At 39.1% G+C, this 144,179-nt stretch overlaps 1 protein-coding gene across 2 annotated transcripts; it reads right to left on the reverse strand.

The window, feature by feature from the left end:
- Positions 1-13,810: 13,810 nt before the first annotated feature.
- MOB1A (MOB kinase activator 1A) lies at positions 13,811-90,461 on the reverse strand. 2 transcript variants are annotated; one of them, XM_053717762.1, is made up of 6 exons: positions 90,323-90,461; positions 86,543-86,706; positions 57,962-58,055; positions 46,045-46,178; positions 18,800-18,963; positions 13,811-15,957 (listed from the first exon to the last, which is right to left on the reverse strand). In XM_053717762.1, the coding sequence occupies exons 1-6, from the start codon at positions 90,334-90,336 to the stop codon at positions 15,880-15,882; spliced, it is 648 nt and encodes a 215-aa protein (XP_053573737.1). In that variant the 5' UTR covers positions 90,337-90,461; the 3' UTR covers positions 13,811-15,879. The 2 variants fall into 2 exon arrangements, with proteins under 2 accessions (XP_053573737.1, XP_053573736.1); XM_053717761.1 differs by having other exon boundaries at positions 86,543-86,709.
- Between the last annotated feature and the right edge of the window lie 53,718 nt (positions 90,462-144,179).

A 144,179-nucleotide genomic window follows, 5' to 3' on the forward strand; every position in this document is an offset into this window, starting at 1 on the left:
ATGAAACTGACTGTCTGAAAATAAGGAAAGTTGAACATTCTGAGTCAAGGCAAATAAATGTTTGAATACATATATTTAGAACTTTATAACAAAGTGCCCAACCATAGCTTAGAGTGTCACAGAAAATAAGATTTACTTACCCCAGGACACTCATCTACATGTTTGTAGAAAGCCAAACCAAGTACTGAAACGAGAATCAGCAGAGGTAATGGTATATATAAGAGTATATTGTCGATCTGAAAAGGGAGGTAAGAGATGAATCTCTACGAACGATAACAGAGAACCTATGAAATAGACCCCGTAGAAGGAGATCACTGCATTCAAATAGGCAATACTCTCCTCACATCCCTCTGACATTCACTGCACGCTGAGAGGAAAACCGGGCTCCAACTTGCTGCGGAGCGCATATCAACGTAGAATCTAGCACAAACTTACTTCACCACCTCCATCGGAGGCAAAGTTTGTAAAACTGAATTGTGGGTGTGGTGAGGGGTGTATTTATAGGCATTTTGAGGTTTGGGAAACTTTGCCCCTCCTGGTAGGAATGTATATCCCATACGTCACTAGCTCATGGACTCTTGCTAATTACATGAAAGAAATACCAGATCGCTAACTGCATGGAGTCCAAGGGGACCAATGAAAATGCCCCCAACCCTGGAAACCTAGAGGGACAAAGGTTGACCCCCTCCCTTACACAGAGTGCAAACCCGCACTAAGGATAGAGTGACCAAGGGATAAAAACCACCCCTGGGAGCCGCTAAAAATCAGCAACATAACATCTATTATGCTCCAGATGAAGCCACGGGCTTCCCTCAAGAGGTCTAAGCGGACGCAAGCTGCCCAACACTAACTAATCAAAGGCTAGTAAACTGCACCAGGACTCTCACAGAGGAAAAAACTCCAAAGAAGTGCAGAGCAATTCCTTCCCAAAAACAAAAAACAGGGAAAGACCTAGTAGGAATTAATTTGATAGACCTAGTAGTCTTTATCACATTAATTCCAAAATATTGGAAAAATATAAATTATGCTTACCTGATAATTTCATTTCCATCGTGGGGGAGGAGAGTCCACAGCTTCATTCATTCCTTGTGGGAATTAAGAAACCTGGCCACCAGGAGGAGGCAAAGACACCCCAGCCAAAGGCTTAAAAACCTCCCCTACTTCCCTCACCCCCCAGTCATTTCTGCCGAGGGAACAAGGAACAGTAGGAGAAATATCAGGGTATAAATGGTGCCAGAAGAATATTAATTATAGGTCGCCCACTGGAGCAATGGGCGGGGAGCTGTGGACTCTCCTCCCCACGATGAAATGAAATTATCAGGTAAGCATAATTTATATTTTCCATTCAAAGGGGAGGAGAGAGCACGGCTTCATTCATTACTTGTGGGAACAAATACTCAAGCTCTAGAGGTTGCTCCTCAACCAAAAGGGCAAAGAAGTTGAAGAGGCCTTCTGCCCCTTGCGCTTCCCTGAATACACTACAAAAAGAGATGTAGACTGTCTGAAATCCTTCATAGCCTGAAGATAAAACTACAAAGCACAAACCACATCCCAATTATGAAGTAACCTCTCCTTAGGAGAAAAAAGGGTTAGGACACAAGAAGGAACAACTATCTCCTGATTGATGTTACGGGTAGACACAACCTTAGGAAGAAATTCCAAACCAGTGCGCAGAACAGCCTTATCAGCATGAAAAACAGATAAGGAGGCTCATATTTCAAGGCGCCAACTCAGATACTCTGTTCCTATGCAATAGCCAACAAAATCAGAACCTTCCAAGAAAGTATCTTAATGTCAAGAGAGTGCATAGGTTCAAACGGAACCCTCTGCAACACCTTCAGAACCAAGTTCAAACTCCAGGGAGGAGCGGACTGTCAGAAAACAGGCCTGATTCTAGACAAAAGACTTGATATCAGGAAGCTCAGAGAGCCTGTTGTGCAACAGAACAGATAAAGCCAAAATCTGTCCCTTCAAGAAACTGGCGGCAAGCCCCTTCTCCCAGTCCATCCTGGAGAAAGGACAGAATCCTGGATACCTTAACCTGCGTGCCAACGATATCCATGCTTCTCACACCAGGACAAGTCCTCCACATCTTATGATAGATGCGACACGAGTGACTGGCTTCCTAGCCTGAACGGGAGTATCAATCACTCCTCTCAGAAAATCCTCTCTTGGCCAAGACTAAGCGTTCAATCTACACGCAGTCAGCCTCAGAGAATCTAGATTTTGATGTTGAAAGGGACCCTGTACCAAAAGATCCCTCCGACAGGGTAACCTCCATGGGGGAGACGATGACATCCCCACCAGATCCGCAAACCACGTCCTCCATGGCCACGACGGAGCAATCAGAATAGCCGAAGCTTGCTCCTGCTTGATGCGGGGCCACTACACAAGGTAGAAGTGGCAACGGTGGAAAAACGTAAACTAGGTTGAACCCCCAAGGAACCACTAAGGCGTCTGTCAGCTCTGCCTGGGGATCCCTGGATCGCAACCCGTATATGGGTAGCTTGCAATTGAGTCTGGCCGCCATGAGATCTCTGGCGTCCCCCATCGGAGGCAAACCTCCGCAAACACCTCGGGATAGAGAGACTATTCTCCTGGATGGAAGGATTGCCTGCTTAGAAAATCCGCTTTCCAGTTGTCCACACCCGGAATGTGGATTGCTGAGAGCGAGCAGCCGTGGGACTCTGCCCATTCCAATATCCGAGAAACCTCCCCCCCGGATGGTTGATGTAAGCCATCGAGGTAATATTGTCCGACTGGAACCTGATGAAGCTGAACGACCCCAGGAGAGGCCACGCCTTCAGAGCATTGTAGATCGCTAGAAGTTCAAGAATATTGATCGGAAGGAGACTTCTCGAGACCACCGTCTCCCTATGCTATCCTGGCACCCCACCCTGCTAGACTCGCATCCGTGGTCACAATCTCCCAGGACAGTCTCAGGAAGGACGTCCCCTGGGACAGTTGTTGCGGACAGATCCACAAAGAAAGTGAATCCCTCGTCCGAACATCCAGAGAAATCTGTTGAGATAGGTCTGAATGATTGCTGTTCCACTGTCTCAACTTGCACAGCTGAAGAGGTCAGAAATGGAACCTGGCAAATGGAATGACAGGTACTGGACACCATGAGCCCGATAACCTCTATACTCTGAGCCACCAAGGGACTGGAGGAGGACTGAAGGGCAAGACAGGTGGACGCAATCTTCCTGCGTTGCTGATCTGTGAGAAATATCTTTATATAGAATCTATTATCGTTCCCAGGAACTCCACCCTGTTGCTGGGAATCAGGGAGCTCTTTCCTGAATTTATCTTCCAACCGTGAGATTGGAGTAACGAAAGAAGGGCCCTGGAATGATCCTCTACGAGACTTAACGACGGCGCCTGGACTAGGATGTCATCCAGATAGGGCGCCACAGCAATGCCTCTAGATCTGGCCACTGCAAGTTGCGCCCCCAGAACCTTCGTAAAGACTCTCAGGGCCGTCGCCAGACCAAAGGGAAGGGCCACAAACTGGAAATGTTGGTCTAGGAACGCAAATCTCAGGAACCTGAAGTGATCCCTGTGGATCGGCACATGAAGGTAGGCATCCTTCAAGTCTATTGTCGTCATGAACTGACCCTCTTGAACTAGGGGCAGAATAGATCTGATAGTTTCCATTTTGAACGATGGAACATCCAGAAACTTGTTTAAACATTTTACATCTAGAATCGGGCTTATTGTGCCCTCCTTTCGGACCACGAAAAGGTTTGAATAGTACCCTAGACCCGTTTCTGCTGAGGGTACTGGTACAATAACTCAGAGAGAAGAGCGATCCCTCACAGCGTCTAGAAAGGCTTCTCTCTTTTCTGGAGGACAGATTTGACAGGAGGAATCTGCCCCTGGGCGGATGAGATCTGAACCCTATCCTGTATCCCTGGGCGACAACCTCCAGAACATCCTGAACCAGGTCTCTGAGAAGAGAGATAATCTGCCCCCTACTTGGTCCAGAGACTGGTCAGGGGCCGCCTCTTCATGCTGTTTTGGCGGGCTTCTTGTTCAGCTTGGACTTATTCCAAGACTGAGCTGGTTTCCAAGTACCCATGGACTGAACTGCTTTCGCGGCGGGCTACTGGCGTTCGGCCTTGTCCGCACGAAAAGTAGATCCCTTACGCTTAACCTTTTTATACTGCGGTAGGAAAGCACCCTTGCCTCCCGTAACCGTGGATATGATCGAGTCCAATCCTGGACCGAACAGGATCTTTCCCTGAAAGGGAAGGGATAGAAGTCTGGACTTAAAGGTCATGTCCGCAGACCACAATTTTAGCCACAGAGCCCTGCAAGCCAATATGAAAAAAACCTGACACCTTCGCGTTCAGGCAAATAATTTGCATATTGGCATCACAAATAAAAGAATTAGCGACCCTCAAGGCCTTAATTCTCTCCTGTATCTCGTCGAGGGGAGTCTCCCTCTCGACCATGTCAGACAGAGACTCACACCAATATTTCGCAGCTCCGGCAACCACAGCTACTGGCTGAAAAACAAACCCTGTGTGTTGAAACATCCATGGGCTCTGTAAACGACGAACTATCCTCAAGAGGAATCGTTGTCTGCTTCGCAAGCGTAAAGATAGCACCATCCACCTTAAGGACGGGGAACAGCTTCTTAAAGGAAGAAGGGGAAAAAAAACAACAACATAATCTCTCCCATTCATTCTTAATGTTAGCCATCTTAACAAGAATCAGGAAGGTCTGAAGTACCACCCTGTCCTCATACACTTTATCAAGCTTAGGAATCAAAGATTCCTCTGGTAGTTTTGGTTCTGGAACTTTGAGGGTAGCAAGTACTTGCTTCAGCAAAAAGCGCACATTTTCCATCCTAAACCTAAAGTCAGGCTCCTCTGCAGAGGGAGCTCAGATGAGTCTGAGTCGTCCTCGTCAGCGTATAATCTTTCCGAGATATCCATTGGAGTATAAGACCCCTGGGCCGGATCGCCATATTTTACCTTACGCTTTGCAGAACGTGGTAAGGCACTTATCACCTTAGAGACCGCTGTTTGCAGTTGATCCGCAAAATCTGACGGCCAACGGATCTCTCCCGTAGGAGAAATAGACATGCCCTGGGGCACTGCATGTGTACTCTGAGATGTATGTAGGGCACGCACCTCACGGGACCCCTCAGAGGTGGCCGGCTCAGTAGTACTAGAAATCCTTTTCTTTCGAGATGTTGTGACTTTATCAAGGCATGTGGAACATAGTTGAGCAGGCGGATCTACCAGAACCTCCTCGCAATAAACACAGGTACTAGACTTTGATGCGTTAGAGGTTACTCCCTCTTTAACAGAGTCCTCCATAGCTTGCGGCCTTAGTACGGACTAGTTATAATCTAATAAAATGGCACCTTTATAACCTCCAATGGCCAGGGCACTCACCACCTCCTCAAGTAAGGAAGTCGATAGGCCCCACTCGACAGAAGGAATGCCTTGCAGGACCGCCCCTGCACTAGGGAGAAAAAAGTGCAAAACTGACGCGCAAATACTCCCGGAAATGAAACTAAAGTCCACCCATTGCCAGAGCCACATCTCACACAAATCACAGCAATGACACAACAAAACATAATTTATGTAAGAACCTCAAAATGCCTATAAATACACCCCTCACCACACCCACAAATCAGTTTAATGAATAGCCAAGAAGTGGGGTGATAAGAAAAAAAGTGCGAAAGCATATAAATAAGGAATTGGAATAATTGTGCTTTATACAAAAAAATCATAACCACCACAAAAAAGGGGTGGGCCTCATGGACTCTTGCTAATATGAAAGAAATGAATTTATCAGGTAAGTTCTTACATAAATTATGTTTTCTTTCATGTAATTAGCAAGAGTCCACGAGCTAGTGACGTATGGGATAATAAATACCCAAGATGTGGAACTTCCACACAAGAGTCACTAGAGAGGGAGGGATAAAATAAAGACAGCCAATTCCGCTGAAAAAATAATCCACACCCCAAAATAAAGTTTTAATCTTATAATGAAAAAAACTGAAATTATAAGCAGAAGAATCAAACTGAAACAGCTGCCTGAAGTACTTTTCTACCAAAAACTGCTTCAGAAGAAGAAAACACATCAAAATGGTAGAATTTAGTAAAAGTATGCAAAGAAGACCAAGTGGCTGCTTTGCAAATCTGATCAACCGAAGCTTCATTCCTAAACGCCCAGGAAGTAGAAACTGACCTAGTAGAATGAGCTGTAATCCTTTGAGGCAGAGTTTTACCCGACTCGACATAAGCATGATGAATCAAAGATTTTAACCAAGATGCCAAAGAAATGGCAGAGGCCTTCTGACCTTTCCTGGAACCGGAAAAGATAACAAATAGACTAGAAGTCTTTCGGAAATCTTTAGTAGCTTCAACATAATATTTCAAAGCTCTAACTACATCCAAAGAATGCAACGATCTTTCCTTAGAATTCTTAGGATTAGGACACAATGAAGGAACCACAATTTCTCTACTAATGTTGTTAGAGTTCACAACTTTAGGTAAAAATTTAAATGAAGTCCGCAACACCGCCTTATCCTGATGAAAAATCAGAAAAGGAGATTCACAAGAAAGAGCAGATAACTCTGAAACTCTTCTTGCAGAAGAGATAGCCAAAAGGAACAGGACTTTCCAAGAAAGTAATTTAATGTCCTGAGAATGCATAGGTTCAAATGGAGGAGCTTGTAAAGCCCCCAGAATCAAATTCAAACTCCAAGGAGGAGAGATTGACTTAATGACAGGTTTTATACGAACCAAAGCCTGTACAAAACAATGAATATCAGGAAGATTAGCAATCTTTCTGTGAAACAACACAGAAAGAGCAGACATTTGTCCTTTCAAAGAACTTGCAGACAAACCTTTATCCAGACCATCCTGAAAGTGATGGTCAAGTATGACTAACTACATCTTGCGATCCTAATGTAACTAGCAAAATAATGTGACTTTCATTCATCATATTCATTCTAGTTTGTGCGCTCTCTTATATTATTTTCCTACCTTACTAATATCCATCCTCCTCCCGTCGATTGTCCGCCATTGTTTTTTCTGCCGTCACGTGTTTTTATTATCCAATTACAGTACAGGCCACTCGGGGAATCAGCTCTAAGTAAAAACACCCTTATTCAATTCTGCGCATGCCCTAGCTCCGTAATCGCATCCTAATCTCTGTCTCACCGCGGTTACGGAGCTAGGGCATGCGCAGAATTGAATAAGGGTGTTTTTACTTAGAGCTGATTCCCCGAGTGGCCTGTACTGTAATTGGATAATAAAAACACGTGACAGCAGAAAAAACAATGGCGGACAATCGACGGGAGGAGGATGGATATTAGTAAGGTAGGAAAATAATATAAGATAGCGCACAAACTAGAATGAATATGGCGAAATGATGAATGAAAGTCACATTATTTTGCTAGTTACATTAGGATCGCAAGATGTAGTTAGTCATACTTGACCATCACTTGAAGAAATTGTAAAATTCTAGGAATTCTAAAAGAATGCCAGGAAAATTGATGAGAAGAGCACCAAGAAATGTAAGTCTTCCAGACTCGATAATATATCTTCCTAGACACAGATTTACAAGCCAGTAACATAGTATTAATTACTGAGTCAGAGAAACCTCTATGACTGAGAATCAAGCGTTCAATCTCCATACCTTCAAATTTAATGATTTGAGATCCTGATGGAAAAAAAAACCTTGAGATAGAAGGTCTGGTCTTAACGGAAGAGTCCAAGGTTGGCAAGTAGCCATCCGAACAAGATCCGCATACCAAAACCTGTGAGGCCATGCTGGAGCCACCAGCAGAACAAATGAACGCTCTTTTAGAATCTTAGAGATCACTCTTGGAAGAAGAACCAGAGGTGGAAAGATATAGGCAGGATGATACTTCCAAGGAAGTGACAATGCATCCACTGCCTCCGCCTGAGGATCCCTGGGAAGTTTCTTGTTTAGATGAGAGGCCATCAGATCTATTTCTGGAAGACCCCAGATTTGAACAATCTGAAGAAACACCTCCCAATTGTCTATACCTGGGATGTGAACCGCAGAAATTAGACAGGAGCTGGATTCCGCCCAAGCAAGTATCCGAGATACTTCTTTCATAGCCAGAGGACTGAGTCCCCCCCCTTGATGATTGACATATGCCACGGTTGTGACATTGTCCGTCTGAAAACAAATGAACGATTCTCTCTTCAGAAGAGGCCATGACTGAAGAGCTCTGAAAATCGCACGAAGTTCCAAAATGTTGATGGGTAATCTCACCTCCTGAGATTCCCAAACCCCCTGCGCTGTCAGAGACCCCCATACAGCTCCCCAACCTGTCAGACTCGCATCTGTTGAGATCACAGTCCAGGTTGGAAGAACAAAAGAAGCCCCTTGAACTAAAAGATGGTGATCTGTCCACCACGTCAGAGAGTGTCGAACAATCGGATTTAAAGATATTAACTGTGATATCTTTGTATAATCCCTGCACCACTGGTTCAGCATACAAAGCTGAAGAGGTCGCATGTGAAAACAAGCAAAGGGGATCGTGTCCGATGCAGCAGTCATAAGACCTAGAATTTCCATGCATAAGGCTACCGAAGGGAATGATTGAGACTGAAGGTTTCGACAAACGGAAACCAATTTCAGACGTCTCTTGTCCGAGAGACAAAGTCATGGACACTGAATCTATTTGGAAACCTAAAAAGGTTACCCTTGTCTGAGGAATCAATGAACTCTTTGGTAAATTGATCCTCCAACCATGTTCTTGAAGAAATGACACAAGTCAATTCGTATGAAACTCTGCTAAATGTGAAGACTGAGCAAGTACCAAGATATCGTCCAAATAAGGAAATACCACAATACCCTGTTCTCTGATTACAGATAGCAGGGCACCGAGAACATTTGAAAAATTCCTTGGAGCTGTTGCTAGGCCGAACGGCAGAGCAACAAATTGGTAATGCTCGTCTAGAAAAGAGAATCTCAGAAACTGATAGTGATCTGGATGAATCGGAATATGCAGATATGCATCCTGTAAATCTATTGTGGACATATAATGCCCTTGCTGAACAAAAGGCAGAATAGTCCTTATAGTTACCATTTTGAATGTTGGTATCCTTACATAACGATTCAATATTTTTAAATCCAGAACTGGTCTGAAGGAATTCTCCTTCTTTGGTACAATGAATAGATTTGAGTAAAACCCCAGACCCTGTTCCAGAACTGGAACTGGCAAAATTACTCCAGCCAACTCTAGATCTGAAACACATTTCAGAAATGCCTGAGCCTTCACTGGATTTATTGGAATGCGAGAAAGAAAAAATCTTCTTGCAGGAGGCCTTACCTTGAAACCTATTCTGTACCCTTGTGAAACAATGTTCTGAATCCAAAGACTGTGAATCGAATTGATCCAAATTTCTTTGAAAAATCGTAATCTGCCCCCTACCAGCTGTGCTGGAATGAGGGCCGCACCTTCATGTGGACTTGGGAGCTGGCTTTTGCTTTCTAAAAGGCTTGGATTTATTCCAGACTGGAGATGGTTTCCAAACAGAAACTGTTCCTTTAGGGGAAGGATCAGGCTTCTGTTCCTTATTCTGACGAAAGGAACGAAAACGATTAGCAGCCCTATATTTACCTTTAGATTTTTTATCCTAAGGTAAAAAAGTTCCTTTCCCCCCAGTAACAGTTGAAATAATATAATCAAACTGGGAACCAAACAATTTATTACCTTGAAAAGAAAGGGAAAGCAAAGTTGACTTAGAAGACATATCTGCATTCCAAGTTTTAAGCCATAAAGCTCTTCTTGCTAAAATAGCTAAAGACATATACCTGACATCAACTCTAATGATATCAAAGATGGCATCACAAATAAAGTTATTAGCATGTTGAAGAAGCTTAACAATGCTATGAGTATTATGATCTGACACTTGTTGTGCCAAAGCCTCCAACCAAAAAGTGGAAGCTGCCGCAACATCAGCCAAAGAAATAGCAGGCCTAAGAAGATTACCTGAACATAAATAAGCTTTCCTTAGAAAGGAATAAATTTTCCTATCTAAAGGATCCTTAAAGGATGTACTATCTGCCGTAGGAATAGTAGTACGTTTAGCGAGAGTAGAGATAGCCCCATCAACTTTAGGGATTTTGTCCCAAAACTCTAATCTGTCAAATGGCACAGGATACAATTTCTTAAACCTTTTAGAAGGAGTAAATGAATTACCCAGATTATTCCATTCCCTAGAAATTACTTCAGAAATAGCATCAGGGACAGGAAAAACTTCCGGAATAACTGTAGGAGGTTTAAAAACCGAATTTAAACGCTTAGTAGATTTAGTATCAAGAGGACTAGATTCCTCCTCTAATGTGATTAAAACTTCTTTAAGTAAAGAACGAATAAATTCCATTTTAAATAAATATGAAGATTTATCAGTGTCAATATCTGAGACAAAATCCTCTGAACCAGAAAAATCATCATCAGAAACAGACAAATCAGAATGATGTTCATTTAAAAATTCATCTGAAAAATGTGAAGTTTTAAAAGACCTTTTACGTTTACTGGAAGGAGGAATAACAGATATAGCCTTCCTAATAGATTTAGAAACAAAATCTCTTATATTAACAGGAACATCCTGAGTATTAGATGTTGATGGAACAGCAACAGGTAATGGCATATTACTAATGGAAATACTATCTGCATTAGCAAGCTTATCATGACATTCATCACAAACTACAGCCGGAGGGACAGATAACACAAGTTTACAGCAGATACACTTAACTTTGGTGGAACCAGCATCAGGCAGCGTTTTTCCAGAAGTAGCTTCTGATCCAGGGTCAATCTGAGACATCTTGCAATATGTAAGAGAAAAAACAACATATAAAGCAAAATCTATCAAATTCCTTAAAAGGCAGTTTCAGGAATGGGAAAAAATGCCAATGAACAAGCCTCTAGCAACCAGAAGCAAATGAAAAATGAGACTTAAATAATGTGAGAAAAAAGGTGGAGAAAAAAAAATGACGCCCACATTTTTTGGCGCCAAAAAAGCCGCCCACATTATTGACGCCCAAATGCTTTTGGCGCCAAGAATGACGCCACATCCGGTGACGCAGACATTTTTGGCGCAAAACGTCAAAAAAATGACAAAAACACGAACAACTTCCGGCGACAAGTATGACGCCGGAAATGACAAAAAAAAAATAATAATTTTTTGCGCCAAAAAAGTCTGCGCCAAGAATGACGCAATAAAATGAAGCATTTTCAGCCCCCGCGAGCCTAACAGCCCACAGGGAAAAAAGTCAATTTTTAAGGTAAGAAAAAATGTCTTAATTCATATGCATTATCCCAAAAATGAAACTGACTGTCTGAAATAAGGAATATTGATCATCCTGAATCAAGGCAAATAAATGTTTAAACACATATATTTAGAACTTTATATAAAAGTGCCCAACCATAGCTTAGAGTGTCACAAAAAATAAGGCTTACTTACCCCAGGACACTCATCTACATGTAGTAGAAAGCCAAACCAGTACTGAAACGAGAATCAGAGGTAATGGTATATAAGAGTATATCGTCAATCTGAAAAGGGAGGTAAGAGATGAATCTCTACGACCGATAACAGAGAACCTATGAAATAGAACCCGTAGAAGGAGACCATTGAATTCAAATAGGCAATACTCTCTTCACATCCCTCTGACATTCACTGCACACTGAGAGGAAAACCGGGCTCCAGCCTGCTGCGAAGCGCATATCAACGTAGAATCTAGCACAAACTTACTTCACCACCTCCATGGGAGGCAAAGTTTGTAAAACTGATTTGTGGGTGTGGTGAGGGATGTATTTATAGGCATTCTGAGGTTTGGGAAACTTTGCCCCTCCTGGTAGGAACGTATATCCCATACGTCACTAGCTCATGGACTCTTGCTAATTACATGAAAGAAACAATATATGCACAAACCCCCCATTTAATAATCCCCCTACCAGGGATATTAACCCTTGATTCTATAAAGATAAAATGTATCACACTGTGACCCTGTCTTCTGCGTTATTATGTGTATAAAAAATGAAACTATCTTACCAGAATCTACGCTATGGAACAGGAACACTGCCTCAAGTGTGACAGTATAGTAGCATCGCTCCTGACATGGACTTGAGTATAGAAAGCAGGCAGCGAAACTCGTCAATGTGGATTGCTTATGGAGATGTTAATTTGATTCGGGATGGTTTCGCATAAAGACTCTCCCTGCATCTCCGGACTCTAACTTTCACCCAAGCTCTCACTGAGAGGCTGACAGGGCTACTTAAAACTCCAGTCCCATTCCGAAGAGTACTACCCTCCATAAGACGCTACTCCGAATCTTCCGACACTTCTCTGCCAACCTCCTGTGACGAAAGGCAAAGAATGACTGGGGGATGAGGGAAGTGGGGGAGGTACTTAAGCATTTGGCTGGGGTGTCTTTGCCTCCTCTTGGTGGCCAGGTTCTTAATTCCCACAAGTAATGAATGAAGCTGTGGACACTCCTCCCCTTTAGATGGAAAAACTAATGGATTAATCGCAAACATTTTTTTGGTTTGCCTGTGCACATCCACTAAATATCCATATACTAGTCCTAAAGCCCGTTCACACAGGCTACTTTTAGCAGTACAGTGGTCCCACCCAATGCTCTCTCCTCCCTCTTTTGATATGTCTCTTTTGCATGCGCCCGGTCCGTCCCAGTCACACCCACTCCTGCCCACCTTTGACACGTCGCAGACAGGAGATCAGGTAGACTCTAAGGCCAGGTGTGTTTGTCCTTGTGCTGTCTCTACTGCGCATGACAGCTTCAAACACACTTAGCCTTTTATGTTATAGGATAGGACAACACAAAGGTTACTTACAATTTCAGGAAGTACAAAATCTTATATACAATTATAGCAATATAAATCCTTTGACTCTATTCTCCTAGAATGTTACTTGTTGTGCCTTGATTCGTGGGATCTTGTATAAATACCTTTATTAAAAAACACACCATTGTCTGTCTCTTAAATTTTGAGTCACTTTGTCAGGCTCTCCCTTCATATTTAGTTTCTTACACACATGTAGATAGTCATTCTACATTTGGATTGAGGAAACTGAAAGAGATTTAACAAATAAAATATAGATTGGGACAGCTCATGCCAATTTACATTTTGAGCATTTAAAATGGCACGACAGTCACTCACATGACTCAGACAGAACATTCAATTTGAAGATATTCAAATTTACTTTAATTTCTAGGTATTTGTTGAAAAGCACACCTGAGTAACAGCAATGAACTACTGGAATCTAGCTGGCTGGATGCATGCTGTTTTGCCATTGGCTCTCCACATTTTTTTACTCTGAAATGGCCATCAAGTATGCATTTAATTGCTTCTGTTAAAGTGGTACTTTACTTTGGAATGCTTATTAGATATGTGCAGTCGGATACTTTGTTAGTATCTGCATGTGGAAGGTGGTAACCGTTTGCGGCCTTCATGATTTCTCCTTGTGAAAGTGTAACACACTGAGATCTGGAATTACACAGATCTTAGTATTTCACACGAAGAAGTCTGGCTCTGAAAGAGAGTCCAAGGCTGTGCATTATCCGAATGCACAAATCCGCTTTTTAATATATTATCCAAACTGAAAAGGTACATTAAGTAAAGAACATAACAGGGGAAAGACTGAACCAACACCAATCAGCTTTGATTCTGTAGTTTCAGTATCTTCTTAACTGTCCTTCTGACATGTATTAGTTTAAAACTAAGATCATTATTTTTAAACCAATCCATATTGGAGATGGATTATACTAAACAAAAAAAACACAGATATACTACACAAGTCAAAAAGTATTTTATTACAATCTCATAAAAAAAATATATATGAACTAAACATTAAAGAAATTTGCTATTGAAATAAATTGTTCTCTGTAACTGCCAAATATATAGGTATACAAATTTAAGTTCTTGTTTTTCAACTGGCACAAACAACGTGATATAGTAATCGCATGCCTGGCAATTCGGTTTCTTTATTCCCTGCAGTAAAAGCACAGCAACCTAATAGAATGTGGAATTGTGACACCACTGCATTGTCCATATGTTCTCTTAACCGTGAGAATGTCTTTTTAGGAATACAGTGTTTATCCCTTTTAAAGTAATGGTACTCTGAAAGGGCAGCATATATTCAATGAAATGTCTGTTGCTGCAGAGCTCCCAATGCTCACATCACCAGTATGAAAATGCAATAGATAAAAAGTTACTCCATTATACAAATAACACATCTGAGTATGCACTTACTGGTCCCATGTAATTCACATCACTTTTGTATACAAGGCTGCAGATATAGTTCTGTAACATTAACTATGCTTTCCTAGACACTTCTATATATAAGCAGCTACATAGTGTGAAAGGCAAGTCCGAAAAGAATGCATTCCTGTTATAAAACAGGAAAAGTGCTAGAAATCTCTCTTACAAGATTCATCATAATGAATGTTATGATGGCAGAAATGAATAGTATTGCATTAAGTCCATACATGCTTCCTTATAAAAATAGTATGTGATTTTCCACATTTAACCACCAATATAGGTAGGTAGTAGCAGTGTTCACTGTGGTGGGTCTGCAAAATGTGGTTGTGATGCATAAAACAAGCCCTCATATAGTTTCACTATTCTAAAAATTGCTTCTTAGAACCTAAGAATTCCAAGTACATTTAAGGCTCATAGGCAAAAAAGTGCAGTCAGATAAAGGTTAGAAAATAAGCAAAAAAAAAAAAAAAATCAAGGAGGATTGTAGGCTACAATGAGATTTAAAAAAAAAAAGAAAAAAAAAGAAAGAAAAAAAGAAAAAAGTAAAAATGTTAAAATCTATACATTTAGAAGTAACACAAAACTTCAAAATGCAAGTATTTTGGCCAAAACATCTCATGGTAATTTGCCGCATACACTATGCTCCTATATGCTTATATATATTTAAAGGTGACTTCAAAATATGCATTTACCTTTTTTGTAAAATTCATTTGTATAAAGCCTCTAAAGTATACAGCATTAGATTATGGATTCAACAATTTGATGGAGGTTTATTTTAAAAGAACTCTCAAAATACAAACTTTAAAAATATTAATATCATAACACAATTTAAAATACAAAGCTCATAAAAAGTGGTTTAAACAGATGAAAAGAATGATGTGAAGATTTTATAGATCTGTCAGAGGGGTAAACATATCAGGCCTATCACTATCCCAGATGTTAAAATTAAACCCTATTTGGACAGTGAAGACATTAACACTATGTATTGGTATTTATTTTATAATGCCCATATTTTTTTTTTTAATGACCTTTGCAGTTCTTTAATTCATTTATGATTCAATGTGGATGAATAGAATAGGTTTTGAGTAGTTATGCAAGAAATATGAGCAGCTGTTTAAACCCCCCCCCCCCCCCCACACACCAATTTGTAAATTTTAGGGCAGTATTACAATGGTTTCATAAAATGGCTTCTTAATATTTTTTAAAAAAAATTGCCCCTCTAACCCTTTTCTTTAAGCAATGCATGTACACTACAAAAACAGCAGAGGAAAAAAATGCAATGAAAGCAAAATATATAGATAGATCAGCAGAATTCAGAAACAAAACTCAAAACTTTAATAAGACTGAGGTGCTCTGAAGCACTTAGTGGAGTTCTCCTTTAAAGCATGTCTATAAAAACAGTTCATACAAAAATAATGCAAGGCTATCAGTTTTGTCTAAAAAGGAAGACTTCTGGTGAAGCATCTCCCCTTCAGTGGCATCAGGAATTCCCTTCAGGTAGCTAATTTAATACGACAAAGATACGAGCTGCAGCATGTGCATGGGGAGACAGGATACCGGGTATCACAGATAAAGGCATTTCTGCAGCAAAGGACCTATCTGTCTTTGGATCCCAGCTTTTCAATCAGTTCCTGAAGCGGTGCCAGCTCTCTGCGATCAATCAGATTAAACTCCTAGGAGACAAAGAAACCCACAGTATTTCAAAAAGACAAACAAGAAAGTAAGAGTCTGGATACATTTTTTCCCTCTAAAATATTCCATAAGCATTTCAAAACTGCCTGCTCATACAAGCTCAGGTAAACACTTAGAATGTATTATGCAGCGGCGCGTCCAAAGGGTAAGAGGCATACAGGGGCTATTAAAAAGCTGCATTTAGGCAGTTTTTGGTACGTGCTTTGATTTCAAACACTGTAGTGCAGTTTAGCAGCTATATGTACTACAATGGTGTAATATCCCATATAAGTCTATGAAAAAGAAAGGAAAGAAAGTTGTCAACATGAAAGTGCAGCATATAAAACATGTTAACATTTATCTGAAAACAAAATAAAAGCTGTTTAAAGTTTAAACCAATATACCATTATCAGTTCACTGATTTATGAGAGCATAGCCACCAATGAGTTATCAGGCACTACCTACCAGCCACAGAGAATTAGCAGGTACACAACTGATACAGCTGTATGTGTAGTTTGCATTTAGAAAGCTTTCTCAATTTAAATGCTGCTATTTAATGGGTTTTTCCCCCCTTTGAGTAGTGCCCCATTAGACTAACATGACATACATTAAACGTTCATGGATCAGACACAGCATGCAATTCAATTTAACTTTTCAATTTACTTTATTATGAAATGTACTTTGTTCCTCTTGGTTTTCTTTGTTGAAGAGTATACTTTGGTACAATCAGTAGCAGCAATGCACTACTGGGGGGAAGCTAGTGATTGTACCTGCACATATATGCCTCGTCATTGGCTCACCGGATGTGTTCATCCAGCTGGTGTTGACCAATAGCTCAATAATAAAATGCTCTAACACATTCAATCGTTTTGCTTTTACACTTAACCTGTATAAAAATATTCTGCATTATAACAATTACAGGGCCAAATAGTTTGAGTTAGATTAATCAATATTAATAAATAGTGTAGCAAAAAGTGCTCTTGTATACAAAGTACTGCATATTAGCCAAGTTCACAGCTACTCTTACTTAACCCCTTAACGACCAAGGACGTACCAGGTATGTCCTACAAAAAATGGTCGTTAACAACTGAGGCTGTGCCTGGTACGTCCTCAAGGGTTTCAAGAAAAAAAAAAAAAAAAAAACGGGGTTTTCTTTTTAGAAAAATTCCAATAAATTGTATAGCAAACTGGGTACTGGCAGACAGCTGCCAGTACCTAAGATGGCAACAAATAGGTAGAGGGGGAGGGTTAGAGAGCTGTTTGGGGGGCTCAGCGAGGTTGAGTGGTGAAGGGGGATCCTACATGGCAGAAAATAATACATTTTATTTAAAAACAAAAAAACTACTCTTAATTTATACTGGCAGACTTTCTGCCAGTATAAATGATGGGGGTGATCTTTGGGGTGGGGGAGGGAAGAGAGCTGTTTGAAATGGGATGGATCAGGGGGTGGGAGGGTAATCTATACACTAAAGCTAAAATTAACCCTACAATCTTCCTAATTAACCCCTTCACTGATGGGCATAATACAAGTGTAGTGCGCAGCGGTATTTAGCGGCCTTCTAATTACCAAAAAGCAATGCCAAAGCCATACAGTATATGTCTGCTATTTCTGAACAAAGGGGATCCCAGAGAAGCATTTACAACCATTTGTGCCATAATTGCACAAGCTGTTTGTAAATAATTTCAGCGAGAAACCTAAAGTTTTTTTTTTTTTTTTTTCTTTACCGCATTTGGAGGTTAAATGGTGGCATGAAATATACCAAAATGGGCTAGATCAATACTTTGGTTTGTCTACTAAAATAAAATATATACATGTGAAGGGTTATTCAGGGATTCCTGACAGATATCAGTGTTACAATGTAACTATCGCTAATTTTGAAATAAAAAAAAAAAAAAAAGGTTTGGAAATAGCAAAGTGCTACTTGTACTCATTGCCCTATAACTTGCAAGAAATGCAAACAACATATAAACATTGGGTATTTCTAAACTCAGGACAAAATTTATAAACTATTTAGCATGGGTGTTTTTTGGTGGAAACTGTATATAATGTGTGTGGGTACAGTAAATGAGTAAGAGGAAAATTACAGCTAAACACAAACACTGCAGAAATGTAAAAACAGCCCTGGTCCTTCACGGTAAGAAAATTGAAAAATGGTCTGGTCACTAAGGGGCTAAATAATGCAGTTCTGTAACTCAAACACCCCCACCAAAAAAAAAAAAAAAAAAAAAGTACTGTATACAATTTTGCCCCACATACCCGTAAAGGGACAGTCTACACCAGAATTGTTATGGTTTTAAAAGATAAATACCTTTGATTACCCATACCCTAGTTTTGCATAACCAACAGGTAAATTAATACACTTTTTACCTCTGTGATTATTTTGTATCTAAGCCTCTACAGACTGCCCCCTTATTTCAGTGCTTTTGACACTTGTATTTTAGCCAATCAGTACAGACTCCTAGGTAACTACATGTGCGCGAGCACAGTGTTATCTATATGACACATGAACTAACACCCTCTAGTGGTGAAAAACTGTCAAAATGCATTCAGATAAGAGGCGGGCTTCAAGGTCTAAGAAATTAGCATATGAACCTCATAGGTTTAGTTTTCACCTAAGAATATCAAGAGAACAAAGCAAAATTGGTGAAAAAAGTAAATTGGAAAGTTGTTTAAAATTAAATGCCCTATCTGAATCATGAAAGTTTATTTTGGACTAGACTGTCCCTTTAATAAACTTGAAAAATAAAATACCCCACAATTGTGTGAATATTCCCTGAAATATGAAGCAGTAAATAAACGAGAACTAGCAAAATGCAAGTAACGTTAACCTGAGTCGTTTTTACCTGTACAAAGAAAATGAAATGTTTGAATGATGTGTTGAGATGAGCTTCTTCCTGTAGCTGCATCACAGAGTCGAAGTGCTGGTGGTAGATATGTGCATACACCCGAAAAAGACGCTTCAGGATGGTCTTTGCAACAGACATGAAGTTCTTAGGGAAAGGGACACCTGGAAAATGAAGATATTTTATATGCAGTAGAATGAGTGATGCATAAGAAGGAATTCTTCACAATATCCTGGCTGGAATATACGTCTAGATTCTCTTTTTTTTGGCTCAATAGGGAGCATAAGACAACATTTTTTTTTAAGGTGAAAGTAATGTATTTTATACCAATAAAATGAATCAACACTGCAATATACTTTGATTATATTAATTTGAATTAGTTTTGAGTTTTATGTAACTATAGGACTACCTTACCAACTTTCTTTAACACGTTTTTCTTTCATTCATCGGATAGTGAGAGTCCACAAGACATTGCATGTGGCAGTTACACTCCATGGCACTAGGAAGTGGCAAAAAACACCCTTACCAGAGATTAAATCCCTCACATTTTTGTGAACTGTCAAAATGAATTTAGATAAGAGGCGGCCTTAGAAATTAGCATATGAGCCTACCTAGGTTTAGTTTTCCACTAAGAACCCCAAGAGAACAAAGCAAAATTGATGATAAAAGTAATTTGGAAAGTTGTTCAAAATGGCATGCCCTATCTGAATCAAGAAATTTTATTTTTGACTAGCACAAAATTTTAGAAAAAGTATTACAAAGCCCCTGCCTGGCTGCTTTTTAATGTCACCCAATAAAATTATCTGTGGAGAACATTGCATTGGGATAAATTTAACCCTTAATAAGATGTGATTTTTCAGCCTTTACTGCTTTGGTGCAGTTATTTTTCCTTACAGGGATTACTTAGTTTAACATTGTGCCATTTCTGCATATTCTTTCCTTCAAGGGTTAACAATCTGTGCTTTTTTTACTGCTTCTGTGCTTCAGTCTTCGATACTTAAAGTGATGGTAAATTTCAGACTATAAGAATGTTGTAATGAAAAATTATCAGTTTACAAGTAAAATCACAATTATTTTTTACACACATTTTGGGCTATGTGCTAAAACTATTATCTAAAGGGATATTATATAGCCATGAAAGTGCAAGCATATGTTATTCCTCTAGAGCTGTAGGGACCCCATTAGTGCTTAGACTGTTACTTCTGAGATGCTAAACGGGGGAGAGCGAGAGAGCGCAAGGAGAAAGAAAGCAGAGCAAAAGTGAAAGTGAAGAAGGCAGAGTTTAGAGAGAATGGAGAGTAAAAGAGTGAAGAGATATGAGAAAGTATAAAGAGGAGATATTGCCTTATGGCTGTGACACACTGCAAGCGGAGCGGCGCGCAGCGTGTAGATGCGGCTGTGCGCGCTCAGTGTGTCCTGCTTTTTCATCTCTGAGCACTCTGCTGCGTCATGTCACGTAACTGAGCGCTTGAGATTAAATATCTGAACTTCGGAAGTGAGGCGAAGCAGCTGCTTCGCGCCGCATCGCTTGCAATGTGTCACAGACTTAAGAGAGAAGGAAGAGGGTAAAAAGAGAGATTGGAGAGAGGTGGGAGTTGAGAAAGATAGTTAAGAGTGAGAAAGGAGAGATTATTATATAAAAAAAAAAAAAAAAAAAAAAAAAATATCCAGGTCTGATATGACCTTCCATGTCTGTCAGCACTCTCTACATTCTCTGTTTAACAACTTCTTTTTTCTATCCAGCTGTTTTCCCCAGAACCTCTAGTTGATGTTTCTAACTGCTATGAATGTATTTTTAATTTATTAAGGCATGTAGGATTATTTAATTTGTTATGGTATAAAATAAAAATGACAAAATGTTTCACAATAGCTAAAAATATGGGGGTGAAGTAGTGGGTGTGGTGTGGATGGGATTAAAAGTGGCGAGTAACATTTTGTCCTGGCTAGTAGTTTGGACTTGACATTTTGAGCCCTGATCGGATTATAAATCTTTTATTATAAAATGTATTTATCCAATTGGTATTGTCTGTTCCTCCACCCCCTTTATTTCCTCTTTTGGCTAGGCTGTGATGTATAGAGCAGTCCCACCCACTCTCTACATAGGCTTTTAATTGACACACGCTTTGATTGGATTTAACTGGAGTTGTCAAAAAAATAAAGTTCATCTTAGTGGGACGGCATAACATTGCAATAGAAGCATTACTTTATGCACTAATTTAAACCTTTCACAGATTAAACAAACAAACAAAAAAAAAAAGTACACACACTTTATTTTAATGGCAGAGATTAAATATATGACATTTTATTAGTTAAGGTTTACCCAGAGATGGAGTTCCCCCAACCCTTCTTGGTAGCCCAACCCTTCTTGGTCTAAAAGCAAGCAGACCAAATAGACCATCCCAACCCCCAAGTCTGCATGATAGTGTCCCCCGCCCCCCTTTCCAGACCAGTTTCTGGTAGGGGGCAAATCTTTTTTAGAGTCATGGAAGAGATTTATTCAAGATCCTTAGGTGTAGGAAATAATTTCTCAGTGGTATTGAATAAGCTTTCGATCAAAACCTCCTCAAGGAAGATTTTACCCGATTAAAGTTTCTTGAGATCACTTAAAGCCCAAAGCCTTTCTGGCTTGTGTGAAAGATCTGGAAACAATGGGAGTAATTGCTCCAGCTTCAGAAATAAAAATATGGGACTTTGTACCTTTCAGCCTATCTTAGATCTCAAAACTTTGAACAAATTCCTGAAAGTTCCCACTCTCAAAATGGAGGATGCACACTATTCTTCCTTTAGTGTAAGAGGGTGAACTTCATGTCTATCATAGGCTTATTTACATATCACAATTCACAAGGATCATGTCAGGATCCTGAGATTTGGTTTCCTAAACAAGCATCAGTCTGTGTGGCACTTCCACGTGGTCTGGCAACCACATCCAGAGTATTTACCAGGGTTTTGAAAGCATAGTTGACTGTGGTTCGAGCTCAAGGACTCTATTTCCTTACTTGGACGATTTATTGTTACAGACACCCTCTTCACATGGCTGTGTCAATCACTCACACACGTGTTTCTACAACTGCTTTAGTCCTAGTGGGAAAACCAATCTTCCAAAAAACCTCTTTAACTCCTCAAACCCATGTGTCATTTCTTGGGTTTATAATTGATTCAGTGACTTTGCATATATCACTAAAAGACCAAAGCAAAAAAAAAACAAAAAACAAACACAATAGGCGTGCTCAACTTCAACTCAATCTTTTTCCTTCCGTTGTTCAATGCATAGAAGAGTAAGGAGTAGAAAAGGGAAAATCACCAATTCTGAGAAGCCCCTAATGCAATTATCTATGTATATATAAGGTTTCCTAATGATCTGTAAGTCAGATCATTTAGTTAAACACAATTGAATTTAACTGGTAACAATTAGAAATAGGGGGGTGCTAACTGTCTGGATTAATCAAGAATACTACAAAAAGAAAAAAAGTGACAGTATACTAGCACTCATGCAAGTACCAATAAAATATTTATGAATGGCATGGAGGGTCACCTTGAACCAGGATTAAAAAAACATAACTTTTATTCTAGGTTAATATATACAAATGAATGTATGGTGTGTGCTTTAAAACTTAGATTAAAAATATATATAGGGGACAAATATCCACAAGACACTTCAAAATTATATATAATCTATTGTCCTGCGCCCCACACAGTTTCAGTGCAAACTCACAATCGCTCAGATCTGCAAAGTAGTTATCTACAAAGGGGATTGACCCCACCAACAAAATTAACTATAGTACGGCAGTCAAGAGCAAAAGTAAGCACCGGTCTGTGTGAGTGCGAGTCAGACAAAGTATAGGCCCAAGAAACTGAATTAAGCACGGCTATAAAAATGGAAATTGAGGAAGCCGTGATAACGGCGAAATGCGCATCAGGCGTGTTTAGGGGACAATTTCCACTTCTATAGCCGTGCTTAATTCTGTTTTTTGGGCCTATACTTTGTCTTACTCGCACAGACCAGTGCTTACTTTTGCTCTTGACTGCAGTACTATAGTTAATTTGTTGGTGGGGTCAATCCCCTTTGTAGATAACTACTTTGCAGATCTGAGCGATTGTGAGTTTGCACTGAAACTGTGTGGGGCGCAGGACAATAGATTATATATAATTTTGAAGTGTCTTGTGGATATTTATCCCCTATATATATTTTTAATCTAAGTTTTAAAGCACACACCATACATTCATTTGTATATATTAACCTGATAGAATAGAAGTTATGTTTTATCTAATCCTGGTTCAAGGTGACCCTCCATGCCATTAATAAATATTTTATTGGTACTTGCAAGAGTGCTAGTATACTGTCACTTTTTGTTTTTGTATTATTCTCAATGCATAGAAGCAGTGGGCCTCATGGTTGCTGCCTCAGATGCAGTCCCATTTGACAAGTTTCATCTTTGGTTTTTCCAAGTGTAAATACTGCATCAGTGGAACAGTTACCACAAAGTTTTGTCTCAGAGGCTCGTGTTAGACCACAAGACAGGCACTAATGTGGTAGACTCCCCAAAATCTTGTTCAGGGAAGGCTCTTCTTCAGACACCACCCTTCTTAGGCCTTGCGTAATGAGGCTTCCATAGAACAGATTTGTTAGGGGATTACATAGTTTCCTTTTGCATACTTTTTCAAAATGTTATACCTCTCATATGTATGCCTCTTCAGAGTGCTTTTTCAGGAAAGTCATGAGGGCCGTAGTGCCTAATCAGCCACGTACCTGCCTTAACTGTTTGTCTCCCCCATTACAGTGGTCTTGTGGACTTCAATGCTTGGGTATAGGTCCCTACATGCAATGTCTAGTGAAGGAAAAAAAAACAAAAAAAAAAACGTATGCGTAACTGATAAATGCATTTCTTTCATGACTGTGGGAGTCCACAGGCTAAATCCTTTCTTTTGCACTTTGTGGCAGTACTTGCTTGTTTTGCACATCATATGCCCCGTTCTCATGGACTCTCCCCATCATAAATCAGGTAAGCATACATATTTATTTTTTTTGGGTGGGGGCACAGTATTTCAAATTATCATTCAGAGAATGGAAACAAGAGTTTAGTCCTTAGTGGTTTTAGTGAGAACTCTTGCATTTGAAACTTAATTTTCCTATTTATTTTTTTTAAATTGAATTTCTAATGAAAATATAAAGTATACAAAATTACAAGTAAACGTGTGAAGCTTACAATCAGTAAATAAAGTTACATTCACCAATTATTATATCTGGTTTGATATCTCATTCACATTGCTTAGTTCCACAGAAAAGGTGTATTTTTTAAAGGTAGCAGACTTTTCACCATTACCGTCTGGCAGGCTCCCACGGGCCTCTCAGAATTTCCCTACTTTTTCTAAAAAAAATATACAATAAATAAAAATGTACTTCAAAAAAGGACAGTTAGGAATTATATATATTTAAAACAAACAAACCCTACATTTCATTCACCGCAGATCATCACTTTGTTGCATGTCAAAAGTAACAAACTAAAATTTTAGAAGGCAGCCTTTTATTTATGCTGACAGTCCATCCTGATCTTTTCTCTTATTTTGTAATACCTGTCCATACAGTACCAATACACACTCCTTTCAAACCTTTATCTTTGAGAAAGCCGCACATGTGCCGAGAGTAGCAGTCCACACAAAGTGGTTTATAGCATAAGGTGCTAAAATGCTAAATATAAAAAAACAAAATTTATGCTTACCTGATAAATTTATTTCTCTTGTGGTGTATCCAGTCCACGGATTCATCCATTACTTGTGGGGTATTCTCCTTCCCAACAGGAAGCTGCAAGAGGATCACCCACAGCAGAGCTGTCTATATAGCTCCTCCCCTAACTGCCACCTCCCAGTCATTCGACCGAAGACAAGCAAGAGAAAGGAGAAACTATAGGGTGTAGTGGTGACTGTAGTTTAAAAAATAAAAACGCCTGCCTTAAAATGACAGGGCGGGCCGTGGACTGGATACACCACAAGAGAAATAAATTTATCAGGTAAGCATAAATTTTGTTTTCTCTTGTAAGGTATATCCAGTCCACGGATTCATCCATTACTTGTGGGATACCAATACCAAAGCTATAGGACACGGATGAAGGGAGGGACAAAGCAGGCGCTTAAACGGAAGGCACCACTGCCTTAAGACCTTTCTCCCAAAAATAGCCTCCGAAGAAGCAAAAGTATCAAATTTGTAGAATTTAGAAAAAGTATGAAGCGAAGACCAAGTCGCTGCCTTACAAATCTGTTCCACAGAAGCCTAATTTTTAAAAGCCCATGTGGAAGCTACCGCTCTAGTGGAATGAGCTGTAATTCTTTCAGGAGGCTGCTGGCCAGCAGTCTCATAAGCTAAGCGGATTATACTTCTTAACCAAAAAAGAAAGAAGAAGTTGCTGAAGCCTTTTGGCCTCTCCTCTGTCCAGAGTAGACAACAAACAATGCAGATGTTTGACGAAAATCTTTAGTAGCTTGTAAATAAAACTTTAAAGCACGAACCACGTCAAGATTGTGTAATAGACGTTCCTTCTTTGAAGAAGGATTAGGACACAGTGACGGAACAACAATCTCCTGATTGATATTCTTATTAGATACACCTTAGGAAGAAATCCAAGTTTGGTACGCAAAACTACCTTATCTGCATGGAAGATCAGATAAGGGGAATCACACTGCAAGGCAGATAACTCTGAAACTCTTCGAGCCGAAGAGATAGCTACCAAAAACAGAACTTTCCAAGATAAAAGCTTGATATCTATGGAATGCAGAGGTTCAAACGGAACCCCTTGAAGAACTTTAAGAACTAAATTTAAACTCCATGGCGGAGCAACAGGTTTAAACTAGGGATGCACCGATACCGATACTAGTATCGGTACCGATACCAAGTATTTGCATGAGTACTTGTACTCGTGCAAATGCACCGATACTTAAACCGATACCTCCACTTCCTACCCATATGCTATCTTGTGGTGTTTTTTCAAACTGCATGTTCCCATTTCATTTTAAACTGGAGAGGAGACTAAACTAAAAATTGTTTACTACTGTTCTGCCAATACAAATTGCTGTTATTTGTATTATTGTAGGAGAGATCACTGTGTACTGGGCAGTTAATAAACAGATTTCCAGCTCTGGCTAAAATGGCCCAAAAATATCTTTTTGCCCCATGCAGTAGTGTGGAAAGTGAAAGACTGTTCAACTTAGAGTCAAACCTCCATACAAATGTCAGATTGATGTTATATTCAGCCCTACAACCCAATTGTATCACCCCTTTAAATTTAATATTTTATTGTAATATTTTTTATTTATAAACATGTTCAGTGAACTTTTTTATTATTTCATAATGTCTTTTGAATTACAGTCCTTTATAATTATAAAGAAGGAATCTTAAATAATTAGTCTGTATTGTGTTTGGTAAACTGTCACAGGACATTAAAAAAAAAGTATCGGTAATTGGTATCGGCGAGTATTTGAAAACAAGTATCGGTACTTGTACTCGGTCATAAAAAAATGGTATCGGTGCAACCCTAGTTTAAACACAGGCTTGATTCTAACTAAAGCCTGAAAAAATGCCTGAACGTCTGGAACATCCGCCAGACGCTTGTGCAAAAGAATAGACAGAGCAGAAATCTGTCCCTTTAAGGAACTAGCTGACAATCCCTTCTCCAATCCTTTTTGGAGAAAAGACAATATCCTGGGAATCCTGACTTTACTCCATGAGTAACCCTTGGATTCACACCAATGAAGATATTTACACCATATCTTATGATAGATTTTCCTGGTGACAGGCTTTCGAGCCTGAATTAAGGTATCATCAATGACCGACTCTGAAAAACCACGCTTTGATAAAATCAAGCGTTCAATCTCCAAGCAGTCAGACGCAGAGAAATTAGATTTGGATGTTTGAAGGGCCCTTGAAGTAGAAGGTCCTGCCTCAGCGGCAGAGTCCAAGGTGGAAAGGATGACATGTCCACCAGATCTGCATACCAAGTCCTGCGTGGCCACGCAGGAGCTATCAAAATCACAGAAGCTCTCTCCTGCTTGATCTTGCCAATCAGCCGAGGGAGCAGAGGAAATGGTGGAAACACATAAGCCAGGCTGAAGGACCAGGGCGCTGCTAGAGCATCTATCAGCGCTGCCTGGGGATCCCTTGACCTGGACCCGTAACAAGGAAGTTTGGCGTTCTGACGAGACGCCATGAGATCCAGTTCTGGCTTGCCCCATAGTTGAATCGGCTGGGCAAATACCTCCGGATGGAGCTCCCACTCCCCCGGAAGAAAAGTCTGCTGACTTAGAAAATCCGCCTCAGAGTTCTCTACTCCTGGGATATGGATAGCTGCTGAGAGATGGCAAGAGTGAACCTCTTCCCATAGAATTATCTTTGAAAGCTCCAACATTGCCAGGGGGCTCCTTGTTCCCCCCTGATGGTTGATATAGGCTACAGTCGTGATGTTGTTCGACTGAAATCTGTTGAACCTGACCGCAGCTAGCTGAGGCCAAGCCTTAAGAGCATTGAATATCGCTCTTAGTTCCAGAATGTTTATCAGGAGGAGTGCCTCCTCCTGAGTCCACGAGCCCTGAGCCTTCAGGGAGTTCCAGACTGCACCCCAGCCCAGAAGGCAGGCATCTGTCGTTACTATAGTCCAATCTGGCCTGCGGAAGCTCATCCCCTTGGAAAGATGGACCCGAGATAGCCACCAGAGAAGAGAATCCCTGGTTTCTTGATCCAGATTTATTAGAGGGGACAAATCTGTGTAATCCCCATTCCACTGACTGAGCATGCAAAGTTGCAGCGGTCTGAGATGTAGGCGGGCAAACGGTACTATGTCCATTGCCGCTACCATTAAACCGATTACTTCCATACACTGAGCCACTGAAGGACGAGAAGTGGAATAAAGAACACGACAAGAGTCTAGAAGTTTTGACAATCTGGCCTTCGTTAGGTAAATCTTCATTTCTACCGAATCTATCAGAGTCCCTAGGAATGAAACTTTTGTTAGAGGAGATAGAGAACTCTTTCCTTCGTTCACCTTCCACCCTCTTTCCTTCGTTCACCTTCCACCCATGGGACCTCAGAAATGCCAGAACAATGTCCGTGTGGGACCTGGCAATTTGAGTCGAATTTGAGTCGACGCCTGTATCAGAATGTCGTCTAAGAAAGGGGCTACTGCTATACCCCGCGGCCTCAGGACCGCTAGAAGGGACCCTAGAACCTTTGTAAAGATTCTTGGTGCCGTGGCCAGACCGAACGGAAGAGCCACAAACTGGTAGTGCCTGTCTAGAAAGGCAAACCTGAGAAAACGATGATGATCTTTGTGTATTGGGATGTGAAGATAAGCATCCTTTAAGTCTACGGTAGTCATATATTGACCCTCCTGGATCATAGAAAGGATGGTTCGAATAGTCTCCATCTTGAAGGATGGGACTCTAAGAAATTTGTTTAAGATCTTGATATCTAAGATTGGTCTTAATGTTCCCTCTTTTTTGGGAACTACAAACAGATTTGAATAGAAGCCCTGTCCCTGTTCCTCCTGCGGAACTGGGTGGATCACTCCCATAACTAGGAGGTCTTGAACACAATGTAAGAATGCCTCTCTCTTTATCTGGTTTGCAGATAAGTGAGAGATGAAATCTCCCTCTTGGGGGAGAGGTTTTGAATTCCAGAAGATAACCCTTGGACACAATTTCCAATGCCCAGGGATCCTGGACATCTCTTGCCCAAGCCTGGGCGAAGAGAGAGAGTCTGCCCCCTACTAGATCTGTTTCCGGATCAGGGGCTGCTCCTTCATGCTGTCTTAGAGACAGCAGCAGGCTTTTTGGCCTGTTTCCCCTTGTTCCAAGCCTGGTTAGGTCTCCAGACCGGCTTAGACTGGGCAAAAGTTCCCTCTTGTTTTGTGTTAGAGGAAGTTGAAGCTGCGCCAATCTTGAAGTTTCGAAAGGGCCGAAAACTAGACTGTTTGGTCCTTAATTTGTTGGACCTATCTTGAGGAAGGGCGTGACCTTTTCCTCCAGTGATGTCAGAAATGATATCCTTCAGTCCAGGCCCAAATAGGGTCTGTCCTTTGAAGGGAATATTGAGAAGTTTAGACTTTGAAGTCACGTCAGCTGACCAGGATTTAAGCCATAGCGCCCTACGCGCCTGAATAGCAAAACCTGAATTTTTAGCCGTTAGTTTGGTTAAATGAACAACGGCGTCAGAAACAAATTAATTGGCTAGCTTAAGAGCCTTAAGCTTGTCAATAATATCTTCCAACGGGGTTTCAACCTGTAGAGCCTCCTCTAGAGACTCAAACCAGAAAGCCGCAGAAGCATCTATAGGAAACATCTTTTTAAAAACAGGAGGGGGAGAGAACGGTACACCTGGTCTATCCCATTCCATAGTAATAATTTCAGAAAACCTTTTAGGGATTGGAAAAACATCAGTGTAAGTAGGTACTGCATAGTATTTATCCAATCTACATAATTTCTCTGGGACTACAATAGTGTCACAATCATCCAGAGTTGCTAAGACCTCCCTGAGCAATACGCGGAGGTGCTCAAGCTTAAATTTAAATGTAGACATATCAGAATCAGGTTTAAGTATCTTCCCTGAATCAGAAAAATCACCCACAGATTGAAGCTCCCCTGCTTCAGCTTCAGTACATTGTGAGGGTGTATCAGACATAGCCACTAAAGCGTCAGAGAGCTCTGTATTTATTCTAGTCCCAGAGCTGTCTCGCTTTCCTTGCAATCCTGGCAGTTTAGATAATACCTCTGTAAGGGTATGATTCATAACTGCCGCCATGTCTTGCAAGGTATACGCAATGGGCGCGCTAGATGTACTTGGCGTCCCCTGAGCGGGATTTTTAGGTTCTGACATGTGGGGAGAGAGTTAGCCGGCATAACTTCCTCCTTGTCAATTTCTTCTGGTGATAAATTTTTTAAAGCCAGAATATGGTCTTTATAATCTATAGTAAAAACAGTGCATTTGGTACACATTCTAAGAGGGGGTTCCACAATGGCTTCTAAACATAATGAACAATGAGTTTCCTCTAAGTCAGACATGTTTAAACAGACTAGTAATGAGACCAGCAAGCTTGGAAAACACTTTAATAACTGAACAAGCAAAAAATAAAAAACGGTACTGTGCCTTTAAGAGAAAAAAAACAATCACAGAAACTGCAAAACAGTGAAAAAAAAAGCAGTAAATTTTACAAAATTTTTACAGTGTGTATAATAGACTGAAATAGCATTGCACCCACTTGCAAATGGATGATTAACCCCTTAGTTTCAAAACCGGATAAAAAAAAACAATATAAACGTTTTTAAAAACAGTCACAACCAACTGCCACAGCTCTGCTGTGGCCCTACCTGCCCATACAACGACTTTGGAAGGCACAAAAACCCTTTAGAGAGGTCCTATATTTTCAGGGGACTCCTTCAGGGAAGCTGGATGTCTCAAGCTGCAAATACTGTGAAAATAGGCCCCTCCCAACCTGTACTCACAGTGAGAGGGCCTTAAAAAACTATCCCTAGGCAAAATCTAGTCAGCCATGTGGAAAAACTGGGCCCCAGAATAAATTTTTATCACCAATATGTAATAAACGTTTATATACCTCAAGCAAACGTTATATCTATTCAGTAATGGGAGTAAATAACAAAAATATTACCCTTTACAGCAAGCATGATACCAGTCGTTATTAAATCACTAATCAGGCTTACCTTAAATAAATCCGGTATTGTCAGCATTTTCTAGCTTCTCTCTCTAGAAAAATTTAAAACTGCACATACCTCAGAGCAGGAGACCCTGCACGCTATTCCCCCAGCTGAAGTAACCCATCTCTTCAGTTATGTGTGAGAACAGCAGTGGATCTTAGTTACAAGCTGCTAAGATCATCAAAAACCACAGGCAGACTCTTCTTCAACTTTCTGCCTGAGGCTAAAATAGTGCAACTCCGGTACCATTTGAAAATAATAAACTTTTGATTGAAGATAAACTACATTAATGCACCACATCTCTCTAGCTACTTCCCTTGTCGAGAGCTGCAAAAGAATGACTGGGAGGTGGCAGTTAGGGGAGGAGCTATATAGACAGCTCTGCTGTGGGTGATCCTCTTGCAGCTTCCTGTTGGGAAGGAGAACATCCCACAAGTAATTGATGAATCCGTGGACTGGATACACCTTACAAGAGAAATATATATACCAATGACTAAGGATAAATGCATTGGAAGGGGGAATAAAATGTTTACTGACCCTTTAACCACTTGGCTAAAAAAAACACACTGTAGCTTTTTAAAATCTGTTGGTGATCAAATAGTTTGTGAAGTATTTTCATTGGGAAAAAAGGTTTTCTAGAAAAGGTGCTCCCCAGCCCTACAAATGGAGAGGACTGAAAAACCAAAACCAAAACAAAAATACCCTCATAAAAACAAGAAGACAACCCTAAAAAACAAAATGTATACTTCCCTGATAAATTTATTTCCGGATATGGAGAGTCCATGACGTCATCAATTACTAGTGGGAATATCACTCCTGGCCAGCAGGAGGCGGCAAAGAGCAACACAGCAAAGCTGTTAAGTGTCACTCCACTACCAATAATACCCAGTCATTCGACCGAAGGGAAATGGAAAAAGGAATAACACAAAAAGGTGTAGATGTGCCTGAGGTTTAGTAAAAAAAAATAACTCCAGAAATAAATAAATCAGGTAAGCATAAATTTTGTTTTCTTTCCTAAGATATGGAAAGTCCACGTTGTCATCAATTACTAGCGGGAACCATTACCCAAACTAGTGGACACAGATGACTAGGGGAGGGCAAACAAGACAGGCAGACCTAAACAGAAGGCACCACCGTTTGAAGAACCTTTCCCCCAAAAGAAGCCTGAGCCAATGCAAAAAGTATTAAATTTGGAAAATTTGGAAAAAGTATGCAAAGAGGACCAAGTTGCAGCCTTGCAAATCTGTTCTACAGATGCTTCATTTTTGAAAGCCCAAGAAGAGTAGACAGCCCTCGTGGAATGAGCTGTAATTCTCTCAAGAGGCAGCTGACCAGCAATCTCATAAGCAAAAAACTAATTATACTTCTCAACCAGAGGGAAAGAAGAAGCAGTAGCCTTCTGACCTTTACGCTTTCCAGAGAAACAAACAGGGCAGAGGACTGGCAAAAATCCTTAGTCTCCTGTAGGTAGAATTTTAGAGCATGCACAACGTCCAAGGTGTGCAAAAGACATTCGATAAGAGAAGGAGGATTAGGACATAGAGAAGGAACAACAATTTCCTGATTAATATGTCTATCCAAAACCACTTAAGGAAGGAAGAAAACTCAACTTAGTACGAAGAACCGCCTTATTAGCATGAAAGATAAGGTAAGGTGAATCACACTGCAAGGCAGAGAGTTCCGAGACTCTCCGAGCAGAAGAGATAGCAATAAGAAACAAAACCTTCCAAGATAACAACTTAATATCTATGGAATGCAAAAGCTCAAACAGAGCCTGCTGCAAAACTTTAAGAACAAGGTTAAGGTTCCAAGCAGGAGCAACAGACTTACACAGGCCTGATTTTGATCAGGGCTTGACAAAAAGGATTGCACATCTGGCAAATCCGACCCTTCAGAGTACTGACTGAAACCATTCTCCAGAACTTCCTGGAGAAAGGACAAAATCCTAGGAATCCTGACCCTACTCCAAGGAGTAGCCCTTGGATTCACACCAATAAAAGATATTTATGCCATATCTTATGGTAAATCTTTCTAGTAACAGGCTTGCAAGCCTGAATCAGGGTCTCAATGGCCGACTCAAAAAAACCACGCTTAGACAGAACTAAGCGTTCAATCTCCAAGCAGTCAGCTTCAGAGAAACGAGATTTGGATGAAGGAATGGACCCTGAGTTAGAAGGTTATTCCTCAAAGGCAACCTCCAAGGTGGAAGAGATTCCATCTTCACTAGGTCTGCATACCAGATACTGCAAGGCCAAGCAAGAGCTATTAGAATTACTGATACTCTCTCCTGTTTGACACGAACAATGACTCGTGGAAGGAAAGCAAAACGGGGGAAACCGGTATGCTAGACTGAAATCCCAAGGAACCGTCAGAGCATCTATTAGAGCGGCCTGTAGATCTCTTGACCCATACCTTGGAAGCTTGGCATTCTGCCGAGATGCCATCAGATCCAACTCCGGCACCCCCTATCTAAGGATTAACCTGGAGAACACCTGCGGATGAAGAGCCCACTCCCCGGGGAGAAATGTCTGTCTGCTCAGGAAATCCGCTTCGCAGTTGTCCACTCCTGGAATGCGGATGGAAGATAGAGAGCTCCCACCCACTGAACAATCCGAGCCACCTCCTTCATGGCTAAGGAACTCAGAGCTCCTCCTTGATGGTTAATGTAAGCCACTGAGGTGATATTGTTCGACTGGAACCTGATAAACTGGGCTAAGTACAACTGAGGCCAAGCCATCAGAGCATTATAAATCGCTCTCAACTTCAAGATATTTATGGGGAGAGCAGACTCCTCCCTGCGCCTTTAACGAGTCCCAGGCTGGGGTCCGTGGTCACGATCACTCAGGAAGGTCTCTGTAAGCATGTGCCCTGAGACAGATGCTCCTGAGAAAGCCACCACGGGAGAGATTCTCTTGTCGACTGATCTAGATCTATCCTCTGAGACAGATTCAAATGGTCCTCGTTCCATTGTCTGAGCATGCATAATTGCAGAGCTCTCAAATGGAATTGAGCAAAGGGAATGATATCCATGGAAGCGACCATCAAACCAATTACCTCCATACATTGAGCCACTGATGGCCAAACAGTAGACTGAAGAGAGAGGCAAGAGGAGAGAATTTAGGAATTTCTGACCTCCGTCAGAAAAATTTTCATGGATAGGGAATCTATTATGGTCCTTAAGAAAACCACCCTTGTAGCTGGAACAAGGGAACTCTTTTTTCAGATTCACTTTCCAACCGTGGGAACGTAGTAAAGACCTCCGTATGAGAGTTTGCTTGTTGAAAAGATGGCGCCTGAACCAATATGTCGTCAAGGTAGGGTGCCACAGCAATTCCGAGACCCGATCACTGCCAAGAGAGCCCCAGAACCTTTGAGAAAATTCTGGGAGCTGTGGCAAGGTCAAACGGAAGAGCAACAAACTGAAAGGGTTTGTCTAGAAAGGTGAATCTCAGGAACTTGTGATGATCCCTGTGGATGGGAACATGAAGACACGAATCCTTTAGGTCTATGGTCGTCATGAACTGACCTTCTTGGACCAAAGGAAGAATGGAACAAATGGTTTCCATTTTGAAGGATGGAACCCTGAAAAAAACTTTCACACTTTAGGTCTAGAATATGACAAAAAAAAAAGTTCCCTCTTTTTTGGAAACCACAAACAGATTTAAATAGAATCCTAGACCCTGTTCCCTTACTGGAACTATCACTCCCAGGGAAGAAAATTCCCGAACACAATTCAAGAATGCCTCTCTTTATCTAGTCTGCAGATAATCTTGAGAGGTAGAACCTGCCCCTTGAAGGAAAAAAAAAGTCTTGAATTGTATTTTGTAACCCCGAGATACTATGTCCACAACCCAGGGATCTGGGACATCTCATATCCATGCTTGATTAAAAAAAAAAAATAAGTCTGCCCCCCACTTGATCTGTTCCCAGATCGGAGGCAAACCCCTTATGCCGATTTAGACTCAGCTGCTGGTTTCTTTGATTGCTTCCCTTTGTTCCAAGACTGATTGGATTTTCAAGTAGACGTGGACTGTTCCTGCTTTGAAGAGGGAGAAGACTTTGCTTTGAAGTTATTAAAGGAAAGAAAATTACTCTGACGCCCTTTAGGTCTATTCTTCTTGTCTTGTGGTAGAAAAGACCCTTTTCCTACCGCAATATCAGAAATTATTTCTGCGAGGCCAGGTCCAAACAAGGTCTTACCCTAGTAAAGGAAGCACCAGAAGCTTGGACTTAGGAGGTAACATCAGCTGACCAAGATTTTAGCCACAACGCTCTGCGGGCTAGCACAGCAAAGCCAAATATCTAGGTTCCCAGTTTAATAACTTGCATGATAGCATCAGAAATAAAGGAATTGGCTAGCCTGAGAGCCTTAATCCTGTCTTGGATCTCCTTGAAAGGAGTCTCAACCTTAAGAGAATCAGACAAGTCGTCGTACCAATAAGATGCCGCACTTGACACCATGGCAATACAAAATGCAGGTTGCCATTGAAGACCTTGATGAACATACATCTTCAAATAAGCCTCCAGCTTTTTGTCCATTGGATCCTTAGAAGAGCAGCTATCCTCTATAGGGATAGTAGTCTACTTTAGGCCCTGTGCACCATGAATCTTTAATGTAGTCAGCGACAGGAAACATCTTTTAAAAAAATAGGAGATGGGGAAAAAGGTATCCCTGGCTTCCCCCATTCCTGAGTAATATTCTCCGTAGCATGGTCTGGAACCGGAAACACTTCTGCAGAGGAAGGAACATCAAAGTATTTATTAAGTTTACTTGATTTCTAAGGGTTGACAATGACAGAAGTATCGGAGTCGTCCAAAGTAGCCAATCCTTCTTTAACAATACACAAAAGGTGTTCAAGCTTAAATCTAAAGGATACTACTTCAGCATCAGATGAAGGAATTACTGTCTGAATCTGAGATTTCATCCTCAGAGGCCAACGACGTATCCTTCTCATCAGACTTATGAGAAAGTACAACCTGAGTAGCAGAGGTTGGAACACAAACCTTACTATCTAAATCTTTAGTTTTCCTTGAATCAAAGGCATGGCAGATAAAGACACAGATACCGCAGAAGATACCTGCAGCAATTTCTGCAGGCCAATTAATGCCTCCTCCTGGAGATTGAGAGGAACTGTATGGAACGCCACCAAGGCTTGGGATGTTGGAGGAGAAGGCTGTGGCATTGCCTGAACAGCATCATCCCGAGAGACGTGTCTCAGAAACAAAGTCTATCTTTGTGTTTTAAGGTCCTATCTAGACAAGAGGTACAACATTGCATGGACAACACAATTTGGTTCTCTAAACATAGGAAACACAAGCTCAAAAAGGAACAGAATCCTCTTCCATGACTAAAGAAAAGATATTGGAAAAATTAAATACACTTTAATATACTGTCCATTTATAAAAGAGTGGAATAGGTTAGACAACCCGTGCCCTCACTGCTTAAAGGGGCAGTCAAGTCCAAAAAAAAAAAAAAAAACATGTTTCAAATAGGGCATGTAATTTTAAACAAGTTTTCACCAATTTTGATTTTTTTCTCTAGGTATTCTTAGTTGAAAGCTAAACCTAGGAAGGCTCATATGATAATTTCTAAGCCCTTGAAGTCTGCCTCTTATCACATGCTTTTTTTATTTGCTTTTCACAACAGGGGAGAGCTAGTCCATGTAAACCATTTAGATAACATTGTGATCTTGCCCGTGGATTGTGGCAGACACTGCACTAATTGGCTAATATTAAAGTCAATAGATAATTAAAATGTCATGTGATCAAGGGGCTGTCAGAAGATGCTTAGATACAAGTTAATCACAGAGGTAAAAAGTGTATTAATATAACTGTGTTGGTTATGCAACACTGGGGAATGGGTAATAAAGGGATTATCTATCTTTTAAAACAACAAATCTGGTGTTGACTGTCCCTTTAAAGTAAAATGGCCCCAGTAAGCAATTCACAAGGAAAAAAGAAAACGGCTTTTATAGTACCAATGTTTTACTTTCACTTTGCTCAACAATCTATTTTATGGCCTCTACACCTCAGCTTAAACTGAGGTGCCTACCTGCCCCCTTCGATAATCCCAGCAGTAATGAGAAAAACATCTGGATCCTAGCAGGTATCACTCTAGCATCCAGCCACCTTCACCGCTCAAAAACTGAAAGCGGCATTGGAAGGTCATGTGACCGGTAATGATCGAAGCTGCACAATAGAAGAAAAATGCGTGCTTCATAGTCGACAGAGGCAGGCCAATGAGGGAACGGTGATTGACTCAGCGTATTGCATTTAAAAATTACTCTATAGGATATTATATCCCCATTAAAAATAAAATTTCTGAACCACCATAGAGGGTTAACTCCTCCTGACATGGAGTAAGTTAACCCCTAAAGTCGCCATATCCACATACAAATTAAGTGCCTGCCCACTGCCAATAAAAGATTCACCATTAAGGTGCAGGTCTTCCAGCTCCAGAAGACAAAAGCACTTACCTGCACATATAGCCGTCCGTCAGGAGGACAGCTCACAAGGGGTGAAAGGACACAGAGGCCTGTGGAGAAAAGAGAGAACAGAGTAAACCTACTCATGCTTTCTATACCATGGGCAGCAAATATGTTAGGAGCCTGTGAGGTGGGCCTTGCTGCGTTTTCCTAACTGCTTTAAAGCCACCACTACTCTACGGCAGAGATTGACGTGGACTACAGCTAAACCCAAAAAACTTGTTTGTAGCGAAAAGAAATCAAATTTTCTTCAGAGAGCAAAACTTCACCTCCCCTATTGACAGAGGCAAAGAGAATGACTGGGTATTATGGGTAGGGGAGTGACACTTAGCTTTGCTGTGGTGCTCTTTGCCGCCTCCTGCTGGCCAGGAGTGATAATCCCACTAGTAATTGACGATGTTGTGGACTCTCCATGTGTTAGGAAAGAAATAGTGTTTTCATGAATACATTGACAACAATCCCCTGTCAAAGGATTATAGAAGGCTCCATGTGGCCACTTATATGGAAAGGCTAAGCATTCCTAATATATACAGGTCCACTGTCAACTTAGTAATTAAGTAAGCTGTCAAAATTCTCTTTTGGAGGTGGTCTAATTTGACTGTACTATAAAATAACATACTGGGTTTAGGTTTGCCTTCTCTGAACATTTCACTGAAAGAAAATTGCAGTACAGTAGGTATTTGGAGAAAAATTACGTGGAAATTCTCATTAAAACTGTATTACATGAAACTATACTACCAGACTGGAGCGCATCGCAAAATATAAACCATGGTGACTAAAAAAACCTCACAACTTCCTAGTATAACATCAAATCATTTTTAAGATGACACATTTGCATTTTTACCAATTAGTCATTTTGTAATATCATACATAACATTTTTATATTCAGTTAAGTGATTACCCTTTCTAAATGTGTGTCATGTGTATGAGAAAAATTACACACATTTAAGCTAATCTTACCTCATCTATTATCACTCACAAAGAATGAACAACTCCGTAAACACAAGGTGGGGAAACAAAACACACAGATCACGCAAATCAAGCTGAGAGGATGTATTTGGAACCCAAAACATATTGCAGAACCCCTGCTATGTCCATCACCTGCTTAGGCATAGACATTCAATCTCTACAGAAACAGATGAGGCCAAGTCTAGAGGTCCTCAGAAGAGATATCTGCTTTAGATGTGTATTTTTAGATTATATGATATATAACACTGTGCAGCAACTGTCTATCCTGTCAGGAAGACACTATTAAAGACACAAAGTATCAGGCAGGAAAAGGTGAGGCTTTGGGTTTCTCTCTGTCCCCCTTAAAGAAAATAACTCCTGAGTGCTAGTGAGGTATGCAATGCAAGATATATATAGAGATATAGATATATAGGCCAGATGGTTATTCCATCATAAAGGAACCCATGTGCTTAGTGTTTTGAGGTAGCATGCAACACACACAGAAGGTTATTTAAAACATTATATACTAGTTGTTTAGGCAGATTTAGAGATAACTGCAACAGAAATGTTTTAAGATAAACCATGCAACAGCCCAATGCCAAACATGACTGTACTGTTGGTGAGCAATATACATCAACTGTTAAAACTACATCCCCTCTACAAACCCCACAGGAGCTACCAACTATTCACAATATGTGTAAGCAACAAGGAGAATTTTGAACTGGTTGAATGACTGTTTATTCACATACGTACTGTATTCACATTAGTCTTACATTTTTGTTTCTTTACCTGCACATATTAGGTTTTCTGTTCATTTGGCTTCACTTTAACACAACACTAGGATTACTGTGGATTTTAGGGCAAAACATGTATCTATTTTCTATAGACCAAGTCTTAAGCAAAATAGTCTATGCATATAAGACATAACAGCTTTAGGATCTGTAAAACCTATTGACTATGTTATTAATGATGAATACATTTTTCCTATGGTATTTAATCATGTATTAAAACTTGAATTTAATTATACATATGATGCTCCTAATTGGATCATCAGTCTCTTGATGCTCCCGAGTAAGGTTTTAATCCTTGCAAACGGGTTAAAGACATAGCTAAAAACGTATGAAGTGACACAGTTTTCAATGACTCAATAAAACTGATATAATGCACATAAAGTCCAAATGGATACATAGTAAACTCATCAAAAATTGTCTGTGCCCTAGTGGCAGACACTTTGCTTAAATCATTGGCAATTAAGTGATTAAAGGCTGAGCAGAAAACAAACTCTAGCCTTATTTTTTTTAAGGGATATAGCCTATCCCCCCACCCAACCCCCTGCTGCTAGTTTTATCTCGAGAAGAAATATCTACCAGCTACCTAAAGTTGCACTAATTACATAATCGGAGATGACTTGTGCATTCCATCTGGATATTGTAGTCCTTGCCATCAAGCAATTGTTAGGATGTCCCTATGCAATCACTAGTAAGCAGTTTGTTGCTATTATTTTGTCCAATCAATATAAAAGTGAAGGATGTTTAATGTCAGTTATTTCTGAGGACAATATAAAAAAAGGAACATATCCTGAGAGACTAATCCAGAAACTACACAGAAAACAGAATTTATGTTTACCTGATAAATTACTTTCTCCAACGGTGTGTCCGGTCCACGGCGTCATCCTTACTTGTGGGATATTCTCTTCCCCAACAGGAAATGGCAAAGAGCCCAGCAAAGCTGGTCACATGATCCCTCCTAGGCTCCGCCTACCCCAGTCATTCGACCGACGTTAAGGAGGAATATTTGCATAGGAGAAACCATATGATACCGTGGTGACTGTAGTTAAAGAAAACAAATTATCAGACCTGATTAAAAAACCAGGGCGGGCCGTGGACCGGACACACCGTTGGAGAAAGTAATTTATCAGGTAAACATAAATTCTGTTTTCTCCAACATAGGTGTGTCCGGTCCACGGCGTCATCCTTACTTGTGGGAACCAATACCAAAGCTTTAGGACACGGATGATGGGAGGGAGCAAATCAGGTCACCTAGATGGAAGGCACCACGGCTTGCAAAACCTTTCTCCCAAAAATAGCCTCAGAAGAAGCAAAAGTATCAAACTTGTAAAATTTGGTAAAAGTGTGCAGTGAAGACCAAGTCGCTGCCCTACATATCTGATCAACAGAAGCCTCGTTCTTGAAGGCCCATGTGGAAGCCACAGCCCTAGTGGAATGAGCTGTGATTCTTTCGGGAGGCTGCCGTCCGGCAGTCTCGTAAGCCAATCTGATGATGCTTTTAATCCAAAAAGAGAGAGAGGTAGAAGTTGCTTTTTGACCTCTCCTTTTACCCGGAATAAACAAAAAACAAGGAAGATGTTTGTCTAAAATCCTTTGTAGCGTCTAAATAGAATTTTAGAGCGCGAACAACATCCAAATTGTGCAACAAACGTTCCTTCTTTGAAACTGGTTTCGGACACAGAGAAGGTACGGTAATCTCCTGGTTAATGTTTTTGTTAGAAACAACTTTTGGAAGAAAACCAGGTTTAGTACGTAAAACCACCTTATCTGCATGGAACACCAGATAAGGGGGAGAACACTGCAGAGCAGATAATTCTGAAACTCTTCTAGCAGAAGAAATTGCAACCAAAAACAAAACTTTCCAAGATAATAACTTAATATCAACGGAATGTAAGGGTTCAAACGGAACCCCCTGAAGAACTGAAAGAACTAAGTTGAGACTCCAAGGAGGAGTCAAAGGTTTGTAAACAGGCTTGATTCTAACCAGAGCCTGAACAAAGGCTTGAACATCTGGCACAGCTGCCAGCTTTTTGTGAAGTAACACAGACAAGGCAGAAATCTGTCCCTTCAAGGAACTTGCAGATAATCCTTTTTCCAATCCTTCTTGAAGGAAGGATAGAATCTTAGGAATCTTAACCTTGTCCCAAGGGAATCCTTTAGATTCACACCAACAGATATATTTTTTCCAAATTTTGTGGTAAATCTTTCTAGTTACAGGCTTTCTGGCCTGAACAAGAGTATCAATAACAGAATCTGAGAACCCTCGCTTCGATAAGATCAAGCGTTCAATCTCCAAGCAGTCAGCTGGAGTGAGACCAGATTCGGATGTTCGAACGGACCTTGAACAAGAAGGTCTCGTCTCAAAGGTAGCTTCCATGGTGGAGCCGATGACATATTCACCAGATCTGCATACCAAGTCCTGCGTGGCCACGCAGGAGCTATCAAGATCACCGACGCCCTCTCCTGATTGATCCTGGCTACCAGCCTGGGGATGAGAGGAAACGGCGGGAATACATAAGCTAGATTGAAGGTCCAAGGTGCTACTAGAGCATCCACTAGAGCCGCCTTGGGATCCCTGGATCTGGACCCGTAGCAAGGAACTTTGAAGTTCTGACGAGAGGCCATCAGATCCATGTCTGGAATGCCCCACAGTTGAGTGATTTGGGCAAAGATTTCCGGATGGAGTTCCCACTCCCCCGGATGCAATGTCTGACGACTCAGAAAATCCGCTTCCCAATTTTCCACTCCTGGGATGTGGATTGCAGACAGGTGGCAGGAGTGAGTCTCCGCCCATTGAATGATTTTGGTCACTTCTTCCATCGCCAGGGAACTCCTTGTTCCCCCCTGATGGTTGATGTACGCAACAGTTGTCATGTTGTCTGATTGAAACCGTATGAACTTGGCCCTCGCTAGCTGAGGCCAAGCCTTGAGAGCATTGAATATCGCTCTCAGTTCCAGAATAATTATCGGTAGAAGAGATTCTTCCCGAGACCAAAGACCCTGAGCTTTCAGGGATCCCCAGACCGCGCCCCAGCCCATCAGACTGGCGTCGGTCGTGACAATGACCCACTCTGGTCTGCGGAAGGTCATCCCTTGTGACAGGTTGTCCAGGGACAGCCACCAACGGAGTGAGTCTCTGGTCCTCTGATTTACTTGTATCTTCGGAGACAAGTCTGTATAGTCCCCATTCCACTGACTGAGCATGCACAGTTGTAATGGTCTTAGATGAATGCGCGCAAAAGGAACTATGTCCATTGCCGCTACCATCAAACCTATCACTTCCATGCACTGCGCTATGGAAGGAAGAGGAACGGAATGAAGTATCCGACAAGAGTCTAGAAGTTTTGTTTTTCTGGCCTCTGTCAGAAAAATCCTCATTTCTAAGGAGTCTATTATTGTTCCCAAGAAGGGAACCCTTGTTGACGGAGATAGAGAACTCTTTTCCACGTTCACTTTCCATCCGTGAGATCTGAGAAAGGCCAGGACGATGTCCGTGTGAGCCTTTGCTTGAGGAAGGGACGACGCTTGAATCAGAATGTCGTCCAAGTAAGGTACTACAGCAATGCCCCTTGGTCTTAGCACAGCTAGAAGGGACCCTAGTACCTTTGTGAAAATCCTTGGAGCAGTGGCTAATCCGAAAGGAAGCGCCACGAACTGGAAATGCTTGTCCAGGAATGCGAACCTTAGGAACCGATGATGTTCCTTGTGGATAGGAATATGTAGATACGCATCCTTTAAATCCACCGTGGTCATGAATTGACCTTCCTGGATGGAAGGAAGAATTGTTCGAATGGTTTCCATTTTGAACGATGGAACCTTGAGAAACTTGTTTAAGATCTTGAGATCTAAGATTGGTCTGAACGTTCCCTCTTTTTTGGGAACTATGAACAGATTGGAGTAGAACCCCATCCCTTGTTCTCCTAATGGAACAGGATGAATCACTCCCATTTTTAACAGGTCTTCTACACAATGTAAGAATGCCTGTCTTTTTATGTGGTCTGAAGACAACTGAGACCTGTGGAACCTCCCCCTTGGGGGAAGCCCCTTGAATTCCAGAAGATAACCTTGGGAGACTATTGATTAAGCCATCTCCGTGGAGATGTTGCCTGTACAACGGCAAAGAGAATGACTGGGGTAGGCGGAGCCTAGGAGGGATCATGTGACCAGCTTTGCTGGGCTCTTTGCCATTTCCTGTTGGGGAAGAGAATATCCCACAAGTAAGGATGACGCCGTGGACCGGACACACCTATGTTGGAGAAATTAAGGACTGGTTAGATAACTACCTTGTGTAACAAAATATAAAATAGAGAGAACACCAGAATAATACTCTGAACTCATTCGTATGTTGGGCTAATTCAGCAATAGAAGAAAGAAAATAAATGAGAGAGAAAGAAAGGAGAGAAAGGGAATAGCTCAAACCTGCAAGGATCAGAGGAAAATTTCATGGTGGAAAAAATAAACTGACCCCAGAGGCAGAACTTTACTTTATTTTTGTAGTGAAACATTTTCAGCAGATCATTTTGAAATAAAATAAATTTAAATGAGGCAGTTACACTAAAGCACCAGTTCAATATTACAATGTGTTGATTAACTGGAGAATAAAGCAATTTTTTAAGTTTTACAATTTAGCACAGCAGTTGAAAATTGTATTGCATATTAGATGCAGAGAAAAAAAAAAAAGAAAATTTTAAGTTTAAAAAGTCTAGTCAAAAAATCTCCATGAGACAGTCAAATGCTGCTTTTCAGCATTGCTCAGTATTTGACTGTTCTGGATTCACTGTGTTAAGGAAAACACAGTGCAGCCAGAGTACAGTGCTGTTTGAAGATTACAGCCTGATGCACAGCTGCAAAGCGAAAGAGCATGTTTTCTCTATTCTTTCTGCAGACATGCTGCATGTTCTGCCTTGGGGTGACTGATTTAGGATAAATGTGGGTCACTGCCTGAAAGAATGAATATACTAACTGCCTATGTGTCTAATAGATAGAGCCATAACCTGGACCATGAAAACATAACAGAAGATACTTTTCATAAAAAGGTTTGCATAACCGTTCCATATCATGACAAAGTAACCAAATTGATATACAATGCATTTATGGGGGGGGGGGGGGGAAGACGAGAAATGATTAAAGGGACAATAAACCCCCCCAAATATTTCAATATTCAGATACAAAATACAATTTTAAAAAAAGTTTCCAATTTATTTCGATTATAAAATTTGCTTTGTTCTCCTGTTATTCTTTGTTGAAGGGATACCTATGTAGGTAGCATGCACATGCCTGAAGCACTACATGCCTGGAAATAGTGCTGCCATCTAGTGCTCCTGCTTATGTATAACATTGTTGCAAAACTGCTGCCATATAGTGCTGTAGACACGTGCACACTCCTGAGCTTACATCACAGCGTTTCAACAAAGGATAACAAGAAAACAAAGAAAATTTGATAACAGAAGTAAATTAGAAAGTTGTTTGAAAGAAAAATATTGGGTTTTATGTCCCTTTAAACTTTGCAAATGTGTATCTGCCACATCAGATAACACTTTATAAAATGGTTCAGCTCATTTGTCAACCTAAAAATAAAGGACTGCAATTTGTAGGAGAGGCATTAGACATTTTGTATGTTTAAAGTGAATGTCAATTTTGATGCTAAAGTGCCCGGTTTATAAAACTTCGATTAAAAACAGGGGCACTTTAATTCATCAAAATTTACCTTTCACTCTCCTGTTGCGAAAAAAAAAACACAAAAAAAAACAACTTACCTTTTAAATTTGACAGCAGCTCCAGCTTCCCCCGGTCTCACAAGCCATTTCTGATGTCAGAAATGATTCATAGGTCATCCTCCAATCACAGCTACCCCCCGGGTGAATCAGTGTCTGATTCAACGCTGTGATTGGAGGAAGCCGGATGCCTCATTTTAGACCCAGGAAGAGGCTTTGCAATGGGTGGAGGAAGCTGGAGCTGCTGTCAAGTTTAAAAGGTAAGTTTTTTTTTTTCACAACAGGAGTGAAATGTAAATTTTGATGAATTAAAGTGCCCCTGTTTTTAATCGAAGTTTGAAAAACCGGGCACTTAAAGGGACATTAAACACTAAATACATGCTAGATAGAATGATGCATTCAAAGAAAAGATTAGTCCATGACTAACATGTAGATGTATTTTTTAAAGTTTCATTAGTTGTTTAAAAAGTGTAAAGTTTTAGTGTCTATAAAACACTGGGGGGCTACCATGTTGTAACTTGTGTTACCTTCTCTGCTGTGGCCAATTAGGGACAGTTATACATAGGTCATTAGAGTGTGCAGCCAATGGTTGTGCTGGATTTAACAGTGTTCTGCACTTCCATTTTTAACAGGAACTGAAAAGCTCACAATTTCAGAATGGAATTACAGGCAAAGAGGACAAAATAAATAATGAAAGTATATTGCAGAGTTGTTTTATATATACAATTTATCATTTTATATTACTATCTCAAACTGTTTAATATCCCTTTAAGCATCAAAATTTACATTCACTTTAACATATGCCTCAATACATTTTGAATGTTACTTACAGACCTTGGAATTTATTAATCCAGATATGACTTCAGTCAGATTATTAGAGTCCAGTGTATAGCTACTGACATTCACTCTAGACAAAGGACATAGTGGTAATTTGGTTCTACTGACCAGGATTTCCTAATCAATGTTGATGACATAGTAAGAAATTCTCCTACAGGAGAGGACTGAGCAGGCATTTTTTTCAATGGAGAAGGCTGGCGATTTCCCTCTACCATGGCTTTCTACATCCATATGAGATCTCTAGAATAAAACCCACTAGTACTTAGAAGCTATAGTGAAATATTCTTATTTAAAACGGGTCCATAGAAAGGAAACAAAAATGCATGTCCAAGAAGCTGAGCAAGTTTTCATGTATTTAAGCAGCAGGAATTTATAAAGCCCTTGGATTATGGTGCAGACAGGTGATCTGTGTCACTGGGCTTCAAGTTGAAAAACCAACAACTACTCACACCATAAACATGGGGAGGGGGTTATTAAAAAAAAAAAAAAAAAAGAGAGAAAGGAAGAAATCAGGAGGAATGTACCGCAACATTGTAGCATTGAGTCTGTAACCACCACACTAGTAAGGTAATGTGAGAGTTTCAAAAAGGAGCAAAAAAGGGGAAAACGGATGAGGAAGACTAGGAAAAAAAAATGGGGAGGTGTGTTACGCACACATTTAAAAAAACAGGCCTTCACGGTCATGTATTATGATAAGACTATTATATTATTATTATGTGATTAGACAAGGTAATATTTTTCCAAAACCAGTTTATAAATGGTATCCATAATTGTGTACTTACCAATCTTTGAAGGAAAGAGAGTCTCATCATCAAGTTGGTCTTGCACCCATGTCATCAGGTAATCAATATATTTGGGAGCTGAACACTTAATGGGTTTCTTTATATTGGTACCATCAGCCCAGTGGTATTCATACCTGAATGAGAGAACACATTAATTCAGGAGTAAAATAAGAGACCTCTGTGGCTTCTACAATTTGGAAATTTTAATTGGACATAACCCCCATTAACACTCTTCTGAATAAAACACAGAACAACCCTTGGAGGACATAGCCCTGCCGGATATTTATTGTAGGGCTAGGGCACCAGAGACCCTATTTTTCGAAAAAAAATACTTGGTTACTATTTAAATAAAAAGCACAAGCAAATAAATAAGTAAATAGTGACAAAAAAAATGTTTGCAATTACATAATGCACAAAAATATCAATACAATCACCAATATGGAATCTCAACTCTGGAGTCCTTTTATTGAAGGAAAGGTCATCAGTTCCTCAAAAAGAAAGGAGGAACATTTGCATTGCACAACACTGTATCAAAACAACAAATATTGCAATACTGTTGAAACAATACTCACATTTCTTAGAGTCGCTACAGCTCCGAGTATAAAGCAGTATATAACAACCCTAACAGACCACTACTGGAAGCTCTTTTCTTCACAGTATTTATTAAAAATTCATATAAAATTACATAAAAACAAAGGAGGATGGTAATCTATATATCACACACTCAGAGATACTACAAGCTTAGAGCCAACACATACTTCTCAAAATACATCAGGACTGCTCAAATCTATTGTATTGTGGCTACTCCACTTTGTGATGCTCACTTTTACCATCTTTCTCCCTTCCTCGTGATTAACTCCAAGTAAGACCCATCCAACGTACGTTTCACCGCCAAACATATGTAACCTTGTATGTATTTGGTCTAGGGCTGTTGCATCCCTGAGTATGTGATTTATTTATACTCTGTTTTTATTATATATATATATATATATATATATATATATATATATATATATATATATATATATATATATATATATATATATATATATATATATATATATATATATATATATATATATATATTTATATTTATATTTTCCAGTGGTCTGTTTGGATTGTTATATAGCGATTTATACTGTTGCACCGTGGAACTTTTTCTTTTTGAGAAACTGATGAAGAGAACATTCCTTCAATAAAAGGACTCTGGAGTTAAACAACTAAGACAGTATTTGGAGAGATATAGACACTTGTGTCAACGTTGTACTCGTGAAAGGTACAAAACCTAGACAGCAAAGCTAAAGAGACAATCAAAGCGCAATAAGTTGGTGTAAAAGAAATGTATAGGTGTATTAGTGTATTGTCTATACAATTTCTGAAAATCAAAAGGAAAAAAAAAAAAAATATATATGTCAGGAGATTTATGGTAAAATCCTACAGTAAAGCAAACTAAATCTGGAGAGAGGAAGAAAACAAAAAAATGGAGTTGAGATATAATCCATTTTGGTGGTTGTATTGATTTTTGTGTACTGTGTATTATCACATTTTTTGTCACCAATACTTGGTTACTGACAGGACTAATGTGATAGAAGCCCGGACTCCTCATCAGCTTGAAGGACTAGAGAAGGCCAAGTAATGTACAGTGAAGTTACTAGTGTCACCCAATTTTTTAACTTTGTAGAAGATTCAGCAAGATATTTATTTTATTATATAGCAAAATTAAATATTTCAAATGTGTGTGACCAGGTGTAACCATACAAACATACATATTTTTTTCTGTGTACTAAAAGTTTAGTGATTGCTGAGCATTTTTAGTAGTACTTTCGTCTTGTAGCTTAGTTGGACATTTTGAGTAGGTGAGTACTTAGACTTTAAGAGACAGTTGTAGATGTATACAGTTCAGAAAATATTAGCCTTTGCCCCTTTGATAGAAATTAAACAATAAAAGAATCCTGGGAAGCTTAAAGGGACACTGAACCCAGTTTTAAGCAACTTTCTAATTAACTCCTATTATCAATTTTTCTTTGTTCTCTTGGTATCTTTATTTGAAGAAGAAGGCATCTAAGCTTTTTTGTGGTTCAGCACTTTTTATTGGTGGATGAATTTATCCTCCTATCAGGAAGAACAACCCCGGTTGTTCACCAAAAAAGGGCCGGCATCTAAACTTACATTCTTGCATTTCAAATAAAGATACCAAGGGAATAAAGAAAATTTGATAATAGGAGTAAATTAGAGAGTTGCTTAAAATTGCATGCTCTATCTGAATCAGAAAAGAAAAAATTTGGGTTCAGTGTCCCTTTAAGTAGATACTTAGCATGAGAATTTGGACTCTGTTAGAGTCTACTCAAAACCGTTTTTATAATGTGTCTCAATGGTTTATATAACTTGCAAAGTCCTAGAAGAGTTATACAGTTTAGGATGGATAAGAAACGCATATCAAATAACAGTAAAGCTTATTTTAAGTTTAGAAGGACCACCAATTGTTATATGCCCAGTTATCTATAACATTAAGTATATACCATTTGTTGCCCTCTTTAGTTTAACATTTAGTAAACGTGGGTACAGCAGTGATGTGTCTAGGTAAATGTTCATTTAGTTTATAGGTAATAGTTATTACTAGTTATGTAAATAAGAACTTATATTCTTGTTTTATTATAGATAGGTTTGTTGTACTTTGAAGATCTTTTTCTTTTATCAGTTTACAATTTTCAGGCACAATGTTATTTTTGCTAAGACTACTTCTAAAAGAATTTTAAATGTGGTATTGTGAATTCCTTGTAAGGATCACTTTGGGATCTGTAGAAATACTTATCTACTAGGCATTAAAATCACAAACAAGGCCAAAGCCTAGTGTGGAGCATAAAGTTTAAGTTATGGACTACAAGTAACTTTTTGCAAAACACAGGAGTCACATTAGTTCAATGTTTGAAGCACCTAGAGCACCCTTACTTATAGGAACAGTAGAATCACATTACATGTTCAGTGACTTGAAAGCGGACACTGCACTGAAATTATGTTCCCCATGAAATTTATAAGCACTTCACAATTAAAAACCTCTGAGGCTAAACTCCCCTCAGCAAAGAATACATTTAAAACGTATAACATTCTGTGGGAAAGCTTAACTTTTGAAATGTTCATACATTTAAGGTTTGATCCTGAATGTAAACTCTGGTATTAACATATCCCCACCATCTAAATATACACAGGTAACACACTTTATGCCAGGTTCCATTCATAAACAAACTGTTGCAAAAAGAATCAGTGTAAAATAAACCTACTTTTATAAGTCAGTGAGTTATGCATCAGGCCCCTTTCAAAATTAAAGGGTAATAAAACCCAAAGTTTTTCCCTTTCATGATTTATATGAAAGTAAACAGTTTTAGAAATACATTGGAAAGTTAATTTTGTTCTCTCTGTATCCTTTGTTGAAAAGTATACCTAGGTAAGCTCAGAAGCTGCTGATTGGTGGCTGCACATACAGTATGCCTTTTATTGCTGTTAAGCTAGCTTAGAGTAGTATATTACTGTTCCTTCAGCAAATTATACCAAGAGAATGAAGAAAATTAGATAATAGAAGTAAATTGGAAAGTTGTTAAAAATATTATACTCTGAATAATAAAAGAAAAACACAATATGTTTCATGCCCCATTAACAAATACATTTAAAGCTTTTAAAATGAATTGTGCAAATGTAAAAACGAATTTACTTAAAAGGAACATTAAAGTGATCCAAGCATAAAAAAAAAAAGCTCGGATTTACCATCACTAAAAATAAACTGTAGTTTCAGTTAACACTTATTAAATAAAAGGGTACTAAACTCAACCTGTCTGTGCCGCGGCAGCTCGCTAAAGTCAGAGCCTCCGGTTGCCCACTGCACAGTGTCCTGTATGCTAGCATGGATAATAGTTTAGAGTTGGAAAAGTAAACTCATTAAGAGAATACTGTCAGATAACATGCACGGCTATTGGTTTAAAGGTGGGAACATCACCTCACTGAGAGAAGAGCACTGTGCCGTGGGCGGCCAGAGGCTCTGACTTTAGCAAGCTGCACGGACAGGGTGAGTTTTGTTAAAATAAGTGATAACTGAAACTACAGTTTCTTTCTAGGGATGGTAAATCCTAGCATTTTTTGTTTGTTTTTTAAACACTAGGATTTACCATCACTATAAACACTAATTGTAAGCTGTATAACAATGTACCTTCATATCTGAGAACTTTGCAATGAATAATACAGCTTTATTTTGTCAAACAAGCATATTTTATGTTTTTTTCTATTCACTGGATTTCTCTGTCCCCCAGAATAAAAGAACTCTCGCTAACCAATCACAGACTAAGACATGAGCTCTGTTTGCACAAGTGCAGTTAAGGAAAGACACTGGGGGTAGCCTGCCCTCTTCTATTCCCTTAAAGGGACAGTTCATCCAACAACAAAAAAAAATTCTCCCCTTTATATTGTTCCCAATTATTCATTTAACCTGCTGGAGTGCTTTAAATTGTTTACAAGTAGCTCCTTTACACCTATTTTGGCATTTGAAATAGCTGATTTAGCCTGTGGTATCCCAACCTATACTGAAAGTTTCTATACTGGAGTATATTCTATTGTATAGCCTAAGTAAACACAGCCAGCAGAAGAGATTACACTCTCAGTGGGGTGCAGGATAGTTTAGTAATAAAATGATAATTTTCCATTGTTCTCTAAGTATTGAGCTTTGTTTTTTTTTAGACAAATATAAGATAAGGAAGCAAGTCTGTGTACATAAAAGTGATAACATAATGAGATCTGATATTACCTGAAGCTCAACCCATTGTAATAGGCTGTGGTTTCAAAGCACAAAACCAGCTACTTCATATACACAAATAAACCTGAAAAAATGCAATTTCTCATAAACTTAATACTCTGCAGCTGGTATAACAAGTCATTGAAAATACATTCATATAAAAAAAAATGTAACAGGCATTTAAATAAAAGACATACAGTTGTGCTCATAAGTTTACATACCCTGGCAGAATTTATGATTTCTTGGTCATTTTTCAGAGAATATGAATGATAACACAAAAACTTTGTTTTCACTCATGGTTAGAGTTTGGCTGAAGCCATTTATTATCAAACTGTGTTTACTCTTTTTAAATCATAACAGAAACTACCCAAATGACCCTGATCAAAAGTTTACCTACCCCAGTTATTAATACAGTGTATTGCCCCCTTTGACATCAATGACAACTTGAAGTATTTTGTGGTATTTGTGGATGAGGCTCCATCTTCTCAGATGGTAAAGCTGCCCATTCTTCCTGGCAAAAAGCCTCCAGTTCCTGTAAATTATTGGACTGTCTTGCATGAACTGCACGTTTGAGATCTCCCAAGAGTGGCTCAATGATATGGAGGTCAGGAGACTGAGATGGCCACTGCAGAACCTTCACTTTATTCTGCTGTAGCCAATGACAGGTCGACTTGGCCTTGTGTTTAGGATCATTGTCATGTTGGAATGTCCAAGTACGTCCCATGCAAGGCTTCCGGGCTGACAAATGCAAATTTTCCTCCCGTATTTTTTGATAACATACTGCATTCATCTTGCCATCAATTCTGACCAAATTTCCTGTGCCTTTGTAGCTCACACATCCCCAAAAACATCAGCATGTTTCACAATAGGAATGGTGTACCTTTCATCATAGGCCTTGTGGACTCCTCTCCAAATGTAGCGTTTATGGTTGTGGCCAAAAAGCTCAATTTTGGCCTCATCACTCCAAATGACTTTGTGCCAGAAGGTTTGAGGCTTGACTCTGTGCCGTTTTGTAAGCGGGATACTTTGTGGCATTTGTGTAGTAATAAATAATATAAAGATTAGGAGCCGCAGTAAAACCGTATTGCTTTATTTCCATCCATTAAAAACGGGAACAGTTACAAGTAACAAAAAAATGCCCTTAGTTGAAATTGGCCGTACTCATAGCTCTCTAGCTACCCTTTTTACTAATCGGCTTTTTAAAGGGTGTAAAACCAACCATGATTGGCTAAAGGACTTTGATTTGTTTAACTCATTCTTTACTGTTAAAATTCATAACTGCAAGCTAAGTAATGAGCTTATATTTGTATTGCTAATATATAGATACTCGTTACAATTTGTATTCCCTGAATCTATACATATTTAATGTGTATTTTTGGACATTATAGATTGTGTCTACATAGATAACGATTGGGAAAAGTTTTGGACATTTGTTGGCGACTATGGATTAGGTTATTTTAGAAATTATACACTAAATCCTGCGCTATATTCTTTAAAATATACATGTGTTAGTAATTTATACTCTAATTATACTATAACCTCATTCCCTTGATTTGTTATTTATCTGACTAATAGAGTGACCACACCAAAATAACATCTAGACCATATCTCAGTTTTTATATATGTTCCTATTCCTACCTAGTGTATCCTCTATAATTGAGTGATAGGTCATAATATATTAGGAATTAAATAGAGGTTACTTAAAGGGACACTTAACCCAAATAGTTTCTTTTGTGATTCAGATAGAGCATGCAATTTTAAAGCAACTTTCTAATTTACTCCTATTATCAATTTTTCTTTGTTCTCTTGCTTTTTCTATTTGAAAAAGAAGGCATCTAAGCTTTTTTTTGGTTCAGGACCATGGAAAGCACTTGTTTATTGGTGGATGAATTTATCCACCAATCAGCAAGACCACCACCCAGGTTGTACACCAAATATGGGCCGTTATCTAAACTTACATTCTTGCATTTCAAATAAAGATACCAAGAGAATGAAGACAATTTGATAATAGGAGTAAATTAGAAAGTTGCATGCTCTATCTGAATCCCAAAAGAAAAAAAATGGGTTCAGTGTCCCTTTAAGTTAGTTTAATTGTTTATGTCCATATAATACCAAAAGTTAATGAGATTGTAGGCTGAATTTAGTCCTGTCGGGTATCTGGTTTGTAAATGGAATATCCAGTATACCTCCCTCTAGCAAGTGCCCTCTATCTCCCCCTCTCCGTCCAGCATCCACAATTTCTATTACGGTCCATTTGAAGCTAGTGCTGTCTTCATTGTGGACTCTCTTGAAATGCTGCACTAGTGGGGTGGTTAGGGATCCTGCCTTAATATCAGAGAGGTGTTCCCTGATCCGTACCCGTGTCTCCCTTGTCGTCATGCCTACGTATTGTAGGCTGAAGGCCATACAACATGCTAGGTACACGGTAAATCTACTTCTTATTTACCGTGTAAATAAGATTGTAACTTTTGTTAGTGACACAGCTTTTAAAGCCCTCACCCACCAACACATGTTCACAGTCTTTGCATGTGAAATTACTACATTTGTAAACGCCCTTGAATCTGAGCCACGAGCTGTGTTCCTCCCTCAGTGGTGTTTTAAGTAGTGTTGGAGCCAGAATGTTACCCATTGAGACTCCCCTCCTAAAGGAGCACTTGCACCCTTGATCAACTGTCTCTACCAAAGCATCATCCACTGCCAATAATCTGAAGTATTTTCTCACTATATTGCAAATTTTGTGATACTGTGTGATATAATCAGTCACAAAAAAAAAAAAAAAAAATTCCTCAACTCTTAGCTTTCTTTGATTCCGTTTTATTCAACAATTTCTTTCTATTGGCTGATGCTACTTCATTTCTGGCTATGGTAATATCATGGGATTTGTACCCTCTAGTCTTAAGACGGTCGGATAATTAATCTGCATGGTTCTTATATTGTTTTGCATTGCTGCAATTTCTTTTCAATCTGGTGAATTGTCCCTTAGTGACTGACCTAAAAACCTGCTTGGGATGACTGCTCCTGGCATGGAGAAGCGTATTGCCAGTAATTGGTTTTCTGTAAACTTCGGTTTCAATCCCGACATTGGGTATCCCCTTCAGGGTTAGATTGAGAAAGTTGATCTTCGACCTGTTGAGTTCAAAAGTGAACTCTCCAACCCCATGTCGTTATTGTTCAACCATTCTACGAAAATCTTCGCATTCTCTTCAGTACCTCTCCACACCAGGAGCAGATCATCAATATACCGTCTGTAAAATTGTGTATTTCTCCTGAAGGGGTTCCCATCCCCATAGATGCGGGACAGCTCCCACCACTCCATATAGAGGTTGGCGAAAGAGGGCGCAAATTTTGCGCCCATAGCTGTCCCGCATCTCTGGCGATAGAAAACCCCCTCAAAATGTGAAATAATTGTGCGTTAAGAGGTATCCAACAATCCTCAAAACATACTCCACAAACTCGTTAAAATAGCCGGTGTTCCTTCGTAGGAAAAATTCTATGGCCTTTAGGCCCTTATGTGGTATTGAAGTATAAAGGGCCCTAACATCTATTGTAAGCCACATATCTGTTTCCTCCCAATTCAATTTTTCCATCAGGTTTAATACACGAGTTGTATCCTGTATAAAACTAGTTAGACCTCCTACCAGGGGCTGTAGGATACTGTCCAACCACTGTGAAACCCTTTCCAGAAGTGACCCTATGCCACTTACAATGGGTTTACCCGTGACCCCCTCTAGGGATTTGTGAACCTTAGGTAGGTGGTTAAAAATAGGTGTCACTGGATTATCCACCAGGAGGGAGGAAGTCACAGGTAGACCCATCTAAAATGCCCAATTCTCTACCATCATCTAGAATGTTTGCAAGTTCTCGTTTGTATTTCACTGTTGGATCTCACCTCAATACCCGATAATACCTGACATCAAGTAACTGTCTCTCTGCTTCCGCAATGAATTGTGATCTAGACATTACTACTACGAGCCTCCCTTATCCGCATTTCTAATGACCAATTGTTCATTAGTCTGGAGCTTACTCAAAGCGTCCCTTTCTTTCAAATCTAAGTTATGTTGATTTGTAGGGGTGGCCCGGTGGAGCAACGTATGATCTCTCTCAATCCTTGCCTGGAAAATTTCCAATGAACTCCCTCTATGTTGTATAGGGTAAAATGTAGAAGTTTCCCTGAATTTTGGTATTTTACACACTTGTGGGTGCTCATCTGTGGCCCCTTCCTGAAATAATGCTTCCCTTGTCGTTACATCACATCCCTCACTGAAGGGGAGTTCATCTGTAATGTTCTGTCTATGATCTTTACTATGAGTGGAATGATCCAATTAATCAGTGTCTTTATTATACAACATTTTTACGTACTGTTAATCCTCTGATCAATTTATTGACATCTATTAAGGTGTTAAATAAGTTAAACTTTTGTGAGGGTACAAAGCCCAAACCCAAATCTATTACTCTAATTTCTATGTCCGACAATTTATAATCAGACAAATTAATGACATTGGCATTTGCTCCCGGACCTCCCTCTTCTGGTTGATTGACCTGTCTAACCTCCCCTTCCTCCCACTTCTGTTTTTTGTGAGGGAGGTAAAAAACCTGTTCCAAACCCTGTCTGTCTTCATAAAAAGTTTTAACAACGTTTCCAGTGTTGGACTGTTCTCCAAAGAGTACAACATCGGAGGTATATTTTGATCCCCCCTGATGTTGTTTTTGGAGGATGGAGGGTGCAACTGTACTGGAAGTTTTGGGTCTCACCACTAATTGGTCAGGTACTGATGTTACATTGGGGTTAATGTCATATTAGCCTCCCCACCTGACAGAGACATTGGAGTGGCCACGGAGATCGGAGATTTCTTATCCCCTGTAAGTCGGCACAGAAAGATTACGTCATGTCCCTGAGCCGGAGCATGTGAGAGACTGTCGCTTCCGGATCGAGCGGCTTGTGAGAGCGTTGTGGCTCCAAGCATAGGTTACGGATAGACAGATGCCCAGGAGAGAGAGGTCTCCCTAACGGCAGTTTCACACCGGGCCAGTTCAACATTGAGCCGTGAAGAGTAGGGGGATAAGTACCATGATCCAAGTACAGTACTCTATATAGACACTTGCCTGAATAATAATTGTTGTTGTAGAAAGGTTTTCCCCTATGTTTTGGGGATTTTGTTATTTGTGTAGTAATGGCTTTCTTCTGGCGACTCAACCATGCAGCCCATATTTCTTCAAGGGCCTACTTATGTGCATATTGAAACAGCCACACCACATATTTTTAGAGAGTCCTGTATTTCACCTGAATTCTTTGCATCCCGAACAATTTTCCTGGAAGTTGTGGCAGAAATTTTAGTTGGTCTACATGACCGTGGTTTGGTTTCAACAGAACCCCTCATTTTCCACTTCTTGATTAGATTTTGAACACTGCTGATTGGCATTCTCAATTCCTTGGATATCGTTTTATATCCTTTTCCTGTTTTATACAGTTCAACTACCTTTTCCCGCAGATCCTTTGACAATTCTTTTGCTTTCCCCATGACTGAGAATCCGGAAACGTCAGTGCAGCAAGGGATAAAAGATGCAAGGGTCTGTCAAGAGTCCAAAAATTCATTGACCCTTTATACACACACACCAATTACAAGCAAACAGATCACAGGTGAGGAAGGTTACTTCTAATAGCCTTTCAAACCCATTTGTGTCAACTTGTGTGCATGTTATCATGCCAAAATCACCAGGGTATGTAAACTTTTGATCAGGGTCATTTGGGTAGTTTCTGTTGTCATTATGATTTAAAAAGAGTAAACACAGTTGATTGATAATAAATGGCTTCAACCAAACACTAACCATGAGTGAAAGAAAAGTTTTTTTTATTCATATTCTCTGAAAAATGACCAAGAAATCATAAATTCTGCCAGGGTATGTAAACTTATGAGCACAACTGTATAATATGCCTTTTTAATCTTTAAATAGCTATATATAAAATGTATATATATTTTTTATATATACACACACACACAATAATATTAGCACTTAAACTACCTATTGCAAAGAATACTTTTCCTACTCATGATTGATGATGCAAAACTGATAATCCACCTTAGAAAAAGCTGGGAGAAAGTGGAACTAAAATAATTTTCAGATGTATTTTACAGCAAAATAATCAATGTATATATCAATAATTAAACATTTTAAAAAGGGACAGTCAACACCAAAATTCTTATTGTTTAAAAAGATAGAAAGGGGGCTGCAGGGGCTTAAAAACAGGCAGAGATTTAGATGGTATAAAGTATTATAATATAGAAATATTGGTTATGCAAAGCTGGAGAATGGATAGTAAAGAAGTTTTCTATCCTTTAAGACAATTTTTTTGGAGTAGACTGTCCCTTTAATAAAATCCAAAATATTAGCTATATAAAAGTGTGCATGTTATAAAGTTAGAAGATATAAGCTAAATGTCCTGAAAAAAACTGAATACAGAAACACTGTCCCTTTAAGTGCAAAGTCTCTTCAATTTCTTATAAAAAAAAAAAAAAAAAAGTCTAAGTATCTCACACAAATTCAGATAATTATGTATTGGTAAATTATATTTTGGAGGAGAGTTCACTTCAAGTGATGGTAAATCCTAACCTTTCAAAAACACTCAAATTTACTATTGCTGAAAATAAAAGGCCTCCTTCATTCATCAGTTTATTTTTTAAACAAACACCACACTGCTCATTTTTTCAATGGAGGCTGCGTTTCCACCTCTTAGCCAATAGCCGTGCATGCTTACAGCACAATGCTGATTGGCCTGCATGGTGGAAACGTCACCTCATTGGAAAAATAAATGAGCCATTAGAGCCACTTAGCTAAGCAGTGACGCTGTATCGAAATAAAGGAACCTATTCATCTATTTTATTTTTTTAACGGATTAATGAAGGCGGCATTTATTTTTAGTGAAGGTACATCCTAGAGTTTATGAAATGCTAGGATTTACCATCACTTTAATGTGCAGTATTAATTGTTTCGTATGTCCCACTTTTGGGTGAATGCTATCAGTGAGGTAATCTTTATTGTAAATCACCATAAAATTAACTGCTGCAGATTGAGGGATACCTGTATTTTATATACAATATTTTTCTATCCATTGCTCTAAGACTATTCCAACATTGATATTACCTTGGTCCTGCCGACATCACTGAGCAACTGGTTTCTGTGCAGAACTCTGTTATTGTTCCATACAGCATGTTGATTTGATTGAAGAAATCCACAGCTAGGGGAGAAAAAAATAAAAATAAAAAAAATTGGTCAGCACTTTGTTGCTCATTCTTACCACAGTATTATGTACAGAAGTAAAGCTGCTGTGAAATTTATATAAACTATGTATGTGTTACTCTATAAAAGCAAATAAGCTCATCTGATCAGAAATCAGAAAAGGCATTTTGTTTATAAAATGGTCAACTTTAAAAATCAAGTCTATAATCTAAGCAATATTTACAGGGACTTTAATTGATCACTTCTAATGAAGATGTGCTATAAATTACTTCTAGCCGTGCTATTATACTCTGTGCTGCAGCTGCCCACTCCAGAACGCGAGGTATTAGAATGGCACGGTTAGTTTAATTAGTTACAGCGCATCTTTTTTTTTTACAAGTGATCAATTAAAGTTCATCTAAAATATTGCTTAGATTCCAGACAGATTTTAAAACATGTAAAGTTTACCATCACTATAGCTTCAAAGTCTTCGAAATTAAGATTTTAAATCCAGGACAGCAGCAAGAACTGATCACATAGCAGCTGAACATTTATCACTGGGTCAAAAAATGTTATACATTGCCATTTTATATTTTTTAAATGCCTATATTTTAACAGCTGCAAGTATTCATCAAGTTTTGAAAAGTTTAACATTTGCTTGACATAACTTAAAAGGGATACTAAACCCAAATGTTATCTCTTTCATGATTCAGATAGAGCATAATTTTAAGCAAGTTTCTAATTTACTATCATCAATTTCTTTGTTCTCTTGCTTTCTTTATTTAAAAAGCAGGAATGTAAAGCTTAGGAACCAGCCCACTTAAGGTTCAGCACCCTGGATAGTGCTTGGTTATTGGTGACTACATTCAGCCAACCAATAAGCAAGCGTAACCCAAGTTCTGAACTAAAAATGGTCTGGCTCCTAACCTTTACATTCCTGCTTTTTTAAATAAAGATAGCAAGAGAACGAAGAAAAATTGATATCAGTAAATTAGGAAGTTGCATGCTCTATCTGAATCAAATAATTTTTTTTTGGATTTAGTATCCTTTTAAAATGGACATTATACACTCAAAATATGGACTATTTAAATAGAGCATTCAAAGATAACGTTTGTAATTGACATGTTTTAGCAATTCTGCTGCTAAGGCTACTAAAAAATATGATAAACTTTTTAGTGATCTCACTACATGTGAATACGTTCGTACTATACACAAACAGTAAGGCTTTTTAACTCAATCCCTAGCTAGTGTCCTTACAGCCAGCCCCCATGCTGGAGCTGCCTGTGTAAATCGCTAATATATGTCAATTGCAATACAATCGCCTAACCCTGCCTCAGGCTTTTTACTGAACTCCTTACTCTAAGATTTCCATTTCTGTTTAGCGCCATAAAAAATGATTGTTTGGCATGTAGCCTTAAAAACTTTATTCAAGATAAAAAAAAAAAAATGTATTTTTCTCTAATATGTTAGTGTAACTCACAAACAGCTGCTGCAATGAGGCCATCTTCTGAATAGTGACACAGCAGGCAGCATACCGTTTGCCAGGAAGAAGCGCCCCGTGATCCAGGGGCAGGCTGTAAACAGTGCAGCTCTCGGGGGCCCTCAGGCTTTTTACTGAACTCATTACAGCCGCATCAATGGATACTCCGTTTTTCTGGATCTTGTTATTGGGCAGCATGGCTAATCACAAGGAACCTGTTGACACTTTTCGTTTTAACCAGCTTGCACACCTGAGTATAAAGCAGAGACTGAAAGTATCAAGAGCGTTCCTTGTGATTAGCTGTGCTGCCCAATAAGAGCCAGAAAAGCCGAGTATCTATTGATGCGGCTGTAACGAGTTCAGTAAAAAGCCTGAGGCACATGACATGCTTGATCTTCTGTCATAAGTCTCCACAGGCATTTGTATAAGTTGTGCAGCTCATTGAGAACTGTACCTGGCGGCTTGCGTGAGACTAGGGATGGAGGAGAGTCCAACTTGTGCTGTGTGCCTCCGACGTTTTACTGAACTTGTTAACTTCCCAAATGCTCCCAAAACTTCTGCAGGACGTGCATACCGGACTGATTGGTCCCCTGAGAGCCGTACCGTTTACAGCCTGCCCCTGGACCACAGGGCGCTTCTTCCTGGCAAACAGTATGCTGCCCGCTGTGTCACTATTCAGTAGATGGCCTCATTGCAGCAGCTGTTAGTGAGTTACACCAACATATTAAAAAAAAACTAAATTTATGCTTACCTGATAAATTTCTTTCTGGATATGGAGAGTCCACGACGTCTTTCCAATTACTAGTGGGAATATCACTCCTGGCCAGCAGGAGGAGGCAAAGAGCACCACAGCAAAGCTGTTAAGTGTCACTCACCTACCCACAATCCCCAATCATTCGAAAGAAGGGAAATGGAAAAAGGAATAACACAAAGGTATAGAGGTGCCTGAGGTTTAGTCAAAAATAACTGTCCTAATTAAGGGTGGGGTCGTGGACTCTCCATATCTGGAAAGAAAGAAATCAGGTAAGCATACATTTAGTTTTCTTTCCTAAGATGTGGAGAGTCCACAACGTCATTCCAATTACTAGTGGGAACCAATACCCAAGCTAGAGGACACGGAATTAATAGGGAGGGAGAACAAGACAGGCAGACCTAAACAGAAGGCACCAGCGCTTGAAGATCCTTTCTCCCAAAAGAGGTCTCAGCCGACGCAAAAGCATCAAATTTGGAAAAAGCATGCAGAGGACCAAATTGCAGCCTTGCAAATTTGATCCACAGAAGCTTTATTTTTGAAAGCCCAAGAAGAGGAGACTAGACCTAGTGGAATGAGCTGTAATTCTCTCAGGAGGCTGCTGACCCACAGTCTCATAAGCAAAACGTATTATACTTCTCAACTAGAGGGAAAGAGAAGTAACAGTAGCCTTCTGACCCTTACGCTTTCCAGAGAAACAAACAAAAAAGGGCAGAAGACTGGCGAAAACCCTTAGTCTGTAGGTAGAATTTTAGAGCACTCACCACATCCAAGTTGTGCAACAGACTTTCCTTATGAGAAGGATTGGAATAGAGAGAAGGAACAATTTCCTGATTAATATTTCTATCCGAAACCACTTTAGGGAGAAAACCTAATTTAGTACGAAGAACCGCCTTATCCGCATGAAAGATAAGGCGAATCACACTGTAAAGTCGAGAGTTCCAAAACTCTGAGCAGAAGAGATAGCATTAAGAAACAAAACCTTCCAAGATAACAACTTAATATCTATGGATCAGTATTGGCTCAAAAAGGAGCCTGCTGCAAAACTTTAAAGGGACACTCAAGTCAAAATTAAAGAACTTTCCAATTTACTTCCATTAACAAAATGTGCACAGTCTTTTTATATTTAACTTTTTGAATCACCAGCTACTACTGAGCATGTGCAAGAATTCAAAGAATAAGTGTGTATGCATTTGTGATTGGCCGATACATGGTACATGTATGCATTTGTCATTGGCTGATGGCTGTCACATGGTACAGGGAGAGTGGAAATAGAGATAACTTAAATTTGTCAATTTTTTTTTTTTTTTTAAATCTACTACTCATTTGAAGTTCAGACTAAATGCTATTGCACTGTCTTGTTATCTTGCATTTGTTGATTATGCAAATTTACTGTGTTGACTGGTCCTTTAAGAACAAGGTTAAGGCTCCAAGGAGGAGCAACAACAGGTTTAAACACAGTCCTGAATCTGACCAGGGCCTGACATAAAGATTGAACATCTGGCACCTCTGCCAGACACTTATGTAAAAGGATAAGGCAGAAATCTGACCTTTCAGAGAACTGACTGACAACCCTTTCTCCGGGCCTTCCTGGAGAAAGGATAAAATTCTAGGAATCCCGATCCTTCTCCAAGGGAAGCCTTCTCTTCACACCAATAAAGGTATTTACGCCATAACTTATGGTAAATTTTACAAGTAACAGGCTTGCGAGCCTGTAGCAAGGTCTCAAGGACGACTCGGAAAACTCACGCTTAGCCAGAACTAAGCATTCAATCTCCAAGCAGTCAGCTTCAGAGAAACTAGATTTGAATGGAGGAATGGACCCCGAGTTAGAAGGTCCTTCCTCAGAGGCAACCTCCAAGGTGGCAGAGATGACATCTTCACTAGGTCTGCATACCAGATCCTGCAAGGCCATGCAGGAGCTATTAGAATTACAGACGCTCTCTCCTGTTTGATACAAACAATGACTTGTGGAAGGAGCCCAAACAGAGGAAACATATGCTAGAACGAAATCCCAAGGAACCACCAGTGCATCTATCAGAGCAGCCTGTGGATCTCTTGACCTTGAACCGTACCTTGGAAGCTTGGCGTTCTGCCGAAATGCCATCAGATCCAACTCCGGCACCCCCCACTTGAGGGTTAACCTGGAGAACACCTCCGTGTGGAGAGCCCACTCCCCGGGATGAAATGTCTGTCTGCTCAGGAAATCCGCCTCCAAGTTGTCTACTCCTGGAATGTGGATGGCAGATAACAATTGTGAGCTTCCGCCCATTGAATAATCTGTGCCACCTCCTTCATGGCTAAGGAACTCTGAGTTCCTCCCTTGTGGTTGATGTAAGCCACTGAGGCGATGTTGTTCGATTGGAACCTGATAAACCGGGCTAAGGACAATTGAGGCCAAGCCATCAGAGCATTGTTGATCGCTCTGAACTCCAAGATGTTTATGGGGAGAGCAGACTCCTGAGTTCATAGTCCCTGTGCCTTTAATGAGTCCCAAACTGCTCCCTAGCCTAGCATTCGTGGTGATGATCAACCACAAAGGTCTCCGGAAGCATGTGCCCTGAGAAAGCCACCACGGGAGAGAGAGTCTGTCGACTGGTCTAGAGTTATCCTCCGAGATAGATCCGAATGGTCTCCGTTCCATTGTCTGATCATGCATAACTGCAGAGCTCTCAAATGGAATCGGGCAAAGGGAACGATGTCCATGGAAACGACCATCAGACCAATTACCTCCATACATTGAGCTACTGATGGCCGAACAGTAGACTGTAGAGAGAGGCAAGGATCTTGGATTTTCTGATCTCTGTCAAAAAAATTTCATATATAAGGAATCTATTATGGTTCCTAAGAGAACCACTCTTGTAGCTGGAACAATGGAACTCTTCTCCAGATTCACTTTCCATCCGTGGGAACGTAGAAACGATAACAAGATCTCTGTATGAGAGTTTGCTTGTTGAAAAGATAGCGCCTTAACCAATATGTCGTCCAGGTAGGGCGCCACTGCAATTCCCAGAGACCTTATTGCTGCCAAGAGAGCTCCCAGAACCTTTGAGAAAATTCTGGGAGCTGTGGCAAGGCCAAACGGAAGAGCCACAAAATTAAAGTGTTTTTCTTGAAAAGCAAATCTAAGGAACTGGTGATGATCCCTGTGTATGGGAACATGAAGATACGCGTCCTTCAGGTCTATAGTCATGAACTGACCCCTCTTGGACCAAAGAAAGAATGGAACACTTAGGCACTGAGTCTAAAATGGGTCGAAAAGTTTCCTCTTTTTTGGGAACCACGAACAGATTTGAATAGAATCCTACACCCTGTTCCCTTACTGGAACAATCACTCCCAGGGAGGAAAGGTCCTGAACGCAGTTCAAGAATGCCTCTTTACCTGGTCTGCTGATAATCTTGAGAGGAGGAATCTGCCCCTGGAAGGGAAAGTTTTGAATTCTATTTTTTAACCCTGATATACTATGTCCACAGCCTAAGGATCTGGGACATCTCGTATCCATGTTTGAGAAAACAGGGAAATTCTGCCCCCCACTTGATTTGATCCCAGAACGGGGGCCGACCCTTCATGCTGACAGACTCAGCTGAAGGTTTCTTTGATTGCTTCTTTGAGGTCCTTTAGGTCTGTTCTTCTTGTCTTGTGGTAGAAAAGACCCTTTGTCCACCAGTATTATCAGAAATTATTTCTGCCAAACCAGGTCTAAACAAGGTCTTACCTTGTAAGGAAGCGCCAGAAGCTTGGACTAGGAAGTAACATCAGCTGACCAAGATTTTAGCCACAAAGCCCTACAGGCTAAGACATTGTGGCTCCCAGTCTAATAACTTGCATGTTAGCATCAGAAATAAAAAGGATTAAGGCTCTTAAACTAGCCAATTCCATCTTGGATCTCCTTCAACGGAGTCTCTACTTAAATTGATTCAGACAATGCGTTGCACCAATAAGATACCACACTTTCTACTGTGGCGATACAAACGGCAGGTTGCCATTGAAGACCTTGATGAACATGCACCTTTTTAAATTAAGCCTCCAGCTTTTTGTCCATGGGATCCTTAAAAAAGAGCAGCTATCCTCTATAGGTATTGTAGTTCTCTTAGCCAGAGTAGAAATAACCCCCTCCTACTTTAGGCACCGCAAGTCATTAATCTTTAATGGAGTCAGCAACAGGAAACATCTTGACGTGAGACGGGGAGAAAGGTATCCCTGGCTTCTCCCATTCCAGTGAAATAATCTCTGTCACCCGGTCTGGAACAGGAAACACTTCCACAGAGGAAGAAACATCATAGTATTTATTAAGTTTACTAGACATCTTAGGGTTGACAACGACTAAAGTATTGGAGTCGTCCAAAGTAGCCAAAACCTCCTTTAATAGTACATGAAGGTGTTCAAGCTTAAATCTGAAGTTTACTTCTTCAGTATCAGAAGAAGGAATTATACTGTCCGAATCTGAGATTTCACCCTCAGAGGCTACAGACATATCCTCAGAATTATGAGGGAGGGCAACCTGCATAGCAGTAGATGGGACAGAAACCTTACTACTATCTAAATGTCTAATTTTCCTCTTGCGTTTTCCCAGCATAGGAAAAGCAGATAATGCCGCAGAAGATACCTGTGCAGCAAAATAAACTCCTCTAGAAGGCTGAGAGGAACTGCGGGGCACTGTATGTGACGCCATTGAGGCTTGGGACGTTTGAGGAGAAAGCTGTGGCATAGCCTGAATGAACAGCATCATCCTGAGAGATATTGGGCTCAGAGGGCAACAATTTATCTTTACATTGAAGAGTTCTAGCTAAGTCTGCAGCACAGAATTGCATAGGCAAAACAATTTGTGCTTCTAAGCATGATAAACATTTATCAGAACTTAAATAAAAAATTCCCCAAAATGGAATTAACAAAAAAGAAAGCTTATTAAAATAAGACTACTGTCACTTTAAGCAGTCTTTCCTTAAATAACAGTTAACCGGATTGGAAAATAAACTAGGTACCGCTATACCTCAGTTACATGCTGAGGTGCCCTACCTGACCCCTATGAATAATATGATTGTAAGGCAAACTGAAATCTAGCAGGTCACAACCCTCCTGATCTGTAGAGCGGCTAAGACACAAACCGCCACTCCGCTCATTACTGAGAACGGAAGCGCAGCGGGTCACGTGATCAGCCAAAGAGAAACTGCGCCACACATTCAAAAGCGCACGTTTCTTAGTACAGCCGAATGAGCCAGATGCAAAAGTTACAATGGCTGTGCTCTAGCAAGGTTAGCCGAGTAAATAAATGCCTAAAACACAACAGTTCTAGCATTTAAAGAGACACACTGCCAAACTTAAAGGGCCACTGTAAGTAAATATTTTCTATGCCTGTTACTAACTAACTACCCCAAATACGCTTTTTATCAATAGCATTTCATTAACATATCTCTACCGTATATCAGAAATCTTGTCTGCAAATTTAATTGTTTTCCAAACCCACTCCGTGGGTATCCTTTGCTCTGTACCAATCCGTTTACAATACCTAGGTTTCAAAATGGCGCTTTAAACACAAAGTTATTGGTTTAAGTATTTTGAACATGCAGTGCTGAAAATAGTGGGCAGGATAACGTGACATCATCTGCGAATAAAAGATATAACTTTTAGAACCTTATGAAACTTCGTTTTGGAGAAAATATAGGTCAGTAGGTTTTAGTTAATGTTTATTAACTTTAATATGTTAGTTGTTTAGCTTAAAAATTATAACAGAAAGTAATCCTTTAAAATAGATCCCTCTCAACAATAAACTGCCTCACTAAAGCCCAATTTTCAATATGAGCCCCATAATACAAATATATATGGTAAGGGAATCCTCCCCACACATAGAAAAAGATTAACCCCTAAGTCTCTGTCACATAAGTGCCTGCATCCTGCCAAGGTCAATCCTTAATAAAGGATAAGTGTGCCCCAGTAAATACAGCAGTATCCTGTAAAGTGCAAGTCTCCAGTACTTAGAAGACAAAAAGCACTTACCTGCAGTCTAGCTGTCCGGCAGGAAGACAGCTCACAAGGCTTGAAAGGACACATACTCCTTTACAGAGACCTGTAGAAAAAAAAAGAATGAACAGAGTAACCAACTCTGGCTTTCTGCGACTATGGCAGCAATAAGTTAGGAAACAAAGGACCACCTCACAACTTCCTAACTGCTTAAAAGCCACCACTACTCTACTGAAGAGATTGACGTGGACTCTGCTAAACCCAAATCCTTGCTTGCAGGGAAAAGTACCCAAAAAAGTAATTATTTTTCTTCAGACACAAAAACTTCACCTCCTCCATTGACAGAGGCAAAGAGAATGACTGGGGATTATGGGTAGGGGAGTGACACTTAAAAGGGACGCTAAACCGAATTTTTTTCTTTCATGATTCAGATAGAGCATGCAAATTTAAGCAACTTTCTAATTTAAATTCCTATAAATCAATCTTCCTTCATTCTTTTGCTATCTTTATTTACAGAGCAGGAATGTGATGCATAGGAGCCGGCCTATTTTTGGTTGAGAACCTGGGTTATGCTTGCTTATTGGTGGGTAAATGTAAGCCTCCAATAAGCAAGCGCTATCCATGGTGCTGAACCTAAAATGGGCTGGCTGCTAATATTTACATTCCTGCTTTTAAAATAAAGATAGCAAGAGAATGAAAAAAAAATTAATAGGAGTAAATTAGAAAGTTGCTTAAAATTGCATGCTCTATCTGAATCATGAAAGAAAAAAAAAATTGGTTTCAGTGTCCCTTTAACAGCTTTGCTGTGGTGCTCTTTGCCGTCTCCTGCTGGCCAGGAGTTATATTCACACTAGTAATTGGAATGACATTGTGGACTCTCCATATCTTAGGAAAGAAATATGTTGCCAAACAATCGTTTTTTTATGGTGCTAAACAGAAATGGAAATCTTAGAGCAAGGAGTTCAGTAAAAAGCTTGAGGCAGGGTGAGGGGATTGTATTGTAATTGATAATGTATTAGCGATTACACAGGCAGCTCCAGCATGGGGGCTGGCTGTAAAGACACTAGCTAGGGACAGATGTAAAAATACTGGCTGTTTAGTTTGTATATATTATGAACGTATTCATATGTAGTGAGATCACTTCAAAAGTTTATAATTTTTAGCAGCAGAATTGCTAATACATGTCAATTACAAACTATCTTCTTTGAATGGTTTATTTAAATAGCCCATACTTTGAGTGTATAAATGTCCCTTTAAAGGGCTAGTCTACACCTGAATTTTTTTGTTTTAAAAGATAGATATAATCCCTTTATTACCCATTCCCTAGTTTTGCATAAACACCTCTGATTACCTTGCCTCTGCAAACTGCCCTCTTAATTCAGTTCTTTTGACAGACTTGAATTTTAGCCAATCAGTGCTGACTCCTAGGTAACTCCATGTGCGTCAGCACAGTGTTATCTATGACACACATGAACTAACACCCTCTAGTGGTGAAAAACTGTCAAAATGCATTCATATAAGAGACAGCCTTCAAGAAATTAGCATATGAGTCTCCTAGGTTTTGCTTTCAACTATAATACCACCAAGAGAAAGCAAAATTGGTGATAAAAGTAAATTGGAAAGTTGTTTAAGATTACATGCCATATCTAAAAGGTTATTTTAGACTAGACTGTCCCTTTAAGTCTTCCAGGATCAGGAGAGTAACAGATTACCTCTCAACATTAATGGGTGTTTATTTGCAAGCTATACTGTGTCACAACAGTTACCTATGACTTTATGTGAATAAACAAAATGGGTTGTATGCTTGGACACTTACAACACTGATTATTTAGGAAATATCAGTATTATAGCCTCTGGACTGAAACACAGCTTTGCTTACCACATAGAAGAGGATTTACAATATACTATGGCCTAAGCAGTACTGTTAGCCTAAATCCACTCTCCTACAATGGCTTTATATCCCTCAGCATCAGATTATGTCTGTAGAAAGCAAGAGCTAGTTTGTCATGTCCATTAATAGCAACTCTTGCGTCCAAGTAGTGATAATGTCCTGAAGAACTAACAAGAAGCTTTTTCTATTATTACTGCAACTCAGGGGAAGTAATGCTTTAACCCAAAGAAGTCACTGAATTGTTTGCCGATTCTGGACATTTTCACTTCTGCTTCACTTTATCTTAGAAAAATTAGAAGTATTCAGGCCATAGAATATAGGAAGTTTATGTAAAGACAGTTTTTTTTATTTTTTTATTACAATTCTAAAGTCTAATTGCAGATAAATTAAAAAAAAATCTATTTTGATGCAAACAGCCAACACCATGTCAAGATGTCAAGTATCTACATGACTCACATTTTCCTTTTAAGCATTAACCTTTTAAGCCGGTCCGTTCTTAGCAGTAGTTGTGTTTTTACCTAATCAACAGAACACCATATCTAGTCTGTGTGTGACATTACATATTCCTGAGGCATGGACACTTTTTTTGCACGTCTATGTACGTTGTGTTTTTTTTATTACAACAATGAAACCGACTAAAGCAGTGAGTTAAATGTAATAGAAATCATTGCAATATATTATTTCTCATAATTTTAAATGGATTTTTACCTTTTGTTTCTTTTTATAACTTCACTTGTACATGAGCCATTACTTCCTGTCACAACCCTACAAGGGGGCTGAAATCTCTACAGCAGTGCTTTCCAAACTGTGTGTCGTGACACATTAGTGTGTATCTGCTTCAGCACAAATTTATTTTAAATTTTTTTTTGGTTTCTGACTTTCCGCCTGCCTGCTACACATATCACATGGTTGACAGATGATTGATACCTTGTGGGTCACAGATCATCTTAACCTATTGGCGCAGCTCAGCAGGAACTGAAACTATTCCCATTGGCAGCACATTGGCTCCTGACTGCACGTGTAGTCAGTGAGTGGGAGAGCAGTGTGTTTGCAGCGCGGGCAGCAGCTTAAATGCTGAGCTGAAGTCAGAGGTTTTTTTTGCTGCTAGCTCCCAGTAGTGCATTGCTGCTCTTGATATATGGATAGGAAGTGGAAGCTTAAAAATGCTTGATGATGAAATGCGAGTGTCTTTATCTAATATTCCACCTAATATTCAGAAACTGTGTTCATCCCATCAATCTCATACAGCCCATTAAAATAGTAAGTAGCTATTGGTGGTACTAAACTTTTTTTTTTTTAATGCTTGCACATACATACATTTAGTTATCATATAATGTATGTATGTGTCTGTATCTCTTTTAAAAAGTTAGTTTAACCTCCTGTTTGCTAGTACATCTGAATTACTGTGTCGTGAAATGACGTAGGTCTAAAAAGTGTCACCAACATGAAGTTTGGAAAGCCCTGCTCTACAGGAAGGCATTTATAACTATGTCAAATCCTCAAGAGTAACCAGCTTTTTTTCCTATAGCATTCACTGAACAGTAACAGAAAGTCCGTTTATTCCCCATGCTCAGAGGACAGAATGCAACTTTAGAACTTAAAAAAGGTATATAAAACCCAAAACATTGTGATTCAGAGCATACAATTTAAAAAAAAAATAGTTAAAATTTGTTTCCATGATATTCTGTGTTGAAGAGATACCTATGTAGGCATCTGAAAATGGGGTGCCATCTAGTTCTCTTGCAAATCTGCTGCCATATAGTGCTACAGAAATGGGCCAGCTCCTAAGCATACATCCCTACTATTGAACAAAAGACACCAAGAGAACAAAGTAAATTAGAAAGTTGTTTAAAATCACAAGCTCTATCTGAATTATGGAAGAAAAATTCTGGGTTTCATATCCCTTTAAAGTTGTCAACATGTCAGGTACCTTATCTTCCTGAGGGCAGTGGTTGCACTGAGCATTTAGAAGTGCTAATTTTGCAAGAGAACAAGAAGCTTTATTGTTGTTTATATCACAATTAGTTTAGTTTTGAGTAACTGTGGCATATCCCTTTAATATGTCCCTTGACCGTTAATATTCAGCCCTGTCCCCATAAATAATCCTGCAAACACCCTCAAATAAGCAGTAAAATGCAAACTACAGCAACACAGGAGAAGTATGTAATAAGTCTATAGGTCAATAGTACAGCATTTGATTGACTGTACCACATGCCTACTCTTAGATCTTAAATGACTACTTAATAACTGACAAATACACACTTAAAAAAAAACAAAAAAAACACAAAGCAAAAAGCATTTTAAATTTGTAAATGAGCCATAGAATGTTTTCTGGCAAATATCAAAGTTGAATCAATCCCCCCCGTACCATGTGAAAGCTATCAGCCAATCACGAAATTCATATATGTATAAACTATGAACTTTTGCACATGCTCAGTAGAAACTGGTGCATTAAAGTATGCATATAAAAAGAGTCTGCATGTTTTCATGATGGAAGTACTGTATATTGAAAGTTTTGTGTTTTTTTAAATTGCATGTTACATTTGAATCATAAAACTAATTTTGACTATAGTGTTTTAGAGACTCAGTGCTGGAGCTCATAAACTTGCACAAGACAAAAAGTGCTAAACAAAAAAACAGTTTTTCAAGACATTAAACTAGAGGAATTACCAAAGTTCTTTTCACGTGTTGCAAAAATACTTAAAGGGACACTGAACCCAATTTTTTTCTTTTGTAATTCAGAAAGAGCATGCAATTTTAAGCAACTTTCTAATTTACTCCTATTATCAATTTTTCTTCGTTCTCTTGCTATCATTATTTGAAAAAGAAGGTATCTAAGCTTTTTTTTGTTTCAGTACTCTGGACAGCACTTTTTTTATTGGTGGATGAATTTATCCACCAATCAGCAAGGACAACCCAGGTTGTTCACCAAAAATGGGCCGGCATCTAAACTACCATTTTTGCATTTCAAATAAAGATACTAGGAGAATGAAGAAAATGTGATAATAGGAGTAAATTAGAAAGTTGCTTAAAATGTCATCCTCAATCTGAATCACGAAAGAAAATGTTTGGGTACAGTGTCCCTTTAAAAGGGACACTCAAGTCAAAATAAACTTATGATTCAGATAGAACATGCAGTTTTAAGACACTTTCCAATTTACTTCATTATCAAATTTTTTGCACACTTTTTATATTCACACTTTCTGGGAACAAAATCCTACTGAGCATGTGCACAAGCTCACAAGGTATATGTATACTACTCTGATTGGCTGATGTCTGTCACATGATTCAGTGGGCCGGAAATAGGAGGAAAAAAAATAAATATCTACTACTTATTTGAAATTCAGAGTAGGTGTTCAATCTTTTTTTTTTTTTTTTTTTTTTATTATGCACTTGTTAAAGGGACACTGAACCAATTTTTTTCTATCGTGATTCAGATAGAGCATGCAATTTTAAGCAACTTTCTAATTTACTCCGATTATCAAATTCTTTTAATTCTCTTGGTATCTTTATTTGAAATGCAAGAATGTAAGTTTAGATGCCGGTCCATTTTTGGTGAACACACTGTGTTGTTCTTGCCGATTGGTGGGTAAATTCACCTACCAATAAACAAGTGCTTTCCATGGTCTGAACCAAAAAAATAGCTTAGATGTCTTTTTCAAATAAAAAAAGCAAGAGAACAAAGAAAAATTAATAGGAGTAAATTAGAAAGTTGTTTAAAATTGCATGCTCTTTCTGAATAAGGAAAGAAAAAAAATGTGGGTTTAGTGTTCCTTTAATTATGCAATCCTACTGCATTTAGTGGCCCTTTAATTTATTTAAACCCACTGCTTTGGCCATTTTGTAACTAGGTCTAAAAAACATAATTTATGTAAGAACTTACCTGATAAATTCATTTCTTTCATATTAGCAAGAGTCCATGAGCTAGTGACGTATGGGATATACATTCCTACCAGGAGGGGCAAAGTTTCCCAAACCTCAAAATGCCTATAAATACACCCCTCACCACACCCACAATTCAGTTTAACGAATAGCCAAGAAGTGGGGTGATAAAAAAGTGCGAAAGCATATAACATAAGGAATTGGAATAATTGTGCTTTATACAAAATCATAACCACCACAAAAAAAGGGCGGGCCTCATGGACTCTTGCTAATATGAAAGAAATAATTTATGTAAGAACTTACCTGATAAATTCATGTTTTCTTTCATGTAATTAGCAAGAGTCCATGAGCTAGTGACGTATGGGATAATGACTACCCAAGATGTGGATCTTTCCACACAAGAGTCACTAGAGAGGGAGGGATAAAATAAAGACAGCCAATTCCTGCTGAAAATAATCCACACCCAAAATAAAGTTTAACGAAAAATATAAGCAGAAGATTCAAACTGAAACCGCTGCCTGAAGTACTTTTCTACCAAAAACTGCTTCAGAAGAAGAAAATACATCAAAATGGTAGAATTTAGTAAAAGTATGCAAAGAGGACCAAGTTGCTGCTTTGCAGATCTGGTCAACCGAAGCTTCATTCCTAAACGCCCAGGAAGTAGAAACTGACCTAGTAGAATGAGCTGTAATTCTCTGAGGCGGAGTTTTACCCGACTCAACATAGGCAAGATGAATTAAAGATTTCAACCAAGATGCCAAAGAAATGGCAGAAGCTTTCTGGCCTTTTCTAGAACCGGAAAAGATAACAAATAGACTAGAAGTCTTACGGAAAGATTTCGTAGCTTCAACATAATATTTCAAAGCTCTAACAACATCCAAAGAATGCAACGATTTCTCCTTAGAATTCTTAGGATTAGGACATAATGAAGGAACCACAATTTCTCTACTAATGTTGTTGGAATTCACAACTTTAGGTAAAAATTCAAAAGAAGTTCGCAACACCGCCTTATCCTGATGAAAAATCAGAAAAGGAGACTCACAAGAAAGAGCAGATAATTCAGAAACTCTTCTGGCAGAAGAGATGGCCAAAAGGAACAAAAAACTTTCCAAGAAAGTAATTTAATGTCCAATGAATGCATAGGTTCAAACGGAGGAGCTTGAAGAGCTCCCAGAACCAAATTCAAACTCCAAGGAGGAGAAATTGACTTAATGACAGGTTTTATACGAACCAAAGCTTGTACAAAACAATGAATATCAGGAAGAATAGCAATCTTTCTGTGAAAAAGAACAGAAAGAGCAGAGATTTGTCCTTTCAAAGAACTTGCGGACAAACCCTTATCTAAACCATCCTGAAGGAACTGTAAAATTCTCGGTATTCTAAAAGAATGCCAGGAAAAATGAGAAAGACACCAAGAAATATAAGTCTTCCAGACTCTATAATATATCTCTCGAGATACAGATTTACGAGCCTGTAACATAGTATTAATCACAGAGTCAGAGAAACCTCTTTGACCAAGAATCAAGCGTTCAATCTCCATACCTTTAAATTTAAGGATTTCAGATCCTGATGGAAAAAAGGACCTTGTGACAGAAGGTCTGGTCTTAACGGAAGAGTCCACGGTTGGCAAGAGGCCATCCGGACAAGATCCGCATACCAAAACCTGTGAGGCCATGCCGGAGCTACCAGCAGAACAAACGAGCATTCCTTCAGAATCTTGGAGATTACTCTTGGAAGAAGAACTAGAGGCAAAAAGATATAGGCAGGATGATACTTCCAAGGAAGTGATAATGCATCCACTGCCTCCGCCTGAGGATCCCGGGATCTGGACAGATACCTGGGAAGTTTCTTGTTTAGATGGGACGCCATCAGATCTATTTCTGGAAGTTCCCACATTTGAACAATCTGAAGAAATACCTCTGGGTGAAGAGACCATGCGCCCGGATGCAACGTTTGGCGACTGAGATAATCCGCTTCCCAATTGTCTACACCTGGGATATGAACCGCAGAGATTAGACAGGAGCTGGATTCCGCCCAAACCAAAATTCGAGATACTTCTTTCATAGCCAGAGGACTGTGAGTCCCTCCTTGATGATTGATGTATGCCACAGTTGTGACATTGTTTGTCTGAAAACAAATGAACGATTCTCTCTTCAGAAGAGGCCAAAACTGAAGAGCTCTGAAAATTGCACGGAGTTCCAAAATATTGATCGGTAATCTCACCTCCTGAGATTCCCAAACTCCTTGTGCCATCAGAGATCCCCACACAGCTCCCCAACCTGTGAGACTTGCATCTGTTGAAATTACAGTCCAGGTCGGAAGCACAAAAGAAGCCCCCTGAATTAAACGATGGTGATCTGTCCACCATGTTAGAGAGTGTCGAACAATCGGTTTTAAAGATATTAATTGAGATATCTTCGTGTAATCCTTGCACCATTGCTTCAGCATACAGAGCTGAAGAGGTCGCATGTGAAAACGAGCAAAGGGGATCGCGTCCGATGCAGCAGTCATAAGACCTAGAATTTCCATGCATAAGGCTACCGAAGGGAATGATTGTGACTGAAGTTTTCGACAAGCTGTAATCAACTTTAGACGTCTCTTGTCTGTTAAAGACAGAGTCATGGACACTGAATCTATCTGGAAACCCAGAAAGATTACCCTTGTCTGAGGAATCAAAGAACTTTTTGGTAAATTGATCCTCCAACCATGATCTTGAAGAAACAACACAAGTCGATTCGTATGAGATTCTGCTAAATGTAAAGACTGAGCAAGTACCAAGATATCGTCCAAATAAGGAAATACCACAATACCCTGTTCTCTGATTACAGACAGCAGGGCACCGAGAACCTTTGTAAAAATTCTTGGAGCTGTAGCTAGGCCAAACGGCAGAGCCACAAACTGGTAATGCTTGTCCAGAAACGAGAATCTCAGAAACTGATAGTGATCTGGATGAATCGGAATATGCAGATATGCATCCTGTAAATCTATTGTGGACATATAATTCCCTTGCTGAACAAAAGGTAAGATAGTCCTTACAGTTACCATCTTGAACGTTGGTATCCTTACATAACGATTCAATATTTTTAGATCCAGAACTGGTCTGAAAGAATTCTCCTTCTTTGGTACAATGAAGAGATTTGAATAAAACCCCATCCCCTGTTCCGGAACTGGAACTGGCATAATTACTCCAGTCAACTCTAGATCTGAAACACATTTCAGAAATGCTTGAGCTTTTACTGGATTTACTGGGACACGGGAAAGAAAAAATCTCTTTGCAGGAGGTCTCAACTTGAAACCAATTCTGTACCCTTCTGAAACAATGCTCTGAATCCAAAGATTGTGAACAGAATTGATCCAAATTGTCTTGAAAAAACGTAACCTGCCCCCTACCAGCTGAGCTGGAATGAGGGCCGCACCTTCATGTGGACTTAGAAGCAGGCTTTGCCTTTCTAGCTGGCTTGGATTTATTCCAGACTGGAGATGGTCTCCAAACTGAAACTGCTCCTGAGGATGAAGGATCAGGCTTTTGTTCTTTGTTGAAACGAAAGGAACGAAAACGATTATTAGCCCTGTTTTTACCTTTAGATTTTTTATCCTGTGGTAAAAAAGTTCCTTTCCCACCAGTAACAGTTGAAATAATGGAATCCAACTGAGAACCAAATAATTTGTTACCCTGGAAAGAAATGGAAAGTAAAGTTGATTTAGAAGCCATATCAGCATTCCAAGTTTTAAGCCATAAAGCTCTTCTAGCTAAAATAGCTAGAGACATAAACCTGACATCAACTCTGATAATATCAAAAATGGCATCACAGATAAAATTATTAGCATGTTGAAGAAGAATAATAATATCATGAGAATCACGATGTGTTACTTGTTGCGCTAAAGTTTCCAACCAAAAAGTTGAAGCTGCAGCAACATCAGCCAAAGATATAGCAGGTCTAAGAAGATTACCTGAACACAGATAAGCTTTTCTTAGAAAGGACTCAATTTTCCTATCTAGAGGATCCTTAAACGAAGTACCATCTGACGTAGGAATAGTAGTACGTTTAGCAAGGGTAGAAATAGCCCCATCAACTTTAGGGATCTTGTCCCAAAATTCTAATCTGTCAGACGGCACAGGATATAATTGCTTAAAACGTTTAGAAGGAGTAAATGAATTACCCAAATTATCCCATTCTTTGGAAATTACTGCAGAAATAGCATCAGGGACAGGAAAAACTTCTGGAATAACTACAGGAGATTTAAAAACCTTATTTAAACGTTTAGATTTAGTATCAAGAGGACCAGAATCCTCTATTTCTAAAGCAATTAGGACTTCTTTAAGTAAAGAACGAATAAATTCCATTTTAAATAAATATGAAGATTTATCAGCATCAACCTCTGAGACAGAATCCTCTGAACCAGAGGAATCATCAGAATCAGAATGATGATGTTCAGTTAAAAATTCATCTGTAGGGAGAGAAGTTTTAAAAGATTTTTTACGTTTACTAGAAGGAGAAATAACAGACATAGCCTTCTTTATGGATTCAGAAACAAAATCTCTTATATTATCAGGAACATTCTGCACCTTAGATGTTGAAGGAACTGCAACAGGCAATGGTACTTTACTAAAGGAAATATTATCTGCTTTAACAAGTTTGTCATGACAATCAATACAAACAACAGCTGGAGGAATAGCTACCAAAAGTTTACAGCAGATACACTTAGCTTTGGTAGATTCAGCACTTGACAGCGATTTTCCTGTAGTATCTTCTGACTCAGATGCAACGTGAGACATCTTGCAATATGTAAGAGAAAAAACACAACATATATATAAAGCAAAATTGATCAAATTCCTTAAATGACAGTTTCAGGAATGGGAAAAAATGCCAAAGAACAAGCTTCTAGCAACCAGAAGCAAGAAAAAATGAGGCTTAAATAATGTGGAGACAAAAGTGACGCCCATATTTTTTCGCGCCAAATAAGACGCCCACACTATCTGGCGCCTAAATGCTTTTTGGCGCCAAAAATGACGCCACATCCGGAACGCCGACATTTTTGGCGCAAAATAACGTCAAAAAATGACGCAACTTCCGGCGACACGTATGACGCCGGAAACGGAAATAGAATTTTTGCGCCAAAAAAGTCAGCGCCAAGAATGACGCAATAAAATGAAGCATTTTCAGCCCCCGCGAGCCTAACAGCCCACAGGGAAAAAGTCAAATTTTAAGGTAAGAAAAAATGTATTATCCCAAATATGAAACTGACTGTCTGAAAATAAGGAAAGTTGAACATTCTGAGTCAAGGCAAATAAATGTTTGAATACATATATTTAGAACTTTATAAACAAAGTGCCCAACCATAGCTAGGAGTGTCACAGAAAATAAGACTTACTTACCCCAGGACACTCATCTACATATAGCAGATAGCCAAACCAGTACTGAAACGAGAATCAGCAGAGGTAATGGTATATATAAGAGTATATCGTCGATCTGAAAAGGGAGGTAAGAGATGAATCTCTACGACCGATAACAGAGAACCTATGAAATAGACCCCTTAGAAGGAGATCACTGCATTCAAATAGGCAATACTCTCCTCACATCCCTCTGACATTCACTGCACGCTGAGAGGAAAACCGGGCTCCAACTTGCTGCGGAGCGCATATCAACGTAGAATCTAGCACAAACTTACTTCACCACCTCCATCGGAGGCAAAGTTTGTAAAACTGAATTGTGGGTGTGGTGAGGGGTGTATTTATAGGCATTTTGAGGTTTGGGAAACTTTGCCCCTCCTGGTAGGAATGTATATCCCATACGTCACTAGCTCATGGACTCTTGCTAATTACATGAAAGAAATATTAAAATACAATACATCGTAAGTAATGTAACCATATACACGACCCCTCCCCCTCCTTACTAGGTCACTCCACCTGACAGGGAACTTCACACAACTACACAAAAGAGACATCAGTAGTGCATCACAAGACAAATGTTTCCCAATAGGCTTCAAAAGAAAACAAACACTTTTTAAAATCCAGGCACATGGAACATTTGCAATATATCCTATAACAGGTGTCACATATCAGCTATCCTAGATGCTTCTCCAGTTCTTCAATCAGGAACCACTACTAGGAATGGAACTTACAAACATTTTCTACAGGGTTTCAGATTTTAGCCATGATTAATTCAAGAGACAAACAAGGTTTCTATTAATACAACATTATAAAAAACAAAGATTTAAAAACCTCTACATTTCCGGGCACGTCTATGGTTCCACTTCAAACAGGATCTACACATTCAGTTTACAATTATTAAGACATCAATAAGTTAATTTCCATATCCAGAACCCCCTGCCGGAGTGGAGGTTCTCTGTATAAAATAAATACAATTTGTCATAATTTTCAAAAAGGCATCACTTGCGCCAAAAAACAGCAACTTCCCCTTGAGCACTGCAAAAGCAAAACATTTTGCCCAATATCAAAAAAAAAAAAAAAATCTTAAAAAAACAGGAGCACTTTCATTAAAGTTTACAAAGAGACGCTTTTTTTTTTTAATATACTTACCATTGCGTTATGATAAACGCTGATCCTCCGCTCACATCTCCTGCTTTCTTTAGCAGATCAATGACTAATCCGGTTTCCTCCAATCGTTGGGGGCACAAAACAGTTTGAGGAAGCCGAATGAGTCAACGTTCTGCTTAAGAAAGCAGGAGTTGCGGGCGGAGGACCGGGATTAGGTTTTCTATAACGCAATGGTAAGTATTTTCAAAAATACTTGTCTTTGTAAACTTTAATGCATTAAAGTGCCCCTGTTGAAGATTATTTTTTTGATACTGGGCTTTAATTCAGTAAAGTTTACAATCACTTTAAGGGGCATGAAACAACATTTTTCTATCATGATTGAGACAGCATTCATGTTTGAACAACATTCAAATTTACTTAGATCGATTTTGCTTCATCCTCTCTATATCTTTATATGAGGGGCAAGAACACACTACTGGGAGCTAGCAGAACACATTGCTAAGCCAATGACAAGTGGCATATACGTGAAGTCAACAATCAGCAGCTAGCTCCCAGCTTCTTAGCCTACCTAGGTATTTATACAAAAAGAGCAGCGCTCAACCCTGGAATGAACAATAGCATAAATAACTTGTTCTATTATCATTTATTTGTATAGAGCCGCCAAATTCCCTAGCACCGTAGTTCTGTCAAGTTACCACCTTAGGAGCCGACGTATGTTTCGGCCTAGTGTGGCCTCGTCAGTGAAGTGCAGCCATATCCCTCCAGGCACATTGAGCAACAGATCCATGTCTGGTTTCCAACATCACCCATAGGTAGATACTTTTTCAACAAATGATACCAAAAGAATGAAGCAAATTAGATAATAGAAGTAAAATGGAAAGATATTTAACATTACATGTTCTCTGCATCATGAAATATTTTTTTGGGGGTTTCATGTTCCCTTTAAAAGAAAGCACTTGTGGGATTTAAAGAAAAACACATAGTTACAGGCACCTTTGTCAAAATGGACAACATCCAAATTAAACATATCTTGCCCACAAGATTATATAGCCACCAACTTGTTATATTTGAAACAGTTAACACATGTAAAGCCCCAGTGTGCCATAGCCCAAGTGAATAAATTAAAGGGACAGTCAAATCCAAAAGCTTTCATGATTCAGATAGGGCATTCAATTTTAAACAACTTTCCAATTTACTTTTATCACCAATTTTGCTTTGTTCTCTTGGCATTCTTAGTTAGGACCTAGGAGGTTCAAATGCTAATTTCTTAGACCTTGAAAGGCCGCCTCTTAGCTGAATGCATTTTGACAGTTTTTCACCTTTATGGTTATCTATGACACACATTAGCTCATGTGTGTCATAGATAACATTGTACTCATGCACATGGAGTTACCTAGGAGTTGGCATTGATTGGCTAAAATGCAAGTCTGTCAAAAGTACTGAAATAAGTAGGCAGTTTGCAGAGGCTTATATACAAGGTAATCACAGAGGTGAAAAAAAAAAAAAGTGTATTTTATCTGTGTTGGTTACGCAACACTGGGGAATGGGTAATAAAGGGACTATCTAAACAACAAAAATTCTGGTGTTTACCGTCTCTTTAATAAAATCTTATGCGAGTGCTCACACAGGGGACAACACTTCTATTATAACTGCCGTATAAGATCTTGTATAGAAGAGGTGTTTTCTTAATATGAAATAGTTTTAAACAATTAATTAAAGGGACAGTCTAGGCCAAAATAAACTTTCATGATTCAGACAGAGCATGTAATTTTAAACAATTTTCCAATTTACTTTTATCACCAATTTTGCTTTGTTCTCTTGGTATTCTTAGTTGAAAGCTTAACCTAGGAGGTTCATATGCTAATTTCTTAGACCTTGAAGCCCACCTCTTTCAGATTGCATTTTAACAGTTTTTCACCACTAGAGGGTGTTAGTTCACATATTTCATATAGATAACACTGTGCTCGTGCACGTGAAGTAATCTGGGAGCAGACACTGATTGGCTAGACTGCAAGTCTGTCAAGAACTAAAAAAGGGGCAGTTTGCAGAGGCTTAGATACAAGATAATCACAGAGGTTAAAAGTATATTATTATAACTGTGTTGGTTATGCAAAACTGGGAAATGGGTAATAAAGGGATTATCTATTTTTTAAAACAATAACAATTCTGGTGTAGACTGTCCCTTTAAAACATAGATGAGCTACTAGACCATCAATAGTTCTATAGCTTATATAAAAGATCGTTGTAACAGTAATAACACAAGTGCTGTCTGGTTGAGCAGTAACACGATAGACTATTCATATGAATGGAATCCTATGGCAAACTGGGTTCTTTATGCAGCAAACAAGCTTCCTTCAAGAAGTTTACAGGTGTCTAGTGTTTCAATTGTGACTGACTAATCTTGTGGGCAGGCTATTTTCTTTTTGCAGTGCATCTGAGAACGAAGTCCCTTGCAGTGCCACGACGGTATGAAACAACCTTTTTTGTAACATCCATGTTAAAGCCATCTATTTTTATATGTTCTGCATTTACAACTTAACAGAAGATGCATTAGAATATCATGTAAATCTAGTTACAGCTCACAGATATGAGCTTTACAATATTAAGTTTCCTAAATGTTAGAGTTACATGCAAGATATTACAAATGTCCTTATTTAGGCACAGCAATTCTTTTCAATTAAAAGGGACAGTCAAGTCAAAAAAAATAAATTTTTATTTGACATTTTTATTTGAAAAGGCAGGAATGTAAGCTTAGGAGCCAGCCCATTTTTAGATTAGCACTTGGATAGCGCTTGCTGATTGGTGGCTAAATGAAGCCAAGAATCAGAAAGCACTACCCAGGTGCTGAGCCAAAAATGTGCTGGCTCCTAAGCTTACATTCCTGCCTTTTCAAATAAAAATATTAAGAACAAAGAAAAAATGATAATAGGAGTAAAATGTAAAAAGTTGCTTAAAATGGCATGCTGAATCTAAATCATGAAAGAAAAAAAAAAAAATTTAGGTTTCATATCCCTTTAAAACTTTTCATCAGACAGGGCATGCAATAAAAAAATAAAAAATCATAGTTAAATTACAGGGAGAATGGGACAAATAAAAAATAAAATTCCAATTTACTTGTATCATCAAATCTGCTTTGTGCTCTTGGTATTCTTTGTTAAAAACCAAAACCTAAGTAGGCTCAAACATTAAATTCTAAGCCATCTCTTATCTCTGTCTGCACTGACAGTTTTTTTCAGTTAGACAGTGCTAGTTTGTGTGTGTCATATAGATAACTGTACTCATGTGGAGTTATAAGCCTCAGCGCTGATTGGCTAAAATGCAAGTCTGTCAAAAGAACTAAAATAAGGGAGCAGTCTGCAGAGGCTTAGCTACAAGGTAATTACAGAGGGAAAAGTATATTAAAAGGGACTTAAGAGGTTGAGATCTGTGCATATCATAAAAAGGTCTAATTAAAAAAAGATTGCATAAAAAAAAAAATTGTTTAAAAATTGCTGGCAAGTATTTTAAAATAATTTTCAAAAATAAGCAAACTGAACTACATAGCTAAGCTGCCTGGAGCAGCCAACTCCACCCATCCTTAGCAGTGTTTTTCAATGAGTTCACAGCTTCTATCTAGGCATGCTCCAGCAGATAATCCCTATTATCTTTTGTATTCTACCAAAAGCATCCATAGATATAGATACAGCCATAAAAGGAATTGTGTGTGTGTGTGTGTGGGGGGGGGGGGGGGGAGTTAAAGCTTTACAATTTAGAAACCAAAAAGAAAGGGTTAATAGCGAGGCACAGCAGTATAAATTTGCAGGTAAAGTAATTAAAGTACATAAATTTTGTCTCTATCCCAACTTGTTTTATGTCCCTTTAATACAACCGTTTTTGTTTTGCAAAACTGTTGAATGGGTAATAAAAAGGGATTATCTATCTTTTTCAAGGAGTCTATCCCGTTAACCATTTAGTTTGACAGACATACTAACAAATGGACCTGGGCCATGGCTGTTATCCAGATGCTGCTTCCGCCTCACATATTTGAGCCCTGCTCCAACGCTCTTATTTTGTATGTAAAGCTACACACCATACGCAGCAGATATAAATACGGAAAGGCAATGTTTGGTTGCTAAATGAAAACAAATACTTATATCACTGTACCAGTGTAAATGTTTGTCAATCAACATTTTTTCTGGATATCTACACTACAGATTTACTCTGTTCAGAAATGGGTGGGTTCAAAATAATTTACAATATCAGCAGACACACAGATTAGCCATCTTGTATATGAAAAGCTGTTAACTTGTAAGGCATCGGTATGATTTCAGCTTGAGGGTTATTTCTTTAATCCCATGTGAAATGTTTGGAAACAATGAGTATATGCAATAATAAAATGCTTTAATTAGTTACAGCATTATAGTATTACATAGTTGGCTATGTACAATTGGGCATTTTTCTGCCCAAGTATTCTGTAGATTATCCATTTATATAGCCCATCTGGGATTGTTTTTATAACAATGTATAGTTTTGCTTTTGTTTTAAAATAACGTTGTGCTGATTTTCAGACTCCTAACCAAGCCCGAAAGTATCAGATGTAGACTCAAATCTACAGATTCTTGCTGCTCCTATTTGTGTAATGGGTCTTTTCATAGCCAGGGGGACTGTCCACTCTTCCTGCTTTCTCAGCCCCTTTCAGTGGGTGTCCCAGTCGAACTTAATCAACAGTGCTAAACTGGGAGCTTCCAAGTATGTTTTTAAAAGGTTTTATACTGTATTTTCAGATCAGTATCTGTGCATATTCTTTATAGCAGTGTCTATTACATGCAGTTATATGAAAATTGGTGCATACTGTCCCTTTAACTTGAAGTCAGTGATTTGCCGCATTTCATTTTCAATAAACATGGAATTGCCTGTATGGCTTGAACCATATGAATGCATATTGTAGATAAATACATGTGCATTCATGCAGTGGAGCTTTTTAGGGGGCTGATAAATACAGTAGAATTGTATAAAGAACAAGTGCATGCTAAAAAAAATTCTGACAAATTTCTTACCCTCCACATTTTCCACCCCTCTGTATCATGTGACAACCAGCCTATCACAGACTAGTATACTGAACTTGTGCACATGCGACTGCAAAATTTGATAAAGGAAGTAAATTGGAAAATCACTTAAAAATGTATATGAAATTTGAACATTTTCTTTTGTGATTTAGATAGATAATGCAATTTTAAGCAACTTTCTAATTTACTTCTATAATCAAGTTTCATTAGTTCTCTTGGTCAGCAGGGATGTAAGCTTAGGAGCATGCACATGCTGGCAGTACTATATGGCAGCAATTTCCCAAAAGAACTTGCTAGTGGGCAGCACCATTTGCTGCCATATAGGGCCCCAGACACTTACCTAGGAATCTCCAACACAATAACATGGGGACGCAGCAAATTTTATGATAAAAGTAAATTTGAAACTTTTTTATAAAACTATGTTCAATCTGAATCACAAAAATATATTTTAAGGTCTTATATCCCTTTAAAACCGCATGCCTTCTCTAAATCATGAAAGTTTTATTTTGACTTTAAGTGTCCCTTTAACCTAGCTGTTTATTTTGTATGTACAGCTTCTGCAATTCAGTGCCTAATTGCTTGCATAATACAGTGATACAGTGTACGATTATCTTGAAATGGCTTAAAAAGGGACCCAATTGTATTTTTTTGTTGCAATTTTTGGAAAATGTTCTAATTGCATCATTTGAGATTCAAGTTATCTAAAATGTGTACTCTGACTAATGTCTGTTTAAACAAAATATTTATCATATGACTGACAGGCAACTCGTAAAACAGGAAACGGCACAGACTGCAGTCATTTATTCATCACGTTCCCTTTGTATGTATCCTTTACATTATCTAAAGGGCCTATCACTTAAAAGGGACAGTCTATTCAAAATTAAACTTTTCATGATTCATATAGGGCATGCAATTTTAAACAACTTTCCAATTCACTTTTATCATCAAATTTGATTTGTTCTCTGGATATTCTTTGTTGAAAGCTAAACCTTGGTAAACTCGTATGCTAATTTCTAAGCCCTTGAAGGCTCTTATCTCAAAGCTTTAGACAGATTGATAGCTAGAGAACATTAGTTCATGTGTGTCATATCAATAACATTAGACTCACGCCCGTGGAGTTACTTATGAGAGGGCACTGTCAAAAGAACTGAAATAAGGGGAAGTCTGCAGAGATTTAGATACACAAGGTAATTAGAGGTAAAAAGTATATCACTTTAACCCTATTGGTTATGCAAAACTGGGGAATGGGTAATAAAGGGATTATCTATTTTATTAAAATAATTCTGGAGTAGACTGTCCATATAATTTAAATAATGTATAATCAATGATATCCCTCCATTTATCTAAACTGTAATTACAAAAATGGATGGGGGGTATACACATTTCAATTGTGTTTTTAAAAGGGACATTATAATACAAACTTTGCAATACATTTTCATTGCAGGAATTCTCAGTCTCTTTAAAGTAATGGGCACTGTCATGTTAGAACCTAGGTTTTCCCCCTCTCTGCCTCTTCAGCAAAAGACAATTAGAGACCGGTATAAAATGGGCAATTGAGTTTGCACAAAAGGCTATGTGCAAGATAGGCTGTATGTTTTAGCTGCCAGCCAAGGACTTACTGAAAGTTGAGCCGACATATCGGTGCACCAGACCCCCACCCACTGCACAAAAAATGGTCTGGTAAGGCCAGGGCGTTTTATTAATTTTATATTAAAAATATATATGTATAAAACACTTTTTTAAATTATGCAGCATGATGGGCTTAAATTCCAGCAGTGGTGCTAGGCGCCCCTGGGGTTTCAGCAGAGCCGAAGTTCTGTAATTCATAGGCACTGTATCGACCTTTGGGAAAGATCTACTCTCACACTCTCCTTTGTGCCGGTTCCTAGGACTCTATGAGCCACTATACAAGCCCCCCCCCCCAGTTCCACTGTTCTCTTTAAGAAGCCTGCTCTGTGTTTAAAATAGCTTGCAGAAAATAAAAATGTGAAAAAACAAAACAAAAACACAAACAGCAAATGCTGTAGTTGTCCGGGACTGGATTTTTCAAGCTCTGTATAAGTGTGCGACATACATACAATTAAAACTGTCCGAAAATAAAATGCTTTGCAATACAGCGACAGACTTTGAAAACCTTTTTTAGTATGGTTATCTTGTCAACATTGCTTTGACCAACTAGAGACAGATAACGCCTGCACTGATCAAGCAAGTACTGTGTAGCATGTTGCAGGGTTAAGGATCTGAAATCTATAGGATCCATTCCAGCCTCTCTGGGGCATTTAAAAAAAAATCCCAAACTAATTAGACAAAATAAAGAAGCAATATTACAAAACTGTTTTACTATGCATAATAAACATTTTATTGGGAGTTAAGTTTTGAGTTTAATAACCATTTAATTCAGCAATCAGCATCCAAAAAAAAATTATCCATATATCCATGGTTATAAAGGAAACAAGTTAAGAGGCGATACATGATTAACCCCTTCATGCCGGGGGCAAACATTTAATGGAGTTAATGTATGTTCCATGTAGGCCTAACAAAGTTGTGCTTTAACACCGTTATGATGGCAGGGAACTTCCTAACCAATGTGGCATCCTGCGCTTTAGGAATGGAACTAGGACAGGGGCGTGCCTAGCATCTAAGGCAGTCCCTCGTGATCTGATCACACCCGTGTGATTTCGTTTTAAAAACATTGTTCCAATGTTAAAACATTTGTTTAAAAAAAATGAAACCACGATTGTCAATGCGATCACGTGATTTCAAGACCAGGATCCATTCATGGGGGAACTGCCTACGTTGCTTGGCACGCTCCCATGCCATTCCCTGAAAGGAGACAGTTGCAAGACATCATATAAAGTAGGACATTCCATGTCGTCAATGGCGTTAAAGCACAGAGCTTTTAGGACGACATGGAACGTCCTAACGGTGTGAAGGGGTTAAATACATGAATAACATAAAAGCCATGTCTTCTAGCACATTATGCCATCCTGTACACTTACTGTTAACTGCAATCCACTCATTGAGATCCTCGCCTTCTGGAAGCATTACAGCCTGCCGGAGATTCCCACTACCCAGTGTGGCTTCTGCATGCTTCAAAAGTTCATATTGGTGAGATCCTTCTGGGATGTTCTTCTTTGGCTTGAATGTTTTTGAAGATCGACTGCTGCTGGGGGAAAATAAAATACACAGCATTATTCTACACGATTCTTTAATTCAAAATGATAACCATTTTCTCTGCCAAAAGTAAAAAAAAAAAGTGTGACTTAAACACATTGTAGTACATTTTAAATGTATTTAAATTTAAAAAAAAAATGTTTTTTTGGGGGGGTTTTTAACGCAGTGTCCCTGCCTGAATAAAGGAATAATTTCTTGTCAGGCTTGTAGAGGAGTGTTCCTCTCCACCAATAGATCTGTGGAAATTATCTTTATGAGCCTGTGATCAGTCGTAGGAAGCACACTCTACTAAAAGCAAAGAAATGTTCTCATAATGTTTAGATGTTGCTTTTTAATATGAATAACATTTCCCTTGAACATTATTATTAAATGGATATTAAACAGTATGAGATTGTAAGATAAAATGATTAAAGTGCATGTAAAGTCAAACAAACATCTCTGCCTCAAAGTATTTAATTTCACAAATAAACCCTAGTCTCATTCATCATATTTTCCCAAGATGTAAACTAAAGTCAATATATATCATTTTAATTACTATTGTTTTCGCCGATTCCTCCGCCTGCATTTTTGGTCCCACTTTTCTTTTTTGATTGACACTTCTCTGTCTGCTTGTTTTTTGCTTCCCCGGGGCGTCAGGATCTTTGTTCCTCACGTCACTTTCTTTAAATGCGCATGCGTGAGCTACCCGATGACGTAGCATACTCCATGCTCGTCCTCGAGTCTCGCATGCGCAATACCTCTTGAATTTCATTCATTCCAAGAGCTGAGGAGCTGTTGTTTTCTGTAGTATTGGTCGCTATACGCATGCGCGATTTCTCCGCAATTGTTTAATCGCATGCGCAAATGTCGGCCCTGCTCGTGAACGAGCTTACAACAAACGTCATGGAGTGGGAGTAAAATATTAAAATGAGGCATCGGATGTAGGGCTCCTAACCAGGAAGAAGACGGTTGGGAGGAGTCGAGTACTTACAACTACGATAAGTAAAAAATGAAATAAAAGTTTATTGCATTTGTTTTTTATGTTTATATGAATGCGGTTTACATATTTATAACATTCTGAGCAAGTATGTTTGATTTCATCAAGTAAAATTTACAATCACTTTAATAGCAGTAAAAAAAAAAAACAAAAAAAAAACCCACAAAACAAAACAAACACACCTTTACCATATGCTTTCATTATTTTGTCCCCCTTTTCTGTAATTTAACTAAGCCTCTATAAAGTAATGAGAGCCGTTGTGTTGGTACTTAAAAAGGACAGTCTAGTCAAAGTTAAACTTTCATGATTCAGACAGGGCATGCAATTTTAAAAAACTTTCCAAATGAATTATTAAATTTGCTTTGTTACCTTCGTGGTATTTTTTAAAAGCTAAACCTGGGTAGGATCAAACTGATTTCTAAACTGTTGAAAACCATCTCTTAGCTCAGAGCATTTTGAATGTTTTTCCACAGTTAGACAGTACTAGTTCATGTGTGTGTAAAAAAGATAACATTGTGCTCACTCCCGTAGAGTTATTTTGGAGTCTGCACTGATTGGCTAAACTGCACGTCTGTCAAAAGCACTGAGATAAGGGGGCAGTCTGCAGAGGCTTAGATACAAGGTAATCACAGAGGTAAAATATTAATATAACTGTTGGTTATGCAAAACTGGGGAATGGGTAATAAAGGGATAATTTTTTTATAAAACAAAAAAAATTCTGGTGTAGACTATCTCTTTAAGTTTTCTATTATCTATCTTTCCTGTCAACGACAATTAATAACAGAAAAAACGGGCAATAAGAGTCTGTCCAAATAAGGTTGTATTGAACATAGGAATATCAAAAAAGGTTTCCACACAGTCTTATTTGCGCAAATAGAGATACATGGAAAACTAGTTCAAACATGGCGGCACCAATTACTTTAAAGAAACCAAAAGTATTTTATAGAAACAAAACCTTTACACTTACATTGTTAAAGGGACATAATACATATGCTAAATCACTTGAAACTGATGCAGTATAACTGTAAAAAGCTGACAGGAAAATATCACCTGAGCATCTCTATGTAAAAAAGGAAGATATTTTACCTCACAATCTCCTCAGCTCAGCAGAGTAAGTTCTGTGTAAAAAAGTTATAATCAGCTGTTGCTCAGCTGCAGGTAAAAAAAAAAAAAAAATGAAGAAATGAACAGCAGCCAATCAGCATCAGCAGTGCTGAGGTCATGAACTCTTACTGTGATCTCATGAGATTTGACTTAACTCTCATGAGATTTCATAGTAAGCTTCCTTTACCTGATTGGTGAAATAATATGAGAGTTCACGAGGACCATCCCCTAAGCTGTCCTAGGACAGACATACTAAAATGCTGCTTAGAAATCCTTTACAATGGGAGGTGGCTACTGAGGAACTTTTGAGGTAAAATATCTTTCTTTTTTACATAGAGATGTTCAGGAGATATTTTCTAGTCAGCTTTTTACAACTATGCTGCATCACTTTCAAGTGTTTAAACATTTGGGTATTATGGCCCTTTAATACTTAAAAAAGTAATATAATTGTACAAATGCATCTACATATTATTCTAAGACTAATCTTTGCTTTAAATACACCATATCTAGCATGTATTTACGGTTTAACATCCCTTTAACTCTCGCAAACAAAACAATTGAAATAAACATTTATTTTTTTTAACCAAAAGCGTGGCTGATAATTTATAATGCTGCAAAATGTTAACTTAAGAAATTTGCCAACCACTGTGTCAGAATCATTATACACCATCACAAATGTTGCCTATTCCTCACTCTTACTGTCATATGCACAAGCATTTTGCATATGCCTAAATGTACTTGGCCTACCTTGGTCATCTACACAAAAAGTATTTGAGACCAAAAGCTAATATTGATAACAGAATTTAAAACAACTACTTAAAATGCGCAATAGTGCATCTAAAATTCCACTTGAAGCACTTGAGCAGTACTCAGGGAAAAATTCCACATTGAAAAGTTATCATAGGCTGCATGTGTGCACAGTTCTTAGTGCCAGTGGTATCCCCACCATCACTTAGAGCATGTGTGAGTGACAGCTGCAAGTGTACAATAAATTAGCACTAAAGCAGTGGTCATTTTATAACTAAGCATTTTCACATTATTAATGCAGGAACTACATTGTAAGTGAATTTTAAAAAGTCAGTACTGTGCATTTCAAATGATCTGTTTATGTTGTCAGATTATAACATTTACATCCTAAAACAGCCAACATTCTAGTACCCAGGAAAAGCTGGTTTAATAAATACAAAGTTTTAACAGCCAACGCAAGAGAAGTCACTGAACTCGAATTAACTAAACTGGAAAGTTATGTTTAGCCATGGATAACAGAGTGTGAATGCTCCTAAAAACAAACTTTTTATAAACTGACAAAAAAAGCATGGGAATAGAGCCCTCTAGTTAAAACGTTGGGTAATATAGAATGTTATCTTTTTCACTGTGCGGTCAGAATCAACACAAACTCTTATCGAGCTCAACCCATTGCTACCATGTTAGGCAGCCGAGCCTCTCGTCACTTCTGCTTTCCACCCCTCTCTTGCTAGCCCCGCTGCTTCGTTCTTACTAAGCCCCTCCGTTCCCCGGAACTCACAAGAGGAAACTCATGTTGCAGGGAAGGGAGAGACAGGAATCTCCTGCCCGGTAACCAGGAACTGCTTTTCACTGTCTTGGTCGGAGAGAAAATACGAACACCGAACTCCAACTCTCCACTTCCGGTCGAGTCCGCCCTGCAAAAATATCTCGCGATATCTGGAACAAAACTTTACACAGCACACTTTCCTGTGGAACGTCTGCTGCCAACCAATAAATGGCTGCTGAAACATTGTGTGGGCGTGACCTTGTCAAATGCGTAACTTGCAAGTTGCGAGCCTAACGTTTTACAATACTTGCTAGTGCTACACACCTGAGTCCCGAGATAAACAAACTAGAGGTATATTTGTATAGATCTTCAGAAGAAAACAAGAAAATGGTCTTCAGTTGGCAATTGTTACAGGAATGGATAAAACAGGCAAACGTTAGAAACTATATATATATATATATATATATATATATATATATATATATATATATATATATGTTATGTTGCCTTAAAGGAATAGTCTAGTCAAAATGAAACTTTCATGATTCAAATAGAACATGCAATTTTAAGCAACTTTCTAATTTTCTCCTATTATCAATTTTTCTTTGTACCAAGAATCTTTATTTGAAAAAGCAAGAATGTAAGCATAGGAGTCGGACCATTTTTGGTTCAGCACATGGGTAGTGCTTGCTGATTGGTGGTTACATTCACCCACTAATCAGCAAGCGTTACCCAGCTGATGAACCAAAAATGGGCCGGCTCCTAAGCTTACATTTAAATAAAGATCCCAAGAAAACGAAGAAATCCTACTAGAAACTGTTCCTAAAATTCCGGAATCCCACTACTGTATATTATGTATGTATGTATTTGTTTTTAACCTCTATCTATCTGAAATAGACTTAATGAAGTCAGTGCAGACATCCCAATCTGCAAAAACTCATTTCAGGGAGGTGGCTTCACCCGCTACTGTGCCGCCACCCCCCCCCCCTTATCATTAAAATAGCTTCCCACTAAAGTCACATTAAAAAAAAAAAAGTAGCTTTATTGCACAACCACATACAACAAACCTATTTTCCAGTGATCATACGCTTGTTGAATGCCTAAATATTTTAGAATACAAAGTTTAATCAAATTTAGTAAATAAGATAGTATTTGTGTTTTTATTTTATTAGAATCAGTGGGGGCTTTTTTGTTACTGATACATGCTTTGAGGGTTCTATAACGTCCCAGCAACTAAAGGCATTCTTTAAAGGGATACTAAACCCAAATTTTTTTCTTTCATGATTCAGATAGAGCATGCAATTTTAAGCAACTTTCTAATTTACTCCTATTATTAATTTTTCTTCATTCTCATGCTATTTTTATTTGAACAAGCAAGAATGTAAGCTTAAGAGCCGCCCATTTTTATTTCCGCACCTAGGTAGCTCTCGCATATTAGTTACTAAATGTAGCAAACCAATCAGCAAGCTCTACCAAGGTGCTGAACCAAAAATGGGCTGGCTCTTAACCTTCCATTCCTGCTTTTTCAAATAGAGATAGCAAGAGAACGAAGAAAAATAAATAATAGGAATAAATTATAAAGTTGCTTAAAATTGCATGCTGTATCTGAATAATGAAAGAAAAAAATTGGGTTTTGTATCCCTTTAAAGAAACACTTTTCTGGATTTGGACCACATTGGATCATGGTACTTGGAGTTTCAGGGAGATTGCATTCCATTTGCTGGCATCAGGGAGCCGCTATTACAATCAGGGAGACTCCCTGAATTTCAGGGAGAGTTGGGATGTCTGTCAGTGTATGTAACATTTAAATTACATGTTCTTTGTTTTTATCCAAAATTTCACCAGTGAACAAAACTGTGTCTGATTTTGAGTCAATCATAAAAGATGGTTTATGCATATGAAAGTTTGGTGGGCGGCTATAGGGGTCCTGAGGGTTTGCTCTTTCTGAGCATGTTAAAATGGGGAGAGAGTAAGCGCTAAAAAGCTTAAAAGGCTAGTAAAAGGTGCCTTTTAATACATATAAAAATTTACAAATGGCAATCAGACGCATGGATCCATGTCTGACTTAACAAAAAATATATAATAAACAAATCTAAAAATATCTAAAAATATCCAATGGAGTATAGCATGTGACGCTGACTTAGTGAGCCAGTGATGAGGGGTTAGAAGGACATGTACATTCAATAATATAAACAACTTAAGTGAGTGATTGAGTGCACACAATAGCTTTCAACAAAGAAAAATAGCATTCACAAAAAAGAAAAATAGCATTCACAAAAAATAGTGTTCACAAAAATTGGCGTACATAAAAAATGTTCAAATGTTCAACCGGTTATATGTAAGTGAATCCAGTAGTGTTTCCTCCAAAGTGACGTGTAGAAATATAACGTGAAGTCAATAATAGTAGAATGTAAACTTTGAGTGGGTCAAATTATTGCGGTTCAGCTGCTAAATTAAAAAATTGTAAATCCGTGAGGTGTATAAAAATAAAAATAAAAATAACTTGTGAAAAAATCCACGTGGAAAACTTGAATTCAAATGATAAACAAAGGTCAAAAATCAAAAGACAAAAATCAAAAGACAAAAATAACAAAAGACAAAAATAGAAAATCAGTGATAATATTAAAAAGCACTAAAGATCTAGTGAAAACAAATCCTTAATTCAGATGTTAAAAATCCTTGGTAAGATCCATAACAAACAAATACATTGATAAAATACCTAAAAGGGAACAAAAGAGAAACAAATAGTGCAACACTGTATATGATATATAATATAGGTAATTAAAACCAAGCTCACCAGTATGCCAACGCGTTTCGGCCTAGACTAGTCTTGAGAAAGGCCTAGTCTAGGCCGAAACGCATTGGCATACTGGTGAGCTTGGTTTTAATTACCTATATTATATATCATATACAGTGTTGCACTATTTGTTTTCTCTTTTGTTCCCTTTTAGGTATTTTATCGATGTATTTGTTTGTTATGGATCTTACCAAGGATTTTTAACATCTGAATTAAGGATTTGTTTTCACTAGATCTTTAGTGCTTTTTAATATTATCACTGATTTTCTATTTTTGTCTTTTGTTATTTTTGTCTTTTGATTTTTGTCTTTTGATTTTTGACCTTTGTTTATCATTTGAATTCAAGTTTTCCACGTGGATTTTTTCACAAGTTATTTTTATTTTTATACACCTCACGGATTTACAATTTTTTAATTTAGCAGCTGAACCGCAATAATTTGACCCACTCAAAGTTTACATTCTACTATTATTGACTTCACGTTATATTTCTACACGTCACTTTGGAGGAAACACTACTGGATTCACTTACATATAACCGGTTGAACATTTGAACATTTTTTAATTACGCCAATTTTTGTGAACACTATTTTTTGTGAATGCTATTTTTCTTTTTTGTGAATGCTATTTTTCTTTGTTGAAAGCTATTGTGTGCACTCAATCACTCACTTAAGTTGTTTATATTATTGAATGTACATGTCCTTCTAACCCCTCATCACTGGCTCACTAAGTCAGAGTCACATGCTATACTCCATTGGATATTTTTAGATTTGTTTATTATATATTTTTTTGTTAAGTCAGACATGGATCCATGCGTCTGATTGCCATTTGTAAATTTTTATATGTATTAAAATGTACCTTTTACTAGCCTTTTAAGCTTTTTAGCGCTTACTCTCTCCCCATTTTAACTTTTGTATTGTTAGCCTACTAGGAGGCTATATAGTTAGTAAGCTTAAGGCCCTGGGTGTAGCGCTCGGTCCACCTCTTCTGTTCTTTCTGAGCATGTCCCAACCAACTGTGCAGTGCATACAACAGGCAGTTGGATAGGATGCCTGCGTTTGAATAGTAATTAAAGGGACACTGAACCCAAATTTTTTTCTTTCGTGATTCAGATAGAGCATGCCATTTTAAGCAACTTTCTAATTTTCTTCTATTATCAATTTTTCTTCGTACTCTTGCTATCTTTATTTGAAAAAGAAGGCATCTAAGCTAACGAGTCAGCACATTTTTGGTTCAATACAATGGACAGCACTTGTTTATTGGTGCTGTCCATGTAACAAGGATAACCCAGGTTGTTCACCAAAAATGGGCCGGCATCTAAACATACATTCTTGCTTTTCAAATAAGCATACCAAGATAATGAAGAAAATTTGATTATAGGAGTAAATTAGAGAGTTGCTTAAAATGGCATGCTCACGACAGAAGCAAATTGGGTTCAGTGTCCCTTTAAGGATCTATGGGAATCCCAGCAGATAATATGATTGTAATTTAAAGATGGTTATTAATTACAGGCCAGATTTGTAATCACACAGGAATACAGTTGGACAGTGACCCCAGCCCTATTACACTATAGCAGTGACCCTAGCCCTATTACACTATAGCAGTGACCCCAGCCCTATTACATTATAGCAATGACCCCAGCCCTATGTACACTATAGCAGTGACCCCAGCCCTATGTACACTATAGCAGTGACTCCAGCCCTATTACACTATAGCAGTGACCTCAGCCCTATTACATTATAGCAGTGACCCCAGCCCTTTTACATTATAGCAGTGACCCCAGCCCTATTACACTATAGCAGTTACCCCAGCCTTTTTACACTATAGCAGTGACCCCAGCCCTATTACACTATAGCAGTTACACCAGCCCTATTACATTATAACAGTGATACCAGCCCTACTACACTATAGCAGTGACACCAGCCCTATTACATTATAGCAGTTACCCTAGCCCTATTACACAATAGCAGTGACAACAGCCCTATTACATTATAGCAGTTACCCTAGCCCTATTACACTATAGCAATGATACCAGCCCTATTACATTATAGCAGTTACCCTAGCCCTATTACACAATAGCAGTGACAACAGCCCTATTACATTATAGCAGTTACCCTAGCCCTATTACACTATAGCAATGATACCAGCCCTATTACATTATAGCAGTGACATCAGCCCTATTACATTTTAGCAGTTACCCCAGCCCTATTACACTATAGCAGTTACCTCAGCCCTATTACACTATAGCAGTTACCCAAGCCCTATTACACTATAGCAGTTACCCCAGCCCTATTACACTATAGCAGTTACACCAGCCCTATTACATTGTAACAGTGACCCCAGCCCTATTACACTATAGCAGTGATACCAGCCCTATTACACTATAGCAGTTACTTCAGCCCTATTATACTATAGCAGTTACTTCAACCCTATTATACTATAGCAGTTACCCCAGCCTTATTACACTATATCAGTGACCCCAGCCCTATTACACTATAGCAGTGATCCCAGCCCCATTACATTACAGCAGTGATACCAGCCCTATTACACTATAGCAGTTACTTCATCCCTATTGCACTATAGCAGTGACCCCAGCCTTATTACACTATATCAGTGACCCCAGCCTTATTACACTATATCAGTGACCCCAGCCCTATTACACTATAGCAGTTACTCCAGCCCTAATACACTATAGCAGTAACCACAGCCCTATTACATTATAGCAGTTACTCCAGCCCTAATACACTATAGCGGTGACCCCAGCCCTATTACATTATAGCGTTTACTCCAGCCCTATTACACTATAGCAGTGACCCGAGACCTATTACATTATAGCAGTTACCCCAGCCGTATTACACTATAGCAGTTACTCCAGCCCTATTACACTATAGCAGAAACCACAGCCCTATTACATTATAGCAGTTACTCCAGCCCTATTACACTATAGCAGTGACCCCAGCCCTGTTGATGTTTAAATGAATGTGGGGGGAGGGGGCGCCACGGGAGTAGCCCGCACAGGGTGCCTGAACACCTAAGGCCGGCCCTGTGTGTGTATGTGTATGTATATATACTGTATGTATATATATATATATATATATATATATATAGCTCATGCTTTTATTGTTTTAATAAAAAGTGTCAGTGTTCTAGCAGATCAGCCAACTCATCATATTAGCTAATTCCGTAACTTCCGGTGACGTGGAATCAGCTATCTGACTGCAAATTCCCTCACTGCGCATGCTCTTCATCAAGTCACTGCATTAAACATATATAAGATGCACTGTAATTCCCCCCATCTTCACTATCTTTTTTTGCCAAACGCCTAGGGGTTTTAAGGGGGGCATAGACCTCACTCCCCAATGTGTGTGTGTGTGGATATTTTTATATATATATATATATACACATACATTTATATGTACAGTATGTATCTCTATGTTAAAGCCCTTTGCATGCCTTTTTTTTCTCAAACTCCTGAGACTTAATATCTTTGAGCCCTTGTAACTTTCTGATGCAATATTTTTAACAGTACTTTGTAATGTATTTTTTATTTGTTTTGTGACACTTTCTTTGTTTCTCAAAGCAGTTATCCAGAGTTCTAAGGACGCGGTAATCATTCTAGTGTAAATCACGATAGCGCTCACATATTCTTGTTTACTTTCAACTTGTATTACGAGCGATAACCCCTATGTGCGCAAACACCCACGATAAACCCATTTTCGCTTCTGCGTAACTGTTGGCGTGCCGCACGTAAGTGGCCCACAGCAGTTAAAGGGACATGAAGCCCAATTTTTTTTCTCTCATGATTTAGAAAGAGCATGCAATGTTAAACAACTTTCTAATTTACTTCAATTATCTATTTTGCTTCATTCTCTTGATATCCTTTGCTGAAAAGCATATCTAGATAGGCTCAGAAGCTGCTGATTGGTAGCTGCACATAGATGCCTTGTGCGATTGGCTCTCCCATGTGCATTGCTATTTCTTAAACAAAAAATATCTAAAGCATGAAGCAAATTTGATAATAGAAGTAAATTGGAATGGTGTTTAAAATTGTATTCTCTACTTGAATCATGAAAGAAAAGTTTTGGCTTTAGTGTTCCTTTAAGTTAAAGGGATAGTCTAGTCAAATTTGGAAAAGGTTAGGCGATTACCTTTCCAACTGTGGGTCTTGGGGGTCTGTAGCTGCTTAGATGCATGAGATACAGGCTTCTAAGCAGCATGCCCCCTTTCCCTATACTTTGTATTGTACATTTTTACTAAAGTTGCACGGTGACGTCATTGCGTGTGACGTCACCGCGCAAAACGTGAAGCCCCGGCGATGCCTGTCACTATGCAGGCGTGGTAGGGGTAGGAGTGGGTGGGAGCCCCGAGATCTCCCTCAAGGTGGGAGAGTGCTAGCGACGGCTCTGAGCTGTCGTTAGCACCAGAGTGGGAAACTCTGCGATGGTTCAGAGCCGTCGTTAGCACTCAAGCGGTTAAAGGGACAGTAAAGTCATAATTAGACATTCATGATTTAGAGTATACAATTTTAAACAACGTTCCAATTTACTTCTATTATTTCATTTGTTACCTTCTCTTGTTATCCTTTGCTAAAAGGTTTATCTAGGTAAGCTCAGGAGCAGCAAAGAACCTAGGTTCTAGCTGCTGATTGGTGGCTGCATATAAATACCGATTATCATTGGCTCACCCATGTGTTCAGTTAGAAACCAGTAGTGCATTGGTGCTCCTTCAACAAATGATACCAAGAGAATGAAACAAATTTGATAATAGAAGTAAACTGGAAAGTTGTTTAAAATTGTATGTTCTATCTAAATCATGAAAGCAAAATTTTGTGTTTCATGTCCCTTTAAAAGCATTAACAGTGTAAAAAGAAAATGCTCTAGTATGTTAGAACAATTTTATTATCGCTTTCATATAACAATGTGTTTGACCTCTGCAAAGGGATTGACGTCAGTACCAGAGCAACAATGCTCTGCTGGGAGTTAGCTGAACACATCTGCTGAGCCAATGACAAAAGACAAATGTGTGTAGCCACCAATCAACAGCTAGCTCCCAGTAGTGCATTGCTACTGCTGAGCATGAGTATATTTTCTTTTCAGGAAAGGTACCCATTAAAACAAAGTTAAAGTACATTTAAAAATGAAATGCTATATATGAATCATGAAAGTTTCATTTTGACTTATCTATCCCTGTAAGAAATTACTAAATTATACTACTAGAGTTTTATGTGCTTCTTTTGGGTGGATTGGAGATGGCGGAGCTATGTAAATCGCACATGGGTGTGGCTCTGCTGTAAAGTGTCACTGGATTTTTTTTTTTCGTATGTTACCAACTAGACTTTAATGAAGATAATGTTTTTTATCTCCAATTTCCACAATTTACCACATCAATGGAAACAAGGTCTATGCTGGCTGTCCGCAAATAAATTGCAGATAATGTACCATGCGGTACATCCGTGATAGTTCAGCCTGAGAGCCCTGACTGACAAAAAAAAGCTGCGGCAGTGCCAGCGCCGAAATGTGATTTTATTACATATTTTTACAGCTAATTATCCAGGCTTTGGGCACTCTTTTTACTTACCACAAGTTCACACAGCAGTGTTTTTGCATACTCTCCTCATAACCTGCCACCCCCAACAATCTCTTTGTAAAACCCATTCATATAAATAGATAACTATTTGAATGAAACACATTGCATAGCAATGTAGGTAAAATAGCAAACAATAAAAAAATGTGTAATAAAGCACTTCACAGTCTTCAATATTAAAGTCCCTAAAAAAATGGAGAAAAAGTGCAATAGTGAATTCCTGTAGGATAATTGGTTACAGGTATCAGTATGAATCATACTCACACTCGATAGGGCTATACCTAAGCTCTAAGTGGTAAAGGTCATGTAAAGAGTGAAAAAGCAAAAAATGCTTTTTATGGGGGCGCACTACCTATAGCGTTAAATGACATATAAATGGTACTGTGTTCAGAAAATTGCTGTGTGCAAATGAATAATGTCCAAAGATACAATAGATTGCAAATGTCTGATATAAGTTCACCAAAAAAGATGATTCTTGAAAATAGTTGAAAAAGATCTCAAGCTCTCTGCTTCTCCACTTGTACCATAGGTGCCGTGGTGTGTTCTGTATATGAAAAGTAAAGAAAGAAGGGGCGCCTCATAGCGTAGCCATGTCTTTAAATCCAATCTAAGTAGTAAGATATGTATATATGAACTCACATTTTGTGTTGGCACTTGTGTTGGTAAGTGCATATGGGCAGGCTGACACTTTCAGCGGTCAGCTCGCTGTCTGTTCACGGTGGCGGTATCCTCTGGCAATCACTGGATGTTGGCTCCTGATGACATAGTTTCTATGTGCTGGATCCCGGCTCCTATTGATGCTCCGTATACCACTGCTACAACTGGTGTGTGCAAGGGATGTATGTCTCAAATTACTATCATGGGTGAGCGCACACACAAGAGAAAATTGTTAAAAGTTAAAAACAAGTTTATTGCCACCACGAACAGACAGCGAGCTGACCGCTAAAAGTGTCAGCCCGCCCATACACACTTACCAACACAAGTGCCAACACAAAATATAAGTTTATATATACAAATCTTACTACTTAGATTTGATTTGAAGACATGGCTACGCTATGAGGCGCCCCTTCTTTCTTTTACTTTTCAGGTAAAGCTCATATAAATATATCCTCAAAATATAGGTGAACCAGGGAACATCAAAGCGGTTTGAAAGTATTTATTATAAAACTCACAATTGCTTGGGTAAAAAGAAATCACAAACCCACATACTTAACAGCTGATACATGGCATGAGCAAAGGGTTATACATGTGCTCAGTGCAGAGTCCCAACCCTCCTTGTGATGTCAGAGTCCCCCAAGGTCCAACTATTGCATTTTTTCTCCTTTTCTAAGGAATTTATCATCAAAGACATTGGTACTTTATATCCTTATCAATTGCTTTATTACATATTTTTTATTGTTTGCTATTTCACTTATTTTGGGCTGGATTACGAGTGGAGCAGTAATTACCGCTCCAGCTCGCATGCTAACACTGTTCAAATTATTTTTGCGCAAGTCGGGTAGCGCTTGTATTACAAGTTGAAAGTAAATAGTTATCGATTGAGTGCTAACCTGACTCGCGCAAAGAGTACTTAGAATATTGCGATCGCTTTAAAAGTCTCCTATTGACTTCAATAGAGAGAGAAAAGTGGAAAAAACTTAAAGGGATACTAACCACACATTTTTTCTTTCATGATTCAGATAGAGCAGGCAATTTTAAGCAACTTTGTAATTTACTCCTATTATCAATTTTTCTTTGTTTTTTGTTATCTTGATTTGAAAAAGCAGTAATAAAGGTTAGGAGCCGGCCCATTTTTAGTTCAGCACCTTGGTAGAGCTTGCTGATTGGTTTGCTACATTTAGCAGCTGAACAAAAAAATGGTCCGGCTCTAAAGCTTACAGAACTACTTTTTCAAATCAAGATAGCATGAGAATAAAGAGAAATTGATAATAGGATTAAATTAGAAAGGTGCTTAAAATCTCATGCTCTATCTGAATCATGAAAGAAAAAAATTGGGTTTAGTATCCCTTTAACACTCATACCTGCTCGCTAATCCGAATCCCCATAAAACCCCTACTCTAATAACCCCTAAACCCCCACATAGCCCACCGCAAAGTCCCCACTACACTATTAACCCCTAAACTGCCACCCACATCACAAAGTAACCTACACTATTAATCCCTAAACCGCCATCCCCCACATCGCAAAGTCCCCATTACACTATTAATCCCTAAAGCAACACCACCCACATCACAAAGTAACCTACACTATTAACCCCTAAACTGCCACACCCGCACCGCAAAGTATCCGACTTACATCTAAACCCCCTAACCTAACACCCCCTAAGTTACTCCAAAATAGACTAACCTTAATTTTACAAAAAAAACTACCTTTAAAAAAATAAATAACCTAACATTACAAAAAATAACATACAAATGACCAAGAATGAAAAAGGGTTTCTCTCTCTCTTGCTCTCTCTCACAAATTGCTAATCAGCCAATCACATTTTGGCACCTAGACGTGGTGAAGACACGTTGCTGAAGTTCAAACCGAGCATCAGAATGGGGAAGAAAGGAGATTTAAGTGACTTTGAACATGGCATGATTGTTGGTGCCTGATGGGCTGGTCTGAGTATTTCAAAAACTGCTGATCTACTGGGATTTTCACGCACAACCATCTCTAGGGTTTACAGAGAATGGTCCGGAAAAAAATATATATCTAGGGAGCGGCAGTTGTGTGGACGAAAATGCCTTGTTCATGTCAGAGGTCAAAGGAGAATGGGCAGACTGGTTCGAGATGATAAAAAGGCAAAAGTAACTCAAATAACCGCTCATTACAACCAAGGTATGCAGAATACCATCTCTGAATGCACAACACATAGAACCTTGATGCAGATGGGCTACAGCAGCAGAAGACCACACTGGGTGCCACTCCTATCAGCTAAGAACAGGAAACTGAGGCTACAATTCGCACAGGCTCACTAAAATTGGACAATAGAAGATTGGAAAAACGTTGCCTGGTCTGATGAGTCTTGATTTCAACTGCGACATTCAGATGGTAGGGGCAGAATTTGGCATAAACAACATGAAAGCATGGATCCATCCTGCCTTGTATCAACGGTTCAGGCTGGTGGTAGTAATGTAATGGCGTGGGGGATATTTTCTTGGCACACTTTGGGCCCCTTAGTACCAATTTAGCATTGTTTAAATGCCACAGCCTACCTGAGTATTGTTGCTGACCGTGTCCATCCCTTTATAACTACAGATTACCCCATCTTCTGATGCCTACTTCCAGCAGGATAATGCACCATGTTACAAAGCTCATATCATCTCAAACTGGTTTCTTGAACATTACAATGAGTTCACTGTACTCCAATGACCTCCACAATCACCAGATTTCAATACACCTTTTGGATGTGGTGAAACGGGAGATTCACATTATGGATGTGCAGCCGACAAATCTGCAGCAACTGCGTGATGCTATCATGTCAATATGGACCAAAATGTCTGAGGAATGTTTCCAACACTTTGTTGAATCTATGCCACAAAGAATTACGTTCTCAAGGCAAAAGGGGGTCCAACCCGTTACTAGCAAGGTGTACCTAATAAAGTGGCCAGTGAGTGTATATCTATATGAATATATGGTATAGTTATATATACATATATACAGAAATATCTATTTAAAATAAAAATAACTTTTACCTGTATGTGAAGAACATTGGAATCATGTGAAATATGAATAACTCCTGTCGGGTATAGCACATGGGTTTAATATGGTGTACGGTTGGCATGCAAGCGATAATTGATTTTTCTTCTGCACTCTCTATTGAAGTCTATGGGGAAAATAAGTTAGCACGGTTGCGATATCCAAAGACCTTTAGTTAAAGGGTGTTGGGTTTCGCTCGCACGCAAAAATTTTACTATCAACTTGTAATAAGAGTGCTAACCCACCCAGGCAAAAACTTTACTTCTGGCTGCGTTTTCGCTTGAGCGAAATCGCTAAATAGCTCTCCACTTGTAATCTAGCCATTAGTGTTTCCAAGTGTCCCAATTAGCATGGCGTAACTCAGCATTTACTGAGGTCTACTAAACTACTGTCACTGATTCATTTCAAATTTGGCCCACACATTGTTGCCTTTTCATCAATTGTTGGAAGCCATTGTCGTATGACAGTTGATCCCCAATTACAGTCTGTGAATATCAGGCTACAAAACAGAACATGGCCCTGCTGAGCTAAGAGAAGTGGAGGAAAAATGATAGAGAGTATGAGGGAGAAACTATAAACCTCTTGAATGGTGGCATAGTTCAGACCTCCTGCTGAGGAATGCGAGTGCTAGAATGCTACATATAGTGCTCTGAAATTGGCAATGAACATACAAAGCCAACAGATAAGCTTATGAGACAGCCACTGATGCAGAGCAGAATCTGCAAGAACTGGATCAGGCTGCAAATTATTAGTAAAATTATTCTTTATGAGAACCAATTTAATTTATCTTATTTCTCGTGTTTGTTGTTTGTTTACTTATTTTTTGAAAAGCGAAGATAATGTGGTGCCTGGCCATTTAACTCAGCATTAACTGGACATGAGGAGTAGCCTTTTCAGCAGTTAACCTGTTTAATAAAAAAAAAATCCAATAGTCCGTCTTTACAGACAGCCACTGCTATATACATTTCAGTGACTTTACACTAGATTCAGAAACAAAGATCATACAATTTCATTTGTTACTATAGCATTGCTGTCACTCATGATTCCTCTATCTGCACACAATATGGTGTTATTACAGTCCGTGTCCTTTTTTTGGTTTGCCCCATGTCTCATCCCATGACAGCAATGTATATGAATATATAAATATATATTTATGTGTTAATATTTGTATATACACATATTAACACATACATTTATATGTACATATACATATATATTTACAGGGAACACACAGTTCCCCATAGACCGTAATATAAAGGCACTTTTCAGTGCCGTTTTTTTTTCTAACACCCCACACCCGCCAACTTTTTAAAATGCTACTTTTTAAAAAAATAAAAGATACAATATTATTTATTTTGGGGGCAATTGGGTGATATTTTGAATATTAACCAGAGATCTGATCTCTGGTGAATTTTTGGAAGTGCTAATAGCTACCGCGAGTTTGCAGTAGCAATAACCAGCCACTTGTAATGGCTGGTTATTTATCACGCACCCATAAACAGGCGAATTCGCCCGTTTATGGGCACACAATAAATTAGCGCTCCACTTGTAATATAACCCTAATTTGGTCATTTCAACTTTTGTAGTCATTGCTTATCACTAACAGACTCTTTGTTTTCTATGCACGCTTCTCCCTCGCGAGTGACGATGAGCAAAAGCAGCCCATTTGAAGAGGTACAGTATTAGCTATATGCCTACCTCACATTAAAGGGACAGTCTACTCCAGAATTGTTATTGTTTTAAAAAAAAGTTGATAATCCCTATATTACCCATTCCCCAGTTTTGCACAGCCAACACGGTTATATGATTACACTTTTTACCTCTTTGATAACTTTGTATCTAAGCCTCTACAGGCTGTCCCTTATTTAAGTTCTTTTGACAGGCTTGCATTTTAGCCAGCCAGTGCTGACTTATAAATAACTCCACGGGAGTAAGCACAATGTTATCTATATGGCACACATGAACTAGCGCTGTCAGCTGTGAAAAACTGTCAAAATGCACTGAGATAAGAGGTGACCTTCAAGGGCTTAGAAATTAGCATATGAGCCTACCAAGGTGTAGCTTTCAACAAAGAATACCAAGAGAACAAAGCAAATTGGATGATAAAAGGGAATTGGAAAGTTGTTTAAAATTTGCATACTCTAAATCATGAACGTTTTCATTTTGACTAGACTGTCCCTTTAAGCAAAATATGGAGAAAAAAAGTTACTCACTCATACACAAACACATATACTCACAACACACAAACACTTAAAAATTAACAAAGCACATTATCAAATTATTTAAGGGACCCCCAGTTTAATAAAGCACTATTCTAGAGAATGGGTTTTTCATGCAATGGTTCAAACCTATCTAGATTTGGGTCCTTCTGCCATATAGCACTTAAAATCTAGAATAAGTTCTGCTGCACTGCAGAGTCTTATTCTATTAAAGGGACATAATACCCATATACTAAATCACTTGAAAATGATGCAGTAACTGTAAAAAGCTAACAAGAAAATATCACCTGGACATCTCAATGTAAAAAAAGGCCCAATAAGACTGGGTTTGTTTGCAGGCTTTATTTTTCACTTTTTGCTTTGCTATGGAAAGCCAGGCCACATGCACTTGCTTGTTATTGAATTTGCATAATACAGATTTGCTGAAGAGGAGCATACAGAGCCAAACCGTGCAGACTTGCTTCTTACTGATGTAAGGTATGCTGCAGTAGGCTATAGTTGTGCTGTGGATCCTCAGACAGAAGGCCAGGAAATGCAGATGTGCTTGATGCTGAAGCAGCGGAACACAGAGCTGCTGTTAAATGGACAATAAACACTAAATAAATGCTGGATAGAATGATGCAGTCACAGAAAAGATAAGTCTGAGAATAACGTGTAGATGTATTCTTTACACTTTCATTAGCTGTTTAAATAGTGACAAAATAAGTGTAATGTTTTAGTGTCTATAAAACAATAGGAGCTGCAATTAGAAACCATTATAAATAGGTCACTAGAGTGTGCAGCCAATGGCTGTGTGGAATATAACGGTGTTCTGCACTTCCATTTCTAACAGGAACTGAAAAAATCTCCCAATTTCAGAATAGAATTATAGGAAAAGGGGATACAATAATGAAATTATATTGTAAAGTTGTTTTATATATATATATATATATATATATACTGTGTGTATATATATATATATATATATATATATATATTCATTTTATATTACCATCTCAGTATAATGTCCCTTTAAAGACCAGAAAGCACCGTCTTGAAAGGTAATGAAGCCAGAGTTAGAGTAGCAGTCAAGGAAGCACATATGTGTTTGTTACAGAAGTACAGACTTACTTGATGTCGAAGCCAGGTAGTACAGACTGTAATGGTAAGACCAGTAGAATAGTCTGAGCATCTGTTGTGATACCAGCAGGTAGATTGGTTTACTTATTTTCTCTGGCTCCTGGCAAAAGGAATTATCTTCCATTGTCCATGTCCATTCAATGTCCTCACAGTTACAACAATGTGAACAATAAGAATGAAGGGGCCGGACTAACAATATTGTAGGTATAAAGAGTATATCATTTGTCTGCAGGTTGAATGTAAGAAAGACCTCCTACCTGTGCATGCGTAGCAAGTTAGCACTATGGGGCAATTTGTGTTTATGTAAGCGCATCTGTGTACATCTGTGTTTCGGTCAGGTACAAAAAAATGTTGAACAAGGCAATTTAAAGGGACAGTCTACTCCAATTTTTTTTTAAAAGCTAGATAATGCCTTTTTTAACTCATTCCCCCATTTTGCATAACCAACACTGTTATAATAATATAATATTTACCTCTGTGATTACCTGTAGCTAAGCCTCAGTTTGCCCCCTTATTTCAGTGCTTTTGACAGACTTGCATTTTACACAAGATTATAAAGTATATTACTATAACAATATTGGTTGTAGAAAGCTGTGGGATGGGTAGTAAAGGCAAAATCTATCTTTTAAAACAATACAAATGTTGGTGTACACTGTCCCTTTAATGTTATCTACAATAATAAGAACATTAGAATATCCATTAATCCAGGAATTTCAAACATCTTCAATCCAATATCAAACTCTATCATTTCTTTCTCTGGTATATTTTTCTTGTGTACAGGGCACAGCAGCACATTGTTAAATCCTAATACACATGATTATTTATTCAATAGACTGGGCATGCTTAAAGGTACAGTGAAAGCTAAAACCTAGATTACAAGTGGAGTGCAAAAGTTAAATCAATTACGCTCTTATTCTTGAGCTCATATTACAAGTTGAAAGTAAAATGGTTGCACTCAAAGCAAAGCCTCAGGTGCGCTAACATCTGGAGGTCGGAAAACTCCCTCACCTCATATACTTTTATGGGGCGTACTACAAAACTCTGTTCTGGGTTTCGCCTGAGCGCTAACCAGAAGGTGCGCTAAAGGTGTGTTAAGAAATAGTTAAAATACCTTTTCTCCAACATAGGTGTGTCCGGTCCACGGCGTCATCCTTACTTGTGGGATATTCTCTTCCCCAACAGGAAATGGCAAAGAGCCCAGCAAAGCTGGTCACATGATCCCTCCTAGGCTCCGCCTACCCCAGTCATTCTCTTTGCCGTTGCACAGGCAACATCTCCACGGAGATGGCTAAGAGTTTTTTGGTGTTTAAATGTAGTTTTTATTCTTCAATCAAGTGTTTGTTATTTTAAAATAGTGCTGGTATGTACTATTTACTCTGAAACAGAAAAGAGAAGAAGATTTCTGTTTGTAAGAGGAAGATGATTTTAGCAAACGTTACTAAAATCGATTGCTGTTTCCACACAGGACTGTTGAGATGAAGTAACTTCAGTTGGGGGAAGCAGTTGGCAGACTTTTCTGCCTGAGGTATGACTGGCCACATTTCTAACAAGACTTTGTAATGCTGGAAGGGTGTCATTTTCCCTATGGGGACCGGTAAGCCATTTTCTTAGATTAAGTAAAAGAATAAAGGGCTTTATAAGGGCTTAAAAAACTGGTAGACATTTTTCTGGGCTAAAACGATTACTTTGCTAAGCATATTTGGCAGATTATAACTCTTTATAGTTATTATAATCTTGGGGATTGTTGTTTAAAAACGGCAGGCACTGTATGGACACCTTTTTCAGATGGGGGCCTTCTCTAGTCATAGGCAGAGCCTCATTTTCGCGCCACTAATGCGCAGTTGTTTTTGGAAAGCAAGGCATGCAGATGCATGTGTGAGGAGCTAAGAACCACTGAAAAAGCTTATAGAAGGCGTCATTTGGTATCGTATTCCCCTCTGGGTTTGGTTGGGTCTCAGCAAAGCAGATACCTGGGACTGTATAGGGGTTAAATGTAAAAACGGCTCCGGTTCCGTTATTTTAAGGGTTAAAGCTTTCAAATTTGGTGTGCAATACTTTTAAGGCTTTAAGACACTGTGGTGAAATTTTGGTGAATTTTGAACAATTGCTTCATGCTTTTTCGCATATTCAGTAATAAAGTGTGTTCTGTTTAAAATTTAAAGTGACAGTAACGGTTTTATTTTAAAACGTTTTTTGTGCTTTGTTGACAAGTTTAAGCCTGTTTAACATGTCTGAACCATCAGATAAGCGATGTTCTATATGTATGAAAGCCAATGTGTCTCCCCATTTAAATATATGTGATAATTGTGACATAGTGTCCAAACAAAGTAGGGACAATGATGCCACAGATAATAATAGTGCCCAAGATGATTCTTCAGATGAGGGGAGTAAGCATGGTACTGCATCATCCCCTTCTGTGTCTACACCAGTTTTGCCCACACAAGAGGCCCCTAGTACATCTAGTGCGCCAATACTTATTACCATGCAACAATTAACGGCTGTTATGGATAATTCTATTGCAAATATTTTATCTAAAATGCCTACTTATCAGAGAAAGCGCGATTGCTCTGTTTTAAACACTGAAGAGCAAGAGGACGCTGATGATAACGTTTCTGACATACCCTCACACCAATCTGAAGGGGCCAGGAGGGAGGTTTTGTCTGAGGGAGAAATTTCAGATTCAGGAAAAATTTCTCAACAAGCTGAACCTGATGTTGTAACATTTAAATTTAAATTAGAACATCTCCGCGCACTGCTTAAGGAGGTATTATCTACTCTGGATGATTGTGACAATTTGGTCATTCCAGAGAAATTATGTAAGATGGACAAGTTCCTAGAGGTTCCGGTGCCCCCCGATGTTTTCCTATACCCAAGCGGGTGGCGGACATAGTAAATAAGGAATGGGAAAGGCCCGGCATACCTTTTGTTCCTCCCCCTATATTTAAGAAATTATTTCCTATAGTCGACCCCAGAAAGGACTTATGGCAGACAGTCCCTAAGGTCGAGGGGGCGGTCTCTACTCTAAACAAACGCACTACTATTCCCATAGAAGATAGTTGTGCTTTCAAAGATCCTATGGATAAAAAATTAGAGGGTTTGCTTAAAAAGATGTTTGTTCAGCAAGGTTACCTTCTACAACCAATGTCATGCATTGTTCCTGTCACTACGGCAGCGTGTTTCTGGTTCGAAGAACTAGAAAAGTCGCTCAATAAAGAATCTTCGTATGAGGAGGTTATGGACAGAGTTCAAGCACTTAAATTGGCTAACTCTTTTATTCTAGATGCCGCTTTGCAATTAGCTAGATTAGCGGCGAAAAATTCAGGGTTTGCTATCGTGGCGCGCAGAGCGCTTTGGCTAAAGTCTTGGTCAGCGGATGTGTCTTCCAAGACAAAATTGCTTAACATCCCTTTCAACGGCAAAACACTGTTTGGTCCTGATTTGAAAGAGATTATTTCAGACATCACCGGGGGAAAGGGCCACGCCCTTCCTCAGGATAGGTCTTTTAAGGCTAGAAATAAGCCTAATTTTCGTCCCTTTCGCAGAAACGGACCAGCCTCTACTTCTACATCCTCTAAGCAAGAGGGTAATACTTCTCAACCCAAACCAGCCTGGAGACCGATGCAAGGCTGGAACAAGGGTAAGCAGGCCAAGAAGCCTGCCACTGCTACCAAAACAGCATGAAGGGATGGCCCCCGATCCGGGACCGGATCTGGTGGGGGGCAGACTTTCTCTCTTTGCTCAGGCCTGGGCAAGAGATGTTCAGGATCCTTGGGCACTAGAAATAGTTTCTCAAGGTTATCTCCTGGAATTCAAGGAACTACCCCCAAGGGGAAGGTTCCACAGGTCTCAATTATCTTCAAACCGAATAAAAAGACAGGCATTCTTACATTGTGTAGAAGACCTGTTAAAGATGGGAGTAATTCATCCAGTTCCAATAGGAGAACAAGGGATGGGGTTTTACTCCAACCTGTTCATAGTTCCCAAAAAAGAGGGAACATTCAGACCAATTTTAGATCTCAAGATCCTAAACAAATTTCTCAGGGTTCCATCGTTCAAAATGGAAACCATTCGAACGATCCTTCCTACCATCCAGGAAGGTCAATTTATGACCACGGTGGATTTAAAGGATGCGTACCTGCATATTCCTATCCACAAGGAACATCATCAGTTCCTAAGGTTCGCTTTTCTGGACAAGCATTACCAGTTTGTGGCACTTCCATTCGGATTAGCCACTGCTCCGAGAATTTTCACAAAGGTACTAGGGTCCCTTCTAGCGGTTCTAAGACCAAGGGGCATAGCAGTAGTACCGTACTTGGACGACATCCTGATTCAAGCGTCGTCTCTGTCAAAAGCAAAGGCTCATACGGACATCGTCCTAGCCTTTCTCAGATCTCACGGATGGAAAGTGAACATAGAAAAAAGTTCTCTTTCCCCGTCAACAAGAGTTCCCTTCTTGGGAACAATAATAGACTCCTTAGAAATGAGGATTTTTCTGACAGAGGTCAGAAAATCAAAACTTCTAAGTTCTTGTCAAGTACTTCATTCTGTTCTTCGTCCTTCCATAGCGCAGTGCATGGAAGTAATAGGATTGATGGTTGCAGCAATGGACATAGTTCCTTTTGCACGAATTCATCTAAGACCATTACAACTGTGCATGCTCAGACAGTGGAATGGGGATTATACAGACTTGTCTCCGACGATTCAAGTAGATCAAAGGACCAGAGATTCACTCCGTTGGTGGCTGATCCTGGACAACCTGTCACAGGGAATGAGCTTCCGCAGACCAGAGTGGGTCATTGTCACGACCGACGCCAGTCTGGTGGGCTGGGGCGCGGTCTGGGAACCCCTGAAAGCTCAGGGTCTATGGTCTCGGGAAGAATCTCTTCTCCCGATAAACATTCTGGAACTGAGAGCGATATTCAATGCTCTCAAAGCTTGGCCTCATCTAGCAAAGGCCAAATTCATAAGGTTTCAATCAGACAACATGACGACAGTTGCATATATCAACCATCAGGGGGGAACAAGGAGTTCCCTGGCGATGGAGGAAGTGACCAAGATAATTCAATGGGCGGAGGATCACTCCTGCCACTTGTCTGCAATCCACATCCCAGGAGTGGAAAATTGGGAAGCGGATTTTCTGAGTCGTCAGACATTCCATCCGGGGGAGTGGGAACTCCATCCGGAAATCTTTGCCCAAATAACTCGATTATGGGGCATTCCAGACATGGATCTGATGGCCTCTCGTCAGAACTTCAAGGTTCCTTGTTACGGGTCCAGATCCAGGGATCCCAAGGCGACTCTAGTAGATGCACTAGTAGCACCTTGGACCTTCAACCTAGCTTATGTATTCCCACCGTTTCCTCTCATTCCCAGGCTGGTAGCCAGGATCAATCAGGAGAGGGCTTCGGTGATCTTGATAGCTCCTGCGTGGCCACGCAGGACTTGGTATGCAGACCTGGTGAATATGTCATCGGCTCCACCATGGAAGCTGCCTTTGAGACAGGACCTTCTTGTTCAAGGTCCATTCGAACATCCGAATCTGGTTTCCCTCCAACTGACTGCTTGGAGATTGAACGCTTGATTTTATCAAAGCGTGGGTTTTCAGATTCTGTAATAGATACTCTGATTCAGGCTAGAAAGCCTGTAACTAGAAAAATTTACCATAAGATATGGAAAAAATATATCTGTTGGTGTGAATCTAAAGGATTCCCATGGAACAAGATAAAAATTCCTAAGATTCTATCCTTTCTACAAGAAGGTTTGGAGAAAGGATTATCTGCAAGTTCTCTGAAGGGACAGATCTCTGCGTTATCTGTTTTACTTCACAAAAGGCTGGCAGCTGTGCCAGATGTTCAAGCGTTTGTTCAGGCTCTGGTTAGAATCAAGCCTGTTTACAGACCTTTGACTCCTCCCTGGAGTCTTAATCTAGTTCTTTCAGTTCTTCAAGGGGTTCCGTTTGAACCCTTACATTCCGTAGATATTAAGTTATTATCTTGGAAAGTTTTGTTTTTGGTTGCAATTTCTTCTGCTAGAAGAGTTTCTGAGTTATCTGCTCTGCAGTGTTCTCCGCCCTATCTGGTGTTCCATGCAGATAAGGTGGTTTTGCGTACTAAGCCTGGTTTTCTTCCGAAAGTTGTTTCCAACAAGAATATTAAACAGGAGATAGTTGTACCTTCTTTGTGTCCGAATCCAGTTTCAAAGAAGGAACGTTTGTTACACAATTTGGACGTAGTCCGTGCTCTAAAATTCTATTTAGAGGCCACTAAAGATTTCAGACAAACATCTTCTTTGTTTGTTGTTTATTCTGGTAAAAGGAGAGGTCAAAAGGCAACTTCTACCTCTCTTTCTTTTTGGCTTAAAAGCATTATCCGATTGGCTTATGAGACTGCCGGACGGCAGCCTCCTGAAAGAATCACAGCTCACTCCACTAGGGCTGTGGCTTCCACATGGGCCTTCAAGAACGAGGCTTCTGTTGACCAGATATGTAAGGCAGCGACTTGGTCTTCACTGCACACTTTTGCCAAATTTTACAAATTTGATACTTTTGCTTCTTCAGAGGCTATTTTTGGGAGAAAGGTTTTGCAAGCCGTGGTGCCTTCCATTTAGGTGACCTGATTTGCTCCCTCCCTTCATCCGTGTCCTAAAGCTTTGGTATTGGTTCCCACAAGTAAGGATGACGCCGTGGACCGGACACACCTATGTTGGAGAAAACAGAATTTATGCTTACCTGATAAATTACTTTCTACAACGGTGTGTCCGGTCCACGGCCCGCCCTGGTTTTTTTAATCAGGTCTGATGAATTATTTTCTCTAACTACAGTCACCACGGTATCATATGGTTTCTCCTATGCATATTTCCTCCTGTACGTCGGTCGAATGACTGGGGTAGGCGGAGCCTAGGAGGGATCATGTGACCAGCTTTGCTGGGCTCTTTGCCATTTCCTGTTGGGGAAGAGAATATCCCACAAGTAAGGATGACGCCGTGGACCGGACACACCGTTGGAGAAAGTAATTTATCAGGTAAGCATAAATTCTGTTTTTTTCACTCATAAGAAAATTAGATTTTTATTTAAATATATATATATATATATATATATATATATATATTACAATAATAAACATATATCTTAATTTACATATGTATATGTATGAGGGTAATACTTTATTTTAAAATGTTTATATGTGATTTTTGTACTTTTATTTAAGCCATAACCTTTAATTTGAGGTCTCTAAAGTTCATTTTTTTTCCCCCATAATTTTTTATTGAGGTTTTTAGGAATGACAGAAAATGGCAAGTGTCTAAGGGGCCAAATTATCAAGCTCTGAATGGAGCTTGATGCCCCTGTTTCCGCACGAGCCTTGAGGCTCGCCGGAAACAGCAGTTATGAAGCAGCGGTCTAAAGACCTCTGCTCCATAACTTGTCCGTCTGCTCTGAGGCTGCGGACATCAATCCGCCTGATCCTATACGATCGGGTTGATTGACACCCTCTGCTAGCGGCCGATTGGCCGCGAATCTGCAGGGGGCGGCATTGCACAAGCAGTTCACAAGAACTGCTTGTGCAATGATAAATGCCGACAGCGTATGATGTAAGCATTTATCGATATGTGGTGGACATGATACGCTACATCGTATCATGTCCGCTCTCACTTTCATAATTCGGCCCCTAAGTCTCAGAGACAGTGACATCAGGCTTACAAATTGTCTAACAGACATGAATCCAGACATAAAATATGGCAGAATGCAATTACATGACAAGAAAATTCAAACAGCATATAACCCAAAGAATAAATTACAGCAATAAAAATGAAGAAAAAACAAACAAAAAACATACGCCTGTGAAGAAAACATACATTTATCATGAAACCTTTATTTTTTTTAATATAAAGTCTTCCCCCTAGTCAGGGGTCACTCTTGGACCTAAGCATTTTCATAGAACTTGGAGGAGTCTAACTAACTGTAGGATCTTAGGGCCACTTTTGGGCCTTAGGGACAATGTAATATTTAGAAAACTTAGGCAAGCAAGTGGTATAGGCACAATTTAGTATAGTTACTAGGTACAAGTATAATATATAAATAAGGAAACTTTGGAGAATAGTTATAGACTATAGTATCTATTGTCAACTTTCATCTGCCAGGATTTAACAATCCTAATTATAAGAATTATAAACTCCCTGGATAGGCTTTTAGATTCTCCATTGATACACTAAAAATTCAACATGGAGCACAATAACAGAGACAGGTAGTCTTATGAATAATGACAAGAGGAAGGAGGTGAACTGTGCTGAAGATGAAGACTCTAATGATAACTAGGCAAACCTTATCTGTAAATGTTCATGAAGTAGTTGAAAAAGTATGTCCCTAGATGATAAACATGGTCGTCTTTAGGTCATCTGAATAAAAAATGTTTTACTATTGAAGGAGAGTGGCAGGGGGAAGTTAAAAATAATAAAGCAACTCCAAAAAAGCCCTCTAATAATACAACATATTTACAAATACATATTATGTAAACCTTTAAAGGAAAGTAGACTGCTAATTAATGTTTATGGTGGTTAAGGTAAATTCCTGTTCATTGATTACTACTCAAAGCTGGACAAAGTGGACCCCAATGTCTTGGCCGCTGACGAAAGGGCCACCAATAACAGAACAGGTATTATTAAGTAACATATACAAAGGGTGATTACACCTTTACTACTCCTAAGTATTAATACATACACTCAGGAGTATATGCATTATCATTAGGGCTTGTAATGTTATATACAAGATGAGTCAGAATGAAATACAGGAATGTAGTAAGGTATCCAAGTTAATTTTTTTTAGCACTGTTAGATGTTGCACTCGAGCGCAACGCATAACTCCCAACAAGCGATGTTTATTGCAGAACTGTTATCCATTGAAACTATAGGGCATACCAAACATTCTCTGGCAATTATTTTGCCATACACTTGTAATACCAGATAGTGCCCTATTCTGAGCACGGGCCCACAATATTGATAGCCCACCCTGAGCTATCAAGCTATCAATAGTGCTCCACTTGCTATCTAGGCCTTAAAGTGAATGTCAATTTTCAGTTTCTGTTAGCCTGCTATACTGTCATCTATAGTACAGTAGTTAAAATGCTATGTTTTTTTTTTAATACCATTTACGTTTTTAACATAAATTATAAATCAATAATCGTACCTTTCCTTTAAAACTCCTCCCAGAGCCGACTTCCTTATTTTACATGTTTGACGTAAAGCTGAAGCACGCTCCCGAGATATAGTGGTCCTGCGCATGCACAAATCTCAGCTATACGTCAATAGTACCATACGGCTAGATTCCGAGTTTTGTGTTATGAGTAAAAAAGCAGTGTAAAGGCTCATAACGCTGCTTTTTCTTTACCGCTGCTATTACGAGTTTTGTAGGTACAGCTGTCCCGCACACTTTTTTGGCCGTACCGCAAATTAACTTACGCAATTTTCGGAAAGTCTTTTTTCAATGGTACCTTTATTGCGCCGATATTACAAGCTTTTTTTTAGGCCAAAAAGTGAGCGGTACAGCCTATCCCGCAAGATTCGTAACGCATTCTAAAGCCGTAGCATAAAACTCATAACTAAAGTGTTAAAAAGTACACTAACACCCATAAACTACCTATTAACCCCTAAACCGAGGCCCTCCCGCATCACAAACACTAAAATAAAATTATTAACCCCTAATCTGCTGCTCCGGACATCCCTGCCACTATAATAAACATATTAACCCCTAAACTGCCGCACTCCCGCCTCGCAAACACTATTTAAATATTATTAACCCCTATTCTGCCGCCCCTAACATCGCCGCCACCTACCTACATTTATTAACCCCTAATCTGCCGGCCCCAAAGTTGCCACCACTATATTACATTTATTAACCCCTAAACCTAAGTCTAACCCTAACACCCCCTAACTTAAATATAATTAAAATAAATCTAAATAAAAATTCCTATCATTAACTAAATAATTCCTATTTAAAACTAAATACTGTTGGATCAGCCAATAGGATTGAAGTTCAATCCTATTGGCTGATTGCATCAGCCAATAGGATTTTTTCAACCTTAATTCCTATTGGCTGATAAAATTCTATCAGCCAATCGGAATCTAAGGGATGCCATCTTGGATGATGTCATAATTAAAGGAACCTTGATTCGTCGGGAGTCGTCGGAAGAAGAGGATGCTCAGCGCCGGATGTCCTGAAGATGGACCCGCTCCACGCCGGATGGATGAAGACTTCTGCCCGTCTGGAGGACCACTTCTCCCGGCTTGAATGAAGATTTCTCCCGGCTTCGTTGAGGACTTCTTCCGGCTTCGTTGAGGACTTCTCCGGCTTCGTTGACGATGGATGTTGGCTCTTCAAAACTGTAAGTGGATCTTCGGAGGTTAGTGTTAGTTTTTTTTTAAGGGTTTATTGGGTGGATTTTAGTTTTAGATTAGAGTTTGGGGAGCAATAGAGCTAAATGCCCTTTTAAGGGCAATGCCCATCCAAATGCCCTTTTCAGGGCAATGGGGAGCTTAGTTTTTTTTAGTTAGGGTTTTATTTGGGGGGTTGGTTGCGTGGGTGGTGGGTTTTACTGCTGGGTGGTTGTTTGTATTTTTTTTTTACAGGTAAAAGAGCTGATTTCTTTGGGGCAATGCCCCGCAAAAGGCCCTTTTAAGGGCTATTAGTAGTTTAGTTTAGGCTAGGTTTTTTTTTTATTTTGGGGGGACTTTTTTTATTTTGATAGGGCTATTAGATTAGGTGTAATTAGTTTAAATATCTGATCATTTGTTTTTTATTTTGTGTAATTTAGTGTTTTTTTGTTTTTTAATTTAGGTATTTGTATTTAGTTTTGTTAATTTATTTAATTTAGGTAATTTATTTAATTGTACTGTAAGGTTAGGTGTTAGTGTAACTAAGGTTAGGTTTTATTTTACAGGTAAATTTGTATTTATTTTAGCTAGGTAATTAGTAAATAGTTAATAACTATTTAGTAACTATTCTACCTAGTTAAAATAAATACAAACTTGCCTGTAAAATAAAAATAAACCCTAAGTTAGATACAATGTAACTATTAGTTATATTGTAGCTAGCTTAGGGTTTATTTTATAGGTAAGTATTTAGTTTTAAATGGGAATTATTTAGTTATTTATAGTAGGTTTTCTTTAGATTTATTTTAATTATATTTAAGTTAGTGGGTGTTAGGGTTAGACTTAGGTTTAGGGGTTAATAACTTTAGTATAGTGTCGGTGACATTGGGGGCGGCAGATTAGGGGTTAATAAATGTAGGTAGGTTGCCGTGATGTTAGGGGTGGCAGATTAGGGGTTAATAATATTTAAATAGTGTTTGAGATGCGGGAGTGCTGCGGTTTAGGGGTTAATATGTTTATTATAGTGGCGGCGATGTCCGGAGTGGCAGATTAGGGGTTAGTAAGTTTAATGTAGGTGTCGGCGATGTCGGGGGTGGCAGATTAGGGGTTCATAAGTGTAAGATTAGGGGTGTTTAGACTCAGCATTCATGTTAGGGTGTTTAAACATAAATTTTCTTTCCCCAAAGGAATCAATGGGGCTGCGTTACGGAGCTTTACACTGCTTTATTGCTGTGATATTCCTTTTAGGATTATCCCCTCCCACCTAATTAACTTTCCTTTATAGGGCAGTAACTTTCAACACTCATTGCCTGAATATTGAAGCTCACAGTTACGTTTGCTTCCTTGTGCCATTCCTACTTGCTAATTGTAGATACAGCTGATTCCCTTGAGGATTTTCTACCTGACATCGTCTTCAGATTCATACGCATCCGGATCTACATCCTCAGCGTTCCGGAAACCAAGCCGCGCACACACAGCTTCTCACCGCCATCGGCGGTCACTGCTTAGCTCTGCTCTTACCGGATCCTTGTGGGGTATTGTATGTTGGCTATCTGGATAATACTTACCTTGCTTTGTATCCTCAAATTTACCTCACGTTTGAACTGACTTACTCTGTGCAGCATTGTTATACTTACGTTCCTTATTCAGTATAAGTTGTGCCATATAAACCACATCAAACTCTGCTCACTACTATCAGTAAAGTTTGGAACATCCAATTATGATATATTGATTGTGTGGTTTGGATTGCTTGGAACTGTATATATTTTAGAATGTCTGTGTGTGTGCGTGAAGACAGGTTTTGACTTCAATACCTTTGAATTGCTATCTCAATGAATATATTAATTCTACCTGACTAAAAGTTATACCTACTCAGCTGTCTCAAACCTTTATCTTAATCTACTAAAAGATTTCAAAAGTAACAATCTCACAGTATCTATTCAGGTAATTTAAACTACCATTACCTGCTTAGTTTACAAAAGAGAAACACATCCCTTATTTATTGAGGGATTTTTGTTATATTTCAAACCCTTAATACAAAAGTGTACCAGTTGCTACATAATATTGAGGCCTAAAAAATAAGGGTTTATTTATATAACAACCTAACATGAATCCTCAGGAAGTAAAGAATGAGTTAACTAATATATATCAAAAACTAGACTATTTAAATAAAGGGTTAACTGAAGTGCAAGCAGAAACTGCTGCATTGAGAGCTTTACTAAAAGACTGTTTGCCTATTAAAAGTGCTGAAAGCCCAGAACCACATGTTCATTATCCCCAACCATTTACTGGTAAAAGGAATGAGTTTAGGGATTTTAAAAATGCCTGCCATCTACTTTTTTCTCTAAGACCACGTACATATCATACAGAGAGAATCAAAGTATGCACAACCATTTCCTTTTTACAAGGAGAACCAAGAACATGGGCTAATAGGTTCTTTGAAAGTAATAATCCTATCCTAGATTCACTACAAGATTTTTTTCGAGCACTCACAAACCTATATGAGGATTCCAACAGTCAAATCACTGCAGATACAAAATTACGTTCCTTAAAGCAAGGAAAAAGAACCATTGAGGAATACACAACTGAATTCCAAATGTGGGCAGAAGACTCTCAATGGAATGAGATTAGTTTGCGTACTCAATTTCGTTTAGGATTGTCAGAAAACTTAAAAGACGAACTCTCCCGCCTGGATGCCCCTGACAGTCTCCTCTCTCTTATAAAACTCAGTACAACTTTAGATAGAAGACTCCGTGAAAGAAAGGCTGAAAAAGCAGGTTATGATGTCATACCAAAACGTCCCTTCAACTATACCTCTACTCAGGAAAGACCTAGTACCAGTACGCCTATGGAAATTGGAGTCATCAAAGGTCCCCTCACACCAGAGGAAAAAGCCAGGAGAAGAATGGAAAATTTGTGTCTCTACTGTGCTCATAAAGAGCATACTGTTTCTTCATGTCCTCAACTTCTGAAGCAAAAGAAGGGTAAGCTAACCCACAGCACTCATTTGTTTAATCTAACATTGGATACACAAATGACTTTGTTTTTTTCATTACAGTGGGACCAGAAAAACATTCAATCTAAAGCTTTGGTTGATTCAGGGGCCTCACGGAGTTACATAGATACTACCTTTGTTAAGAATAATAAAATACCTATTGTGTGTAAAGCAAAACCTCTCTTTGTCAAATTAATAGATGGTTCACTAATACAACAAGGTCCAATAACTCATCACACTATACCTTTACTTATAACCACTAAGGAAGGTCATACTGAATATATCTCATTTGATTTAATTCCTATATCATTACACACAATAATTCTGGGGTTTTCCTGGTTGCATAAACACAACCCGAATATAGACTGGTCTCAAAATAAAATAACACTAAGTTCTTCTTATTGTTTGAAGACCTGTTACCCACACTGTACCATAGCTACTCTAGAGAATGGGATACCCAGACCTTATCAGGATCTGGCAGAGGTTTTTGACCTTAAAGAGGCAGAAAGTCTTCCCCCACACAGGGAGTTCGATTGTCCGATAGATCTAATACCTGGGTCACAAGTTCCACATGGGAAAATATATCCCCTCTCTCAAACCGAACTAGCTTTTGTAAGAGCCTACTTAGACGATAATCTGCGCAAAGGGTTCATTTCACATTCTACTTCCCCTGCAGCAGCAGGTATGTTTTTAGTTAAAAACAAGGATGGGACGATACGTCCTATTATTGACTACAGAGCACTAAATGATATTACCTTAAAGAACAGATACCCACTACCCTTAATTCCTGAGCTTCTTGAACGCTTACATGGCGCCACCATCTATTCTAAACTTGATTTGAAGGGTGCTTATAATTTAATTAGAATCAAACAAGGTGACGAATGGAAAACAGCGTTTAGAACACGTTATGGGCTGTATCAATACAACGTGATGCCTTTCGGCCTAAGTAATGCGCCCACTACATTCCAACATTTTATTAACGAAATCTTTCGAGATTTATTGGATGTATGTGTTATAATTTATTTGGATGACATCCTCATTTATTCTAAAACATTGCAAGATCATGAGAAACATGTACGTTGGGTGCTTACTAGGCTAAAAGACCACAAACTATACGCTAAGCTTGAGAAATGTTCTTTTCACGTTCAAGAAATTAAGTTCTTGGGTTATATTATAACACCAAATAAAATCATGATGGATCCAGAAAAGGTTTCTGCAATTGTAAATTGGCCAGTCCCCACAACTGTTAAAGCTCTACAAAGATTCATTGGGTTCTCAAATTTTTATCGTCGTTTTATTAAAGATTTTTCACTAATTGTGAAACCGTTAACACAACTAACAAGTAAGAAACAGAGATTTACTTGGACCAAAGAAGCTCAATTATCTTTTGAGACTCTAAAGAATCAATTCATTAATGCACCAGTTTTAACATTACCCAACTTTGATTCACAATTTATTCTTGAAGTAGACGCCTCAAATACTGGTATTGGGGCAATTCTTTCACAAAAGAATAAAGATAAAACAGAAACCCATCCCATAGCCTTCTATTCAAGAATGCTCACTACTGCTGAAAAGAACTATAGTATAGGGGATAAAGAATTACTGGCGATAAAATGTTCACTGGAACATTGGAGACATCTCCTTGAAGGTTCAAATCTCCCTTTCATAATTTTCACTGATCACAAGAACTTAGAATACTTAAAGAAAAGTAAAACACTTAATTCACGACAGGTCCGTTGGTCCATCTTTTTAGACCGGTTTAATTTTTTAATTACATATAAACCAGGGAAACTCAATATTAAGGCTGACGCCTTATCTAGAATGTATGAAAAAGATCTGTCTGATAACCCTGAGTTTGTAATCCCTGAAGAAAGATTCATAGGAGTTATATCTTCTCTAGAACAAGAAATACTTGAGGTTCTAAATAAAGACCCTAACATACCTGGATCTTGTGATAAAGATCCACAGACGGGACTATATTATTACAAAAGGAAGTTGTTCATTCCTGAATCTTTAAGGAACACTATCCTTAAACAAACCCATGATGGAACTTTAGCTGGTCACCTGGGAATCCAAAAAACCATAGAATTAACTAGAAGAAATTTCTGGTGGCCTGGGATGAACCACACAATTTACCTATACATAACAAACTGTGATGTTTGTGCTAGAAACAAGATCTCCCATAAAAAACCAATAGGCCTCTTAAGACCTCTGCCTATCCCAGATAAACCATGGGAGACCATATCTATGGATTTTATTGTTGATCTCCCTAAATCTCAACATCACACTACCATACTAGTTGTAATAGATCATCTAACGCGTCTGGCTCATTTCATACCTATGAAAGGTTTGCCTTCCGCTCTCGCAACAGCTACAGCCTTTTTGAATCAAATTGTAAGATTACATGGATTACCCACCGTAATAATTACGGACAGAGGTACACAATTCACCTCTTCTTTCTGGAAATCCCTATGCATATTACTAAAAGTAGATAGTAGATACACTACTGCATTCCATCCCCAAACAAATGGACTTACAGAAAGAACGAATCAAACCCTTGAACAATATCTTAGGTGTTTCATTACCTACTTACAAGATGATTGGATTGATTATATCCCCATGGCAGAATTTTCTTACAACAATTCTGTTTCCACTTCTCTTAAAATGTCACCTTTCTTTGCTACTTATGGATTCAATCCCAATACCGTATCTCTTTCTAGAAAAGAAGTAAACTCACCTAGTGCCACAGAATTCACCAATTCTTTACAAGAAAGGTTAGATCAATTGAAGGATTCTCTCTCAAAGGCAAAAGACTATCAAAAACGTAACTATGATAAACATCATAGTCCAAGTCCCACTTACCAAATTGGTGATCAAGTTCTACTATCCATCAGGAACCTTAAGTTGCAAATACCATGTAAAAAACTTGCCAATCAATTTTTAGGACCTTTTACGATTGATAAGATCGTTAACCAGAACGCAGTTAGACTCATTTTGCCTGATTCTTATAAAATACATTCCACATTTCATGTGTCTCTCATTAAACCTTATTCTGCTAAAGACCATCATGGTATTAATCTAAGACCCCCGCCTATCTTGGTGGAGAATCAGGAAGAATTTGAAGTTGAGTCTATTCTTGATTCCAGAGTAAGACGGCATAAGCTGGAATATTTAATAAAGTGGAAAGGTTATGGTCCGGAGGAAAATTCTTGGCAAAGGTCTACTGAGATACATGCACCTCGTCTGGTTACTGCTTTTCATCGTCGTTACCCAGAGAAACCTCGGATGGAATCCCCTGAGGTGATTCCTTGACTGGGGGGATCTGTGATATTCCTTTTAGGATTATCCCCTCCCACCTAATTAACTTTCCTTTATAGGGCAGTAACTTTCAACACTCATTGCCTGAATATTGAAGCTCACAGTTACGTTTGCTTCCTTGTGCCATTCCTACTTGCTAATTGTAGATACAGCTGATTCCCTTGAGGATTTTCTACCTGACATCGTCTTCAGATTCATACGCATCCGGATCTACATCCTCAGCGTTCCGGAAACCAAGCCGCGCACACACAGCTTCTCACCGCCATCGGCGGTCACTGCTTAGCTCTGCTCTTACCGGATCCTTGTGGGGTATTGTATGTTGGCTATCTGGATAATACTTACCTTGCTTTGTATCCTCAAATTTACCTCACGTTTGAACTGACTTACTCTGTGCAGCATTGTTATACTTACGTTCCTTATTCAGTATAAGTTGTGCCATATAAACCACATCAAACTCTGCTCACTACTATCAGTAAAGTTTGGAACATCCAATTATGATATATTGATTGTGTGGTTTGGATTGCTTGGAACTGTATATATTTTAGAATGTCTGTGTGTGTGCGTGAAGACAGGTTTTGACTTCAATACCTTTGAATTGCTATCTCAATGAATATATTAATTCTACCTGACTAAAAGTTATACCTACTCAGCTGTCTCAAACCTTTATCTTAATCTACTAAAAGATTTCAAAAGTAACAATCTCACAGTATCTATTCAGGTAATTTAAACTACCATTACCTGCTTAGTTTACAAAAGAGAAACACATCCCTTATTTATTGAGGGATTTTTGTTATATTTCAAACCCTTAATACAAAAGTGTACCAGTTGCTACAATTGCAGGTATTAGACTTTTTTTCAGCCGGCTCTCCCCATTGATGTCTATAGGGAAATCGTGCACGAGCACGTATAACCAGCTCACTGCTGACTTAAGCAGCGCTGGTATTGGAGTGCGGTATGGAGCACAATTTTGCTCTACGCTCACTTCTTGCCTAATAACGCCGGGTTTAGGAAAACCTGTAATACCAGTGCTGTAGGTAAGTGAGCGGTGACAATAACGTGCAAGTTAGCACCGCACCCCTCTTACCGCAAACATCTTAATCTAGCCGAAAGTATTCAATGAATGATACATTCATTGAATACTATAAGAGCCGAGAGCGCAGCAGCATCGTATCGATACTTACTTTGAGAGATCGGATGAGAAGTGGTATAGTTTGCGATGGCAGCGGTATTGAGCATGCACGAATTGTGGACGCGCATACGCATAGCAATAACGTGACGTTGCAGGAAAGGGGCTGAACCCCATGGGGGGGAAACTATGATTAGCGGAGAGTATTTTAAGAATATGTCAATCAATAATGATCTATGTTGGGCGGAGAAGCGTCACGAAGGGAGAGACACTTTAAACTTTAATTCTTTGAGTATTATAATGTTTATGAGCAAATCATGAATGAAACTATAGTTATTTTAAGCTTATTATTCAGATGGCATGATCAATTGTAGTTAACTTTACATTCACTTTAATAAATACTAGATAGAATGATGTATTCAAAGCCTTAATAAATATTAAAAAGTGTAATGTAATGAAGGTTCTGCGGGGGCCAATTATAAACGGTTTTAAATGGGTCACTGGAGCATGCAACCACTGTGTGAAATAGTCTGCCCTTAGATTTTTAAAGAATGTATATTTCAGAGATGTTTTTTTTTACTCTATATTATTAAACATTGTATATTGCAGTCTCAAAGTGTTAAATGTCCCTTTACAATAACTTTGGGTATTGAATAATATTTAAGATACCTACTACTGACCCCTTCAGGCTAAACCTAACAAGCATGGATGTAAATGAAATAAACTGACATAGTAGGGAAATGTTTCTATCTGCTAAGGACAGAGTGTAGGGCTGCACTTATCAATAAGGACAGACGCTCAGTGTCACATTCCAAACCAAACATGAAACTTGCACAGGGCAACTGAGGCTAATTATAGAGGTGATGAAATATCTACATCCTTGTAAGGAGGACTGCACTAACCACTCAAAGGGTAATGCTGCTTATAGATGACTTTATAATATCCAATAATTCTATATGTTGTACTGTTCTGCTAGCTTTATACAAAGCATTGTAATGAGAATTCTATTAGGCCAATTTATCATTGTGCGAGCGGACATGATACGATGTAACGTATTATGTCTGCCGCACATCGAGTAATGCCAACAGCATACGCTGTCGGCATTTATCATTGCACAAGCAGTTTTTGTGAACTGCTTGTGCAATTCCGCCCCCTGCAGATTGGCCGCTAACAGGGGGTGTCACTCAGCCCGATCGTGTTCGATTGGGTTTATTTCTGTCCGCTGCCTCAGAGCAGGCGGACAAGTTATGGAGCATCGGTCTTTTAGACAGCTGCTTCATAACTTCTGTTTCCGGGGAGCCTGAATGCTCGTAATGAGAATTCTATACGTTGTACCATTGTGCTAGCTATATACAAATCATTGTAATGAGAATTCTATAAGTTGTACCATTCTGCTAGCTATATACAAAACATTGTAATGAGAATTCTATAAGTTGTACCATTCTGCTAGCTATATACAAAACATTGTAATGAGAATTCTATAAGTTGTACCATTCTGCTAGCTATATACAAAACATTGTAATGAGAATTCTATAAGTTGTACCATTCTGCTAGCTATATACAAAACATTGTAATGAGAATTCTATAATTTTGTACCGTTTTGCTAGCTATATACAAAACATTGTAATGAGAATTCTATAAGTTGTACCATTCTGCTAGCTATATACAAAACATTGTAATGAGAATTCTATAAGTTGTACCATTCTGCTAGCTATATACAAAACATTGTAATGAGAATTCTATAAGTTATACCGTTCTGCTAGCTATATACAAAACATTGTAACAAGAGTTTTAATATTAAAAACCAAAAATTTGCCTCTCAGGTGGCGAAAATCAATCTCCCCGGTCTCGACCAAACAGCGTGATTGGCTGTGCGCGGACAGGGGGCGAGATTGCACGCAAGAGCAAAATAGCGCTCCTGTGCAATGCTTAATTCTGGCAGTGGAACACAGTTATATTAACCCCTTAACGACTGAGGACGTGCAGGGTACGTCCTCAGAAAAAAGGCAGTTAATGCCTGAGAACGTACCCTGCACGTCCTCAGTGTGGAAAGCAGCTGGAAGCGATCCTGCTCGCTTCCAGCTGCTTTCCGGTTATTGCAGTGATGCCTCGATATGGAGGCATCCTGCAATAACCTTTTTAAGTCATCCGGTGCAGAGAGAGCCACTCTGTGGCCCTCTCTGCACCGGAGATCGGTGGCTACCTGCGTTGGTGGGTGGGAGCCGGACCGGGAGGCGGGTGGCGGCCATCGATGGCCATGTGGATCTGAAGGGGGGCGGGATCGTGGGCGGGGGTGGCTGGGGGCGCGCGCGTGCACGGGAGGGTGGGGGCGGGCGCGTGCACGGGGAGGGAGCGGGTGGGAACCGCTACACTGCAGAAAATGGGGAAATAAAAAATATAATAAAAAATAAAATCCAAACAATCAGCAAGGTGGTGGGGGTTTGTTTGTGGGGGGTGGGGGGTTGGGGGAAGCTACACTACAGAAAAAAACAAAAAAACCCCAAAAAAAGCACTTTTTATTGTAAACTGGGTACTGGCAGACAGCTGCCAGTACCCAAGATGGCCCCCAATAAGGCAGAGGGGAGGGTTAGAGAGCGGTTTTGGGGGGGATCAGGGAGGTTGGGGGCTAAGGGGGGGATCCTACACAGTAGCATATGTAAATATGCTAAAAAAAAAATTTCATTTTTTTTTAAAAACCCTTTTATTTTAGTACTGGCAGACTTTCTGCCAGTACTTAAGATGGCGGGGACAATTGTGGGGTGGGGGAGGGAAGGGAGCTGTTTGGGAGGGATCAGGGGGTGGGATGTGTCAGATGGGAGGCTGATCTCTACACTAAAGCTAAAATTAACCCTGCAAGCTCACTACAAACTCCCTAATTAACCCTTTCACTGCTAGCCATAATACACGTGTGAGGCGCAACAGGATTTAGTGGCCTTCTAATTACCAGAAAGCAACGCCAAAGTCATATATGTCTGCTATTTCTGAACAAAGGGGATCCCAGACAAGCATTTACAACCATTTGTGCCATAATTGCACAAGCTGTTTGTAAATGATTTCAGTGAGAAACCTAAAATTGTGAAAAATTTTACGTTTTTTTTAATTTGATCGCATTTGGCGGTGAAATGGTGGCATGAAATATACCAAAATGTGCCTAGATCAATACTTGGGGTTGTCTACTACACTACACTAAAGCTAAAATTAACCCTACAAGCTCCCTAAAAGCTCCCTAATTAACCCCTTAACTGCTGGGCATGATACACTTGTGGTGCGCAGTGGCATTTAGCGGCCTTCTAATTACCAAAAAGCAACGCCAAAGCCATATATGTGTGCTATTTCTGAACAAAGGGGATCCCAGAGAGGAATTTACAACCATTTATGCCATAATTGCACAAGCTGTTTGTAAATGATTTCAGTGAGAAACCTAAAGTTTGTGAAAAAATTTGTGAAAAAGTGAACAATTTTTTGTATTTGATCGCATTTGGCGGTGAAATGGTGGTATGAAATATACCAAAATTGGCCTAGATCAATACTTTGGGATGTCTACTAAAAAAAAATATATACTTGTCAAGGGATATTCAGGGATTCCTGAAAGATATCAGTGTTCTAATGTAACTAGCGCTAATTTTGGAAAAAAATGGTTTGGAAATAGCAAAGTGCTACTTGTATTTATGGCCCTATAACTTGCAAAAAAAGCAAAGAACATGTAAACATTGGGTATTTCTAAACTCAGGACAAAATTTAGAAACTATTTAGCATGGGTGTTTTTTGGTGGTTTTAGATATGTAACAGATTTTGGGGGTCAAAGTTAGAAAAAGTGTGTTTTTTTCCATTTTTTCCTCATATTTTATAATTTTTTTTATAGTAAATTATAAGATATGATGAAAATAATGGTATCTTTAGAAAGTCCATTTAATGGCGAGAAAAACGGTATATAATATGTGTGGGTACAGTAAATGAGTAAGAAGAAAATTACAGCTAAACACAAACACCGCAAAAATGTAAAAATAGCCTTGGTCCCAAACGGACAGAAAATGGAAAAGTGCTCTGGTCACTAAGGGGTTAACATACTTTTTACCTCTGTGATTACCTTGTATCTAAGCCTCTGCAGACAGACTCCTTATCTAAGTGCCTTTGACAGACATCCAGTGTAGTCAATCAGTGAAGACTCCTAAATAACTTCATGGGAGTGAGCACAATGTTATCTTTTATGACACACATGAACTAACACTGTCTAACTGTGAAAAACTTTCAAAATGCTCTGAGCTAAGAGGCGGTTTTCAACGGTTTAGAAATCAGTTTGAGTCTAGCTAGGTTTAACTTTTCAAAAATACCACCAAGGGAACAAAGCAAATTTGATGATAAAAGTAAATTGGAAAGTTGTTTAAAATTGCATGCCCTATCTGAATCATGAAAGTTTAGTTTTGACTTTACTGTCCCTTTAATGTCTTTTTTATATATTCATCACAATATTGCAAAACACCTGCATAAAACATAAAGGTTTTTAGAAATGTTTTAAAGACATTTAAAACTATACTTTTTTTAACACTGCTGCTGCTGGAGGAGGAGCTGGAGCACAGTCTGGTTAGAGGGATAGTAAGATCCTCTAGTAATGGGCAGTAACATTTCCTACAATACACTAAAATGCAAGCTAGTTGTGATCCTGCAGTGTTATCATCCCTGTTATAAATATTATCTTTATTATCTTTTTTTACACATGGTTCTTACATTTCTGTATGGCTTGCTCTGCGTTTACTTAGCTCCCCTCAGCAGAAATAGGACTATTGCACCTTAAGTGGGTGAGAGTCTGTGTTCCCACACTTTATTTTGTAGGACTTGACCCCTGGCACTGAGTATTGTTTATCTTATAAGTGACAATGGGTGATACACTAAGCGCCTGCCTCAAGGACCCTGGCTCTGGATATTGGCTCCTAGTAGCCAAATAGAATAAATGAGTAGAAAAGGGTTGGAACCAAAGCGCCTGAAAGGCCGGGTCTGGACAGAGTTTAAACAGATTCACTTAAAAAGTAGAGGTTACACTTTAATTTGTTTACAAGCATGGATCCATGTTACATAACAAGAAACTTAAAATTATAACAACAATAAAATAGATAGATAAAAATCACTGATGATTCTCTTAAGGCAACTGGTACAGACCTGTCTATTCTGGTATCCCAGTATCTCTAGGTGTTCTTTGAACAATAGGATAATTACTGAGGATCCTCTTATACAGATTTTATCCGGACTAAATCCCAGTAACTCTAAGTATTGGGTGCCTTAATGTCTAGTAATCCCTAAATATGTGGGTGGCGTATGTGTGCAAGATTGTGCTAGAGGATATCAAATCCTTCTATGTTGGAATAATGATGATACACTTGTGATGATAAAATATGTGATAAAAAATATATGATCAAAAAATTAAAGTGGTGGTGTAAATATAACAGTGATGGGTGCTAAACCTTGAATAAAATATTGATGCAGGTAATAAACATTTCAAAACATAGTGATGACATATACATAAAGCAAATCACGATAAATAAATAAACAAAAATAGTCCTCCAAATGATAATATTAAGTCCAAATTGAAGTGTTCACTCCAAAAAGTGCTGATGATAAACCACAAACTGAAAAACCAAAACTGAAAACTGAAAAATCAAAAACTCAAAAAATCAGTGGCCACTGTAAAATAAAGCAAGTCAATCCTGTGAGGAGATACAAATAATTCTGCAACCTCGGCAGTACTGGATAGTGGTGATATATCAAAGTTTCATCCGGGGTCCGGCTGACCCAAATCACACCTAAAAATAAAACAAACACACAATAGTGCAGAGCGTAATTTCTCAAGTAGATTTGAAAGGAGGAAGACTCACCAGTCGACGCGTTTCGGTCTGTGCTAGACCTTTATCAAGACTGGATTGTGTGGGTTTTGGTGATCTTTTATACCTGTATTCTGAATGCATACCGGAAGTGCTTGCTTAGTACTTCCTGTTTCATTAAGATGATTAAAATGATTAAAATATTCGTTTTTTTAAATATCATTCGCCTTTATTTTAATACTCTGATTTGCCTTTATGGCAATCAATTCTAATTCTTTACATTGTGTATTTATGGTCTACTCCGGTGTTCATCCGGATTTTTCATATTTAACAACTTCCGGTTTGCATGAAGAGTTGTTATATCTGACAACTTCCGGTTTGCATTCAGGGTTTGTTTTGCATATTATCGGCATATAAGTACTGCCGAAAACGAATTCAATACATTTAAATTAGACCAATAGTTCAGACTCATGTTTTAATTATTCTGTTGCACATGATCGCTTATTCGTTCTCTATACGGTTAATCTCTATATGGTTCCTCCTCTAGAAGAAGTGGCAGTTTTTAATAGTGGCCAATTGTTTACTTATCTATTAGAACTTGTTATTCCTTTAAGCCTTATCTGCCTATAGTAGTATCACTTTGTCTATTGTATACAAAAATGTGTGAGAAGGGGTGTGTGCAGATATCCTATTCCTATTGGTTGGATTCAGAGGGTCTGTTACGAGGCTCTATTCCTATTGGTCAGAGTTTTTTTTCTCTTTGGGCCCCCAAATTCGTTTTCGGCAGTACTTATATGCCGATAATATGCAAAACAAACCCTGAATGCAAACCGGAAGTTGTCAGATATAACAACTCTTCATGCAAACCGGAAGTTGTTAAATATGAAAAATCCGGATGAACACCGGAGTAGACCATAAATACACAATGTAAAGAATTAGAATTGATTGCCATAAAGGCAAATCAGAGTATTAAAATAAAGGCGAATGATATTTAAAAAAACGAATATTTTAATCATTTTAATCATCTTAATGAAACAGGAAGTACTAAGCAAGCACTTCCGGTATGCATTCAGAATACAGGTATAAAAGATCACCAAAACCCACACAATCCAGTCTTGATAAAGGTCTAGCACAGACCGAAACGCGTCGACTGGTGAGTCTTCCTCCTTTCAAATCTACTTGAGAAATTACGCTCTGCACTATTGTGTGTTTGTTTTATTTTTAGGTGTGATTTGGGTCAGCCGGACCCCGGATGAAACTTTGATATATCACCACTATCCAGTACTGCCGAGGTTGCAGAATTATTTGTATCTCCTCACAGGATTGACTTGCTTTATTTTACAGTGGCCACTGATTTTTTGAGTTTTTGATTTTTCAGTTTTCAGTTTTGGTTTTTCAGTTTGTGGTTTATCATCAGCACTTTTTGGAGTGAACACTTCAATTTGGACTTAATATTATCATTTGGAGGACTATTTTTGTTTATTTATTTATCGTGATTTGCTTTATGTATATGTCATCACTATGTTTTGAAATGTTTATTACCTGCATCAATATTTTATTCAAGGTTTAGCACCCATCACTGTTATATTTACACCACCACTTTAATTTTTTGATCATATATTTTTTATCACATATTTTATCATCACAAGTGTATCATCATTATTCCAACATAGAAGGATTTGATATCCTCTAGCACAATCTTGCACACATACGCCACCCACATATTTAGGGATTACTAGACATTAAGGCACCCAATACTTAGAGTTACTGGGATTTAGTCCGGATAAAATCTGTATAAGAGGATCCTCAGTAATTATCCTATTGTTCAAAGAACACCTAGAGATACTGGGATACCAGTATAGACAGGTCTGTACCAGTTGCCTTAAGAGAATCATCAGTGATTTTTATCTATCTATTTTATTGTTGTTATAATTTTAAGTTTCTTGTTATGTAACATGGATCCATGCTTGTAAACAAATTAAAGTGTAACCTCTACTTTTTAAGTGAATCTGTTTAAACTCTGTCCAGACCCGGCCTTTCAGGCGCTTTGGTTCCAACCCTTTTTATTGTTTATCTTATGCTCTTTGCTATGGCCATTTAGGGACATATGAAGAAGCTCCAGCACATATTAAACAATCATTTAAATTACAGGAAAAACAGGTAAAATTCACATTTAAAGTGCATTGCAAAGTGATTTCACTCTGCTTAAAGGGACACTGAACCCACATTTTTTTCTTTCGTGATTCAGATAGAGCATGCAATTTTAAGCAACTTTCTAATTTACTCCTATTATCAATTTTCTTTGTTCTCTTGCTATCATTATTTGAAAAAAGAAGGCATCTAAGCTAAGGAGCCAGACAATTTTGGGTTCAGAACCCTAGATAGAACTTGTTTATTGGTGGGTGAATTTATCCAACCAATCGGCAAGAACAACCCAGGTTGTTCACTAAAAATGCGCCAACATCTAAACTTACTTTCTTGCTTTTCAAATAAAGATTCCAAGAGAGAGAAGAAAATGTATTAATAGGAGAAAATTAGAAAGTTGTTTAAAATTGCATGCTCTATCTGAATCATGAAAGAAGAAATTTGGGTTTAGTGTCCCTTTAAAGGATTTTAAACAACTTTCAAATTAGCTTCTATTATCTAAATTGCTTTATTATCTTGGTATCCTTAGTTGAAAAGCATATCTAGATAGGCTCATGAGCAGCAATGCATTACTGGGAGGTAGCTGCTGATTTGGGGCTGCACAAAAATGCCTCTTTTCATTGGTTGACCAGATGTCTTCAGATAGCTCCCAGTAGTGCATAGCTGCTCCTTCAAAAAAGGATACCATGAGAATTAAGCAGATTGAATAAAAGAAGTCAATTGGAAAGTTGATTAAAATTACATGCTCTATTTGAATCATGAAAAATAAGAAAAAGTAAAATGCTGTGTTTCATGTCCCTTTAAAGTAATGGTAAACTTTGTTTAAACGTTACGCTGCATGTGAACTATCTTTCCAAATGAATGGCAAGACTGCATCCAAAAGCCACTCTTTCTATATTTAGTGGTTTTACCTTTTGGATGCAGACTTCCATGGCACGGCTCTTTGTGTGCGTGGGAAATAGCTATAGTTATGTCCCAAATATGTGGTGGTTCAATTGTATCCAAGGGGGTACCCTAATCCAACACCCTGGGGTTATGGCAAGACCTTCCTAATATAAAATCAGAGTGTGGGTGTACAAAATAACCTCTTATATGTGCATTAATGCTTTAAACTGGCCTAACCTAGTGAACATCCCACTATCACATGTGACCCCCACTGGTCAGGGATCCCAGAGCATAATATTAGACTGGCCCAACCTAGTGAGCGTCCCACTATCGCATGTGACCCCCACTGGTCCAGGAATCCAGAGCATAATATATCAGGTATATATTGGTCACTCACCCATTCCACAGTGATTAAAGGAAGCAGTGCCAATCATTAGACATATTCAGGCCTCTAGGATGTAGGGTACCCAGTCGGTGAATCCATCTAGATAAGTGTTCTGTCACGGTCCCCTCCCCGTTTAAGGGGGGGAACATGGTCGATAAGGATAAACCTTAGATCTGTAACTTTATGTTTGGCCTGTAGGAAATGTCTTGCTACTGGTTGGTCAGACACTCCCTTATCCAGGACACTCCGAATTGCTGAGTGGTGATTGGCCATCCTTAGCCGTGCGTTGTCGGTCGTCTTTCCGACGTAATACTGTCCACAGCAACAGTTGAGCAAATAAATCACGTGGCTTGTCATGCATGTGATGAAATGTCTTATGGAATATTTCTGAGTAGTGTGGGGGTTCCGGAAGATCTTACAGGGAATCATACCATTACAGGTGGTGCAACCCATGCATCTATAGCACCCAATTTTCTTGGTCTTGAGCCATTGTTGTTTCATGTAGCAATGTTGTGGATCAGTAGACATCAATCTGTCTCTCAAACTTTTTCTGCGTTTGTATCCCATAATTGGGGGGTCCATTTGGCCAAACGGGAGTGTTTCAATTCTCCAGATGGAATCAAGATGGATTCACTGACTGGGTACCCTACATCCAAGAGGCCTGAATATGTCTAATGATTCTAATGATTGGCACTGCTTCCTTTAATCACTGTGGAATGGGTGAGTGACCAAGATATACCTGATGTCATATTATGCTCTGGATCCCTGACCAGTGGGGGTCACATGTGATAGTGGGACGTTCACTAGGTTGGGCCAGTTTAAAGTATTAATGCACATATAAGAGGTTATTTTGTACACCCACACTCTGATTATATATTAGGAAAGTCTTGTCATAACTGCAGGGCGTTGGATTAGGGTACCCCCTTGGATACAATTGAACCAACACATATTTGGGACATAACTTTTGTACTATAACCACAAGGTTGATGAACTGTACATTGTGATTTTACCTTGTAAACCCCTGGATAACCACGGAATACAATATCTATTCCGGACCTTGATTGCCACTTGTAACAGGGGACCAATGATAATGAGCCACTTGAGGTCCTACTGTATGAGATAATCCACACTCAGGCACAAGGCTCATATGCTGATAACAACTTTTGTCTGTTTTATCTAGTAATCAGTTTGTGTATCATGTGGGTACATATACACACATATATTTATATATTTATGTGTGTGTGTGTGTGTGTGTGTGTGTGTGTATATATACATATATTGAACTACATAAATTGAGATGCACACATGATGGGTAGGATGATACAGAAGTAATGGTCTGTTTTATAACTTATGATATGCTTAAGATGTATTTGATACACTTTGTGCTGTATGCTCTACACCTATCCCTGATCCTCCAGTATCAGACGTAATGAGTGTTCCCAGGGACAAGCCAGGACACATAGATCCCACTCCCTAGCCGACTCAATTAATAGCCCCTCATTACATCTTTGAGCTCTCATTCTATTGCCTTGTTGGTGCACTGCACATAACATATAGGATATACTTATTCCCTTATGTTTACATTTTAGTAGGCTGAACTGATTGGACCTACGTAGATGGTAACACTATGGCCTATTATCCTACAGGGTTATTATACCCTAAACACATTGCAAGACTCATTTCTCTCAAATCCTATGAGACGCGGGAATAAACTGCCCTGAGACTACTACAGCCGCACGTAACTCACGCCCAGCCGCCTACATCAACAGGCTATGTAAATTAGACATGCTGACTGACACAGAGCGTCTCAGATGTCGGATCTTGCTTATCAGCGCCTGTTCTAACACACGCAAGTGGTTGCCTGGAGACGTACGGGCAGTAAGCAGTACTGCTGCAGATATGACCATAAACTGGTACCGAGGTACATTAATATGCAATTACCCATGTGTTTGGGTTTTCTTATTTACGCCATACAGACAATTTCCCGTCATATTTTAAACTCACTGAGGCGGTTCAAATAATGATTAATCTTGTAGTAGTTTGTGCAAACCGTGCTGGGGTGTCAGTTAAACCTGATCCAATGTAGCTGCAGTCTGCTTGTTTGACATAGCGATACCCTAAGATGAGTGTATATACTATGAGTGTTGTAAATGAATATTATGAGCTGAATTTTATGTGCTGACTTTATTAGTATGCTGATATATGTCAACCAATATTCTCAGTGATATGCATATATTGATATATCTATACACTATATTTTTTTCTCTGTTTGTTTCACTCATCATGTCACCATTTGTGAATATCATGTAGATATGAATTGACACTTGTTTTATTGATGTATATATAATTATAGGTTGGCATACCTATATATTTGTGTGTTATATTAATAACCTGGCAACCAGGGTGTTGCCATGACAACAGAGTTTTGGCGCAATTTTCAGTAATTGTTTGATGGGTGGGGCTTAGCACTTTTATATTGCACGTTGTTCACTTGCACTTTTGTCTGGTCTGAGGAAGGGGTCTGCGAACCCCGAAACGTTACCACAATAAATATTTAATGTATCTAAATCCAGTGAGTGCAGTCCTTCATTGAAACAGACTGTAAATACTACCGACTTGGCACCCTGGTTGATGACCCAATTGTATTGTGAGTGCAGATACACATGCAGGATATATACAGTGTATATATATATATATATATATGTATTTAAGAAAAAAAGCAAAAAATTATATGTGAAAAACATTGGAATGTGAAATATTAATTCTATGTCAGGTTTAGTGCTTTTTAATATACGTAGTCGGGTTAGCGCTCGAGTATGGGTGTTAGTTTTTTTTCTGCAGTTTTCATGCTCCACTGAAGTCTATGCGCGCAAAAAGCCTCCATCTAGTGAAGTTAACGTTCATTCTGGTGCGCTAAATAGCGCTAAACTCTTAATCTAGACCTAGGTTTGTAGCGAGGCCTCTCATGCTTGTTTGCTGGAATTCCAATAGAATTTGATATTAAAATATGTTTCTAACTGTTAAGTCTATAATAGCTATATTATTCCTCTAAAGCTAGTGTTTTCTGCATGTGCGTTATCCACATATGGATAGTGGGAACAATTTTCCACATATGGATAGTGGGAACAATTTTCCAGTGATAGGCGATAAGGGATCTAGTGGAATTCAAAGAAAGCGGTATGAGCGTAAGGCGAAGTTTACACGGACAGTTCAGCAACAGGACATTTTTTTAAGTTTGTAGTCTGCCCCACCATGAAAGTGGGCGATCTTTCCATCTAGTGAGATCTTTCTGAATGTCGGCCACTAGTCTTCCATAATTAATTTTAAATAATGTTTGGAAGTTCTGGGTTAAGTATGCAAGTATTTAAGGGCCTTCAATTGGGGCTTATATTTCTAAAAGGGAGGTAAAGTCCTTATTAAGAATTTCAGTTTTTTGGTTGTTGATAGCGAAGTTTGAAAATTTCCCCTTCCAATAAATCTATGGTTTTGAATGGTTTTTGCATTTCAATACTTTGGAAAGTAATGCGCCAGCCTTATTACCACCATGGTAGTATACTTTCTTAACCCCTTAATGACTACAACACTTTTCCATTTTCTGTCCGTTTGGGACCAAGGCTATTTTTACATTTTTGCAGTGTTTGTGTTTAGCTGTAATTTTCCTCTTACTCATTTACTATACCCACACATATTATATACCGTTTTTCTCGCTATTAAATGGACTTTCTAAAGATACCATTATTTTCATCATATCTTATAATTTACTATAAAAAAATATAAAATATGAGGAGAAAATAGAAAAAAAACACACTTTTTCTAACTTTGACCCCCAAAATCTGTTGCACATCTACAACCACCAAAAAACACCCATGCTAAATAGTTTCTAAATTTTGTCCTGAGTTTAGAAATACCCAATGCTTACATGTTCTTTGCTTTTTTTGCAAGTTATAGGGCAATAAATACAAGTAGCACTTGCTATTTGCAAACCACTTTTTTTAAAAATTAGCGCTAGTTACATTGGAACACTGATATCTGTCAGGAATACCTGAATATCCCTTGACATGTATATATTTTTTTTTTAGAAGACATCCTCAAGTATTGATCTAGGCCCATTTTGGTATATTTCATGCCACCATTTCACCGCCAAATGCAATCAAATAAAAAAAAACGTTCACTTTCTCCAACATTGGTGTGTCCGGTCCACGGCGTCATCCATAAAATGTGGGAATATTCTCTTCCCCAACAGGAAATGGCAAAGAGCACAGCAAAAGCTGTCCATATAGTCCCTCCTAGGCTCCGCCCACCCCAGTCATTCTCTTTGCCGTTGCACAGGCAACATCTCCACGGAGATGTGGTGATTAGTTGTAGTTTTTTATTCTACTATCAAGAGTTTGTTATTTTAAAATAGTGCTGGTATGTACTATTTACTCTGAAACAGAAAAAGATGGAGTTCTGTTTGTGAGAGGAATATGATTTTAGCAGCAGTAACTAAAATCGTTTGCTGTTTCCACATAGGACTGTTGAGATTAAATAACTTCAGTTGGGGGAAACAGTTAGCAGACTTTTCTGCTTAAGGTATGACTAGCCATTTTTCTAACAAGACTGTGTAATGCTGGAAGGCTGTCATTCCCCTCATGGGGACCGGTAAGCCATTTTCTTAATCAAAAAGAATAAAGGGCTTAATGTGGGCTATAAAACTGGTAGACATTTTTATGGGCAAGATTGATTGCTTTATTTGGGCTTTTTATAAAGATTGATGTTGATATTCACACTTATAAAATTTGGGGAACGTTTTTTTAACGTCAGGCACTGGTTTAGACACCTTTTCAGTCAGGAAGGGCCTTCCCTGTAGTAGGCTGAGCCTCATTTTCGCGCCATTACTGCACAGTTTTTTTTGAGAGCAGGACATGCAGCTGCATGTGTGTGGGTCTGAAAGTATTTGAAAAGGTCCCTAGAAGGCTTCATTTGGTATGGTATACCCCCTGGGTTTGGTAAAGTCGCAGCAAAGGCTGTAGCTGGGACTGTAGAGGGGTTAAAACTTTAACTGGCTCCGGTTTCTTCATTTTAAGGGTTAAAGGTCTCAAATTTGGGGTGCAATGCTTTGAATGCTTTAAGACACTGGGGTGAAAATTTGGTTAAATTTGAACAATTCCTTCATAGTTTTTCACATATTCAGTAATAAAGTGTGCACTGTTTAAAATTTAAAGAGACAGTAACGGTTTTGTTAAAAAACGCTTTTTGTACTTTATTGACAAGTTTAAGCCTGTTTAACATGTCTGTGCCTTCAGATAAGCTATGTTCTGTATGTATGGAAGCCAATGTGTCTCCCCCTTCAAAATTGTGTGATAATTGTGCCATAGCGTCCAAACAAAGTAAGGACAGTACTGCCACAGATAGTAAAGTTGCCCAAGATGATTCATCAGATGAAGGGAGTAGACATAGTTCTACATCATCTCCTTCTGTGTCTACACCAGTTTTGCCCATGCAGGAGGCCCCTAGTACTTCTAGCGCACCAATGCTTATTACTATGCAACAATTGACGGCAGTAATGGATAACTCCATAGCAAATATTTTATCCAAAATGCCTGCATATCAGAGAAAGCGCGATTGCTCTGTTTTAAACACTGTAGAGCAGGAGGGCGCTGATGATAATTGCTCTGTCATACCCTCACACCAATCTGAAGGGGCCGTGAGGGAGGTTTTGTCAGATGGGGAAATTTCAGATTCAGGTAGAATTTCTCAACAGGCAGAACCTGATGTTGTGACATTTAAATTTAAATTAGAGCATCTCCGCGCACTGCTTAAGGAGGTGCTATCTACTCTGGATGATTGTGACAACCTGGTCATTCCAGAAAAATTGTGCAAGATGGACAAGTTCCTAGAGGTTCCGGTGCACCCTGACGCTTTTCCTATACCCAAGCGGGTGGCGGACATAGTGAATAAGGAGTGGGAGAAGCCCAGCATACCTTTTGTTCCCCCTCCTATATTTAAGAAATTATTTCCTATGGTCGACCCCAGAAAGGACTTATGGCAGACAGTCCCTAAGGTCGAGGGGGCAGTTTCTACACTAGCCAAGCGCACTACTATTCCTATCGAGGATAATTGTGCTTTCAAAGATCCTATGGATAAAAAATTGGAGGGTTTGCTTAAAAAGATTTTTGTACAGCAAGGTTACCTCCTGCAACCTATTTCGTGCATTATTCCTGTCACTACAGCAGCGTGGTTCTGGTTCGAAGAACTAGAAAAGTCGCTCAGTAGAGAGACTCCGTATGAGGAGGTTTTGGACAGGGTTCACGCACTTAAGTTGGCTAATTCCTTTATTTTAGATGCCGCTTTGCAGTTAGCTAGATTAGCGGCGAAAAATTCTGGGTTTGCAATTGTGGCGCGCAGAGCGCTCTGGCTAAAGTCTTGGTCAGCGGATGTATCTTCCAAGACAAAATTGCTTAATATCCCTTTCAAGGGTAAAACTCTTTTTGGGCCAGAATTGAAAGAGATTATCTCAGACATCACTGGGGGTAAGGGCCACGCCCTCCCACAAGATAGGCCTTTCAAGGCCAAGAATAAGTCTAATTTTCGTTCCTTTCGCAATTTCAGGAACGGACCGGCCTCCAACTCTGCAGCCTCTAGACAAGAGGGTAATGCTTCGCAAACCAAACCAGCTTGGAAACCGATGCAAGGCTGGAACAAGGGTAAGCAGGCCAAGAAACCTGCTGCTGCTAACAAGACAGCATGAAGGAGTAGCCCCCGATCCGGGACCGGATCTAGTAGGGGGCAGACTCTCTCTCTTCGCTCAGGCTTGGGCAAGAGATGTTCAGGATCCCTGGGCACTAGAAATAGTTTCTCAGGGTTATCTTCTGGAATTCAAGGAACTACCCCCAAGGGGAAGGTTCCACATGTCTCACTTATCCTCAAACCAAATAAAGAGACAGGCATTCTTACATTGTGTAGAAGACCTGTTAAAAATGGGAGTGATACACCCAGTTCCAACCGTGGAACAAGGAATGGGGTTTTACTCAAATCTGTTTGTGGTTCCCAAAAAAGAGGGAACTTTCAGACCAATTCTGGATTTAAAGTTCCTAAACAAATTTCTCAGAGTGCCATCATTCAAAATGGAAACCATTCAAACGATTTTACCTACAATCCAGGAGGGTCAATTTATGACTACCGTGGATCTAAAGGATGCGTATCTACATATTCCTATCCACAAAGATCATCATCAGTTCCTAAGGTTCGCCTTTCTGGACAAACATTACCAGTTTGTGGCTCTCCCATTCGGGCTAGCCACTGCTCCAAGGATTTTCACAAAGGTACTCGGGTCCCTTCTAGCGGTTCTAAGACCAAGGGGCATTGCAGTGGCACCTTACTTGGACGACATTCTGATACAAGCGTCGTCTCTTTCAAAGGCAAAGGCTCACACGGACATCGTTCTGGCCTTTCTCAGATCTCACGGATGGAAAGTGAACATAGAAAAAAGTTCCCTGTCTCCGTCGACAAGAGTTCCTTTCTTGGGGACAATAATAGATTCTTTAGAAATGAAGATTTTCCTGACAGATGTCAGAAAGTCGAAACTTCTAAACGCTTGTCAAGATCTTCACTCTGTTCCACGACCTTCCATAGCTCAGTGCATGGAAGTAGTAGGGTTGATGGTTGCAGCAATGGACATAGTTCCTTTTGCGCAAATTCATCTAAGACCATTACAACTGTGCATGCTGAAACAGTGGAATGGGGACTATACAGACTTGTCTCCAGTGATTCAAGTAGATCAGAAGACCAGAGACTCACTCCGTTGGTGGCTAACCCAGGATCACCTGTCCCAGGGAATGAGCTTCCTCAGACCAGGGTGGGTCATCGTCACGACCGACGCCAGTCTAGTGGGCTGTGGCGCGGTCTGGGACTCCCTGAAAGCTCAGGGGCTATGGTCTCGGGAAGAGTCTCTTCTCCCGATAAACATTCTGGAACTGAGAGCGATATTCAATACTCTCAGGGCTTGGCCTCAACTAGCAAAGGCCAGATTCATAAGATTCCAATCAGACAACATGACGACTGTTGCTTACATCAACCATCAGGGGGGAACAAGGAGTTCCCTGGCGATGAGAGAAGTGACCAAAATCATAAAATGGGCGGAGGATCACTCCTGCCACCTATCTGCGATCCACATCCCAGGAGTAGAAAACTGGGAGGCGGATTATCTGAGTCGTCAGACATTCCATCCGGGGGAGTGGGAACTCCACCCGGAGATATTTGCCCAGTTGACTCAATTATGGGGCATTCCAGACATGGATCTGATGGCGTCTCGTCAGAACTTCAAGGTTCCTTGCTACGGGTCCAGATCCAGGGATCCCAAGGCGACTCTAGTGGATGCATTAGTAGCGCCTCGGACCTTCAACCTAGCTTATGTTTTCCACCGTTTCCTCTCATTCCCAGGCTGGTAGCCAGGATCAAGCAGGAGAGGGCCTCGGTGATCTTGTTAGCTCCTGCGTGGCCACGCAGGACTTGGTATGCAGACCTGGTGAATATGTCATCGGCTCCACCATGGAAGCTACCTTTGAGACAGGATCTTCTAGTACAGGGTCCATTCGAACATCCAAATCTAGTTTCCCTCCAGCTAACGGCTTGGAAATTGAACGCTTGATTTTATCTAAGCGTGGGTTTTCGGATTCTGTAATAGATACTCTGGTACAAGCCAGAAAACCTGTAACTAGAAAAAGTTACCATAAAATATGGAAAAGATATATCTGTTGGTGTGAATCCAAGGGATTCTCATGGAGTAAGATCAAAATTCCTAGGATCCTTTCCTTTCTCCAAGAAGGTTTGGATAAAGGATTATCAGCGAGTTCTCTAAAGGGACAGATTTCTGCTTTATCTGTCTTGTTACACAAACGACTGGCAGCTGTGCCTGATGTTCAAGCTTTTGTTCAGGCTTTGGTCAGGATCAAGCCTGTTTACAGACCTTTGACTCCTCCCTGGAGTCTGAATTTAGTTCTTTCAGTTCTTCAAGGGGTTCCGTTTGAACCTCTACATTCCATAGATATCAAGATGTTATCTTGGAAAGTTCTGTTTTTGGTTGCTATTTCTTCTGCTAGAAGAGTTTCTGAGTTATCTGTTTTGCAGTGTAATCCGCCCTATCTGGTGTTTCATTCAGATAAGGTTGTTTTGCGTACTAAACCTGGTTTCCTTCCAAAGGTTGTTTCCAACAAGAATATTAACCAGGAAATAGTTGTGCCTTCTTTGTGTCCGAATCCAGTTTCAAAGAAGGAACGTTTGTTACACAATTTAGATGTATTTCGTGCTTTAAAGTTCTATTTAGAAGCAACAAAGGATTTCAGACAAACGTCTTTTCTGTTTGTCGTTTATTCTGGCAAGAGGAGAGGTCAAAAAGCTACTGCTACCTCTCTTTCCTTTTGGCTGAAAAGCATCATCCGATTGGCTTACGAGACTGCCGGACGGCAGCCTCCTGAACGCATCACAGCTCACTCTACTAGGGCTGTGGCTTCCACATGGGCCTTCAAGAACGAGGCTTCTGTTGATCAGATATGTAAGGCAGCGACTTGGTCTTCCCTGCACACTTTTGCCAAATTCTACAAATTTGATACTTTTGCTTCTTCGGAGGCTATTTTTGGGAGAAAGGTTTTGCAAGCCGTGGTTCCTTCTGTTTAGGTAACCTGATTGGCTCCCTCCCTTTATCCGTGTCCTAAAGCTTTGGTATTGGTTCCCACAAGTTATGGATGACGCCATGGACCGGACACACCAATGTTGGAGAAAACAGAATTTATGCTTACCTGATAAATTACTTTCTCCAACGGTGTGTCCGGTCCACGGCCCGCCCTGGTTTTTTAATCAGGTTTGATGAATTTCTTTCTTTAACTACAGTCACCACGGCACCTTATGGTTTCTCCTGTTTTTTCTCCTGTCCGTCGGTCGAATGACTGGGGTGGGCGGAGCCTAGGAGGGACTATATGGACAGCTTTTGCTGTGCTCTTTGCCATTTCCTGTTGGGGAAGAGAATATTCCCACAAGTTATGGATGACGCCGTGGACCGGACACACCGTTGGAGAAAGTAATTTTATCAGGTAAGCATAAATTCTGTTTTTTCACAAACTTTAGGTTTCTCACTGAAATTATTTACAAACAGCTTGTGCAATTATGGCTCAAATTGTTGTAAATGCTTCTGTGGGATCCCCTTTGTTCAGAAATAGCAGACATATATGGCTTTGGCGTTGCTTTTTGGTAATTAGAAGGCCACTAAATGCCGCTGCGCATCACACGTGTATTATGTCTAGCAGTGAAGGGGTTAATTAGGTAGCTTGTAGGGAGCTTGCAGGGTTAATTTTAGCTTTAGTGTAGTGATCAGCCTCCCACCTGACACATCAGACCCCCTGATCCCTCCATAACAGCTCTCTTTCCTCCCCCACCCCACAAATGCCAGTACTAAAATAAAAGGTACTGTAGTTTCTCTTGTAAGGTGTATCCAGTCCACGGATCATCCATTACTTGTGGGATATTCTCCTTCCCAACAGGAAGTTGCAAGAGGATCACCCACAGCAGAGCTGCTATATAGCTCCTCCCCTAACTGCCATATCCAGTCATTCTCTTGCAACTCTCGACAAGCATGGAGGTAGTAAGAGAGAAGTGGTGAAACGTAGTTGTTTTTTTTCTTCAATCAAAAGTTTGTTATTTTTAAATGGTACCGGAGTTGTATTATTTTGTCCCAGGCAGAAAATAGAAGAAGAAACTGCCTGTGATTTCTATGATCTTAGCAGGTTGTAACTAAGATCCATTGCTGTTCTCACACATAACTGAAGAGAGAGGTAACTTCAGCGGGGGAATGGCGTGCAGGTTATCCTGCTATGAGGTATGTGCAGTTAAATTTTTTTCTAGAAGATGTGAATGCTAGAAAATGCTGCTGATACCAGATTTATGTAAGGTAAGCCTGAATACAGTGATTTAATAGCGACTGGTATCATGCTTACTTTCTGAGGTAATACTCTTATAGATTTACAATATAAAACGTTTGCTGGCATGTTTAAACGTTTTTATATATACTTTGGTGATAAAACTTTATTGGGGGCCTAGTTTTTTTCCACATGGCTGGCTTAAATTTGCCTAGAAACATTTTCCTGAGGCTTTCCACTGTGTTACTATGAGTGGGAGGGGCCTAATTTAGTGCTTTATTGCGCAGTAACTTTTACAGACTGAGACATCCAGCTTCCTCCAGGAGTCGCCTGAATGCTATAGGACATCTCTAAAGGGCTCTTAGGCTTTCAAAAGTAGTTTGTTTGGGAAGGTAGGCCCACAGCAGGGCTGTGGCAGTTTGTCGTGACTGTTAAAAAACGTCTATATAGTTTTTTTGATCCGTTTTTTGAACTAAGCGGTTAATCATCCATTTGCAAGTGGGTGCAATGCTCTGTTAGCTTATTATACACACTGTAAAAATTTCGTTTGATTTA

This window comes from Bombina bombina, chromosome 6, assembly GCF_027579735.1.
Source record: "Bombina bombina isolate aBomBom1 chromosome 6, aBomBom1.pri, whole genome shotgun sequence".
NCBI classification, from domain to species: Eukaryota; Metazoa; Chordata; class Amphibia; order Anura; family Bombinatoridae; genus Bombina; species Bombina bombina.

Bases quoted from the DNA above. Each gene is read 5' to 3' on its own strand.
- MOB1A (XM_053717761.1), bottom strand. The intron at 18,964-46,044 runs GTAAGTACACAA...TTCATTTTCCAG, and splicing joins TCTCTTTCCTTCAAAGATTG to GTGTCCCTTTCCCTAAGAAC. The intron at 15,958-18,799 runs GTAAAAACGACT...TTTGTCTCCTAG, and splicing joins ATTTCATTTTCTTTGTACAG to GAGTTTAATCTGATTGATCG.